Source organism: Nicotiana tomentosiformis, chromosome 3 (assembly GCF_000390325.3).
Source record: "Nicotiana tomentosiformis chromosome 3, ASM39032v3, whole genome shotgun sequence".
Lineage (NCBI taxonomy): Eukaryota > Viridiplantae > Streptophyta > Magnoliopsida > Solanales > Solanaceae > Nicotiana > Nicotiana tomentosiformis.
In genome coordinates, this window is record NC_090814.1 from 58,984,383 (window position 1) to 59,128,561 (window position 144,179).

Here is a 144,179-nt window from a genome sequence, read left to right on the forward strand (position 1 = left end):
CTATCAACCATGTGAGTACCGCAATACTAATTAAACATCCATAAGTCAAAATACAATGAGCCTTCTGAAATACGCACTCTTATCATACACCAAGTAGAAAATATCCGGTTCAAACTATGGAAGAAACCATCAAGAACACTTTAAAATCCATATGCACAACCAAGCCATCAGGACCGAATCTCTCCAACACAACCAAGCTACGCAGGTCACCAAACCCAAGAATATTGCCACCAAAACATCTGTAAAGTCTTACCACGTCATAATTACCCAAAGGACCGATCCTACCATTACCATACTGGTCCATTCTACTACCAGTTGTCCTATTTCTCCGAGTCCCTTCCGAATTTGCCTCCAAATTGATAATCCTCCTTGCTAAAACACCACGATCTTTAACCACAACTCACCCCACAACCTAACATAGAACCATAACGCCCTACGGCCCATAAGCAATTGTACTCTTCTTAAACACCTTCAAAACTACTACAACTGTAACCCTTACTCTGAGAATACCTTATGTGAATTTGAAATTGCTCTTCTTACCTTCCTTATATAAAAGTGTAGAATCTATGGTCATATAGAATTCCCGCAAGTCCAGGCACTATCAAATGAAAATCTCAGATTTTAACCATACGCAAGTCCGGAAACTTTCTCAATTGCTATATATAATTCTCATACCCACTAGAATTTTCTCGGGATTCACCCACTTTGCTCAAATTTAATTGCACCGCCCAAATGGGCCAAATGACACGTGCCCCATTAGCATAACAACATTCAAAGAAGTAACTCTACTTTAACACCACCTATCAAATTCATACTCCGTGCGCACTACATCATTCACCCATAAAAACTCATGCATTCCACGATTTTCATATACTCATAAGTACAATATAACCCGTATCTAGGAATTTTCTTATTCGAGTCATTATCGATCTCAACTTCTGCAAGTCATAACTGACCCACCAATATGCCTCAGCCTAAATCTAAACCTTTACATATAATCATGAAATTGAATTATCAATAGCAGGCTCCCCCACTTGGCTCAAAGCCATAGATTAAAACATTCCATAACTCACAATACCAATACTCTATTACTGTCATAATTCCACAGTCAGTTCAACGAAACTTCTTCTCAAACTCATGCAACGCCAACCATAAAAATACCCCAAATCATCCGCTAAGCTCGCAATCATTCTCTTGACACTCAAGTCAACTTTCTTAGCCAGATTCAAATTCAAATCACCATACATATGCCCCACTAGTAGAAAAGAAACTCTCCATTCACATCATAAGGAATTCACCTACGTAGATTACTCCGCATGGAATAACCCACCTGCTTAACCTCAAATTAGTATCTTGATATACCCTTTCGTAGTCACAATTACTATGCAATCACTTAGTCTATCTGAGTCCTAACTCACTAACCAGACATGAGAATTTAATTTTTCCCAAAATTTAACAATCGTGAAAGATCCTTCAAAACATTCACACTCGAGATTGTACATCACATCAAAACAAAAATCAAGCACCCAATGGCCTTCCTTTACATTTCAAGGAAACACTTCTCGTCACATTCAAATCGTCTTAACACATCCCGCAGTTACATCATACTCATCACAAAGCCATTCCACCACTCATCGAGCCACAAATTCCACTGTAGGGTCATTACTGGACATATGAGTCCAATTGTACAGGTTACAACTGAAGCTACCGAGCTCAAGCTACGGTCTAACCATGGCCTCAAGTACTCCAGACTGGCCCATCACCAAAACATAGAATACTCACCTCAAACCTTGTTTATAGAATCACAAGACGGCGAAGCACATCTGATACTGAGCGCTCATGTGCGCATATGAATATGTGGAAGGAATTCAAAGAGTTATGTCCCAAGCTGAATTAATCCTGCACGATAAGGAAAGAAAGATGAGAAGTATATATCTTAAATTCCCTGTAGCCTCTCGAAGATAAGTATGGACGCCATCATACCGATCCGCAAGACTCTACTAGACACTTGCTCATGACTTGTAGAACCTATGAACCTAGAGTTCTGATACCACCTTGTCACGACCCAAAGTTTAACTAGTCATGATGGCACCTAACCCAACCCGCTAGGTAAGCCAACTTTAAATTATCAAATTCCAATAATAATTATTAAAGCAATTTAAGTGAATAAAGATCTTAATCTTATACATCCCCCAAGAACTGGTAGTACAAATCATGAGCTTCTAAGAATAGAGTATACAAAGCGAAAATGAAATAATTACATAGTCTGTTTGAATAATACATAAACAGAGCTTTTATAAATCTAAGGCTACCATGAACAAGAGGCAACTACAACAGGAATGCCGGTACATCTTCAAATCCCGCAACCATCGAGCACATCAACAACAATAACCAACATCTGCACGTAATGTGCAGAAGTGTAGTATCAGTACAACCGACCCCATGTACTGAGTAAGTAACAAACCTAGCCTTAGGTTGAAAGTAGTGACGAGCTTCTACCAAGGTCGGGGTCCAAAACCACTAGTCCACAACGGTCCATAACAACATAAAGCAAATAATACCAGAAGTAACTCAGAGATAAAATTCTCAACCAAATCATGATTTCAAAAATAATAGTTTTTCCTTTCAAATACATTAGTGAAAAACCCAAATCGTTTACCGAAATTTTCAAAAATATGAATAAGTTTGAAAGCAATAATTTTTCCAAAATCCTTTCAATAATAAATGATATGTTTCATTTTCTTTCCAGATAACTCGTGTAAAACAAATACATCATTATTGCCCATCTGTCAACATATGTGAGAAATCATGAATAATGTGATACCGTCCAGCATGAGGAAAACACATCTCTATGCATATATGTCGTGTGTTCATGTCAATGCAATGTATCTCAGATATTGTACTCATGTACTCACATTCTCAGAGTACTCAATCCCATTGTCTCGCATTCTCTCTCATTATGCTCAGCACATTCAATCACTGAGCTCTATATAATACCTGCTGCGGCATGCAGCCCGATCCCTGTTTATAGTCGACTGCGCTCATTGGGGTGTACAGACTCATGAGGGGCTCCTACAGCCCAAGCGTTATAAGCACGGATAACTCACGTGCTGCATGGACAATTCACGTGCTATAATATCATATCTGGATCCGCACGGACAACTTACGTATTGCACGGATAACTCACGTGCTATAATAATATCTGAATCCGCACGGCCAACTCACGTGCTATAATAATATCTGGATCCGCACGGCCAACTCACGTGCAATAGTATAATATATAGATCCGCACGGCCAACTCATGTGCAATAGTATAATATATATATATATATATAAAGCCAACATGGCCTGCTGCGGCGTGCAGCCTGATCCCAAAATATTCTCACAATCAGGCCCTCGGCCTCCCTCAGTCATCAATCTCTTCAGTCTCTCTTTCATGGCCTCACAATGTCATGAGAATAGCCCAAAATGATTATATGATGTATCAATAAATAACAACAGAGACTGAGATATGATATGCAATGAAATGAATATGAATGAATATGAATTTTCAATTTAAAATAAATATTTCACAATAATATGATCTCTGTGGGTCCCAATAATACTGGCACGTAGCCTCAACATGATTTTTAATATGTTTTTCAGCTCAATTTCTTTAACTCATAAAATCGCATGAAAAATGCCAAGATCATTTAACTACGAAATTTCACAGAAACAATTATGTCACAATTTCTATAGTGCACGCCCACACGCCCGTCACCTAGCATGTGCGTCACCTCCCAACAATTTATGAAATACATATATTCAGGGTTCATACCCTCAACTCCAAGATTAAAAGAGTTACTTACCTCAAACAAGCCAAATCCAATATCGAGCAAGCTAAGCAATGCTCCATAAATTCCATTCTGCGCGTATCAACTTCCCAACGGCTCGAATCTAGTCACAATTAATTTGATTCAGCTCACAAAAAATTATAGGAATTAATTCCATATCAAAATATTAATATTTTTCAAAATTCAAAATTATGCCCTAAAAATCACCCGTGGAGCCTACGTCTCGGAATCCGATAAAACTTACAAAATTCGAACCCACATTCTACCACGAGTCCAACCATACCAAAATTACTCAAATCTGACTACAACTCGGCCTTGAAATTCTCAATTAATGTCTATGAATTTTTCTACTATTTTCAACCCCAAACACTAACTTGTTGATAAAAACAATAATAGATTCGTGTAATTTAACCAAAACCGAGTTAGAATCACTTACCCCAATCCATATGGTGAAAATCGCCTCAAAAATCGCTTCAATCCGAGCTCTATAGCTCCAAATGTGTTAAAATGGCCGAAACCTCAAAATATATCTTCTGTCCAGACATTTACTCTTCGCGATCGCGAAGCACAAAAATTTTCAGCCCCAAAATTGCTCTTCGCGATCGCGAAGAACAAACTCCCCAACCTTTCCAAACAGCCTCTAGTATAATAGTCATAACGTTTTGTACAAAGTTCCAAATTGCAAATGGTTTAACTTTCTGAAAACTAAACACCAAGGGCTATAACTTTTATTTGTTTCTCATCTCCCAATTCCTTATATATTGTTAGATATAAACTTCTAAAGTTAGCCCTATGCAACAGAGATTTCCAAATTCTTCCTAGACAATCTATAGTATATCCATCATAACTTTTTTTACACAACTCCAAATGAAAAATGGTTTACATTTATGAAAACTAGACATCAAGAGATACAAATTTCATTTTTGGATTATCTCTAAATTTCTTATAGATTGCGAGATATAAGCTTCCAAAGTCGGGTCAGTGCAGTAGAGATTTTGTTCTACGCGATCGCGATTCACAAGGTTCCAAACTACTGTTTGCTCTACGCGAACGCGACCCAATGTTCGCGATCGCGATGCACACCTCTGTAGGTAGAAACCAACAACTAAAAATAGCCTAGAAATGGTCCGAAACCACCCCGAAACTCACCCGAGTCCCCTCGGGATCTCAACCAATTATACGAACAAGTCCTAAAACATCATACGAACTTAGTCGAAGCCTCGAATCACATCAAACAACGCTAAAACTACGAATCACATCTCAATTCAAGCCTAATGAACTTTGAACTTTCAAATTCTATATCTTGTGCCGAAATACATCAAATCAATCCGGAATGACTTCAAATTTTGCACACACATCATAAATGACATAACGAAACTGTTTCAATTTTCAGAATCAGATTCCGACCTCGATATCAAAAAGTCAACCCCCCGGTCAAACTTTTCAAAAATTTAACTTTCGACATTTCAAGCCTAATTCCACTACAGACCTCCAAATAATTTTTCGGACACGCTCCTAAGTCCAAAATCACCATACGGAGCTATTGAAATTATCAGAATTAAATTCCGAGGTCGTTTACACATAAGTCGACATCCGATCACTATTTTAACTTAAGATTTAAACCTTGGAACTAAGTGTTCCAATTCATTCCAAAACCTCACCGGACCCGAACCAATTGCCCTGGCAAGTCATACAACAACTGTAAAGCCCAATTTGAGCAGTAAATGGGGAAACGGATTTGTAATACTCAAAATGACCGGTCGGGTCGTTACATTCTCCCCCACTTAAATATACGTTCGTCCTCGAACGTACCAAGAGTTGTTTCCAATCCATCAAATCATTATTCCATCTTACCACACATGTACTCGGGGTGATCTCATGTCACCCTATTCTATATAGGCCTGACCACACAATATAACTGAAAATCGTTAATTTAACCTTAGCCCAAAACCCATGGAGCAAAATTTCTAACATCCAAAATTCTTTTCAAGACCTGAATCACACATCTACACATTTTATAAGTCCGAAAAGCTGCATCGAGCTATAACTATAACCACAGATATAATCACCCAGCATATTACATAACTCGCATGCTCGTAGCACCATTCGTGATCGCAGTAACTACTCTAAAACCAACCATGTACAAGTATTAAACCCCATATCGAACCAAACTTCATCCCAAAAGCTTCGTACACTGTTGATAATAAAAGAAACCCGCAGAAATCTCATGACCACTTACTAAATCAACAAGTCACGGAGCCCTCTCGCCCCAACCAGAACCATAATCCCTTTTTGAGCCGACTTTCAATATTATACTACCGAATATACCGAAATCAAACCTGATAGTACCCATTCTAGGTCTAATGACCTTATATTACTAAACACAACTGTTCCATAGACATGCCTCACCAATATAACTCAGAGCCACAACTCGTGTCATCCGTGCACTAATACGCAACAATTCAAATGTACCCAGTCATGGAAAATGACTCAAATGAGAGAACTGACCCGCCAGATTAACAAGTACCGCCACAACGAAATGCTGAAAATTCATCATACACTGTAGAACCATCACCCGATTCTAACACAAGGTTCATACCTTAACATAACTCCGCTGCAATGCGTGACCCCATCCAAACATTGGTCCATAATATGTACCTCGAGCCACCCCGCTCAAAATCAATAACCACAGAGAGGCAAATGACAAAAAAAATTGCCACACAAAACCTGAAAGAACATAACCATTACGCTATCGATCATGCAATAACCAAATACTCATCACACTCAAATTCTGCTATAAAGCTCAAATAGAACCGCACCATCTGTGCACATAACCAATGAATCACAGCTCCTCGTAGCATAAAGGAGTAACTCACAGATCATTTGAGAACACGAATAAGTTCAACATCAACCGAATGACACATTCCTCAATAATAGCAGTATGGAGCCAACCATTCCGGCTCGGTGTAGAATACACATCTTAATTGGGCCTACCTATGGACCCCCAGATCAACTCGGGTTACCTACAAATAGATAAAAATCCCTCCGAAAATCCATAATGAGTGAATCATAACACATTTCATCATCTAGCTAGCTCCGGCCACAACCTCACAATCCACAACCATGAAATAATCTGCTCCTGGGAACTCCTAATCTCCAGATCCATTGAACATGCGAATCACCATATTTGATTCCATCTCCACCACCCGAATTCATAACACCTCTCTCATACACGATCATCCCATGAGAAATACTTTGAAAGTCTTTCCGTACCACTTGACAAAATTTGAATATCAGCAGTCTATCAACCATGTGAGTACCGCAATACTAATTAAACATCCATAAGTCAAAATACAATGCGCCTTCTGAAATACGCACCCTTATCATACACCAAGTAGAAAATATCCGGTTCAAACCATGGAAGAAACCAGCAAGAACACTTTAAAATCCATATGCACAACCAAGCCATCAGGACCGAATCTCTCCAACTCAACCAAGCTACGCAGGTCACCAAACCCAAGAATATTGCCACCAAAACATCTGTAAAGTCTTACCACGTCGTAATTACCCAAAGGACCGATCCTACCATTACCATACTAGTCCATTCTACTACCAGTTGTCCTATTTCTCCGAGTCCCTTCCGAATTTGCCTCCAAATTGATACTCCTCCTTGCTAAAACACCACGATCTTTAACCACAACTCACCCCACAACCTAACATAGAACCACAACGCCCTACGGCCCATAAGCAATTGTACTCTTCTTAAGCACCTTCAAAACTACTACAACTGTAACCCTTACTCTGAGAATACCTTATGTGAATTTGAAATTGTTCTTCTTACCTTCCTTATATAAAAGTGTAGAATCCATGGTCATACAGAATTCCCGCAAGTCCAGGAACCATCAAATGAAAATCTCAGATTTTAACCATACGCAAGTCCGAAAACTTTCTCAATTGCTATATATAATTCTCATACCCACTAGAATTTTCTCGGGATTCACCCACTTTGCTCAAATTTAATTGCACCACCCAAATGGGCCAAATGACACGTGCCCCATTAGCATAACAACACTCAAAGAATTAACTCTACTTTAACACCACCTATCAAATTCATACTCTGTGCGCACTACATCATTCACCCATAACAACTCATGCATTCCACGATTTTCATATACTCATAAGTGCAATATAACCCGTATCTAGGAATTTCCTTATTCGAGTCATTATCGATCTCAACTTCTGCAAGTCATAACTGACCCACCAGTATGCCTCAGCCCAAAACTAAACCTTTACATATAATCATGAAATTGAATTATCAATAGCAGGCTCCCCCACTTGGCTCAAAGCCATAGATTAAAACATTCCATAACTCACAATACCAATACTCTATTACTGTCATAATTCCACAGTCAGTTCAACGAAACTTCTTCTCAAACTCAAGCAATGCCAACCATAAAAATATCCCAAATCATCCGCTAAGCTCGCAATCATTCTCTTGACACTCAAGTCAACTTTCTTAGCCAGATTCAAATTCAAATCTCCATACATATGCCCCACTAGTAGAAAAGAAACTCTCCACTCACATCATAAGGAATTCACCTACGTAGATTACTCCGCATGGAATAACCCACCTACTTAACCTCAAATTGGTATCTTGATATACCCTTTCGCAGTCACAATTACTATGCAATCACTTAGTCTATCTGAGTCCTAAATCACTAACCAGACATGAAAATTTAATTTTTCCCAAAATTTAACAATTGTGAAAGATCCTTCAAAACATTCACACTCGAGATTGTACATCACATCAAAACGAAAATCAAGCACCCAATGGCCTTTCTTTATATTTCAAGGAAACACTTCTCGTCACATTCAAATCGTCCTAACACATCCCGCAGTTACATCATACTCATCACAAAGCCACTCCACCGCTCATCGAGCCACAAATTCCACTGTAGGGTCATTACCGGACATATGAGTCCAATTGTACAGGTTACAAGTGAAGCTACCGAGCTCAAGCTACGGTCTAACCATGGCCTCAAGTCCTCCAGACTGGCCCATCACCAAAACACAGAATACTCATCTCAAACCTCATTTATAGAATCACAAGACGGCGAAGCACATCTGATACCGAGCGCTCATGTGCGCATACAAATATGTGGAAGGAATTCAAAGAGTTATGTCCCAAGCTGAATTAATCCCGCACGATAAGGAAAGAAAGATGAGAAGTATATATCCTAAATTCCCTATAGCCTCTCGAAGATAAGTATGGACGTCATCATACCGATTCACAAGACTCTACTAGACACTTGCTCATGACTTGTAGAACCTATGAACCTAGAGTTCTGATACCACCTTGTCACGACCCAAAGTTCAACTAGTCATGATGGCACCTAACCCAACCCGCTAGGTAAGCCAACTTTCAATTATCAAATTCCAATAATAATTATTAAAGCAATTTAAGTGAATAAAGATCTTAATCTTATACATCCCCCAAGAATTGGTAGTACAAATCATGAGCTTCTAAGAATAGGGTATACAAAGCGGAAATGAAATAATTACATAGTCTGTTTGAATAATACATAAACAGAGCTTTTATAAATCTAAGCCTACCATGAACAAGAGGCAGCTACAACAGGAACGCTGGTACATCTTCAAATCTCGCAACCATCGTGCACATCAACAACAATAACCAACATCTGCACGCAATGTGCAGAAGCGTAGTATCAGAACAACCGACTCCATGTACTGAGTAAGTAACAAACCTAGCCTTAGGTTAAAAGTAGTGACGAGCTTCTACCAAGGTCGGGGTCCAAAACCACTAGTCCACAATGGTCCATAACAACATAAAGCAAATAATACCATAAGTAACTCAGAGATAAAATTCTCAGCCAAATCATGATTTCAAAAATAATAGTTTTTCCTTTCAAGTACATAGTGGAAAACCCAAATCGTTTACCGAAATTTTCAAAAATATTAATAAGTTTGAAAGCAATAATTTTCCCATAATCCTTTCAATAATAAATGACATATTTTTTTTTTCCAGATAACCCGTGTAAAACAAATGTATCATTATTGCCCATCTGTCAACATGTGTGAGAAATCATGAATAATGTGATATCGTACAGCATGAGAAAAACACATCTTTATATATATATGTCATGTATGCATGTCAATGCAATGTATCTTAGAGATTGTACTTATATACTCACAGTCTCAGAGTACTCAATCTCACTGTCTCACATTCTCTCTCATTATGCTCAGCACACTCAATCACTGAGCGCTATGCAATACCTGCTGCGGCGTGCAGCCCGATCCCTGTTTATAGTCGACTGCTCTCACTGGGGTGTACAGACTCATGAAGGGCTCCTACAGCCCAAGCGCTATAAGCACGGACAACTCACATGTTGCACGGATAACTCACGTGCTATAATATCATATCTGGATCCGCACGGACAACTCACGTGTTGCACGGACAATTCACGTGCTATTATAATATCTAAATCCGCACGGCCAACTCACGTGCTATAATAATATCTGGATCAGCACGGCCAACTCACGTGCTATAATAATATCTGAATCCGCACGGCCAACTCACGTGATGCACGGCTAACTCACGTGCAATAGTATAATATATAGATCCGCATGGCCAACTCACGTGCAATAGTATAATATATATATAAAGTCAAGATGGCCAGCTGCGGCGTGCAGCCCGATCCCAAAATATCCTCACAATTAGGCCCTCGGCCTCCCTCATTCATCAATCTCTCCAGTCTCTCTTTCATGGGCTCACAATGTCATGAGAATAGCCCAAAATAATTATATGATGTATCAATAAATAACAACAGAGACTGAGATATGATATGCAATGAAATGAATATGACTGAGTATGAATTTTTAATTTAAAATAAATATTTCACAATAATATGACCTTTGTGGGTCCCAATAATACTGGCACATAGCCTCAACATTAATTTAATATGCTTTTCAGCTCAATTTCTTTAACTCATAAAATCGCATGGAAAATGTCAAGATCATTTAACTATAAAATTCCACAGAAACAATTATGTCACAATTTCTGTAGTGCACACCCACACGCTAGTCACTTAGCATGTGCGTCACCTCCCAACAATTTACGAAATACATATATTCAAAGTTCATACCCTCAACTTCAAGATTAGAAGAGTTACTTACCTCGAACAAGCCAAATCCAATATCGAGCAAGCTAAGCAATGCTCCAGAAATTCCATTCTGCGCGTATCAACTTCCAAACGGCTCGAATCTAGTCACAATTAATTTAATTCAGCTCACAAAAAATTATAGGAATTAATTCCATATCAAAATATTAATATTTTCCAAAAATTCAAAATTATGCCCCAAAATTCACCCGTGGGGCTCACATCTCGGAATTCGATAAAACTCACAAAATTCGAACTCCCATTCAACCACGAGTCCAACCATACCAAAATTACTCAAATCCGACCATAACTCAGCCTTGAAATCCTCAATTAAAGTCTATGAAGTTTTCTACTATTTTCAACCCAAAACACTAATTTGTTGATAAAAACAATAATAGATTCGTGTAATTTAACCAAAACTGAGTTAGAATCACTTACCCTAATCCATATGGTGAAAATCGCCTAACAAATCGCTTCAATCGCCTAATCCCAAGCTTGGAATGTTCAAAAATGAAGAAAATCCCAAAACACTCATTTTTAATACACTACCCAGCCTTTTCGCTTTTGCGAGCCACTTAACCGCGCATGCGGTTTCGCTTTTGCGGAAAATCCTCCGCTTCTGCGGACATGCCCCAAGGCTCTCTTCTCTTCTACGGTCCTGCCTCCGGATCTGCGCAATCGCAGGTGCGAAATTTCCATCGTACCTGCGCAACCTCCCTCGTTGGCCAATTCCGCTTATGCGCTCATGATGCCGCATATGCGACCACGTAGGTGCGGAAAAAATTGCCTCGCACCTGCGACCACTGCACACCTCCATCCTAGGTCGCTTTTGAGCTTCCCAGTCCGCACCTGCGACCAAAGTTCTGCAGGTGCGATTACACCAGAAAGCTTCAGCTACAACACCTCTATTAACTCCAAATTTGAGTCGAAAATCACCCGAACTCCACCCGAGGCCCCCGGGACCTCAACCAAATATACTAAAAAGTCCTAAAATACTGTACGAACTTAGTCGAGCCTTCAAATCACATCAAACAATGCTAAAACCATGAATTGCACCCAAGTTCAAGCCTATTAAAACTAAGGAATCTCAACTTCTACAAACGATGTCGAAACCTATCAAATCATGTCCGATTGACCTCAAATTTTGCACACAAGTCACAAATGACACTACATACCTACTCCAACTTCCGAAACCCCAATCCGAGCTCGTTAACCATAAGGTCCACTCTCGGTCAAACTTCCAAATTTCCAACTTTCGCCATTTCAAGCTTAATTCAACTACGGACCTCCAAATCACAATCCAGACACACTTCTAAGTCCAAAATTACCTAACGGGGCTAACAAAACCATAAAAACTCTATTTTAGAGTCGTTTACACACAAGCCAATATCCGTTCAACCATTTTAACTTAAGCATTCAACCTTGAGACTAAATATCTCAATTCATTCGGAAACCTCTCCGGACCCGAACCAACTACCCCGGAAATTCACATAGCAACTATAAAGTATAAAATGAGATGGGGGAACAGAGCTACAATTCTCAAAATGGCCAGCCGGATCGTTACATCAAAATAATCGAAAAAGGCTCAACAATGCCCTTAACCTCTCAGAAATGGCTCAAAATTACCCCTCATTCACTTTTTGGTCTAAAAATGCCACTAATGTTTCTTTAGTATCAAAATTGCTCCTTAAACTAACGTTTGACTTATTGGATGTGTGGGGCTTTTTTAAAATTCACGTGGAACTATCCAATTAGTTAACATTGAGGAATAAAATTAATTAGACCCAACCCACAAATCCGACCCACATATCCTGATACCCATAAACCCAATATCCTTTCTTCATCTTCATCTTCCTTTCTTCTCCACCAGAAAGACATTACTATGGCTGATATGAATTAAACCCAAATTAGCAAGAATCATATCCACGCGAACCTTATATGATAATGAAAAAAGTTTTAAGTGATCTTCCTTAAAAAGCAAAAAAAATAGACCGGCCTCGTTAATTATCATCTCTTACAAAAGAAAGTCTATTATCCATAATAGAATTGAAAGCATAAGCTCTGTAAAACAAGTGTAGTATGTTTCTTCTTTTTCTATGCTTCTTTAATTAATTAGCTAGTATGATAATCTGAGATGCTTTACTTGTGCATTCAATGTCAGCGAAGTAGAAGGCGTTGCTTTATCTATACAAGAAATTGAGCTGCTCCAACACCAAAGATGGGATGATCCATAAGGTATCTCATCTGAATTTAGAATGGCCATCAGAAATCAAATATCTTTTAACTTTAAGTTGTTGTCCCTCGCTTCTACCCATGGAATTTTAAGTTAATTGCCTAATAACAGTTGTTACTGATTTTCATAGGAACTCTTACTGGCACTTTTCAAGAACCATCAGGAGGAAAATGTGGGTCAGGTTTATGTGTTGGGTCTATTAATTTTATTCCTCAATGTTAGCCAATTGGACAGTGCCACATGAATTTTAAAAAAACACCCACATAAATGATAAGTCAAACGTTAGTGCAAGGAGCAATTTTGATACTAAAGAAAATGTTAGTAGCATTTGTGAGCCAAAAGGTAGATGAGGGGCGTTTTTGAGCTATTTCTGATAGGTTAAGGGTATTTCTGAGCCTTTTCCGTAAAATAATTTATATCTAATCATAATATTTATTAGAATGTGTATTTAAATTTTAGTACATAAAATTTATAGATTTGATTAAAAGGCAATATACATACTATTATGTAACCTAAGGATCAATATACTTTTCCATAAAAAGTCTTTCTTTATTTTCTCTTTTCTTTTTCCTAATATAATTAAATTTTATAAAATTAATTGGTTTTAATTCTATTACCGGTTATAAATTTTTAATTAAGAAAGAGCACAGGAGAAGTACGACTTTCATTATAGTTTTCTACTTAGTTTTTCTTTATAAATACTTTTTACTAATATTATTAAATTATATAGAATTAAGATATTAGCCTATTCAATATTTAAAAATTAATTTTCATGTCCTAATATTAATGGAAATTATCATATATTTAATATGTGTTTCTTATAATTGTTTAGATATTCACCACTAATAAATTTATTCTAATCTAATTTAGTCTGAGATAATTAATTAAAACTAATGGGAAAAAAAAGAAATAGAAAAAACCTAGCGTGTGTTTGGAGAAAACGTGTATATATATATATATATACAGTTAAAACCGGGCCCGCCCAATTTTACTATTTGACCGAGACCGGAAGATTACACCGAAGTACGACCTCGTAACGGAACAGACTAAAACACGAGGACTAGGTACCTAGTTCAGAATCGAGGTACCTATCGAGATCGAGGCTAGTAGCAATCGAAGCCAAACGAGACAGATATCGAGCAAGATCGAAGATAGTACAATAACAGAAAGGCGAGATATTCGTGATTGGTCGAGGATCACGACGTAAACCTCGGTGACTGGTCGAGGATCATGGCGTAAATCTCGGAACGGGTCAAATCAGAAATGGTTAATTATTTAATCATGGGATTTCCTTCTGTAATTAGAATTATACTATAAGTAGAACTCCTCTACTATATAAAGGGGAGTATTAACCATTTGTAAGACACATTGTTCTCACATAAAAAAGTCAATATAACTCTCTCTCTCTCTCTCTCTTTAGCTTATACTCTCTTGTCCATCAGCTTGTTTTATTCTTAACTGTTTTGGTATCAATCAATTCGAGGGCCTCCTAGCTCGAGGGTCGAATTCCGTTTCAACACTGATTCGCTTTACTTTATAGTTCATTTCTGTCATTAATCTTCATATTTTATCTATTGGTATTAAGTGAAATCACATATCCTTAGAACCTTATTATAAGTTTAATTGTTATCCAATTTTAAGGGTAAACAGTTTGGCGCCCACCGTGGGGCCTAGGATAATAGTGATTGCTTAATACTATTCTGATAACACACATTACTTTACACTTATTATCGTAAGAAACTTTATTTTCGGGATAAACATGTCAAACTCACAAGCAGCGCCTACACATGGTGACAACAGCCTCAGATTTTACGGGGGAAAATGACAACATAGCCGCCCAGGAATCGAGGTGCCTCAGGCCGACCTCGAGGGAGCACCAATTGCAAATCCCGTCGATGTCAGTTCACATGTCGCCCTAAATGCAAATTAGGGCATTGAGCCCGAAGGTAGTATACACAGAAAAGTTTGATCAGGTGGTCGAGGTACGTAGGGCGGAGAAGATGGTGGAGTTAACCTCCAATTGATATTCGAAAAGTTACATGCTCAACAGGCCGCTATAGCACAACTACAAAATCAACACTGAACACCAAGTAGGATCGAACCAGAAGTCATTCAAAGGACCGAGCATGTGCCGGAAAGGTCGAATGCCAATGAATCGGGCACTGACCCCGGCATTATGAAAATGATCGAGGAGCTCACTAAACGGATTAAATCGGGAGAAAAGAAAATTGAGGCAAATGATAAGAAAGTAGAGACATATAACTCCCGGGTTGACCATATACCGGGGGCACCGCCGATCCTAAAGGGTATGTATTCAAAGAAATTTGTACATAAGCCTTTCCCTCCAAGTGCGACACCGAAACCCATTCCGAAAAAGTTCCGAATGCCAGAAATTCCTAAGTACAATGGGACCACCGACCCTAATGAGCATGTCACTTTTTATACATATGCAATAAAAAGTAATGACTTAGAAGACGATGAGATTGAATCTGTTTTACTGAAGAAATGTGGAGAAACCTTATCGAAAGGAGCAATGATATGGTACTACAATTTGCCGCCTAATTCCATTGATTCATTCGCCATGCTTAAAGACTCCTTCATAAAGGCACATGCCAGAGCGATAAAGGTTGCAACTAGGAAGTTGAACCTCTTCAAGGTGAAACAAAAAGACAACGAAATATTGAGGGAATTCGTATCTCGGTTCCAGATGGAACGCATGAAACTACCACCGATCACAGATGATTGGGTTGTTCAAGCCTTTACTCAGGGTTTGAATGAACGCAGTTCGATGGCATCACAACAACTAAAATAGAATTTAATTGAATATCTTATGGTAACATGGGCCGATATACATAATCGATACCAGTCAAAGATCAGGGCTGAGGATGATCAATTAGGGACCCCTTCTGGTTTTGTTTATCCAAACAGGCCCATCGGCAGAACTCAAAGGGATATCGATAGAGAACCCCGGTCGAACAGAGATCGGTATCAACCATACAATGAATATTTTAGAAACAGCGGCCCAGGATGCAATCCCATCCTAAATGATCGAAGGAATGATCGAGGATAGAGCTCTCGAGGGCTCATGAGCAAAAGTGGCTTCGATAAACATGTTGATCCCACAGAAGCACCACGATTATCAGAATACAACTTCTGCATCAACGCATCAGGTATTGTGTCAGCCATTGGGAGAATCAAAGATACTAGATGGCCCAGACCCCTACAAACCGATCCATCACAAAGAAACCCCAATCAAATATGCAAATACCATGGTACACATGGTCATAGAACCGAAGACTGCAGACAACTAAGGGAGGAGGTGGCCTGTTTATTCAACGAGGGTCACCTTCGAGAATTCTTGAGCGATCGAGCTAAGAACCATTTCAGAGACAAGGATGCAAAAAGGAAAAACGAGCAGGAAGAACCACAACACATGATTCATATGATCGTTGGCGGGGTCGATATTCCACAAGGGCCTATGTTCAAACGCACTAAAGTATCAATCACCAGGGAAAAACGAACTCGAGACTATGTGCCAGAAGGCACTTTATCATTCAATGATGAGAAAGAAGAAGGGATCTCACAACCCCACAATGATGCTTTGGTAATCTATATTCTTATGAATAAAATTCAGGTTAAACGTGTTTTAATTGATCTAGGAAGCTCGACTAATATTGTCTGATCGAGGGTCGTGGAGCAGCTCGGCCTACAAGATCAAATCATACCCGCAACTCGGATGCTCAATGGCTTCAACATGGCGAGTAAAACAACTAAAGGTGAAATCACCCTACCAGTAAATGTAGCCGGAACTATTCAAGAAATAAAGTCCCATATGATCGAGGGCGATATGAGATACAACGCACTACTCGAAGACCCTGGATTCATAACATGAGGGCGGTCCCCTCAACCCTTCACCAAATGTTGAAGTTCCCAACACCGGATGAAGTAAAAATGGTGTATGGGGAAAAACATGCTGCAAAAGAGATGTTCGTTATCGACGAAGTAATACCCGTATCGGTGTTTTCGTCAAGAAAGGGATAGGAGTCCAAAGGAAAACAGGAAGCTAAATAGCAACCACAACCACCAGCCTCGACTCACTCGGAGAAGTAGGGAACAGACGAGGACGATGACTACTGGATCCCTCGATCCTTCATCCCCGAGGATTCCGACGCCACCAAATTGATTGTCGGGGAACTGGATCAAGTCATACTGATCGAGCATCTACCCGATCGAAAGGTATACCTAAGTACGGGGTTAACCCCCCAACCTTAGGGAAAAACTCATTAGTTTTCTTATCAATAATATGGATTGTTTTTCTTGGTCCCACCTATATATGACAGGGATCCAGTCGGAGATCACTATACATCAACTGAGCTTGGACTCTGAGTTATGCCCGGTAAAACAAAAGAGAAGGCCTCATGTCCGAGGTAAAACATACATTCATCAAGGACGAGGTAACCAAATTTCTCAAAATAGGATCCATTCGAGAGGTAAAATATCCTGAATGGTTAGCAAACGTAGTCGTAGTCGTAATCCCTAAAAAGGGAAATAAACTTAGAATGTGCGTAGACTATAAAGATTTAAACAACGCATGTACTAAGGACTTTTTTCCTCTGCCCAATATCGATCGCATGATCGATGCCACGGCCGGCCACGAGATCCTTAGTTTTCTCGATGCCTACTCCGGGTACAATCAAATATAAATGAACCCGGAGGATTAGGAAAAGACTCCGTTCATCACTAAGTATGGTACCTATTGTTATAATGTAATGCCGTTTAGACTAAACAACGCTGGTGCCACTTATCAACGCTTAGTAAATTGAATGTTCGAAGAACAAATAGGTAAATCAATGGAGGTTTATATTGACTATATGCTAGTTAAGTCCCTGCGAGTAGAGGACCATTTGACACATTTATAGGGGACCTTCAATATACTAAGGAAATACAACATAAAGCTCAACCCGGAGAAATGTGCATTCGGGGGGATGTTCGGGCAAGTTCCTCTGCTTTATGGTATCAAATCGGGGAATCGAAATCAACCCCGATAAGATCAAGGCAATCGAAGACATCATGGCCGTGGACAATGTTAAGTCCGTACAAAGATTAACAGGGCGCATAGCCATCCTAGGCCGATTCATCTCGAGGTCTTCATAGAGAAGTCACAGGTTCTTCTCACTGCTCAAAAAGAACAGCTTTGCATAGACCCCGGAATGCCAACAAGCATTGGAAGAATTAAAGCGGTACCTCTCGAACCCGCCACTACTTCATACCCCGAAAGCGGACGAGCGACTCTACTTGTACTTAGCAGTCTCGGAAATCGCGGTAAGTAGGGTCCTAGTTCGAGGAGAGAAAGGTACACAATTTCTTGTTTACTATGTTAGTCAAACTTTAGGTGAGGTCGAGACTCTGTACCCACACTTAGAAAAATTAGTGCTTGCCCTAATAAGCGCCTCTAGGAAATTATAATCATATTTTCGGTGTCACCCGATCTGCGTGGTGACTACTTATCCTCTTTGCAATATTTTGCATAAGCCCGAACTTTCGGGCCGATTGGCCAAATGGGTCGTCGAGATCAGTGGGTACGATATTGAGTATCGACCCCGAATGACCATCAAGTCTCAAATCTTGGCAGAATTCGTGGCCGACTTTACGCCAGCCCTCGTACCCGTGGTCGAAAAGGAACTATTAATAAAGTCGGGTACATCATCGGGGGTGTGGACCCTCTTCACAGATGGTGCTTCGAACGTGAAGGGGTCCAGGTAGGCATTGTTTTGAAGCCACCCACGGGTAATACAATGAGACAAGCTATCAAAACTGCCAAGTTAACTAACAATGAGGCCGAGTATGACGCCATAATTGCAGGTCTCGAGCTAGCCAAAGGTTTGGGAGCAGAAGTCATTGAGGCCAAATATGACTCCTTGCTTGTAGTAAACCAAGTCAACAGAACCTTTGAAGTTCGAGAAGATCGAATGCAAAGATACTTGGATAAACTACATGTGACTCTACATCGGTTTAAAGAATGGACCCTACAGCATGTGCCTCGAGAACAAAACAGCGAGGCTGATGCCCTCGCAAATTTGGGGTCATCAATCGAAGACAACGAGATTAGCTTGGGGACTGTCGTACAACTTTCAAGATTAGTAATCGAAGAAGGCCATGCCGAAATCAACTCCACAAGTCTGACCTGGGATTGGAGGAACAAATATATTGAATACCTAAAGAACGGGAAGCTTCCATCGGATCCTAAGGAATCGAGGACTCTACGTACGAAGGCCGTACGATTAACATTGGCCGAAGACGTAACACTGTATAGAAGGATATTCAATGGACCATTGGCAATATGTTTGGGACTAGGAGATACCGACGACTTCCTACGAAAAATCCATGAGGGCACATATGGAAATCATTCCGGTGCTGAATCATTGGTTCACAAAGTCATCAGAGCAGGATACTATTGAGCCGATATGGAAAGGGATACAAAAGAGTTTGTTTGAAAGTGCGAAAAATGTTAAAGGTATGCGCCGATGATTCACAAACCCGGAGAGCAACTCCACTCAGTCTTATCCCCATGGCCATTCATGAAATGGGGAATGGATATCGTCGACCCTCTACCATCAGCCCCAGGTAAAGCTAAATTTATTTTGTTTATGACAGACTATTTCTCTAAGTGGGTTGAAGCACAAGCTCTCGAGAAAATTAGAGAGAAAGAAGTCATAGATTTTATCAGGGACCACATTATATGCCGATTCGGGATGCCTGCCGAGATCGTATGTGACAATGGAAAGTAATTCGCCGATAGCAAAGTGACAAAGTTTCTCGAAGATCACAAAATAAAAATTATCTTGTCGATGCCATATCATCAAGTGGGAACGGACAGGCCGAATCGACAAACAAGACCATCATTCAAAATCTAAAGAAAAGATTTAACGGCGCTAAGGGAAAATGGAGAGAAATATTGCCCGAAGTCCTTTGGGCATATCGAACAACGTCAAAATCCAGTATGGGGGCAACACCGTTCTCTTTAGTATATGGCTTCGAAGCTCTGATCCCGATTGAAGTCGGGGAATCTAGCGTCAGGTTTCGATATGCAATAGAAGAGTCAAATAATGAGGCTATGAATACAAGCCTCAAATTGCTAGATGAAAAACGGGAAGCCGCCTTCGTTCGGATAGCCGCACAGAAACAACAGATCGAAAGGTACTACAATCGAAGAGCCAATCTTCGACACTTTAAAATCATGGACTTGGTTCTGAGGATTGTCACTCTCAATACTCGAGACCCAGACGAAGGAAAACTTGGCCCGAACTGGGAGGGACTGTATCAGGTCCTCGATATCATCGGAAAGGGATCCTACAAACTTGGCACGATGAATGGCGAACAATTACCAAACAATTGGAATATATCACTCCTTAAACAATATTACTGGTAAGGTACGACCTTCTCCATTTTCATTTATATTTCATACTAACCATTTGCAAGTGTTTAATCAAATACATCGAAGGATTCTTCAAACACAAAGTCCTTAGGTCTGAAAGCACGCGTTGCACTCTTTTTCCCTTAGATCGATTTTTGTCCCAAATGGGTTTTTTCGGAGAGGTTTTTAACGAGGCAACCATTGTTCGTGCTAACTTAGAGCAATTCAACAGTATCCGAGGCTTTTTTACAAGCAACCTCGAATACTGGGGGTAATCACCCTCGGATAGGAAAATATTTCGTGCCGACAGGGTCTCGATAGGCAAATTTTGTAAGGGTCAAATGGTTGAACGAACCATGCCCATGTAGATTACTCGAGCCCTAATGGCAAACATGTATGCATATTGATCTATTAAAAAAAGTATTTTTCCTTGCCAGATATTTCATGCCTTAGAGAAATTTTTACTTTACAATGTCGTGCTTGTGATCTATTGCGAAAACTGGCGTAAGGGCCGGTCACAACTAAAGTTCAAAAATTGACCCCGCACTCGGGGACCACCATCAAAAAAATTGACATGATTGAATTACTAAAACCTCGAGATCGTAAGACCTTAAAAAGGTAACCCTCAATTTTATAGGCCACGGCCACCCCCACTCGGGGACTGATACTTCGAACAAGTTCGAATTATAACAGGGGAACAAGCCCAAAAGATGAATCCCAAGCTAAATTCTACGACCAAATTAACACGGTTTGGAGACCTCCGATTTTCGTTATAAAATAGGCCTTCGAATATTTTCATAAACAACGTTAAAAAGGCTACCCTCGGCTGAATTACTAAGGGTCTCGATAATATCGACCCTCGAAAACATTAATGGATACAAAGTTGTTCAAACTCTCGAACAAATTCTTTATTTCATGCTAAGGCACAACATATTTTATATGATTAAACAATAAACAATTCAAGCCGAAAAGGGGGAAAAGCCATTCTTTTTACTATGGTCGTATCGACCTAATTTAAGAGCCTAAGGGCCATTTTATTTTTGAGTTCAAGAAATTATCCTCACTCAATTAAAACCTAAGGGTCACCCTACTCCGAGTTCGAGCAAGTACTCACTCGATTATAAAAACTACAGTAGTCTGGCTTCGATCAAATTGCCTAAGCCTCGAACTTATGAACAAAATTTTCATAAGGCATGAATATATTTGAGTATTGAAAATCATCCTCACTCAATTAAAACCTAAGGGTCATGCTACTCCGAGTTCGAGCAAGTACTCACTCTATTATAAAACTACATTAGTCCAGCTTCGATCAAATTGCCTAAGCCTCGAACTTATGAACAAAATTTTCATAAGGCATGAATGAAACAAAATTTTCACAAGGAAGAAAATGAAATAAAGACAAGTCGGAAAGAGATATTTATATATATGAGAATATTTACAAGGTACGATCAGGATCCTACATAAAAAATCAAAAGTAAATCCTAAGATTCCTAATTTTCTCTGGGGGCAGCTTCTTAGCCCCCCCCCCCCCGGACCCGCTCTTGCTCTCGGCGTCATAATCATCATCATCGGAGGTCAGCGCTCCATCATCGGCTTCATGCTCTCTAGCTTTTATTATCTCATCGGTAAGATCGAAACCTCAGGCGTGGATCTTCTCGAGGGTTTCCCTCCGAGATTGGCATTTGGCGAGTTCAGCAATCCAATATGCTTGAGTTTGAGCTGTCTCGGTTGCCTCTCTCGCTTGGACTTGAGCAGCTTCAGCATCAGCCTGGTAGACAGCCACGATCACATCTGCCTCGGCTTTAGCCTTTTCGGCTTCAGATTGGGCCTTTGCAAGTTCGGAAGCCAACCGAGCTTCGAGCCCCCCTATTTTATTTTCCTGAGCCGAGCTCTTCTCCTTCATGCCTTGAAGCTAACTTTTGGCCGATGACAATTGGGATAAAGCAGTCTCTTTTTTTGTAGCAAAGCAGTCCATACCTTCTTTCTACCCTAAGGTCTTCGCCTTCATCATATTGACCTCCTCGTGGAGCTGCTCGATCCTCTCGACCTTCTGTTGCAGCTGTGAGATTGAAATATTAGCCACTGTTCCCGAATCGAGCCCATGAGCTTTTAAGATTTTCATTACCTGCTCGATCAAGTCGGTCTGATCTTGGTGAGCCTTGGCAAACTTGGCTCGGAGGTCCTTGGTCTCCTCTTATTTTTGCCCACAAAGAAGTCTAATGGCATTTCTCTCCTTTGTGAGCCCTCGGAGGTCGGCCTCATACCGACTCAGCTCAGCTCGAGACTGAGAAAATACTTCCCGATGAAGCGCTGAGGCCTACGCAAAAAGAAAAATAGAATTTAGACAGGAAGAGAAAAATGAACACAAGGGTAATACCAACAAGGGGAGTTAAGGCTTACCCGATTCAGAGCTTGCTGCACTTTGTTGAAAAGGCTCGATGCCTCGCCCGAGTCCTTCATCGAGACCTCCAAGTCGCTCAGGTCGGTAGCATCTTTGACCCCCAGTAAAGTAATCACGGAAGGGATCTTTCCTTCTGTGGGCTACTTCGATGGAGAGGGTCTTCAAGGCCCGAGCCTCTTGAATCATCTCCTCGAAAAACGAGGGGAGCAGCGGGGAGCCTCCAATTTCTATTGCCCCAAGTGGATCACTTGGGGCGTTCTCTCCATATCGAAGGGACTCGAGACCAGCCCCTACAGTCGTACCCACCGTTGGCTCATTATGGTAGGAGGCATCTTCAATCATCGATGACTCGGGGACTTCGCCCAAGTCTCTTCCCGAGGCCCCCTCATCTCGAGACAGAGTCTCTGCAGTCTTCATTGATTCAGTGGCTTTTGGGGCCTCAGTGCTCATTCCCACTCGGGCCACCAGCTCGAAGTCGTCTTTTTCCTCTTCTTCATATTCATCCCTTGGACGCCGGTCAGGAGGATGATGTTATTCCTCGGCTTACGAGCCTTCTTCTTCTTAGGTTCTGGATCCTCAGAGGTTGAGATCTTTTTCCTCTTTTTGTCCTTCGCCAGTTTCGGTGCCGGGATCGAAGTCTCCTCCTCACCAGATAAGGGCCTCATGATATCATCTTTGACAAGGCCTGTATAAAAAGAAATTAAGAGACGCTTTAAAAAAATCATCAAAGACGTGGAAAAGGGGCTTAGAGTTTTGGCCTCCCATCGGCCCTTTGATAAATCGCGCCATGAGCGCTCGGCATACGTAGAGGTCGAGGCAAGGTCTCGAACCCAACTCTTGAGGTTAGGAATTGTACCGGGCATCCAAGCAACAGCTACATCACGGAAAAGGATATTAATGAGAAGAAGCAAAGAAGCAAAACAATAAATAGGAGCTAACAGTGGGATTGTACTTACGCTTCATATTCTATTTCTCAGAAAATGGCATCTTCTCGACTAGGATTAGGTCGGAAGTCCTCACTCAAATGAACCGACCCAACCAGCCTCGGTCCTTGTCCTCGTCTATGCTCAAGAATAGCACTTTGGTAGCCCCGCGTTAGAATTTTATTAACCCACCTCGATAGAGGCAGGGGGCTGTATAACCTGATGAGGTGGTCGAGGGTGAAAGGTATCCACTCGACTTTGCTCACAAAGAATCGGAGCAGAATAATAATTCGCCAAAAGGAAGGATGGATTTGGCCTAGGGTTATTTGGTATTGATGATAAAAATCAACGACGACGGGGTCGAGGGGGCCCAGCATGAAAGGGTAAGTGTAAACACTTAGAAACCCTTCCACATGGGTGGTGATGTCCTCTTCGGAGGTCGGGATCACCACCTCTTTGCCCTCCCAGTTACAGTCTTTCTTTACCTGCTTAAGGCATCCTTCGGTTATCGAGCATATATACCTCGACAATGGCTCACATCAATCGGGAATCGACGAGGCTTTATCAGTTTTAAAGTCGGAAGTGAGAACTCGCCCCCCGAGAACACACTCCTCAGGGCGCGGCTCCACCGGTGTTTTGTCATCGGCCGGCCGCGATGAAGAAGCGTTTTCCTTTTGAGGAACAGTTTTTGACGTTTTCGCCATTTGGATTTGAAGTTAAAAATAGATGGAGATGATAAGACTTGGTGTTCTAAGAAGAGGTTAGCAGTAAAAATCGTAGATTTATAGATGGAGAACTTAGAAGATGTAAAAAGCTTTGGAGATTGAAAATTTAGAAGTCAAAGTTTGAAATGGTGAAGAGAGGAGCTATTTATAGATTTCACAATGACGGTTCAAAATTGGTGGTAGCCGACCATCAACTGACGCGCATTTAATGCCTTGGTAACTGTACATACGGGACGTTTTAGTCACTTTCGTCGCTTACGTCACGAGGATGACGTCATGGCAGGTCGAGGTAGAAAAATCGAAGGCTCAATTCGTTTTTTGTAATTACACTCCCAAAAAAATGAGAGAACTATCTGTATATGATTAAAATCGGGCCCACCTAATTTTACTATTTGTCCGAGACCGGGAGATTGCATCGAAGGACAGCCTCGTAACGGAACATACTAAATCACGAGGACTAGGTACCAAGTTCAGAATCGAGGTACCTATCGAGATCGAGGCTAGTAGAAACGAAGCCAAACGAGATAGACATCGAGCAAGATCGAAGATAGCACAATAACAGAAAGGCGAGATATCCGTGACTGGTCGAGGATCACGGCGTAAACTTCGGTGACTGATCGAGGATCATGGCGTAAATCTCGAAACATATCAAATCAGAAATGATTAATTAGCTCATCATGGGATTTTCTTCTGTAATTAGAATTATACCATAAGTAGAACTCATCTACTATGTAAAGGGGAATATTAACCATTTGTAAGACACATTGTTCTCGCATAAAAAAGCCAATATAACTCTCTCTCTTTAGCTTATACTCTCTTGCCCATCAGCTTGCTTTATTCTTAACTGTTTTGGTATCAATCAATTCGAGGGCCTCCTAGCTCGAAGGTCGAATTCCGTTTCAACATTGGTTCGCTTTACTTTATAATTCATTTCTGTCATTAATCTTCATATTTTATCTATTGTTATTAAGTGAAATCACATATCCTTAGAACCTCATTATAAGTTTAATTGTTATCCAATTTTAAGGGTAAATATATATATATATATATATATATATATATATATATATATATATATATATATATATATATATATATATTTAAACATTGTTAAATTAATATAGTAACATTCTATTATTAATTGAAAAGGTTATGTTTAGGACTTCTTACTTAGTTCAAATAAGGAATAATTTAATAAGTAAATCGTAGTTGATTTTAAAGTACTAAATATTAAAAAAGTTAACTTAGATTATAATTTAATCCAATATAAAATTTTATTCAAGAAATCCCAATAAACATCTAGAAGCACGATACTTAACAGGCGAAGGAATTTATACATATACATAGGTTGAAAATAAACAGAGTTTAACAATATATTATGATAGATGACAAAAATAGATTCATGTAAACAAATATTTGTTATGAGAAAGCAAAAGGCAACAGCTGAAGGTAAACTTCTATTAGCAATTATTGAAAAGTTAGAACTCATACTCCTTAAAAAAGTTTATATATATATATATAAAGAAACTCTACTTAATGACTTCGATAATTTTGGTCGAGTTGATAGAATTTTGCATTATAACTGTTTATAAAAACTTAATTATTAATTTCAATAAGGACAAATAAGAAAGTGGTTCAAATCACTTTTAATACCTTAGTATCCAAACGAATCAACAAGTATTTTGTTGGGCGTTGTGATCTCAAATAAGGAAGCAATTATTAAGTAAAATTTAGTTGATTTCAAGGTGTTAAATAGCAGCACTAGTCATCACACCTTCTATATCATCTACCAAGTATATACCATCCTCGTGACAGTTGTGCGAACCTCCTCAAGCGATCGATCTCTAATCGTAGCATATACATCCCACTGGATAGGAGGAAAACTTTTTATAGAAACCTTATAAGAATCACAAAACCTCGTATCTTTTTGAATGAGATAACCCACCTGCTTAGACTCAAACCGACATCTCTCTATGACCTTATCATAATCACAACCATTATATAATCAGTTAATCTGTCGACTCTACACTCGTCAACAAGATATAAGAGTACACTTCATCCCACAAATGAACAACTAAATGACCCACAACACATCCATATCTAAGACTATACAAAACATCAAGACTATAATTAAGCATCTAAAGCCTTTACAGCCAAGAGAATCCTTCTCATCACATCCACACTATTTAAGCGTAGTGCTCAGTCATATAATAGTCATCATATAGTTATCTAGCCATTTACTGAGCTATTATCCCACCACTATGGACACTACCATACATAAGAGTCCAAAACACATACTTATACAACTGAATCTGCTGAGCTCATGCTGCGGTTTAAACATGGCCTCAAGTCCTCCAGACTAGCCTATTTTCACAATACAGAATTACATCTCTTACCTTATCCATGACATCACAAGTTATTGGTACACAGCTGATACCGAGTGTTGAATATCGCATATGAGTGAATGGAAAAAAAACGAAGATACATGATTCAAGATGAAACAAGGTTGTATGACAAAGAAAGTAAAGAAGGTGAAGTTCCTTAGCTGCCTTGTAGCCTCTCGAATATAAGTATGGACGTCATCAAACCGATCCGCAAGACTCTACTGGACACTTGCTCATGCTTCGTAAAACCTATCACCCTAAAGCTCTAATACCAACTTGTCACTATATAAAATCACCTAGTCATAATGGCACATAACCCCAACATATTAGTAAGCCCAACAATGAATAGTACAACTCAAAAGAAAGATCATCAATAGCAATAAATAAGAATGTGAATATTCATACAAATAACCCAAAGATTTGGTAGTACAAGTCATAAGCCACTAAGATTTAGATTTACAAGACTAGTATGAAGAATAAATACAATATTTATTTGAATATACATAAACAGAAGTACAAATCCTAAACTACCAAGAACAAGTGGTAGCTTATATTTGGAGCGCATGTATATCTTCAATGCTAGCCTTCGTCATCCATAACAACTCAGCTCCAAGATTTGCATGCAATATGCAGAAGTGTAGTATGAGTACAACCGACCCCATGTACTCATTAAGTATCATGACTAACCTCGGTGAAGTAGTCATAAAGTTTCAGGTCAAGGATACTCACTTACATAACCTGTACAGCTCAATAATATATACATATGCCCAGGAACAATATCGAAATCTAAGCCTGAAGTTCAGATAAGGCCATCCGTGCACATAGAGAAGATATGCACAAGCATTTCAACCCACTTACATTTCCGTATATAGAAAAGATACGCATGCGATATCAAATAACTTGTCAATAATTTCATATAGAGAATATATGAATGAAATACCAAATACGGTCAATAATTGGATATAGAGAAGATATGCTTGAATAAGCAAGCCAGGTTGCACAAGATATGTACTTTGAATCTAATTCTTAAATCATGTGGCATATAGATAAGATGTGCATATAAGGTATGTATACATTCTGGAACTAGCATATAAAGAAGATACACAGTAAATATTATGTATACATCCAAGGAGTTTGCATATAGAGAAAATATACAAAATCCAACCACTGCTCAGTTTTCCACAATTCGCATACACGTCATCAAGGAGAAACATGAGAGGACTACTTTAGGGGGATGAATCCTTATCTATACCCCACACGAACAACTCACGTGCCATAATCATAACTACCATACAGACAACTCACTTGCCATAACGACACAAACTGCATGGACCACTCCCGTGTTGCCAATCCAATCCATCAACGAATATCGAATCACGTACTCATGCACTGATAAATAACATGCTAAGGTGTATGCATATGTGAAGTGTAAAATTACATCTCAGGTTAGGTGGGTACGCCATACAACAATGAATATCATGTTCAAACAAGGAATCAACACCTACACATAATTTTTAGCATGCTTCGAGAAGTTCACACAATCATACAAACACAATAAGCATGATAACATGAAGCACAATATCCAAAACAAAGCATGGTATAGTCTAAAGACTACTCCGGTCATAAATTATACATAACACCTGCATATACACTCGTCACCTCGCATATACATTGCTTCTCACACATTCCAATTAGAAAAATAAGGTCATGAATTCAGAGCTACATATACATCTGAGGAAAAACAAATATTTAAGAATTGTGACAAAAAAAAAATAATGGCAAACTGTGAGACTTCAAGCCATATGCGACATAGTTGTTTTGTTATACACTTATAGATCATATCGTGTTGTCATGATTTCAAAGCTACAAGCATTAAAGAGGAAAAATATATATTTCAGAAATGTGGCAGGTATATCATGGCAGACTCGTATGGCTACAATCTATATTCAACCTAACTATCATGTTGAATTACTCATAAATCATGTCAGATCGTCGTAATTTCAGAAGTACAAACACATAACAGGAAAAAAACGCATTTTAAAACTATGGCATGCATCTCAAAATACACAGATATGACTTCGTGTTATGTAAAAGCTAACTGTTCTAGATTACACATAAATCATGCCGGATAGCCGCTACAAATAAAAAAGATGAAAAAACTATATTTAATAAATACGGCAGGCAAGTAATGACCTACTAGTATGATTTCATACTATATTAAATTTAGTTGCCCTTTTGGATTACTCACAAATTATGCAAGATTGGTATGATTTGTCTGTGTTATTCAACGAGGTGTTCTTTGAATTTGCAATTTTAGTTTTGATTAATGTAACGACCTGACCGATCATTTTTAGCTCTAGCGTATCGTTCGACAGTTTGAGGCCTTAAGTAGCTTCATTTCATGATATATGACTTGTACGCGTAGTCGGAATTGAATTTCGGGAACTTCAGAGTTGATTCAGATGAAAAATTTTTAATTCGAAAGCTTTAAGTTGGAAGAGATAACCAAGGTTTGAATTTTGAGTAAATGACCTCGGAATTGAGATTCGAGGATTCCAATAGGTTCATATGATGATTTTGGACTTGGTCATATATTCGGGTTGAGTATCGGGTGGTCCAGAAGCATTTCGTCGCTTATTGTGGAAAGTTGGCATTTAAAGGTTTGGAATTTTCTTAAATTTGACCATGGTTTGACTTTAAGGCTATTAGGTTCGAATTTTGGGTACGAGACTCGGAATAGTTCTGCTTTTTTCATTAGAACTTGCATGCAAAATTTGGTGTCATTTAGAGTTGATTTGATGTGGTTCGGACACTTGGTTGCAATTCTAATAGTTTTAGAACTTCATTGCGATTTTCATGTTGGCGTCAGATTCGTGATTCTAGAGGTTATTTTGTTGTTTTGATCAAGCGAGCATCTTTGTGTTATGTTTTTAGACTGGTTTGTGTGATTGGACAAGACCTTGGGGGTCTCGGTTGTGTTTCGGATGTGTTTGGGTTGTGTCGCACTCTTATTTGATATTTCAGCATCATTTTCTTGGGTATAAAGGACACTATATTGAGCAAACGACCTTTGATTTGTAATTTGATTAACCATTAGATTCGTATCGTAATTACGGAGTCATAGCAATAAGAATCATCAAATTCTGATGTCGTATGAGAGAGTTGTGCTCATTTCCGTGTCGGGAAAGATTAATGGTGTTGCTAGTGCTCAAGTATCGCAATTGCAAAAAGATTATAGATTTTTGCCTTGGTTCGCAATTGCGAACATTTTTTTGCAATTGTGAAGCCTATATATTTTGCCTTGGTTCGCAATTGCGAAGGTTCGCACTGTGTCGTAAATGCAACATTTACACCTGGTAAAAGGGCTGGGAGACGGGATTTTGAAGACATTCTCTCATTTTTGGAACCCTAGGCTCGATAGGGGACGATTTTGAAGTGGGATTTTTATCTACAATCTTTGGGTAAGTGATTTTTTTACAATTTTCAACTATTTTAAATGATTATACATGGGATTTAACATCAAAATTAGGAGAATCAAAGTGAAATTTAAGAAACTTTAGCTATGTTTTGAGAAATGAGAATTTGAGTGTTGAGAGTCGATTTGAACTCGGACTTTTAAACAAAATGGATGTATGGACGCGTGAGGTTATGGGTAACATTTATTTACAAAAAAATTCAAAATCCGGGCAAGTGGTCCCGAGGTTTGACTTTGTTGACTTTCCGACCAGAGTTAGGAATTTCTTATAAATTGATCAATTATGAGTGTTGGATTATCTTTTAATTAGTTTTCACATTGTTTGACTAGTTTCGGGTCGATGGGCATCGGTTTGAGGTGTTAGAGAGGCGTTGGAGCCAATTATGGAACTTCAGAGCGAGGTAAGTCTCCTATCTAACCTTGTGAGGGAGAATTTACCCCATAGGTGTTATGCTTATCACATGCTACATGTTGTGGGAGATACGCACATATGAGGTGACGAGTGTTTGTGCGTACACTAGAGTTCCTAATTATGTCAGGGTAGACTTAGATTCACGCCATGCTTTAATTTACTAATTGAGTTATTTTTGCTTGTTTAATTACATTATTCCGCATTACGACCCGAGACTAGACTTGCGAAGAGTAATGGACTCACTTTAGAAATTTGATGAGCTACTTGATTAGCCGTGGAAATCGTGCTTCCCTTACAAATTTCTTCCGCATTGTGCGTATTCATCGAAAAGTTTCTTTAAATTTCATAACTCACATGTATATTTGTGAGTGGGGTCAAGGACCCATTAAAGCTTCTTATTCTAATGGGATCGGGTCGTTCGCCTCGGCAGGATTATTGTAACACACTCTTATGGGATCTGCCCATTCGCCTCGATAGGATTATGAATCACACTCTTATGGGATTAGGTTGTTCGCCTCGGCGAGATTATGAATTGCACTCTTATGGGATTGGGACGCTCGCCTAGGCAGAATCGTGTGAAATATTTAATAATGAGTCTGCGTACTCATGAGTTTCCTGACTTGAGATGTGACCGTTGATTTGGTATTGACCATTACGTATTCCATTTGAGGAGGAATCCGATAATTTAGGACTCTGTGTTCATTGTTCAGTTGTAGACCATATTATTTGCCTATATATGTACTCATTGTTCACTTACCCATGTTCCATACTTATCTACTTTATTATATTTGATTTACTGGAATACTAGTAAGTGTCAATGTCGACCCCTCGTCACTACCTCTCCGAGGTTAGGCTATATACTTACTAGGTACGCGTTGATCTACGTACTCATGCTGCACTTCTGCACTAAATTTGTAGGATCTAACAAGTTCATTTTCTGGTCAGTTGGGCGCGTAGGCACAGGCGCAACTGCCAAGGGGACTTTATGGTGAGATGCATTCCATGCTACGATTCACAACACACAGAGTCTCCATCATAATTATTTACTTTATCTTGTCTATCTTGCATTCCAGACAGATGTAGTATTGTTATTGTACTTTCTAGTAGATGCTTATGCACTTATGACACCGAGGTTTGGGGGTTCCTAGCGGATGTTCATTATTATAGCTCACGTTATTATTATAATTTCAACTTAGGATTTATTTATATTCGGATTTATGTAAAGAAAAGCACAGGTTTCTATGAGTGCCAAGTTTTATTCTATTTATTTAATGCAGTTCCTGATTTTAAAATTGATAGTTATTTAGATAATTCACCGTTGGGTTGCCTAACAGTGAAGTTGGGTGCCATCACGGCCTATAAAGAATTTTAGGTCGTGATAACTTGGTATCAAAGCACTAGGTTCACTTAGGTCTCATGAGTCATGATCGAGTCTAGTAGAGTCTTACGAATCGGTATGGAGACGTCTGTAGTTATCTTCGAGAGGCTACAATGCTGTTAGCAGAACTTCCCTTCTTGATTCCTCGTCGTACGATATAATCCCATTGAAGCTTATGCCATCATTTCCTTCCCACTCATTCTTATACGATGTTGAGCATTTGTTATCAATTAGGCATCAATGAGTTGTAATGGTACTGCAGATGTGGTGCAAGATGTTTCTCCCTGCATATTAGAGTAGGCTATTATCGTCGCCTTATGGAGGGGTATTCCATCATTTCACCCCAGTATTGGTGTTGCTTACGATCGAGATTTGATATATTTCAAATTTGGTGGAATTCTTGTTAATATTGTGGTGTCGCAGTCCTTGATTGAATGCATTGAGGCTCATCGGCATGTTGACCTTCACTGGTTTGCCTCTGGGCACAGTGTTGTCAGATGGAACCTACGAGGAAGTTATCAGAGATGGTTGTGTGTTGTGACTTCAAGATCGAATAGGCATTTCCAGTGCTGATAGTTCGAGGGAGGTGATCCTTGAGATGGTCTCTATGCTTGGGAATTTTGGAAGTGACAAGAAGGGTTTGATTGGAATATAGGAAAATATGAGTATTCAATTATTGTTTTTGAGGCAATACAGCTTCGAGTTTCAAATATATTATTGGACCTTTGGGTGATGTCAATAAATGAAAGAATTCTTACGGCTGGCAGATCAGTGTGGACCCAGGGAAATTAATGATCTCACGATGGACGTAACTATAAAAATGACATTGGAGGAGGTCGATATGAGGTTACACATGTGGGCTATCTCCTGTGAGCATGTTAGTAGTTACGTGATTTTGATGAAGTTCCTACAAAGAGTTCTACTTTCTACCCAGCAAGAGGCATATACTGCGATGTGAGCTTGGATCGCTTGAAGTAGATGGTAGTACTATCAGGAGGTTGAGTATGCGATGGTGGATGATAATTCGGGATGTGTTATGATTGGTGCAGCAAGTGCTTGCGAGAAGTTGGTCGAGTAACAGCGTGGGATCATGGTAACTGGGAAGAAAATGTCATTATGGGTTCTGGATTTCTATAATTATAGCTTAAATCTATGTGGGGGAGCCCACCATCAACGATTGGGTCACATGGTTGTGAATTTTTGATCGTCAGTACACTGAAGGATCAGTTGTGACCAAGAGAAGAAAAACATCAAGAGTATTTTGGGCAAGGAATTTGATGTATATGTGCTACATTTCACCTTATCGATTAATGTGCAGAGGTTGGGGATTACTCAGAATTTATGCTTTTGGTGGATATGATATGCAAGGAAAAGAATTCATCTGGTTGCTTATTTAGAAGTGTTCATGTGCTAGTAGAGCACTAGAGTTTGGTTATATATTCAGGACCAGGTTAGAGTGGGCGACTCTCAACAATAGTTCTAGTGGGTTCAAGAATTAAAGTATGGTGTTTAAGGATTTTGAGTTCGTTATATAGCTGAGGACTGGGTTTTGCAATAGAGTGTGAAGAATACTTGGTGAATTTCTATGTTATCATCGGGTCTACAGTGCAGTGTTAGAGAAATAGGAGAAACAACTTCAGATTCGTATGAGGTATTCCAGAATGGGTGTATCAACGGGAGATACTATTGAGTGCATGAGGATGGTATGAGATTGATGATGGGTATTCAGACGATGTGGTCTTGTGATTTGGGTCACTTGGGATGAGTATAGTTTAGGGCCCATTATGTGTTTGAATAGAACTAATATTTCGAAGGCAAGTCAAGAGTAAATTGGAAGGAGTTTAGCCAGTTAGTAGTGGTTTGAATCGACATGGTTGTGGAAACAATTGGTTCCCTCGGTATGGTAAGGCAACGCAGGTGTTTCGTGTCTGTACGTGTGGGCTTGACAGCCTCCGTAATTTGATTGATTTGGAGGTATTTGATTCTGATAGTTCAGATTATGTGTAAATGGGTCTCGGAAGAGTTAGGGCAGTTTAGAACCAACTTGAGTTCTATGTCTCTTGCGGCTATGGGAAGTTGGTTGTGTGTTGTGATTCTCCTTGTAAAATGAGTTAAGTAAAAGGTTGTAGCCGATGAAGTGTTTATTCTACTGGTGGTTCAGGAGTTATGACAAAATTTTTGTACTCTCGCATAGTAGCATGATAAGTGCAGTGAGCGGTATGGAATTGGAATTTGAGGATCAAGGTTGCAATCTAGTTTTGATAGGAATGTCACAAACTCGAAAGAGCTAGGGAGAGATTTCAGATGTTCAGAGTACGTTGGCGCTATTTTTGTGTCTCCTGGAATGGTGTTCTGTAGAAGAGGCATTGTGTATTTATTTATGGATTCTTGATTTGCATTACAGTAATAGTATGATTGGTAGCCATGGATGTGCAGATTTTGCTAATTGGTGTGGAAGGCCGTGGAAGTATCTCTCATAAGACGATTGTACAAGTGTGATGTGTCAGCCAATTATGTGGTAGAGATTGAAATCTGGTATAGAGATTCTAGTATTGTCATTGATGGGAGAGTTTATATCTGAGAGGCACTTTATTCCGTTGGATGCAGACTGTGGAAGTTTGTTCCTAATTTTACGGTTGATCGTAAGTGTCATGGATGGGGTCATTATGGATCTTTGGGAGGTTATAGACCTATTTAGGGATAACCAGAATCGGCTTAAGGTTCGTTGGTAGATCTAAGGTGAATGTATGTTCTACATCGTGTCAGATGTGTTCATTCAACATAGCATTACTTATGGAGGAGTCTTCGGGGGTTGGATGTTATTCTTGTCGTCAACTATTCATTATAATATTCTATTATGCCATGTGGGTATAAGACGACTTGATTATTTGCGCATGTGGTTGTAATCCCGTGTATCTTGTGGTGTTATATGAGCAAGATGGATCTCGAGATACGGATCGCTTATTGCACCTTAGTTGTGCTTAAGTTTTTGTAGCACATAGCGTTATCCGTCTCCACAAGGTTGTATTCATGCACTTGGCGTGCTTGTGGTCGATATTCGGGTATTTTGTGGGTACGAGCATTAGGTCTTGATGGGTATTTCCTTATTGATTGTTATGTGTGGACTGGGTTGCACGCCCCAACAATGAGATGTTGAGTACGGTTCCTTATACTCATTTTGTGTGTCGTGTTCCTCATCTCTGAGATAGGTTCATAGCATCTATTTGGCCGCTCAATTCGTTACGCGGGCTCGGTAGTTCTTGCCAGAGTTCGTTCTTCCTTATAATCCATATTCGTGTGTAGCTTATTGGCGCATTGATGTCTTCGTAGGAGATTTTATGTGGTTTTTGATGTGGCTTGTCGGTCGAGCAACTTGTACTGGGTGAGACGAGGTGGCTGGGCTTGGAGTTAGTGCAATTAGATTTAGATAAGGTATATTAGTGGGAAAATGCCACTATTTAGTTCAGAATGAGGCAAGGGCTCTCGTTGAACGGGGAAATTCCATGGATTATTTTATTTGGCGGGTGGTTATGAGATTCTACACGTCTCTTTCATCGTTGCAGTATTGCGAGGGTTGGAATCGGGCTTATATGTATTATGAGGTGTACTACGGGCATCATGTTAGTGGGTTTGTAGCTTCTACAGTTGGAGGATGTTATTATGGGCATACGAATTATGTGGTGTATTGCGTGGGTTCAACATTGGTGCATGATCATATTTGGTATAATGAGTTGAGACTGATACGGTGTTCGTATATTAGGATCAGGTCTCGTAGAGAATTCCGGATGTTGGAATTTGGTTCTAAGGCTTGTGGCTGAAGGAAAAAAGGAAGGATCTTCGGTCTGGCTCGAGCTAATGTGCTCACATCGGTTGTGGTGGCACAGGTAGGTGACCGAGGTGTTAAATAATGGTTTGGGACAATTCTGGAGTGGCTCTTGGCACGTTCGAGGACGAACGTATGTTTAAGTGGGGGAGAGTGTAACGACATGACCGGTCGTTTTGAGCTCTAGCATGTCGTTCGGCAGTTTAAGGCCTTAAGTAACTTCACTTCATGATATATGACTTGTACGCGTAGTCGGAATGGAATTTCGGGAAGTTCGAAGTTGATTCGGATTTAAAAATTTTCATTCGAAAGCTTTAAGTTGGAAGAGTTGACTAAGGTTTGACTTTTGAGTAAATGACCTCGGAATTGAGATTTGGATAAATGACCTCGGAATTGAGATTTGAGGGTTCTAATAGGTTCGTATGATGATTTAGGACTTGGACGTATGTTTGAGTTGAGTATCGGGTGGTCCGGGAGCATTTCAACGCTTATTGTGGAAATTTGGCATTTAAAGGTTTGGAATTTTTCTAAGTTTGACCGTGGTTTGACTTTAAGGCTATCAAGTTTGAATTCTGGGTTCGGGACTTGGAATAGGTTCGTTTCGTCATTTGAACTTGTCTAAAAAAAATTGGTGTCATTTGGAGTTGATTTGATGTGGTTCGAATGCTTGGTTGCAATTCTAGAAGTTCTTGAAGTTCGTTGCGATTTTCATGTGTTTTGGCATCTGATTCGTGATTCTAGAGGTTATTTTGGTGTTTTGATCGTGCAAGCGAGTTCGTGTTATGTTTTTAGACTGGTTTGTTTGATTGGACAGGGTCTCAGGGGCCTCAGGTGTGTTTCAGATGTGTTTGGATTGTATCGCACTCTTATTTGATGTTTCAACGTCGTTTTCTTGGGTATAAAGGATACTATACTGAGCAAACGACCTTTGATTTGAGATTTGATTGAACCATTACATCCATATCGCAATTAAAGAGTCATAGCAACAAGAATCATCGAATTCTGATGTCGTATGAGAGAGCTATTCACATTAACGTGTCGAGAAAGATTGCTGGTGTTGCTGGTGCTCAGGTATCGCAATTGCAAAATTCCTTTCGCAATTGCGAAGATTGTAGATTTTTGCCTTGGTTTTCAATTGTGAATATTTGTTCGCAATTGCAAACCTGTAGATTTTTGCCTTGGTTCGCAGTTGCGAAGCCTGTAGATTTTTGCCTTGGTTCGTAATTGCGAATATTTGTTCGTAGTTGCGAAGCCTGTAGATTTTGCCTTGGTTTGCAATTGTGGACACTTGTCTGCAATTGCGAGGGTTCGCACTGTGTCGCAAATGCGATGTGTGCACCTGCTAAAAGGGCTAAGAGATGGGATTTTGGAGACATTCTCTCATTTTTGGAACCCTATGCTCGGTAGGGGCAATTTTGAAGAGGAATTTTAATATACAATCCTTGGGTAAGTGATTTTGTTCAATTTTCAACTATATTACATGATTATACATGGGATTTAACATCAAAATTAGGAGAATCAAAGTGAAATTTTAAGAAACTTTAGCTATGTTTTGAGAAATGAGAAATTGTGTGTTGAGAGTCGATTTGAACTTGGACTTTTAAACAAAATACATGTATGTACGCATGAGGTTATGGGTAATATTTATTTACAATTTTTTTAAAATTCGGGCACATGGGCCCGAGGGTTGACTTTGTTGACTTTCCTATCGAAGTTAGAAATTTGTTATAAATTGATTAATTATGAGTGTTGGAGTATATTTGTATTAGTTTTCATGTTGTTTGACTAGTTTTGGGTCGATGGGCATCAGTTTGAGGTGTTAGAGAGGTGTTGAAGCCAGTTATGGAACTTCAGAGCGAGATAAGTCTCATGTCTAACCTTGCGAGGGGGAATTTACCTCGTCGATGTTATGCTTATTACATGCTACATGTTGTGGGAGCTATGGATGTATGAGGTGACGAGTGTCCGTGCGTACGTCATGCTTTAATTGTACTAAGTGAGTTATTCTTGCCTGTTTAATTACTTTATTTCACATTACGACCTGAGACTAGACTTGCGTAGAGTAATGAACTCGCTATTTTAGAAATTTGACGAGCTGTTTGATTTTTCGTGGAAATTATGCTTCCCTTACGAATTTCTTCCGCGTTGTGCGTATTCATCGAAAAGTTTCCTTAAATTTCATAACTCACACGTATATTCGTGAGTGGGGTTAAGGACCCGTTAAAGCTTATTATTCTAATGGGATCGGGATGTTCGCCTCTGCAGGATTATTGTAACACACTCTTATGGGATCAGGCCATTCGCCTCGGCCGGATTATTGTAACACACTCTTATGGGATCGGGTCGTTCGCCTTGGCAGGATTATGAATCACACTCTTATGGAATTTATGAATCATGCTCTTATGGGATCGAGTCGTTCGCCTCGACAGGATATTGTAACACACTCTTATGGGATCGGGTCGTTCGCCTTGGCAGGAAATTATAACACACTCTTATGAGATCGGGTCATTTGCCTCAACAGTATCATGTATCACATTCTTATGGTATCAAGCCTTTCGCCTCGGCATTTCCATGAAACACTCTTATGGGATCGGGTTGCTCGCCTTGGCAGAATCATGCGTAATACTTGATAAGGAGTCCGCGTACTCATGAGTTTCCTGAGTTGAGATGTGACCGTTAATTTGGTATTGACCATGTCACTACCCAAACCGATAGGCCGCGACGGTCACTCGGTACCTTACTCGACCAAGTACCAACATAATGTATCTTTCTTATTATATAATCATATACACGTGACATACGGGCCTAATAGGCCAACATCATCATTTATAAACTCAAAACATAGGCCGACAAGGCCGTACAATCTTTCACGTACAAGACATATGTCTACAAGCCTCTAAGAGTACATAAATGTCATAAAGGCTGGGACACGGCCCCGCCATACTAATCAGTACATGTCCTAATCATACTGACCACATAAGCAACTCCAGAACAAATGGAGTGCACCAACATCTTCCGCTGAGCTAATCTCCTACTTGGAGGACTCTCGATCTGTCTATCAAGACCTGCGGGCATGAAACGCAGCATCCCCAAGCAAAAGGGACGTCAGTACGAATAATGTACCGAGTATGTAAGGCACATAAATAAGTACATAACAGACATAGAAGAAATATAGAGTAAATGACTCAACCTGTAAGTCTAGATAACTCTGTAAATCATGAAATAATTATAGTGTCATGCATATGCGTATGAATATCATGTCGTGCATAGGTCCATGTTTCATAACATCATCAAGCCTCTAAGGGCATCCCATCATATCATCTCGGCCACTGTGGGCAAAAAACGTATACCAGCTGATCAGGTGGTGGTGCGTATATAACGCTGTAACCTTTTTCCATATCTCATATACATATATATACATATAAATACGCGTATATAACGATATCTAGTCATAGGTCAATATAAATGTATAAATGAATGAAATGCATATGAAATACGTTAATAAAATCTCTCGGTACGTCATAAGACCATTATGCCTTTAATTAATATCATGAAATAAACTTTACCAACTTACGTATTTTTGAGGCCCGTGAACAGATGATAAAATAATATGACACATGGGGAATCAAGAACATAGGCATTTCTAGTATTTTTATGAATAGAGTCATTTATGAAAGTTGTGCATTTGCTTGTTTCGTTCGTGTCGTATAGATCATGCCAAAAATAATAAGGGATAACCATAACATACCTGAGCCGATTCTCTTAGAATTTGCAATTCACGCTTTACAAAATCAATCAACCAACGTTATCAATTTTTGGTATACGGATTTGTTTTGCTCTATAAAGAGCTCATGATTAGCCACAGATTTGGTACGCTATCAATTGTTTTGCAATTCACGTATTTGGTTTGTAAGACATATGAACTTACATTGCCAAAAATATGAAGTAACGTGATAGTCTTACTAATTATAGAAAGCTTTTGGTTGCAAGAATAATATTGCTAACATTCTCACTCTGATTGTAATGTCTTGGCATTGGAAATATTAGGAATGGATTAGAATCTGGTTGTAGTATTTTGTAAAGAATTGTAGGAATCTAATTTGTAGTGTTTTTGACTGAAGTGTCGTTTGTAATCCAAATCCTAGAAATGAAGTATCTTGTGATTAATATACTAGGTTGCCACCTAATCAAACTTGGTCAAGATTTATTTGGTTGTTTAATGTCTTGCTGCCACGTGGGGGTGGGAAGGTTTTTTTTTATTTTATCCAATAATTAATTAACTAATTAGATAATATCCTGCTACCCGGTAATTAACTAATTACCCGTATAATTAAGAATTGTCTCAAATTACTTAAAATTGTACTTATTTTTAATACACTTTATACATCCTACTATCATGGTCATATGGTACCTTGTATGGTACTAGTCCATAAATATCGGATATTATTGCTCGGCCCGCATTTTACCCCAATATGCCAAGCTTGAATGGAAATTTATTTTCTTTGACTTGTTTCCCCACTTTCCTTCACGAATTTACTCATCACTTGTTTGAAATAGCATGATGCTTATAATCTCGAAATAATCTCATTCCCGAACTTACGTCGATTAACTGAAGACGAAACTTTAACATATGAAAATGTGGGATGTAACATCATTCCCCCCTTTGGAACATTCGTCCTTGAATGTTGACTGGTGTCTTATCATTTTCATAACCTATGGCTCTTGCGAATACTTTAGAACTCTCCTTGTCATCTAGGCAACTGTCCTGTTAATAAATCCAAAGGCCAAGGAATTCCCCCCTTTAGGCCTCTTTCCGACTCCATGACTTGTGGTCGGAATCCTTCCAATCTTGTAACTGTTTCTACCTTCTATCATGCAGCATGTATGACTTTGACCTTGTAAGTGTGCCTATGCGACTCTTCTCTCCTTCTTCTTCCAGCTTTTAGCCAATCTCTAGGCCTCACTTTGTAAACATATACAGAGCTTGATAAAATGTCTCCCTGGGCATCTATAGGTATACTGAAGTTATTTTCTCGGTACTTTGTCGAACTTATGAATATTGTTATATCTTATTTCATAGATCCGCTTATCCATTCGTATGACTTTACTGCATCTAGGTAGGTCATACTATACCATAACTCTTACTTCGATTTATCGTTACTGAGGTCTGCTACCGAACTCCAGGTTACTTTCGTTACTTATCCCATATGTATAAATCTAAGTCCTTTAATACTTCCTCATTACTTGTTCATCTTAAGAACGACGGCCTAATCTCACCTCATACTTTGTGACTTGTGTCCATCCACTGTTGATTCACCTTAATGTTGATCTATCATTTACCACTGATAACTTGATCTCTTATGTAACACTACCGCTAAGGCTCGCATCTCATCGGGGGCATCTGGAGTAATTAGACTGATCCACATAGGGGTGATACCATGCTTCCATAACCGTAGTTCATAGCATCCCAATGTGATACACCTTACGTGGGTATTTTAATCCTGTACAATTCATGAACCCCTTAATTTGTTTCTTCAAATCATTACTCAATCATAGGCTCAACGACATCCTTTATCTATCACAATTATACTCTTATTCTACTAACAAGGCAACATTCTATCTCTTTCAAATGCTATTAGTCTTAGACTCCTTTGAGTTTATTCAGGCTATACTGAACTTGCTATAGCTTAGAGAAACCATCACCTCTCTTGTTTCCATGGGCTTAATTCCGAGTACTTATCTATTTTCGTCACCTTCTCACCTACCCTTTCTTATCCTTAAACCTTGTCATTCTATTATACTTTAGCTTGTGGCCGATTTCCTTATGCTTTTCTGGAACATCAAGCAAGACATCACATCATCCCTAACTCTTCTTTATTCTCTTGACTAGGCCTCTCGATACCTAAAAACCATAGGTTGGAAGGTATATCATCATTCTTGCATAATGAATCCTCACGCTTCTAGCATTCTATCCGAAGGATGGACTATTCACAACCTTCTATATTTAAGTATCTCGTACGTTGTTCACTTTTACCTTCCTTACCTTAAAGTCTCGCATCACATCTTCTATCTCGTTCATGACCTCCCTTCCATATAGGCATAATTCGCATCCATGACTTGAAGCTCTATTACAATACTTGCACCTCTGGCATACACAATCCGGTGGGGGCTTCTCACTAACTTCTTATGAGGCTCGTACTTTTCTAACTGGATTTATCGTAGAGCCGTTACATAATATAGTTGTTGTGCTATCTCTTTTGTATCTCTGATATTAAGAGTGATTTTGCCATGTTCTCAATCATGATGTCTATAATTTCTGGGTCCAATAATCGGACTCCTGATTTACTTCGTTGATGTAACTCTTTAGTTTTCTCCTTCTTTTGATCTGCCTTTATGTAGGCTTACATTTTCTCCCGATCTGCGGTTCATGGTTTTAGTTATTCTGTTTAGCCTTTCATGGGCGTTGAGGAATATTCATGATATAATCCTTTAACAATTCAATCCTTCGTCTATGACCTGGGCTCAATTCTTTCTTTTAACGTATACCAGAATCTTCTATGGTTGTATATGCTGCATGTATAAAGCTCCAAACTCTTAAGTGCATTCATAACATAACTAACTCTGGATCATTGATCGAACAATTCTTTTCGTTCCTTCTCAGCTTTCTTTAAATGTAAGCAGTTACTTTCCCTGGTCTTTCTGCCCCCTTGTTGCGTGCATACTTAGCTTATCTTAGTTCCCACACATGTCGGGATTTCTGTGCAACTCATATGGTCTTGAATATCACTTTTGATTTTACTCCCCGTTCATTAGTCACAATAGATGTCACTTTCTTATGAAGTGCGTACAATGTTGTTATGAGATTGTTTTTACATGACCATTCCTCCTTTAAGTTGCCATGTTTAGGTTGAAGCCTTCTTCCTTATTTCCTCAGCTAGTCTTTCCTTGTAGTACTTAGGAAGGATCCTCTGAGTCTTGTAAAGCTGCAAGCTTATTACATCGTATTTCCGATAGATTGTTTTTTTTTTTATGTTCGTACGGTTGCTTCTGAACTGAAGTTTTGACTATTTTCCCAGTGGCACTCTCTTTTGTTTCCGTAACACCCCTATGGTACCTTTTTAACTTCCCCATATGAATGTACCTCAAGTATTATAATGTCATAACTGAGAGGCTGAATTTCCCCTGTTGGGGTTCACTCTGTTTATCTTGCACAATCTATCGATTTGTCTGTATCCTCTTGTCTAGCCATAACTAGGATTTTCCTTAATCAACTATTGACTATTCGTTGGCCCATTCTCATATTAGTATTCCGCGTAATCATTCTTGGGTTATTTCTTTTGTCTTAACTTACCTCTCGCACGGGCTCCTTATTTATCAAAAACATCCCGAGCCGGAACCCTTACTTTCTTTCCTTGATGTCGTGTATGCATAATATTCTAGAATCATAGCATATATGTAGGCTTTGGATAAGTGCAATCTCATCCTTTTTTTCATTTTTATATCGCATTCTTCCTTTACCATTCCATGATTGCTAGAACCACTAAATTCTGACTTCACACCACATCACTCCATATTCCCCCCTTTTGGGGAGTGCTAAGAGTTAGAGCTACGACGATCTACCTATATATATTTTACCTCTTCATCTTTGGCGTCTTTTCACATCAAAGATGATCCTTACTCGCCTTGTGGTAATCCTTTTGTACCAAGGATAACAAAATTCCTTACTCGCGAGGATAACACTTAGTATAACTGGAACATACAGTCTTTTGAGCTTAACTTTTATCACATTGCTTGCTTTAGAGAAGCGTCTCCCTGAATGACCATCCTCTGAATTTCTCATGAATCTTCTTCTATTGTCCATTATATTATCGCCGAAATGAAATTCTCATGATACCGACTATTATCAAATCACTCAGTCCCTAATTCATGTTTAGTTTATCCTGTTCACCAGTCCATACTGATTTCTATTATTTTGGGGTCTAACTTTTCCTCTTAGTAATCACATTAGAGTTACGAACTTATTTTTCGAAATGAGGATGTGACTTTATGGCCTATACTCTTTTGTTGCCTCAAGGCCTGTCACCTCTCCTATTTTCCTTCACTTGACTATAGACTTTGTAATACTGTCATCTTTTTTTTTTTTTGATCTACCGTTTTCATCCATATATCACATCTTACTCTAATGCTTCATTAACTATCTTCTCTTTTCCCTCTAACATCTATGTGCATCACTTTATTCTGAATATTCCAACAAGACATTCTTTTGTTTTTAGCTCCCCTTGATCCATCCATTGGCTCTTCGAATTTCCTAACATTCTTTCTCTACTGGGGGTGGGAGTCATACTAAGGTAATATTTATCCCTTCAAGGCTTCCAGTTCCTATCTTTGTAGTACTCATATCTAGTGGTACTATTCGAGAGTGCACCATCCAGGTGTCTCGAAAGGAGACCTACTAGCACATTGCAATATCCTTTGGAAATGTCAACTGACACAAGCAATCCATTTACCATTTTGGGTTACTCTGACCCCAGCCGGATCCTGATATTCCGTCCTTCTCTTATACTACTTATGTTTGCCCCCATAGGGCATAAGTGAGATGGGTGTGGCCAATTGCACATACCTCTGACTCAACTCTTCCACAGCTATATCTCTTGCCAACCGTCTTTTTGGATGTAGGCATCGTTGTATTACGAGTAAGTTAGAGTTTAGGAAATTGAGTTCTTATAACTGAGCTCTACCACACGATCTAGAGTAAGAAGAAAGAGTGACAGTCCTAAATGCCCTGTAGCCTCCTACTTATAAGTGTGGTGCATGACACACCCATAAACAAGACTCTACTAGACACGGCTTGTAGACTCCCTAGGACAGAACTGCTCTGATACCACTTTTGTCACGACCCAAACCGATGGGCCACGGGCACCCGGTACCTTACTCGACCGAGTACCAATATAATGTATCTTTCTTATTAAATCATCATATACACGTGACATACGGGCCTAATATGCCAACATCATCATTTATAAACTCAAAACATAGGCCGACAAGGCCATACAATCTTTCACATACACGACATATATCTACAAGCCTCTAAGAGTATATAAATGTCATAAAGGTCGGGACAGGGCCCCGCCATACTAATCAGTACATGTCCTAATCATACTGACCACATAAGCAACTCCAGAACAAATGGAGTGCACCAACATCTTCCGCTGAGCTAATCTCCTACTTGGAGGACTCTCGATCTGTCTATCAAGACCTGCGGGCATGAAACGCAGCATCCCCAAGCAAAAGGGACGTCAGTACGAATAATGTACCGAGTATGTAAGGCACATAAATAAGTACATAACAGACATAGAAGAAATATAGAGTAAATGACTCAACCTGTAAGTCTAGATAACTCTGTAAATCATGAAATAATTATAGTGTCATGCATATGCGTATGAATATCATGTCGTGCATAGGTCCATGTTTCATAACATCATCAGGCCTCTAAGGGCATCCCATCATATCATCTCGGCCACTGTGGGCAAAAAACGTATACCAACTGATCAGGTGGTGGTGTGTATATAACGCCGTAGCCTTTTTCTATATCTCATATACATATATATATACATATAAATACGCGTATATAACGTCATCTGGTCATGGGTCAATGTACATGTATAAATGAATGAAATGCATATGAGATACGTTAATAAAATCTCTCGGTACGTCATAAGACCATTATGCCTCTGATTAATATCATGAAATAAACTTTACCAACTTACGTATTTTTGAGGCCCATGAACAGATGATAAAATAATATGACACATGGGGAATCAAGAACATAAGCATTTATAGTATTTTTATGAGTAGAGTCATTTATGGAAGTTGTGCATTTACTTGTTTCGTTCGTGTCGTATAGATCATGCCAAAAAGAAAGAAGGGATAACCTTAACATACCTGAGCTGATTCTTTTAGAATTTGCAATTCACGCTTTACAAAATCAATTAGCCAACGTTATCAATTTTTGGTATACAGATTTGTTTTGCTCTATAAAGAGCTCAAGATCAGTCACGGATTTGGTACGCTATCAATTGTTTTGCAATTCACGTATTTGGTTTGTAATACATATGAACTTACATTGCCAAAAATGTGAAGTAACGTGATAGTCTTACTAGTTATAGAAAGCTTTTGGTTGCAAGAATAATATTGCTAACGTTCTCACTCTGATTGTAACGGCTTGGCATTGAAAATATTAGGAATGGATTAGAATCTGGTTGTAGTATTTTGTAAAGAATTGTAGGAATCTAACTTGTAGTGTTTTTGATTGAAGTGTTGTTTGTAATCCAAATCCTAGAAATGAAGTGTCTTGTGATTAATATACTAGGTTGCCACCTAATCAAACTTGGTCAAGAGTCATTTGGTTGTTTAATGTCTTGCTGCCACGTGGGGGTGGGGAGTTTTTTTTTTAATCCAATAATTAATTAACTAATTAGATAATATCCCGTTACTCGGTAATTAACCAATTACCCGTATAATTAAGAATTGTCTCAAATTACTTAAAATTATACTTATTTTTAATACACTTTATACATCCTACTATCATAGTCATATGGTACCTTTTATGGTACTAGTCCATAAATATCAGATATTATCGCTCGGCCCGCATTTTACCCCAATATGCCAAACTTGGATGAAAATTTATTTTCTTTGACTTGTTTCCCCTCTCACCTTCACGAATTTACTCATCACTTGTTTGAAATAGCACGATGCTTATAATCTCGAAATAATCTCATTCCCGAACTTACGTCGATTAATTGAAGACGAAACTTTAACATATGAAAATGCGGGATGTAACAAACCATTACGTATTCCATTTGAGGAGTTATCCGATAATTTTGGACTTTGTGTTCATTATTCAGTTGTAGACCATATTATTTGCCTATATTTGTACTCATTATTTACTTACCATGTTCCATATTTGTATACTTTATTATATTTGATTTAGTGGACCACTAGTAAGTGTCAATCAGTATTTTAAAAGGCGTGGGCGTAAGGCAAGTCGTTTTACATATGCCTCAGCGAGGCGTAAGCCCCATAGGTATTTAATTTTGAATATTTTATAAAATAATATAATGATAGTAAATATTTATAAACAGGTAAAATTAAAGAAAACTATAAATAGATGAAATATAAATATATATATATATATATATATATATATATATATATATATATATATGTGTGTGTGTGTGTGTGTGTGTGTGCGCGCGCGCGCGCGCGCGCGCCCGCTCCATCCCCACAAAAACTAGTCAAACAATCTATTATACGCTACTTACAAGCAATGTTTTAAAAGGCGGGGGGGTGAGGCGGGGCGTTTTATTTGATATGGGGCGAGGCGTAAGCCTGGAGGCGCGGGGGGAGGGGGGGAAGCCCCATGGATCTTTAAAAAATTTAATTTATAAATTAATAAAATAACATAAATAACACAAAAAAATATAAAATATAAATTAAAAGTTAAAAATTAAAAAAAAAATTAAAGGAACTCATAGAAAAAATTCTAGCATAATTCTTAAGTATAACTAATGCATACAAATTGCGTATAATGTCTTTAGCTTTCAAATAATTAAAAACTTATAATTTTTTTAAAAACATTATCAAACTCCACATTTTACCTTCCTAAAAGTAAATAATTAATAAAATTTTATTAGTACGATAATTAAAATATTACTCCTTCATGAATAAATACAAATTAGTTTAAGATATCAAATTAATAAAAGTGTATAACAAGGAGGGACAAATGAACAAAGATACGACCAATAACAAGCGAAGATATAAATTCACAATACTATGTCTCATTATTAGAGTTATGCTCAATCTTCATATTTCTATCGATGAATAGAACTTTTATCATTAATTTGTTAAAGAATTTTGAAGGCCAACGATATTAATTAGGAAATTCGACGCGTGATTTGCGTTAGAACTGTTAGGCGAGCCCCGAGCTTTGAGCGTTAGGCGTGTTTAGGGCTCACGCTCCGGTGCTTGGGGCGTAAGCCTCACAGAACTAATCCCCATACATGAGCACCATGACGTTTTGCAAGTGCCCCGCCCAAAGGCGAGCCCCGGGCGAATCCTAGAAATACTTTTTAAAACACTGATGTCAATGTCAACCTTCGTCACTACCTCTTTGGGGTTAGGCTAGATTCTTACTGGGTACGCGCTGATTTATGTACTCATGTTGCACTTATGCACTAAATGTGCAGGATCTGACATGTTCATTTGGTGGTCACTTGGGCGCGTAGGCGCAGTTGCCAAGGGGACTTTATGGTGAGCTGCATTCCATGCTACGATTCACAGCACACAGAGTCTCCATCATAATTATTTACTTTATCGTGTCTATCTTGTATTCCATACAGATGTTGTACTGTTATTGTACTTTCTAGTAGATGCCTATGCATTTGTGACACCGAATTTTGGGAGTTCCTGACAGATGTTCATTATTGTAGGTAGCGTTATTATTATCATTTCACCTTATGGTTTATTTATATTCGTATTTTGGTAAAGAAAAGCACAGGTTTCTATGAGTGCCAGGTTTAATTCTATTTATTTAATAAAATTCTGTATTTTAAAATTTAAAATGGATAATTATTTAGATGGTTCACCATTGGTTTGCCTAACGGCGACGTTGGGCGCCATCACGGCCTATAAAGAATTTTGGGTCGTGACAATTAAACCACCAAGAATCTATTTCAAATAATCTCAAATTTGAAATTACGCCTCCGAATGCCAAAACAAACAATCCTCAATCACCAATTTAGTCAAACAATATCAAATCAAGAAGATACACCTTGTCTTCTTTAACACTTTCTAAGAACCAATAATGAATTTTTAAGTTCTTCAAACAAATTATTAAATCAGTATTTACGCCAAAATTTAGGCATAAATAATCAACACCTAGATGAATTTTTATAACAATCAAAACTTCGGATTTACATTCCTAAACAAGAACTTAAAGCTTCAAATATCAAAGAACTATGGCGTTCTTAGTGGCATTCACTTATTGAGGAATCCGTTTGATACTCTTGGATCCTTTTTCAATCATGAATCTTGCACAATTGCGAGATCGATATAATGATTAGATATGTAGTATCAAAATTGATAAGAAGTTGTATCCGAAGAAAAGTCGGGGAAGAAATAAGAGAATGGATGGGTAAAAATATTAATTGCGGTATATATAAAACCCAAAAAGTCTTTATTTAGAGCATATGCAAAATGAAAACAAAAATGAATACTAATCCCATAAGGGACACCCTGAGCCATTTCTTGACTCTTGCTAATCTTTCTAGCAATAGCTGTGGTAGTTGACAAGAAATTTTTAAATTTTTTAGAAGAGAATAAAGAAAGGAGTTTTAATTAAGGTATTTTTTCGTTCCTATACAATATTGAAAATTTATTTACTAAAACTGTTCTAATTCTGTATATTACCCGCTTTAAATAAGGATTACTTACAAATTATATACATTCCACCTTATGTCACGCCCTGACCTCGGGGAGCGCAACCGGCGCTCAACCGAGATACCCCGGCTAAGCAAGCTTATTAGATGCGTTCTACCCAACCTTGCCCATTAACAATATAAGAACCAGTACAGGTGATAGACATGAGAAAAGTCAAGTATTCCACAATATTTTCCATTACTAAATGATATTCATTTATGATTTCCAAAATATAACAAGTTTACTGATATGATGAAAACATGTTCGCCCAAATACCAACACTTACTAGTTTAATTTCCAATATCATATACCACTCACAACCTGTCTACGGAGTCTCTAAGTACAACAGAAGAGTAGTATGGATGTGTCGGCGATAAGTCCCCGGCTATACCTCAAAATATAACGTACAACGTGAAATGACATGAAGCCCGAAAGAGAGTAGGGCTCACCAAAATCTGCTGAATAGAGAGTAACTGCTAACGAGGGTCAAAACCACCTGCTGACGAACCACCTGCATCCATTGAAGATGCAGCGCCCCCGGCAAAAAAGGACGTTAGTACATATGAAATAGTACTAGTATGTAAAGCTAAATGTCCACTTTCAAAATAGAATGCCAATATAAGAAAGGAAAAATCATAGAAACATCAGGTCATAATCAACAATATCCAAATTCACAGTTAAAACATACCAATTTTCAAAATACGAGAATAATATATTTTTTTGGTTGGGAGATCATTAGCACCTATATACCACAGTATTTTTAAGCACGGAGTCCGATCATACCCGATCAGCTAGGCCATCTCCCCACGAACAATGTGGTTTGACATTTGATGCGAAAAAAAATATGTTACCAAGAGTAGTACCACCATGTGTCCAACATGGCGTTCGATCTTCACCCGATCAGCTAGGCCGACTTCCCACATATATCGTGTGGGTTAATTTTTCCAATTCACAACTATTACCAGTTTCATCCCAATTAAGGGGAATAATATCAACCCATCAATCACATCCCAAATAAGGGGAATAATCACAATTCACTCCTGCACAGGCACATGTAGTTTTAGGTGTGGGTTGTTACAACCCACCCTTCCTCGGTTTGCTAATGATACTCCTAAAAATATTATTTTTATTTTTGCACACAAAAGTAACATAGATACAAATTTATTTACCTCATCATTTTTCACATTGTATAAATCTTCACTAGTATTTTCGACCAATCATAACAACAATATTTCCTTGGCTCTTTTGGCCATTCACAAGATTCTTTATTCATGACACAGTGACCGTATTTCATATTTCACACTTTCATACCTTTCCTTCCTTGGATCATCATCATAAATATCAACATATATAATATTCCGGAAATCACAACTTTAAGTTCGTTATAAATGAAGGCTTTAAACACAATAAATTTATTTCCAAGAAATGGAGTAAAATGATTGGCAATCGAAGTGCAAGTTAAAATCATAAACAAGTAGTACACTCATTTATTCTTGAAATACTTTTCCCCAAAAAAGGCAATACACAATTTCCACTCACGAATATGTAAGAATGCCAAACACATTGAAAACACTTACAAAGCATATCATTAGTTAAAACAGCCACATATAGGCACGACTTGAGTACATAAGCTTTTAAGCAATTCTATTTTTGAAGTCATTTTTAAAATAGTTGAATCAAGGCTTATTTCTTAACCTCTCTCACATCATCTAATTTTATTGGCATCACTAGCCACAAGTATAACTTTTATTCTTGGCACGTTGGCCACACTCTATATCCCCAATTCACTTATTTCATTTTCAAGCATCTTTATAGATTATCAACAACAAGACATTTTCAATCAAGACCTTAGGTACATATATGAGCAATTAAGAGTCTTAAGCATATTGTGTTTTTCACACACAATTTGGTATACTAGCTTTCATTTGAAACACGACTCAAAGCCATAATATTTTAATACGCAACCCATACTTTGAACATATATCTTTTGACATAAGGCTCATTTGGAATAGTCAAGTTTATAAGGAATAACCCGGAACATAGGAATTAAGAACTTGAGCCAACCATACTTGAAACTTACGGGAATATTATGAAATTCGATTCAAAGAGAGAAATTTTAGCCAACATACTTCGCTTTGAGCTTTCCTTAAATTACTACAATATTCCGGAAATCCTAGGAACCTCAATCTATTTTGAGACATAACAAAAATGAACACAAATTAGGAAGATATTCATGGTTTCAGCTCATTTGAGCATTTTATCAAACACTAGATGTGCAATTTGATTACAAAATTCTTCCACAAGATTTCATTCACTCCACAACCCAATCTTTACCCATTTTAGCTCAACAATCTTCCCACAAACCTTATTGGTACATGCATGTATACATAATACTCTCACACCCAAGAATCATACTCCCAATCACCCATCTTTTACCCCAAACTCGAAATTGAAGACTAGGGTTAGAACCTTACATCTTGAGTGAAGATCTTGTGAGATTTCCTTGTTGGATTTTAAAGCTTAGACAAGATCTTGATGAACAAAGCACTTAAACTTCTTCCTCTCTCTAGAACACTCTCACTTCTCTCTAAAAATATCAGATTTTTGCCTTCAAAACGAGTCTCAAAGGCTATTTATCAAAAAGGGGTAGGGTTATAAAAATAGAAAAATGGACCCTCCAAACTGAGGTCAATGGTCGAAGAATTGACCGCATAACAGGTATGTTGTCCGCAAAATGGACCGCGAAAATGGTGCCAAGAACTGGGCTGCTCTGGACTGGTCTGCGACATGTCTGCGGTCCGCAAACCACTTATGCGGCCGCAAAATGGGCCGCAAAATCGCCTAATAAAATTTTCTTATGCTAACTCTGCGACAGAAGTGCGGACCGTGAAACATGTATGCGGTCGCATAATGGACCGTGAAACAACCTTCAAAATTCAACAACTCCCTGCTCAACTTTGCGACGCTTATGCGGCCCGCATAATGGATCTGCGGTCGCGAATCTAACCGCATAATTGGCCCTTCAGAAAAAAAAAATACTACCAACACCTCGATGCATTCTTTAACCCAAAAAGTGTGTACCGAAGAATTTCTACAGTCCTCAAACACAGAAGTCTACCTCGGCACCACAAAACCTCAAATTTCTTGGCGAAATTTTACGGGGCCATATACCTTAAAAGGCTCCCAATCTATTATTAGTGCCTTAAATTAGGGATTTAGTTACATCATTTTCCTTTTTTTTCCTCCTCCCCTCAATTTTCCTATTCTTTACTGCCTCTCTCCACCAAAAATTCCCATAATTGAGAGCCAAAATTCGTGGACAGTGAAGCCACGCTTCATATGAAGATAATTCAGAACTTTAAATGCAATATCCTTTCTTGCCAAGTACGCATTTGAATGTTGTGTTGTTTCCATAGTTGGCATATCAACTATTCCTTTTAATTGCATAATTATTTTGCATTCTTTAGTTGTGAGCATGATTTTCATTAAGGAATATAAATTGTCTCTTTCATTGCAGAATCCTTGTTTTTCTTAACTGACTTATCTTTTTCCTTTTCACCTAGTTCATCCCAGAAATTCGGAACAGATTTGTGCTATCCTCCATATTTTTTTTCAAAACTTCTGTAACAGTGGTGAATATCGCAAACATGACATATATATATCAATGATCTCGAGATTAGTTGGAGTTGAAGCGTAAGTAGAACAGAGAGATGATAAATTTGTATGGTACAACAACATACAAATTTAAAAATAAATTTTGTAAAAATTCAATACAAATTTGATACATCTACAACTTCATATAAACTAAAAATAAATTATAAAACTAATTATACAATATACAACTTATTTATAACTTATCTACAACTTTCATACATACTAAAAAAAAAATCATACAACTAACTATACAATATACACTTGTTTACAACTAATCTACAACTTTCATACATTATTTCTACCCAGTTAAATACAACTACAATATCATACAACTTAAATACAATTTTAAAACAAATTTTATACAGTATATCTTTTATATATTTTGTATCTGATTTGTATATATTTTGTATGTGGTGTGTGTTTCTTCATCTCTAAAATTCCAATCAAAACTTTATATCTTGATACAATTTTGATACATATCAATAATTTTATATAAAAATATAGTATTGATAACTTAAATATAAATTTTATACAACGATTCATACATTATACAACTATTTTTCAACTTACATACAATATTCAAATAAGAAAAAATATATAGCTACAACAGAATACATTTTTCATACAATTATACTATAACTTTACTACAATTTTGTAAGTATTCTTCTTCTTCTTCTTCTTCTTCTTCTTCTTCTTCTTCCTTCTTCTTCTTCTTCTTCTTCTTCTTCTTCTTCTTCTTCTTCTTCTTCTTCTTCGAGTTTCAATCTGAAATTCAGCCAAAATCAAGTCTAATCTTCATCAAACACCCTCAAAATTGAGATATAAACTCCTAACAATATTTCCAATTGTTTGCAACAGCACCCAATCCAAATAAATAATAATTTTTGAAAACCCAAATTCGATTTCAAAGCTTCAATTTTTTTTAATAGTTGTCAATGGTGGAGAGTCAAACGCCTTCAAAATTTATTGATTGACAATTTTAATTTGAACACCAATTGTGCAACATGAAAGAAAATTGCTAAGTTAAAACGATTGAAATCCATTGATGAATTTCATTAAAATTATATACAACAAAAAAGCATAAAAAAAACAGAAAACACCAAATGAAGAAGGAGAGTAGAGAGATGAAGAATATATATATATATATATATATATATATATATATATATATATATATATATATATAGAGAGAGAGAGAGAGAGAGAGAGAGAGAGAGAGAGAGAGAGAGAGCAAGTATAAAGGGATAAGGAAATAACTGATATTCCTTATTCAATTCCTAATACAAAGGGATACTCATTTAAAACTTATTTGTATATAATTGGTAAATTGTATATGAGCATGTAATTAAATTAATACTTGATTAGGGAGGGTAATAAGGTTTCAAATAGTATATAAGAAGGTAAAAAATTCTTAATTAAAGAACAAATAAATAAGCAAGACTATAAAACAACTTGGTAAATTAGAAAGACAAATTACGCTCTTTGTTTGTTGGGCCAACAACCCAATCGAACTTGGCCCATATTTTTGCTGCTAACCTGGATTGGCCCATGTTGTACATAATTTAAAAAATCTTTTTATCATTACTATTCCCACTTCTTTAAATCCGGGAATTTGATTAGTGATTGATGAAAACTGCAGTAACAAAGGCAAAAGCATTCTAATCAGTGATTAATGAGACATCAGTAATCAAATAAGTTTAGTTATCTTCTTTTGGCGATGTACGGCAATGTTTTATTGCTTTTAGGCGCACAAACTCATAAGAAGAGATAGCTTATCAACTGTTTTATTCACGATCCACTCTAAAGTGATTTGGAATAGATTTGAGTTAGATTTCAGAAGATGCTCAGGATAAAGACGAAATCAGTTTTTGTATAATATTGTATAATGGTATATATAGGTGTATAAACACCGCTTATACACTTTTATACATTTTAGACACTTATATACATAATATTGTACATGTCTTGTATAAAAGTGTATAACATTATATAAAAGTGTATACGCGTCTATAGACGAACTTTTTCTATGATTTTCATTGTAATTCTTTTTTTAAAAACGGTCTAAATCTCCATTTAATGACTTCAAATTTTATAAACACTCTCCTTAGATAATTTCTAACAAGTCTAAACAACATCGACTCACTACTAGAAATTCGGCAAAAACCGACCAACTTTGGTCGGTCAAAAAATCGGCTAAAAAACCGACCAAAGTTGCTCGATTTTTCAAAATATTTTTTTAAATTTTTTTTTTTTTACGAAACCGACCAACTTTGGTCGGTTTTCTTTAGCGCAAAAATGCGGGAAACTATTTTTGAGTCCCGCAGAATTTATTTTTCAAGAAACCGACTAACTTTGGTCGGTTTTTCAATTAAAATAAATAAAAATTAATATTAAAAAACCGATCAAAATTGGTCGGTTAATTCAGCCGGTCATTTTAAAAACCGACTAACTTTGATCGGTAATTTTGTTTTTTAATAAAACCGACCAACTTTGGTTGGTTATTTTCGTGCGAAAATATAATTAAATAGTATAAATCAAATAAAAGACAGTCTTAAAACAAATGCACCAATGGTCTAGTAGTAGAATAGTATCCTGCCATAGTACAGACCCCGGTTCGATTCCCAGATGGTGAATCTTTTGATTACATAATTAAAAAACAGATCAACTTTGGTCGTTTTTTTTTTACATTCTTTTTTTTTAAATTTAATTGACCGACCAAAGTTGGTCGGTAATTTCCGACCAACTTTGGTCGGTATGCCTTTCCGACCGCTAAAATATCGTCCACGCGTAAATAATCGCATTTTGGACGGTTATTGGCCATTATCGATCAAAGTTGGTCGATTTTTTTGATCGGTTTTTACCGAATTTCTAGTAGTGACTCCAAATTTCTCACAAATCATATTCAAAATTTAGACCCACTTGTTTAAGCTTATCCAACAATGATGGATTACCTTAAAAATCTAATTTTTACCACACAAATAAATTTGGTTTGTTGAAATAATATTTGAGTCATAATTATTGATTCCGAAATTGGGTTAGAAGCTTGAGATTTCTTTAAGAAAAACTAATTGGGGACTTCGAAAACCTATTTGGAGTTGGATGTTGAATCTTAGCCTATTGTTTTGGGGCTACAGTTTTGTAAAGTCTTATGTAGGCTACATGGTTGTAATGTATGTGTAAGAATTGTACTTATTGGTTTGGTTTGGTTTTAACTCAAAAAAAGTTAAAGCGAAACCAAACTAACCCGACATTACATATATAAATTTTTTAGATATATTTAATACATAAATATACTTATTGTGATGTAATTTATAAATATTTCTTAAACTTTTTCATAATTTTATCTTTTAAGGTATTATTTCAAGGTTGGACTTAGAACTTTTGAATGTTTCAATAAGTTTTATAGCCATTATATTAGCAACTCAAATAATGCTAACAAAAGCCCAAACCAAAATCAAATCAATAATAATACTAACAAAAGACATTCAATTCAATACTAGGAATGACAATGTATTGAATATCTATTTTTTGTTTTGCAATGACTTAGATAAAAATGCATAACCTATTTTTATTTTTTCTTTAGCGTTTAGTCATGTAATTAATACTCCCTTATTAGTCTACTTATTTTAGCATGACTTAATACTTTTCGATTATGTTTATTTTTATTATAACTTTTTAATTAGCAATATTTATATTACGTGATTTTATTGTCTTTATTATTGAATATTTTAGGATATGCCATGACACATCTTATATTTTGTACATTATTTTCTTAAAAAATACCTTATATAGTTGTATCTTATTAGTATTAAAGAAATATTTGAAGTACAAGTTATATATTTTGTGCTACAAAGATTTTTCGGAAAAAACCAGAATAAATCAAAAAATCAAAATTGAAAAACTCGATTATTGGTTTGGTTTGGTATTTAGATTTAATAACCAGACGCAATTGATTTGATTTGATAATTACAAATTCGAACCAACACTTATGTACATCCTTACTTTTAAGGGAGAATGTATATAATTTGTGAAGAAAACTATAATTTGTGAAGAAAACTTTTAAGGGAGCATGGGTATGTGAGTCTTTTAAAGAAGAATATATATAATCAGTTAGCAAACTATTGTTAAAATAAATAAATAAATTTGAATTATAGTCCCTTTTCTTTTTTTCCTTTTTTCTGGAGCCTAGAGAGGTCTTAATCTTAAAAAATCTAAGCTATAACTTGTACCACGTGTCTTCTTTCCATTAGCTAATGGAGTGAGCGTTTCGATGAGAAGCAACGCATTTTGGATTTTAGGCGGGCAATTAGCACTTAACAGAAAGGAAACGAGAACCGAAATAGAAACAGATATTTCCCATTATGAACCCCCTAATCCCTGCCAATTGCTATAACCCGGAAAGGATAACACAAGATATATTTATTTCTATAAATAAAAACTCTCTGAGCTTCTCTTCTCCAAAACCTTAAATTTTCTAAATTGAAGTTGATAATTCACCTTCTCTTCTCAAAAACATTAGGTTGGCTGATTCAATGTCGATTGGGTTTAGATAAAGCACCCCTTTTTCTCCATTCTAGGAAAGGAAAAGAGAAAATGAACATGCCGGCGGTTTGTCGTGTTAGTATTGTTCCCGTGTCACCACAGTGTAGTTCGTGCTGTTACAATCGGCTCCAGCCTTTGCTTTCTTCTCCCTCAACTGGTCCTCAGAAACATAGTAGTAGTATTAACTTTCCTGCCAGACACTTCTTAAGGTAAACATGATGTATGTTGGTACAATCAAATGTTTGAAATAGTCTTTGTCTCTGCCTGCTCTACTATCATGTTTAATTACTTGGTTGATACTATGCTGAATAATGTGAATTACTTGCTTTTGAAAGTGCAAGAGGGGTGAATTGTGATTTTTCTTTTCTTTTTCTCAGTATTCGACTAATTTGAGTTCTAGTCGACTGGGCTTTTCAAGAATCGAATGAAAAAGATAATTTGCAGAAAGTAAATGACACAATATGTTTTTATACCGGTTCGGATTCAGAGTGAATCCTACGTCAAGTCCCCTTGGGTTGCAAGGGTGATCTCTTTCAAGTATGAAATGGCTTAGTACAGATGAGTTAATATTGTTATACACCAACATCTTTTGTCACTCGTTCTTCTCTCTATAATTGATACAATGCCTCACCAGTATTCTTTCTCTCTCTCTTCTCTTCTTTGTTACACAAGAAATCTAGAGCAGACTACTGTGTTTTGTTTGAAGTAAAACAAAGAGATTGAAGTTGGTTTGATCAAAGTATGTCCTCTTCAAGTCTGGAATATATATATACTTCGTGAGGCCTTATTGACTCTTGAATGACGTGAATCTTGAGAGATTGCAAACCCAAGGGAGTTATCCTTGAAAAGAATCATAGATTGATTCTTTCCAAGAATAAAGTCAAGTTTTCGTTGATCTTCCTTGATTTGTGGTCTTGACAAGCTTTTCATCCGCTACGCATATCTTTTCGTTGCTTGAGTGATTTGCGATAAATCCCTTGATTTCTGGCTTCAACGATCTCCAATGCAACCCTTTGAGATCTCGCTTCTTTTTGATTTGGGACCTTCCTGTAATAGCTTCCGTCAATCATTTATCGAATCATTGATTGATTCTTCTTCTGTATCTCCGCAGCTTCTTCCTTTTTCATCTCTAATCATTGATTCTTTCCCTTGCATTGCTCCCATTAATAGATTGTTTCCTTAATCTATTCTTGAATGGTATTGCTTCTTGATTCCTTTGTTTTATTCCTTGTGATTCTGCACCATATGTGATGTATTATTTTTCATCATTGAAACTCATAATTAACAATCTCCCCCTTTTTGATGATGACAAAAATAATATATATATATATAAACACAAGAGTGGGTTGCTCTAGTGGTGAGCACCCTCCACTTCCAACCAAGAGGTTGTGAGTTTGAGTCACCCCAATAGCAAGATGGGAGTTCTTGGAGGGAGGAAGCCGATGGTCTATCGGAAATAGCCTCTCTACCCCAAGGTAGGGGTAAGGTCTGCGTACACACTACCCTCCCCAGACCCCAGTAGTGGGATTATACTGGGTTGTTGTTGTTGTTGTATATAAACAACAGTTTACTTCCCTGTAGTTGATTCCCCCTCAACAGTTGCTGCATATACTTCAGTCGACTCCTCCTCAACAGGAGTTGCTATCTGTCCTGCAAAGTACAACTTCTTTCTCCCCCTTTTTGACATCAGCAAAGAGGGGATATGCATATATACAGTTGAAATTAAGTAGAAACAGACACATCATAGGCAAATATTTGCAAATTATAGGCATGCGTGGTTTAGCAAAAATAAAGAGAAATATCCAGCGATTGGTTATCCAGTCCAAAACAGCAAAATAGCAAAAAGAGATGGTTTGAAACTTCCACAACTAACGACGCAAGAAATGAGTAAGAGTGTTGCAAATCGCCTCCTTCAAACATTCAAAGCGAGCATTGGCTGAAACTGTCACCCCATCAATCCTGTCATGTACTTCCTTGAAGGCTTTGACTGCATTTTCTCCAAGTTTGAGAATTTTGACCCTTATCTTTGAAACATCTGACCCAGTCTCTTTGGAGATTGCATGGATGTTCCCAACAATGGATTGAGTTGCGGCAAGAAGGTCCTTGATGATGGTCAACTTGTTGTCAATAGCAGTCAGTTTCTCCATAAGATCAGGATCACCTACACTATGATGGGAAACAGAGGCTTTGGTCTTGGGATTAGGCTGAACGTTCTTGACTTCACCTTCCTGTTTTTTCACCCAGGAACCCATAGCACACACATACCCCATACTGGCGAAGGCTCTAGAGTTGTAGGACTTTGAAATAGAGACAAAGGGGTATTCTGAGATAGAGATGTTATGGGCTTCCAAAATGTGGGTGATAGCCATACCATAGGGTAAACTGGTGGAATCATCAGCACTCTCAATCATGAAGTTTATGACCCATGAGGATAGTTTAACCTTAAGTTTGGTCACAAGACAGTAGACAAGAAAGGTATCTCTTTGAGAGAATGTGGAGAATGATCTAGTACGAGGAAGAAGAGTAGTTGCAACAATGTGGGCCAGAACTCGGGTTTCAAAACTAACATCACTGGGACCTAACTAGTTAGGAAGGAAATCAGATGGACACTCAGCAATACAACGTTTTGCTTGATCAAAAGAAATTTCAAAATCATCAGGCCAAGTATTTTTGGAAAGCATAGGAAAACCGGAGCACTTGCACTGAAAAATGGAGTCAAACAAGGCACAATCAAGGACAATGTATTTTCCTAGAACTAGAGATTCTAATTTATCAGGCTTGCTAGAGCGAAGATTTGCATAAAACATTCTCACTAAAGGTTCATAGACTTTGGGAGGGGGTACAGAGAGGAATTTAGACCATCCTTGAAAAACAAACAAATCTTTTACCTTACAATTGAGGGCCTCCATATCATCAAGGTTGATTACTCTGCCGTGAGCAATGGGCTTGTTTTCATAGCAACAAAGAAATCCCTATTTGGGGTATCCCAGAAATTGAGGTCGGACTATAAAGAACTCGAGAGGTCTACTTTGGATTTCTTGGGTGTAAAAGATTCATGGGGGTCTTCCATAGGTCTTTTTCCAAGAGCTTTTTCTCATATTGGGCGAAAGTGATCTGATAGTTTGCCTGAGAAGAGGCAAACCCTTATGAATGGTCAGACCCTACGTCTACTTGTTCCGGAGGCTGAGAAGAGGGTTTTCCCTTGGAATGAGTACTTTTTCTAGTGGAGGCAGACAAATTCTTGGAGTGTTTCCTTCTGAGTGGTCAGACCCTACGTCTACTTGTTCCGGAGGCTAAGAAGAGGGTTTTCCCTTGGAACGAGTACTTTTTCTAGTGGAGGCAGACGGATTCTTGGAGTGTTTAGCCATTGAGAGATTTTAAGGAAGGGTTTCTGAGTGATAGGAGTAATGAAGACAGAGAAGAATGGTACATGGGGTTAAAAAGAAGGGATTTTGACGGTTGAGTGCAGGAAAGGAATGGGTATCAGGAAGGGTCATGATGATTGATTTTCATTTCTGGAAAGCTGCGACTGATGGGAAAAGAGAGGAAAATGTGAGGCGCTAAATTAATGCATATTTACAGATAATATAAAATTAAAAACATTAGACACACAAGAATTAAAAACTAACACATAGGCCCTAATTTTTATGATCAAGCGAAATAATACCAAGTAGTTCTCTTAGAGAGCAAAATCTATCTTCAAGTAAAGGCTTAGTAAAAATATCAGCTAATTGATCAGTGGTGCCAACAAATGATAATTTTATATTTTCCTTGAGCACATGATCTCTAATGAAATGATGTTTGATGTATATGTGCTTAGCCCTAGAATAATACACAGGATATTTTGAGACATATAGCATTAGAGTTACCACAAAATATTTGAATAGGTTTAAAAACTAGTTCATAGTCACCCAGTTGATTAGACATCCATAATAACTGTGCACAGCATTGCCCAATGGCAATATATTCTGCCTCTGTTGTGGATAATACAATTGAGCCTTGTTTCTTACTGTTCCATGAAATTTATGCCTTTCCCAGTAATTGACATGTTCTGCTAGTGCTTTTTCTGTCTTCCTTATCACTTGTAAGATCAACATCTGAAAAACCTTCCAGCTTAAAATTGTTAGAATGTGGATACCATAATCCATAAGAAATAGTTCCTATGAGGTAACAAATTATTCTCTTTACTGCAGTCAGATACGATTCCTTAGGAGCTGACTAAAACCTGGCACATTTACACACACTAAACATAATATCTAGTCGACTGACAGTCAAGTAAAGCAAAGAACTGATCATTTCGCGATATTTAGTTTCATCAACTGGATTTCCTTTTTCGTCCTTGTCGAGACTTGTTGACGGGCTCATTAGTGTACCAATTGCTTTAGCACTGATCATGCCAAACTTCTGAATTAATTCCTTTATATATTTTGTCTGGCACACGAATGTTCCTTCTTCAGATTGTTGAATTTGTAGTCCAAGGAAAAACGTAAGCTCTCCCATCATACTCATTTCAAACTCACTTTGCATAAGACTAGCGAATTCCTTGCACAAAAGAGGGGTTAGCACTTCTAAAGATAATATCATCAACATAAACTTGAATAATAAGATTACCTCCTGATGATCTTTTGATAAATAATGTAGTATCTACTTTACCTCTTGTAAAGCCATGATCAAGTAGAAATGAACTAAGCCTTTCGTACCAGGCTCGTGGAGCTTGTTTGAGTCCATACAGAGCTTTAGTTAACTTATACACATGGTAAGGGAATTTTGAGTCTTCAAAACCAGGAGGTTGTTTTACATATACCTCCTCATCAATAAAGCCATTTCAAAAGGCACTTTTGACATCCATCTGAAAAAGTCTAAATCGTTTGAAGGATGCATATGCAAGAAGAATCCGTATGGCCTCTAGTCGAGCTACTGGTGCAAAGGCTTCATTGTAGTCGACTCCTTCCTGCTGTGAGTAGCCTTAGGCTACTAATCTAGCTTTGTTTCTCACAACCTTTCCATCTTCATTAAGCTTATTTCTGAAAATCCATTTTGTTCCAACTACAGTAGCATTTGCAGGCTTAGGTAGCAGTTTCCAGACTTGATTTTTATCAAATTGATCGAGTTCTTCCTGCATTGCTTGTACCCAGCTGGAGTCTTTTAAGGCTTCCTCAACCTTCTTTGGTTCAATATGAGAGATAAGTGCTACATTTGTCGCCTTTTTCTTGAGAGTTCCCCTGATTTTCATTCCTTCACTTGGATCTCCTATGATAAACTTTTGAGGATATTCCGGTTCACTTCTCTACTCATTTGGACGTGTTGCAATCGTGTGAGTAGTTGACTCCTTCTGTGATTCTGGTTGACTGTTGACAGGCTCACTCGTTGATTCTGTGACACCGTCTATCGTATCAGTCGACTTTTGAGATTTGCTTGACCGTGGTGTTTCTTGACTGATATTTTCATCATCTGCAATAATTCCTATCTCGGCCGTAGTGTTATTTTCATCAAACATGACATGTACTGATTCTTCTACAGATAAAGTGCGTTTATTATAAAATCTAAAAGATCTACTGTTTATGGAATAACCACGAAAAATACCTTTATCACTTCTTGGATCAAATTTTCCAAGATTGTCCTTACCATTGTTGTGGATAAAACACTTGCTACCAAAAGGATGAAAATAACATATGTTAGGCCGTTTACCTTTCCATAATTCATATGGAGTTTTCTTCAAGATAGGTTTTATAAGACATCTGTTGAGAATGTGGCAGGCTGTGCTTACTGCTTCTGCCTAAAAATGGTTTGGCAGGGAATATTCCAATATCATTGTTCTGGCCATACCTTCTAAAGTTCTATTTTTCCGCTCAACTACTCAATTCTGTTAAGGTGATCTTGGAGCTGAGAAGTTGAGAGTATATCCTTGATCATTGCAGAAATCTTCAAATGCTCTGCTTTCGAATTCTCCTCCATGATCACTTTGAATGGTTGTAATAAGGTACCACTTTTCTCTTTCAACTTTCTTACAGAAAATCTCAAAGTATTTCAAAGTTTCATCTTTGTGAGATAAAAAAATCACCTGTGTAAAATGTGAGTAGTCATCAACAATAACAAAAGCATATCGTTTTACTCTTATGCTAGCAGTTCTGGTAGGTCCAAACAAATCCATGTGGAGCAGTTGTAAAGGCTTGGTGGTAGATACAATGTCTTTGCTTTTGAAGGAATTTCTTGTTTGTTTACCAATTTGACATGCATCACATACATGATTTCTAGAAAAATTGAGTTTAGGGAGACCAATAACTAAATCATGCTTGGAGAGTTTCTCAATAAGATGCATGCTTGCATGACCAAGTTTCTTATGCCACAACCATGGATCATCAGATATAGATGCTAACCAGATGTGACTATCTAGATTTTCAATGCCATCAAGAATGTAAACATTTCCATACCCTTTTCGTGGGAGTATTATTTTACCCGTCTCATTTTCAATAGCGCAACCTGTTTTCTTGAATTTAACTTCGTACCCTGAATCACATAGCTGACTTATACTCAGGAGATTGTAGTTGAGTCATTCTACAAGATACACTTCAGTAATATCACAATTGTTATTGAATGGAACTGTGCCAGTACTAACTATCTTTCCTTTTGAATCATCACCAAATTTGACACTTCCTCCATTTATCTTTGTAACTTCTTTGAACAGGTTTTTGTCACCTGTCATGTGACTGGAACACGCACTGTCTAAGTACCATTTTCCTTTGCGGCTCTTTCTGTGGTGTTCCTGCAAAAAAGAATTATCACTTTCTTTTAGGTACCCAAGTTTGCTTGGGTCCTTGTTGGTTAGTTCTACTAAGATCAGGAATGTTTTTGGGTTTCCAAATCCATCCTGAAACGTTAGATTTGCGAAATCGACAGAAAGAATATTTATGTCCACTTTGTTACAGTAGTGATACATAGGGACTGATCCAGTTTTTGATCTACCACTTGTGTTAGTACTTGTGGACTCAGTTCTAACCGGTCTTTTTCCAGTTGACTTGTAAGTCGCCTGGTTAGACTTGACAAAACTGTGACTGGTGGACTTGCGCATGCCATTAAGTTGCATTAGCAATTCTGAACTTCATCTTGAAGTACATCTATTTCAATTTCACATACTTCAAGCTTGAGTTCCCAGTCTTTCTTTTCCCTATTTAGTCTCCTTAGTTCATTCCTCATTTTTTGACTCTTTTAGAGTAAGGTCAAGAATATCCTGCAATTCATTAGATCTGTCACAGTTATAAGATCTTACCTCGCTTGTTTCACCTCGTACCATGAAACAATTTTCATTATGTTCTTTGCATTCATCCTCTGATGCATCTTCATCAGTCCAGCAGCCCGAATATTTGTTCATGTTGTTTTCCAGAATGGATGAAGCATATATTTGCTATTTCCTCGTGTTTCGAACTGTCTTCATCACTCCAGCTTCCGAAAGATTTGTTTTTATTGAATCCTCTGGAAACCTTTCTTTTAAGATCTGGGCATTCAGCTTGAACATGCCTATATCTTCCACACTCATAACATTTTCCATCATTCTTGTCTTGTTCATTGTATTGCATGGTTCGCCTAGGGGGCATCCTACCTCTTCTTGTGTTTCTGTATCTTCTCATTAAACCATCCATGTTTCTTGATACCATGGAAATCTCTTCTTCAAGAGCTTCTGGGTCGTCATCAATATCATTTTCTGGTCTTTCAGTTGTAGCTTTGAAGGCAATTGTTTTCTTCTTTTCTTCCTGGTTTGTTTTCTTGAGGTGAGTTTTCTCGAATGCTATAAGATCTCCTCGAAGCTCATCATATGAAAGTTTGTTTAAATCTTGTGATTCGAGTGCAACTACTTTTGTCTACCAAGTGGTAGGTACACTCCTTAGAATTTTCCGAAACTTGATTACCACTTGAGTATGGTTTACCAAAAACTTTTAGACCGCTAATGATTTTGTTGAACCTTGCAAACATTTCCTCAATGGATTCTCCTTCTTTCATCTGGAAGAGTTCATAGTCATGAACCAACATGTTAATGTGAGTTTCTTTCACTTTGCTGGTTCCTTCATACGTAATTTCCAGTTTATCCCACATTTCTTTAGCTGTATGCTTGTATCGCAACTTGAGATTTTATCATATTCCTCTCCACTTATAACATTATAGAGTAAATTTCGTGCCTTAGCATTAACCTGAACAAATGCCATTTGCTCGTCTGTGTACTCATCTATATCTTCTGGATCAACAGGTGGTTGAGCTGATGCTGGTAGTGGATAGTTCCCCTTATTGATAACGCGCCATACTTTGACATCATAGGATTTTGTATATGTTTCCATACGCACTTTCCAGTGAGAAAAGTGTTGTCCATTGAAATATAATGGCCTAACTTGCGATGTTCCTTCTTGAAAGAGTGCTCCAACAATTACTTGATTTGCCATGATCTTTTCTCACAAGCTGTTAAGCAAAAAGTGTGAGACTAGCTTTGATACCAATTGAAAGTGCAGGGGGGGGGTGAATTGTGAATTTTCTTTTCTTTTTCGCAGTAGTCGACTAATTTGAGTTGTAGTCGACTGGGCTTTTCAGGAATCGAATCAAAAAGATAAATTACTAAAAGTAAATGACACGGTATATTTTTATATCGGATTCAGAGTGAATCCTACGTCCAGTTGTAAGGGTGATCTCTTTCAAGTATGAAGTGGCTTAGTACAGATGAGTTGATGTTGTTATACACCAACAACTTTTGTCACTCGTTCTCTATAATTGATACAATGCCTCACCAGTGTTCTTTTCTCTCTCTCTTCTCTTCTTTGTTACACAAGAAATCTAGAGCAGACTACAGTGTTTTGTTTGAAGTAGAACAAAGAGATTGAAGTTGGTTTGATCAAAGTATGTCCTCTTCAAGTCTGGAACATATGTATATATATATACACTTCGTGAGGCCTTCTTGACTCTTGAATGACGTGAATCTTGAGAGTTTGCAAACCCAAAGGAGTTGATCCTTGAAAGGAATCATAGATTGATTCTTTCCGAGAATAAAGTCAAGTTTTCGTTGATCTTCCTTGATTTGTGGTCTTGACAAGCTTTTCATCCGCTAGGCATATCTTTTCGTTACTTGAGTGATTTGCGATAGATCCCTTGATTTCTGGCTTCAACGATCTCCAGTGCAACCCTTTGCGATCTCGTTTCCCTTTGATTTGGGACCTTCCTGTAATAGCTTCCGTCAATCATTTATCGAATCATTGATTGATTCTTCTTCCGTATCTCCGTTGTTTCTTCCTTTTTCATCTCTAATCATTGATTCTTTCCCTTGCATTGCTCCCATTAATAGATTGTTTCCTTAATCTATTCTTGAATGGTAGTGCTTCTTGATTCCTTTGTTTTATTCCTTGTGATCCTGCACCGCATGTGATATTTATTTTTCATCATTGAAACTCATAATTAATAGCTTTAACTTATGTTAAGTCTGCAACATATTTGACGTTTTCTTTTCTTTTCTGCTAACATTAGATTTGTCGCTCGCAATAAAGGAAGCGTTATTTGCAGATCAAGTGAGACAGAAACTGAGCCTGATAAAAATGATGACAAGGTTTCTATTCCTTCTTTTAATTAATTCTTTCAATTTGAAATTTAAAGCTTATAATTTTGCGTTTGCTGCGAATTATATGATAACTTGGTCCCTAGTTCTTGGCTTACTGTTATTTATTTTGTATTTATATTTAAAGGATGAAAAGCTGGCCGAGGAAGCGGATGGGGCAAATCTGAATGAAGATAAGAGTCTTGAGCTGAACTCTCGGCCTGATCAGGTTTGATTCAATTCTCAATTATTTCATGCCATTTACTTAAAGACAATGTGCAAGAAAAATAATGGAAAACTATTAGTGAATGGAAAATAATTTGTAGTTTTTGGGTATGGAATCCTTGGGATCAGGATAAGGACCAACCATTGGGGATGTTGGAGAATACAAGTCTAGAAAATAATAACGGAGCTCAAGTGAATGAGCAGCCTGGAATTGAGGTATGCTATGCTATTTTAATCTGGAGGTTAGGTTCTTCATTCTTTTTATGTTCCAATGTTTTGGCAGTGAGAGGCTTGAAGTGTAATGAAATCACATTCTTGGAGCTATTGAGAATTTTCTCTGTCACTGGGTATGAGCATTTGAATTTCAATTTATTTGCCTTACATTTTAGACCTTGTGTTGAAGCAGGATGGCACTGAGGTTAAAGTTTCAAGTGGATCACCTCTTCCAGGTGTGAAGGTGGTAAATTTTGGAACATTAGGTTGAATATTTTTTGGATTAATTGTTTACAGTTTGCTCCTCTATCATTTTTCTCATGTTGCCTTCGGCTGTAAAGTTAATCTTTTTCTTACTGTTGATACTATTCCATGAGCAGCCTCTGCAACTCGATGAATCAATCAGGATTCCCAAGGAAACAATTGAGATTCTTAGAAATCAAGTATTTGGTTTTGACACCTTTTTTGTTACAAGCCAGGAGCCATATGAGGTGAGCAATTTGCTGGTAATCTTGTTTCTTGCTCATACAAGAAAATCCAAGTCAAACATGAGCCAATAATTTAAACATTTAATTGTACCATAAAAATAAAAAGATTAAACTAGTACAGGTACCCTCTAAAGCGAGTGATCATGGGCTTGTGTTTCTGTTCTTGCCTTCTTGGTGCAAATGAATCTTGATGCGCTACCCTTTGTGGTTCTAGTATTTTGAAGCTTTTCTAACATGCTTGTATAGGGTGGAGTATTATTTAAAGGGAATTTACGTGGACAGGCTGCTACAGCTTATGAAAAAGTATCAAAGAGAATGCAGGTTGCTCAAGTTTCCTCGTTTTTCTCCAATTTAATTTGGATATTGCTGTGGGGTTCTTACTATTTCAAAATGGCACTTCATTAACAGGACAGACTTGGAGATGCATATAAACTTTTTCTTTTAAACAATCCGGAGGATGATAAGCCTGTGGCAGTTGTGGTCCCGAGAATGACCCTGCAACCTGAAACTATAGGTAGTTTATTCAGCATTCTTCATAGGTTTCAATTACTGGTGATAATAACAAGGGGAATACCTGTGTCAAACATATAGATTTGGAGCTTTTCATTGTTGAATAGTAACCCAGCTTGTTTGAAAACTGCAGCTGTTCCAGAATGGTTTGCAGCGGGGGCCTTTGGACTTGTTACAATATTCACTTTACTTCTTCGCAATGTGCCGGCATTACAATCGAACTTGTTGTACGTAGCATATTAACTCCATAACTCTACTTTTACCTCTCTTTTTTTAATGTGTACCTGTTCATCACTGGCTTTGCATTTGCTTCGAGCTCAACTGTAGCTTGGTATTTAATGTCCAATTTAATTTTGTCATTTTCCAAGATTAATATAGCTTAATTATGGAATACTGTTGTGATGTTTCATATTAATCTGCTAGTATGTACAAGATTAATGCTTTTGTATAAGGAGTTTGAAAATACAAAATTATTATATAAATCGTGGCTGTCTTCTTTTGTTCTCTCTTTTCTTTCTAGTTAGAAGTGCTCATCCATTAATTACAGATTAACAACTTCGATTTGAATTTGCTCAAATTGCAGCAAGTGTTTGGAGTTCGAAAATACAAAATTATTATATAAATCGTGGCTGTCTTCTTTTGTTCTCTCTTTTCTTTTTAGTTAGAAGTGCTCATCCATTATTTGCAGTATTCTTAACAACTTTTATTTGAATTTGCTCAAATTGCAGTAAGTGAAAACAGAAGATATCTCAGTTATAACAAACTATCAGGAAATTTGTTTATGTGAGATAATTTCATGCTGTCTGATTGCATGTATTCTTTTTAACTTGTTTCACCTATATGCTTAAGCGCTAAGATAGAATTTTATCTTCCCAGATCAGTTGTCGACAATCTTGACTTGTTGAAGGATGGACTACCTGGAGCTCTCATAACTGCCTTTGTTCTGGGGGTTCATGAAGTTAGCCATCTTTTAGTTGCCAAAGAGGTTGGCGTTAAGCTCGGGGTTCCATATTTTGTTCCTAGCTGGCAGGTAAGGTGCATAGGTTTCATGCAGTCTATGGATTAAACAACCTTTAGCGATGTCGACTTGGTTATAATGAGACCTCATATTGACAATATCTTTTGGGGGTTGCGAAATCCTTTCATAGCTGCCAGATTATGAGACATATAGTTGCAGCTTTTCTCAGATCAGCTGATAAGATATCCTTGGTGGGTCAGGAATGCATCTATTTTTCTAGTGCACCTTATCTTTTGGGAAGATTTGGTGTTGTATCGTAGAGTTTGCTGTTTCCTTGTAAAATCGAGTCAAACTGATGATGTTGATGGTCTTTTTAACGCACCAAACTTTTCAATGTCATAAAGTTACTTTTGATGATTATTCGTATCATTTAGTCTTTTCGTCACCAGTTGCAACTATTAGTAAGGTCCTGTCCTGTCTTGGAGTGGAGTTGGTATTATTAATCTGACTTCATTTGATATCTCTCTTTATGTTACTTGAGAATGCTCAGTGTCACCCAGAGACAGAGCTCTCTTTCTTTTCTAATACGATGGTATTAAATTACTGATGTCTTGCAGCACCTGTAAGCCATTATTAACTTTTTTTGATGGTTATCCAAGTCGTTAGTCTTAGCATCACTAGACCACAACCTTCAGCAAGGTTGACACTGTTTACTTGAGTAATTTCTACTCGGTAGTCTTGTAAATTACAATCGTTTTCATATGTTAGATTTATTTGTCAGAGATGAGAATGCACAGTCGCATCAAGGGATTACTTCAATGAAGATTCTATAATTCTTCAAGAATCTTTTAAAAATGAATCAAGATCTTCTACAAGACTACAACCCTTAATAAGAGAAGGTTTAACTTCATCATCTTTATTGGAAAAGTTCGACACTGTTATCAGTTTTCTATATTCTCTTCTATCTTCTACTGCTTCAGGAAGAGAATGCATAAGTTCACCAACTCTCTTGAAAAAGTGAAGACATATTTGTCAAGTTCTCACTATCTTGTTGATTTTAATTAGACTCTTACTGATCTGTGGTAATTCTTAATGATTGTGGAAAAACGACACCAGTTTAGTAGCAATTTTCTAAATATAATATGAACTAAGTGTCATAGCCTATGCATCTACCACATTTCAGTCGCCCGCTATACATTCTTTTTTAGAATTAGTTCATACTGTAATTGACTCTTGTACTACAGAAGTTAAAAAGCTTTTGGATAGACTTCCCTATGAAAGAAGGTTACGTGCAATGTTTATTTGGTTATAGTATGATGTGTAATAGTGCTCCAGGGGCTGCTTTCATCATTTTTCATCTTATCTCGTTGCAAGAAAACTTTCAGCTGCTGTCCTTCCTAAATCCGTCCTTAATTAGCTCCTCAATCTTCCTTCTTCGAGACATGTTCGATGCTGAAATATGATTGGCAGTCATGTGACTCATATCTAATGAGCTGTTTTGGTGGCAGATAGGCTCCTTTGGTGCTATAACAAGGATTGTAAATATTGTACCAAAGCGTGAAGATCTCTTGAAAGTTGCAGCAGCTGGACCAATAGCTGGGTTCTCGGTGGGCCTTATTCTTTTGCTTTCAGGATTCATCTTACCACCTACTGATGGCATTGGCATCATCGTCGATCCCTCTGTGTTCCACGAATCATTTCTAGCTGGCGGTATAGGTAAGTACTTAGCTTATATAGTTTATTATGATGTGTGCTTTTTCTCCTGCTCGTTCAACAGACTATTCCTCTATTCCTCATAAGCAGTTCCTGTTATCTTTCCTTTATTTGTGTATTCTGCAAAGACTAAGCCACTTTGGTTCTTCACTTGTAGCCAAGCTTCTTCTAGGAGATGCTCTTAAGGAAGGAACTCCTATATCAGTAAATCCGCTTGTCATATGGGCCTGGGCTGGACTTCTCATTAATGCTATCAATAGTATTCCTGCAGGAGAGCTTGATGGTGGCCGGATAGCTTTTGCCACGTGGGGCAGAAAGGTAATGCTAGCATCATCTGGTTTGTCTAACAAGTGGTAAAGAAAAACTAAATAATGAATGTCTAAGAAATAATACATAAATATGTCTTTTGTAATTGAGTGTTAATTTTCATGTGGCCAGGCTTCAGCGCGCCTAAGTTCTTTATCTATTGGGCTACTAGGAATATCTGCATTGTTTAGCGATGTAGCATTCTATTGGGTAGTGCTAATATTCTTCCTCCAAAGAGGGCCTATCGCTCCACTATCAGAAGAAATCACTGATCCTGACAATAAATATATAGCTCTTGGAGTTGTGGTTCTGCTCTTGGGCCTGTTGGTTTGCCTGCCATATCCCTTTCCCTTCTCTAGTGAAGCTGCCACTGGTTTCTAGACCAAAAGTAGATTCAACATGTTTTTGGCTCTTGGTTTTCATTAATTACTTGATTAAATAAATTATGCACGAAAGATGTTACTCTCTTTTAGTTGCCTCAGCAGTTAAGATGGTAGAATTCCGTTGATGCAAAATGATAACCAAGACTAGTTTTGCCTCCAAAATCTGGGTAAGCTGTATAATCTGGAGATGTAGGATTTCGCAAGTAGCCAATGATCTTGTGTTATGACTTCAGAGGAAAAGAACTGATACATTTGTGTAAATTTATGCACTGTAAAAAGATATGAGAGGTTTCCTTTTTCCAAAACCAATGCTGGTATGTTACATCTATTCCATCTTATTAGTTTTCCTCTTTACATTATGTGCTATATATGACAAGAGTGGGTTGCTCTAGTGGTAAGTACCCTCCACTTCCAACCAAGAGGTTATGAGTTCGAGTCACCCCAAGAGCAAGATGGGGAGTTCTTGGAGGGATGGAGCTTGAGGGTCTATCGGAAACAACCTCTCTACCCCAGGGTAGGGGTAAAATCTGCGTACACACTACCCTCCCCAGACCCCACTAGTGAGATTATACTGAGTTATTGTTGTTGTGATTATGTGCTATATATGTTGGTTGATTTCGGATTTCCCCAATGCTATAACTGTTGGTATGGAAAGCTTTAACTAAGCCTTGGCAATAGTTAAAGTATAGGAGTATGATTGAAGCAAAGGTAGGCTGACAGTTGAGCGCAGTTAATGGTAGAGATTTGGTCTATTTTTGAAATGGAGAAGACATGGACCATTCTATTGAAGTAAATGCCTCATATAACTTGTGCCCCTTTGATTGAAACAAGAGACTGCTGTCCTACAGCAAAACACATGGATATATTGTCAAGGGATTTATGTGATGTTACTAATTAATATCTTCATCCATATTAACCTATAATTACTTGATCTATTTGCACTACTTAATAATTTCTACATACTTAGTACATAAAACTTAAAATAGTTTACCCAATTATTCTATCTTTTTTGGACAAGAGTGGGTTGCTCTAGTGGTGAGCACCCTCCACTTCCAATCAAGAGGTTGTGAGTTCGAGTCACCCCAAGAGCAAAGTGGGGAGTTCTTGGAGGGAGGGAGGCGAGGGTCGAGGGTCTATCGGAAACAACCTCTCTACCCCAGGGTAGGGGTAAGGTCTGCGTACACACTACCCTCCCCAGACCCCACCAGTGGGATTATACTGAGTTGTTGTTTCCTTTTTAGTCCGTTGTAAAAGAATGACACATTTTTTATATTTAAAAATAATTTAATTTTAAACTCTTTTTAACCTTAATGACAGAAATTTATGGCTACACAACTATCTTGACATGCTCAAGACCACAAGTATTAAAATTCTTTCCATTAAATTTCATGCTTAAATCAATAAATTCACGGAAGAGTATTTATAATCGCACTAGTATACTCATGATCTTTCTGTGAAAGCTACTATCTCGAGATACTTGTCAGTTACGTTTGATTCAAATTGTGATGTGTATTTGACTTGCATTTTGCTTCACACCAAATATTCTAGTTAATCTTTCCCTCATTTAATCAGCCTCACACTTCAATATTTGGTTATCATCGTTCATGTTAAATTTCCAAGATAATGGTAATATTGTCCAATTCTTAATTATGTTACGAAAAATACTTTCTGTGTCACATATTATGTGTCGTGTTTCTCTTTTGCACGCCCTTAAAAAGCATCGATGATGAAAGGGACTATATTATTCTACCCTTATTTATGTCTTAAGATATAATCTCTCTTCATTGAATATTTATTCTACTTATGTGTTATCTCCATCTTCAAGAACAATTATTACTAAGGGTAAAAAAGAAAAAAAAAATAATCAATTTTGTCTTGAACTTCTAAAATGATAAATAATTTGAGACAACTATTTTTAATAACCACGACTGTTAATATGAGAAGTTGAAGGTCGCCAAAATAGAGATGCATGTACCGTTCTGTCATTTGTTAAATAAGGAGTACTACCTTCTGCAGCAGTCTGTATAATTTAATTATTGCTTGCAAGGCAATGCAACGGGTAATAAAGCTGAAATAAGCTAATAAGTTGGTCACTTCAATTAATAAGCATTTTTTTTAGTTTATTTACACGTTTGATATTCACTTAAAGTGCTCATAAATCAAAATCAGTCAAATTCTTACTTTTGATTTTATCAAACATTTTACTATTTTATTCATAATTTTTTAATCCTCGAAGTGCTGTTCCAAAATCAGAACTCCTAAATCCCTCTCCACTGCATTACAATAATTCGCACTTTTCCATGTATATACGCTTCTAAATTTCTATTTTTATATATAATAAAAAAAGGATATTTGATCGGTCAGAGTAAGTATTTATCATCACTTTTTATCAAATACATTAATAATTTATTATAAATTTTTAACATTTTCTATCTAAACACAACTACTTATTTATAGAATCAATTTCTAACGCTTAGGTGCCTTCATTATAGATTATAGATAGAAGGAAGCAAAAGTTGGTACACAATAAATATTTTGTTTTCTTGTGTTCTCTGGACTACAACTATTATTATAATTTGTCTATTTAAAAAGTAAAGATGATAGGATCCTAGATGCGGTGTTAAATGCCAGTACCAATGTTTTTACTTAAATACCGTTTCAGAATTCATTTGTTTTTTCTTTTTTAGTTTCAAGTTTCAGAATTCTTTCTTTAACAAAGGGATACAGTTCATATATAATTATAATTATGTATTCTGCACGGAAACCAAAAACAGGCAATACAATTAATATCGAGCCATTAAACTTGAAAGAATCCACTCCACTTGATCTTTATTATAATTATAATTATGCCAACAATATATCATATGTTTCATAAAGAATAAATTTAGAATATGCTTGCTCCAGCTAATTATTCTAATTGAAGCATGAGACTGGTGGAAAATAATTAAAAATTTAGAACTAGAGAACGACAGGGTGAGTAATCTGGTAAACTAAAAATACTGTAATTTTCTTTTACCCTTAGTTGATTGTTGATTACCTTAGTTGATCGTTAAAAAAAACACTGTAAAAATGTGGCTTTGAACGGTCTTTCTTGTTTCCTTATATTTTCGTGAAATTTTCCTCAGTTGTTTCCTTTTTGCCTGACTTCTTAAAATAGGGGCAAAATCTAAACATTAGCCTAAAAAAACATTTGCATAAATCAGTCACTTGGTTTAACGGCTGATCGTGGAACTTATTAAAAGGACTTCTTTTAGAGTATAGAGTGTTCAACCAAATATATAATAGAAATATTTAAAAATTATCATTTACACATTGACAATGACGTATATTTTACATTATTAATGAAGTTTAATTACCAAAAAAATGAAGTTTAATCGATTGTAACACATTACATATTGATAATGACATATATTTTATATTATTAATGAAGTTTAATTACCAAAAAATGAAGTTTAATCGATTGTAACACATTACATATTGACAATGACGTATATTTTGTATTATTAATGAAGTTTAATTACCAAAAAAATTGAAGTTTTATCGATTGTAACACATTATTCACAATATTTTTTGAAGTTTACCAATTTTGTTGCAGTTACTTTTTCAATAACCTGAATTCTGCACAGTATCGAGGCACGTTGAACTTTGAACTTTTCATATGGCAATGAAAACTGTAATATGGTCATTAATTTGGCTTCTTTTTGAGTGGGGGTCAAATTTTCATGACATTTGCCATGATATAATATCCATTATAACAAAATTTATGGATCATGACATTTGCCATGAAATAATATCTACTATTAGGCCAAGGATTTCTTGCTATAAATAGAGGAACTCCTCATTTGTAAACACACCAATTCAAGAGCTTTTCACTCTTGTCTTTCTTTCTCCTCATTTATTTCATTATAGATTATTTTATAAGAGAGTGGGTATTGGAAAACACTTGTGTGAACCCTTTCTTTGGAGTAATCTTGTGAGGTTATTCTCTTGGGGTATTTGGGACTAATTAGAGTATTTACTCTAATTTTGTACTCTCTTTTGTACTCTTGATTGACATAGTAAAATTGCTCCTCTCCGCTTGTGGACGTAGGTCACCTTGACCGAACCACGCTAAATTTATGTCTTCTTTATCTTCTATAATTGTCGTTATTATCAACTTGCATTGTATTTATTATTATCATTATAACATTGTTTGGCTAAATTTCGCACTACCAGATTTACCAATCCTAACAAATTGGTATCAGAGCCAGATCTAACCGGGTTAATTTAAATAGCCAAAATGACTCTAACAAAGTCTTATGTTGAGAAATTTGACCGAAGTGCAAACTTCGGAATGTGGCAATTAAAGATGGAAGCTATCCTAATTCAGGATGGCTTAGATTTGGCACTGCAAGGAAAGGAGAAAATGCCGGATAAAATGGCGAACGAGGAGTTTACCGTCATAGACAAAAAGGCAAAAGTATGTATTAATTTAAATATTTCAAATGAGGTTTTGCGTGAAGTTGCAGCAGAAAGCTCAGCCAAAGGCATATGAAAAAAGCTTAAAACCCTATATATGAAAAGAACAATAGAAAATAGGCTTTACCTAAAGCAAAAACTCTACATTTTTCGTATGGCTGAAGGTACCTCTATACTTACACATCTTGATACTTTTGATTTTCTTCTTATGGATTTAAGTAACATAGATGCTGAAATCAAAGATGAGGATCAAGATGTGTTATTGCTTGTTTCCTTACCCTGGTCGTTTAAAAATATAAGAGATACTATGCTTTATGGAAAGAATAATATCTCTTATAAAGATATCAAATCTATTTTGAAATCAAAAGAATAAATAGATAGAGATATTACTGGGGAAACTAACTAGTGGGAACCAAGGGGAATGCTTATTCATAAGAGGTAGATCCAATAAGAAAGATTCAAGTAGTGAGAAACCTAAATCAAGGTCAAAATCCAGATACATAAATGTCATATGCAAATATTGTCATAAGAAAGGTCACATTATTTCTGAATGTTTTAAATTAAAAAATAAAGAAAAGCATACAGAAAAGAAAAATGAGCACAAAAATACTGACATTGCCGAAACAAGTGTAGCTGCTGATGAGACTAAGGGAACTATTTTTTAGTAACTAATAATAGTTTCAAATGTAACAATGAGTAAATTTTAGATTCGGATTGTTCTTATCATATATGTCCCAATCGGAATTTATTTACCACATATGAATCTATTGAAGGTGGAGTTGTCTTGATGGGCAACAATGCTGCCTGCAAAGTTATTAAAAAAGGTACAGTCCGAATCAAAATGCACGATGGTATGGCGAAAACTCTCACCGATGTTAGACATATTCCTGACTTGAAGATAAATCTCATCTCTTTGGGCACTCTAGAATCTCTTGGGTGCAAGTACACAAGTGAAAGTGGAATTCTGAAAATTCTCATGGTGCTCTTGTGATCATGAAAGCACGCAGATCTGGTACGTTGTATACTCTTTTGGGATCTACTGTTACATGTGTTGCTGCAGTTTCAATATCAGATAAATTAGATTCTAACATCACCAAATTGTGGCATATGTCTTACCATCCTCAGCAAAAGAGGTCTATTATGTGGCCAAAGTACTGGTAATATAGAGTTCTGTGAACATTGTGTGTTCGGGAAGCAGAAAAGAGTCAGCTTTAAATCTCCAGCGATTCATAGAATAAAAGCTACTTTGGATTACATTCATTCAGATCTTTGGGGTCCTTCACGTACCTCATCAAAAGGTGGTGTCAGGTATATGTTAACTTTCGTTGATGATTATTCAAGAAAAGTTTGGGTTTATTTCTTGAAAAATAAAAGTGATATTTTCTTAAATTTCAAACAATGGAAAGTTTTGATTGAGAAGCAAATAGGAAAACAGGTTAAGCGGCTTAGAACAGATAATGGCTTAGAATTTTGTAATGATAAATTCAACGAATTTTGCAAGAATGAAGGTGTGGCAGAAAGGATTAATAGAACTCTTTTGGAAAGGGCTCGTTGCATGATTTCAAATGCTGGGTTGACAAACGCCTTTTGGGTAGAAGCTATCTCTACATCTTGTTATATTATCAACCGAGCTCCTTCCGCACCTTTGAATTTTAAGACTCCAGAGGAAATGTGGTCAGGTACTCCTTCTAATTATTCAGATTTAAAGATATTTGGTTGCCCTGCATACATGCATATAAATAATGAAAAATTAGAGCCAAGGGCTAAAAAAATACATTTTCCTTGGGTATGCATCTGGGTGAAAGGATATCGACTATGGTATCATGATCCCACGGCACCAAAATTTATAATTAGCAGAGATGTAACCTTTGATAAATCCTCTATGTTACATTCTAGAAAAGAGTCTTCTAGTTCTTGTAATACAGATAAAGGGAAGAGTACACAGAACCAGGTGGAGTTTGAGATTGGCATTCCTTCTAAGCCAAGCTCATCAACTTTGGAGCAAAATACAGTTGAAACTCCTGAAGTTGAGCCAGAAGCTAAAATTCCTGAAGTTGAGACTCCTAAAGTTGATGACATGCTCATTGCTGCTAAGGATTTAACAGAAATTCACAATTTGAAAGGTCAGATGAAAAGTGAATTTGAGATGAAAGATTTGGGAGCATCTAAGAAAATCCTTGGCATAGAGATCAAAAGAGATCGAAAAGCCAACATGCTATTTCTGATCCAGAAGAAGTACTTGAAGAAAGTCTTGGAGAGGTTTGGCATGAAAGATGCTAAACCAGTTAGTACCCCTCTTGCTGCTCATTTTAAGTTATCAGTTGCTCAATCCCCGTAGTCAGAGAAAGAAGAGAGATACATGGCACAAGTTCCTTATTCCAGTGCAGTCGGCAATATTATGTATGCAATGATTTGTATACGTCTAGAAATTTCACAAGCAGTGAGCGTGGTAAGCAGGTATATGGCTTGCCCTGGTAAAGCACATTGGCAGGTTGTGAAATGGATTCTCAGATACTTGCGAGGTACTTCAAACACACGTTTGGAGTTTGGGAGAAATACTAACACTTTGGTTGATTTTGTAGACTCAGATTATGCAGGTGATCTTGACAAAAGAAGATCACTGATATGCTATGTATTTTGCATTGGTGGTTGCGCTATTAGTTGGAAAGCTATATTACAACATATAGTAGCTTTATCTAATATCGAAGCAGAATATATGGCAGTGACCGGGGCAATCAAAGAAGCCTTATGGTTGAAGGGTCTATTTGCGGAACTCAGTTCACACCAAAGTGGTCTTACCATTTTCTGTGATAGTCAAAGTGCCATTCGCTTGACTAAAGATCAGATGTATCATGAAAGGACGAAGCACATTGATATAAAGTATCATTTCATCCGAGAAACCATTGCTGAAGGAAAAGTCTCTGTTAAAAAGATCAACACTAGAGACAATCCTGCTGACATGTTCACAAAATCTCTTCCATGTCCAAGTTCAAGCTTTGCCTGAACTTGATTGGCATTTATGAAGAATGATTTTGTCCATTGGGTTTTTTGCGGAGAAGGTGGAGCAAATTTACTATATATAAGCTGAAATTAGGCCAATGTGGAGATTTGTAATATGACCATTAATTTGGCTTCTTCTCAAGTTGGGATGACATTTGTCATGACATAATATCCACTATAACAAAATTTGTGGATCATGATATTTGCCATGACATAATATCCACTATTAGGCCAAGGATTTCTTGTTATAAATAGAGGAACTTCTTCTCATTTGTAAACACACCAATTCAAGAGCTTTTCACTCTTGTCTTTCTTTCTCCTCCTTTATTTCATTATAGAGTATTTTGTAAGAGAGTGAGTGTTGGGAAATACCTGTGTGAACCCTTTCTTTGGAGTGATCTTGTGAGGTTATTCTCTTGGGGTATTTGGGACTAATTAGAGTATTTACTCTAATTTTGTACTCTCTTTTGTATTCTTGATTGACATAGTGAAATTGCTCCTCTCCGCTTGTGGACGTAAGTCACCTTGACCGAACCACGTTAAATTTGTGTATTCTTTATCTTCTTTAATTGCCGTTATTATCAACTTGCATTGTATTTGTTATTGTCATTATAACATTGTTTGGCTAAATTCCGCACTACCCGGTTTATCGATCTTAACAAAAAACTGCTTTTTCTTTGTCGTTTTTAAAAAAATTATAAAGTAGCTATCTTCTACGTACCTTTCAGCTAACTGAAAGAGGAAAGGGGGAAAACAAGAATGCGAAATAATTCGACTATTTAATCAATATGTCAACTTTGTTAGAAGGGTTCAAGAATCTCATAATTTAATATAATCACCAATTGAATAAAAGTCGTCGGATGATTATAATAAATGTTGACTTGAATAATAAATAGATAAACAAAAACAAACAACACAAATACACAATATGCAAACGGAAAGTTTGTCGATAAATGAATTAACAGTAAGTAGTTCAAGAAATCGTAAATATTGTTATAGCATAATAACTGACAACTATCCTTTCTGTAAGTCGTAATAATTATTTGGGAGTAGGTTGCAGTTAAGTTTTTCATTGGAAACATTTATTAGATACAACACAAAGTAAAGTACACGGTTTGAAGTTTCGTCATGTTCGTTGTTTTCTCTTCACTTATTTTGCATACTTTCTTCAAGTTGTTTAAATTAATTAGAAGCACTGATTTTTTTTCCTATTGTTTTGGGCGGATACTTAATAATATAAACTCGATCTTGGCTTAATCGGGTTGCGTACTAATTCATATAGAGATCATATTGACGGGATTATAATACATAAATTGGTAATTATTTAATACATAAGCTTCTTTTAGCAGATATTTGGCTTATTGCACCAAAATAAAGATATACAATTTTATTATAAACAAATGAACTAAGAATGTGTTCGATTTTAAACTGGATAGTATTTTATTTACAATTATACTTAATAATATTATACGACGACAAAGGAATTATGTTATAAGATGCGATCAATTTTATTTTTTAAATTATAAAATTTTATTTCTCAGAATAAAAAATAGAAAACGGATAGAGATAACCTTTTGGAAAAGAATGAGCAACAAATTAAAGCTTGCATCTTTTCTTTTCCTTTTAAATATTTGATGCAAGACAATTTAGGAAAAACAATGATATATCAGTGTAATAAGTCGAAATTCCTTTGTGAAGAATTAACAGTAGAACCACTGTAAAAGCAACACCGGTTTAAGTTCAGCTACGTATTCCTGCTTTTGTTTTTTGGAAAAGAGGGGGAAAATCAATGAATTACATTGAACAAGGTTCAAGACCATTTCACGGATGGATACTCAAATTTTACGCTTTCTGCTATACTTGGATAAAGTTGAGGGACTTGTTTGTTATAAAAAATATTTAATAATTTTTATAATACTTAAGTAAAATTAAGTGATATTTTTATTAATAAATATATTTTAGTAATTTTTGTGCAATAATATGAAAGTTAAATGGTCATCTATGAATTACTACATACTTACGAATATCTGTGCAGTGTAATCGGCCATAGCACCAAGGTAATAGAGCATTGAATTTACCGTGAATTCAGATCAAGGTCATGGAAGAATAAATTGAAGAAAAAGTTGTGACACAACTTATTTTTCTTTTGCCACTAAACACTATTCAAAACAATTAAAAAGAGGGACTTATTCATATATATAATACAAACTTATTTACCCTTTTTATCTAAGTTTGCTATTTACCAAAACTAAATAGGTTTTCTTTACAAATCGTATACATTCTTTCTTAAAAATGCTCCCAACTCATTATTAGTATCTTAAATTAAGGGGCATTTTCATACCCATATTGCATAATAGTTTGAAAGGTGTACCCGTTCGGATCTGAAGTAGTTCAATCTCTTCAATGCAATTTCATAAATCAAATCTGAAGTTTTTCGATATTTCAAATGTTCAATCTTTTTATGCAATTTCAGAAATCAAATATGAAGTTGTTCAATCTTTCAAATGCAATTTCAGAAATTCGAATCATAAGTAGTTCAATTTATTAAATGAAACTTCATATTTCGAATCCTTAATTCTAAAACATAAACTTGTTCAACAATCCAATACATGATTCGATGCCCAAATCTACTCCAAATAAGCTCAAATTTGAAACATAACTTTTAAATATCATAAAGAACAAATCTCAATCATTAAATTGTCAAAACAACAACAAATTTAATAAACTCTAAGCAGAAGGAAGAAAAAAACAACAATAAAGATGAAGAGAAAAGTGTATATGTCTGAAGTTATCCAAAAATTAAGTATCAGTTAAACTTTTTTTTTAAAAGTTAATAAAATTCAACGGGTACGCAAAACTGGGCGCCACATGAAAATTACACCATTTTCTTTTTTCTCTCCTCTTCTCTCTCCCTCTTCTTCTAGAGAAATAGCTTAGTTTTCTCCATATCCATGGCAGCAATGGTGAGATAGAGGTAATTAAGGGTGTTGAAAATGGCAATGATCTTCGTAAATAGCAAATTTGATAACAATTTACTAATTTCAGTATAAATTTGGTACAGTTGGTTTTTGGTTATCAAGCTGTCAAATTGTACCAAATTTACATGAATTTCAACAGCTGACAAAAAGTCCAGTAATATAAAATGTCGTATGATCTTTGCATTCTAATCACCAAGCAATTTGTATCAAATTTATACGAATTTTATAAACCTTAATTTGCATTCCAATCACCAAGCTTTCAAATTCGTTAATCTGGTTAACAAATTGATTTCTTTTGATGTCCCAGCAATTTGTTCACATATAGTATAACTTTTTGTAATACCAGCCGTTTGTCCATCGTATAGTATAACTTTCAAACAAATTTGATACAAATTTAATACATCTATAACAACATAAGTACAACTTAAAATAAATTTTATATAATTAATTATACAATATAAAATATATTTACAACTTATTTATAACTTTCACATAAATATTCATACAATTTTAATATAATATTTTCGTATAACTATAATATAACTTTAATACAAATTTAATATATATATACATACAATTTTTTGTAAATTTGAGTATTTATAACTTCAACACAAATATCATGTAATTGTTGATATAGTATATAACTTATTTAGAAATTTCAATGCAACTTTCTTATTGAAAAATACAACTGCAACATATGTTTCTATTTTCCCAAGGTCAGGCATTGGGACAATGGCAATACACAACTAACATTGTCAAATCACTGAAACACTAGATTGGCGCTTTGGAGCAAAAGAAAATATCAGCCCCTTCGCGAGTACGATATGATCAAATAGAGGGTTGAGAAATCGAAGAACCCGATTGACGAACCTCAAAACAAATTTCATACAACTATAGTATAACTTTAATACATATTCTTCATCTTCGATATTCAATATGAAAATTCATCGATAATCAATTTTAATAACACCCCTAAAAATTGAGATATAAATTTCAGAGAATATTTTTGATTATTTGTAATTACACCCAATCAAATAAATAATATTTTTTTTAAAATAAATTCAAAATTAAAGCTTCAAAGTTTTTTGATGACTTTCAATGACTGGCGGGACATCGGATCACGACTGATTTGATGGTGATAAGCCACGACATCAAATCTTGAAGAAGAAAAGAAAAAGGAGATGAAAAAAAAGGAAAACAAGCATAGAGATCCAAAGAAAAAAAAAATAGGAGAGAAAAAAAGAAAATAGAGAGAGACTGAAGAGTTAGATCCGTAGAATTTGATTTCCACAATTAAAAACTAGTTTTAAAGTATTATAGATATGTGAAAACTTAAAAAAAAAAAAACGTAACAGAAAGATCCCCACATTAAGAAACCACACAAAGAGGCTATTAAATATATTTTCTGCGAATCTTGAATATATTTTATTTGTCGTAGATAATCCAATTAGGTAATTTTGACGAACCATACCACATAGCACAGATATTGTGGCTAACGAACGTTGCACACATGAAATAGGCTCGCTAATATGTCCAATGTTTATGCTGCAAATATGATGAAGGCTATTCTTTTCGAAAATCGAAACAAAGGTATCAAAATTCAAAACCTTTCGTTTCCCACCCTTCCATAAATATTACAGATATACTTATTAAATATGCCAAAATTGAAAATGATAACCAAGCACCGGACAAATTGTCACGACCTGAAATTTTCACCTTCGAAACCATGATGATGCCTAATATTTCACTTGCTAGACAAGCCAACGTTAGAATAATATTATCCATTTTAAAATAATTTTTAAATTTATTAATAGCAAAGGAACAAATGCGGAAGTAAGATCTGAAATATAGTGAATAATCCATAAAAACAACGGTGTCTAAATACCATTCCAGAATTGGTGTCACACGTGCACGAGCTTCTAGAATAATACAAATAAAGGTCTGAATAAAATAAAGCTGTATGGAAACAAACACACAGCTAAAGTAAAGTAAACGGGGACTTCAGAACTTCGAACGCCATCCAGTTATACCTCAAGTCTCCTCTGAGTAGCTGAAATCCGAGCAAGTCTATGGTACGTTGTTGGGACCAACTCCGAAATCTGCACAAGAATTGCAGAGTGTAGTATCAGTACAAACCGACCCCATGTACTGGTAAGTGCTGAGCCTAACCTCGACGAAGTAGTGACGAGGCTAAGACAGTTCACTTACATTAACCTGTACGCAATATTAGTAACAACAACAAATAATAAAAATAAATCAGGTAACTCATTTATAATAATTTAAACCAACTCAGCAGTCATAATCCATTATTATTTCAACCAATTTCCGTTATAACGTACAAATCGCTTCCACAATATATTCATTTTCAATCCTCTCATGTAATTATTTTTAATCAAGTATATATTGACTTTTAAATAAGTCTATTGCGGCATGCAATCCGATCCCCCAATATAAACTTTTAACAAGTCTGTTGTGGCGTGCAACCTGATCCTCCAATATGGACTTTTTATAAGTCTGTTCCGGCGTACAACCCGATCCTCCAATATAGACTTTTAATAAGTCTGTTGCGGCATGCAACCCGATCCTCCAATATAGACTTTTAACAAGTCTGTTGCGGCGTGCAACCCGATCCTCCAATATATTCATTTACCAATCCTTATAGAAGAAATTACCCCAATAAATGCAATAATTAATATAAAATTTTAAGACAACAAGCATAGAATTATTATTATTTAATTATAAAACAAACAATGACAAATAACAATTTATTATGAAAATCAAGGAGAAAATAAGCAGTTTAATATTTAATATGCTAAATGTCAAGTAGTAATTAATACACATAATTCAAATAAGATGTAACAATTATTACAGGAATTCAATAATTAATATTTGATAAAGCATATGAGAGAAATAATTATTATAATAATTAATTCGTGATTTAAAACAATTTATGATTTTTCAAGTAAGTATGCAAATAATTAATTTGATGACGTATAGACACTCGTCACCTCGCCTATACGTCGTTCACATGCATTTCACATAACAAATAGTTTAAGGGTTCTATTCCCTCAAGTCAAGGTTAACCACGACACTTACCTCGCTTTAAAATTCCAAACAATTACTCGACCAAAGCTTTTCCTTTTAAATTTGTCTTCAAAAGCTTCAAATCTATTCGATAGTGGGACCTACGTCTCAAATCCCGGAAAAACTCGCGAAATCCGAATACCCGTTCCGCTACGAGTTCAACCATACAAAAATTATCCAATTCTGATGTCAACTCGACCCTCAAATCTTCAATTAAAGTCTTTGAAGATTTCTATCATTTTCAACTCAATCTTTATCCCATTTGAACTAAACACTATTTCCATAAAACCTTATTGATACGTATAAATAATACTCTTACACCCAAGAATTATACTCTTAATCACCCATCATTACCCAAACTCGGAATTGAAGATTAGAGGTTAGAACCTTACCTCTTTGATGAAGAACTTGAGGGATTTTTTTGTTGGATTTCAAGGCTTGGACAAGAATTTGATGAGCAAGACACTTTATCTACTTCCTCTCTCTAGAACACTCTCACTTCTCTCTAAAATCATCAGATAGTTGCCCCAAAACCTATTCATCAAAATAGAGTCGGGTAATGAAAATAGGTAAATGGACCCTCCAAACTCAGGTATGCGATTGCACAATGGATATGCGGGTCGCACAATGGACCACCAAATCGATGCCGAAAACTGGGTTGCGCTGGACAGGTCTGCGACCCATTTTACGGTCGCACAATGTGCTACGAAGAGGAATTCACATAGATTTAGGAAGGGCCTGTTGTATTTGTGTACAAGCTAAAGTTTTTTGAAAAACAAATACCTTTGGTCACTTTCATTGTCAAATAGGTTTTTCCTTCGTATACCTTACTTACATCGCATAGTGATTATGCGATCGCACAATTTACCGCATAATCGTATTTTTCCAGCTTTTGGTAATTTAATCATAACTTTTTTTATGAATATCCAAATGACGAACTGTTTGAAGCGTTAGAAACTAGACTCAAAGATCTTTCATTTGATAGGCAATACAGCATATAATATTTTGTATCATGAGAGTTATTCTCATTTGAAGTTAGGTCTTGTGCGAACTCACTTGAAACTTTAGTCTTATGAAATTTCCAACTTCTACATCCGATTCCGAAACCTATCGAATCAAGTCCGATTGACATCAAATTTTGCATACAAGCCATAAATGACATAACAGAGCTATAAAATTTTTCGAAACGGGATTCCGGCTCCGATATCAAAAAGTCAACCCTGTGGTCAAACTTGGAAATCTTTAGCCTTTAAATTACTAGTTTTCGTTAAATGGTCATAACTTGAGTTATGGACCTCCAAATTAAATTTCGGGCATACGCCCAAGTCCCAAATTACGATACGAACCTATAGGAACTTTCAAAATATTGATCCGGATCCGTTTGCTCAAAATGTTGATCAAAGTCAACTCAATTGAGTTTTAAGGCTCTAGTTCACATTTTAATCCATTTTCACCTAAAAACTTTCCGGAAAATTTTACGGACTTCGCACGCAAGTCGATGAATGACTTTTCGAGGTCTTAGAACACGTAATTAATTATTAGATTTAAAGATGACATTTTGGATAATCACCCAAGTAGTACAAATTTTTTATACGGTGATTATATTTGCCAATCCATCAAACCAAACATGTCGTAATTAGTCATAAATTAAGTTATACAGGAAGAATAATACGAGAAATATAATACCTAAATTAATAAATACTACTATAAAATTATAATATTGATATTGTGGTTGTATTGCCCATTTCATTAGAAAGGATATATGATGTATAATATAAAATTTTACAATGTTATTCTTGTTTTTAAAGTTAATAAAAATTTAAAAGATGAATTTAAGGTTATTCTTGTTTATATATTCTTTATATCATAAAGCTAATCCTCGTATAAATTATTTCATATTCGACTCATATAAACTAATACTGAAATTACTATATAAGATTATATACCGGTATATATTGGAAACGAGACATCAGCCAAATGTGTCCAAAAATAATAAATATCAAATTTTATATCAGGATTATTTTTTTGATTATGTTAACAAAGTTAAAAGTATCAGACTATAAATACTGTAGATAAGATCAGCCATTATTAGAGATAATACTCTCACTACCTATATTGAAAGTGAAGTAGACATTTTCTGAGGTGGAATATTTAAAACGTTTTCAGACATTTAAAACCTGGAATGCGGAGGCAAAGTAGTGTAGTACTTACTAGTAGTATAAATAAGTGATCCCATTTTCAAAGTCACCGTCAAAAATCCCCATTTCACCGTTTCCTCGTTTCTCCTCCTCACTAATTTTGTCTCTTTCTCTTGGTTTGCTATTGTGCTCTTGTAGGAATGCAGTCGTTACCTATCTCACACCGGTTGTTTCCGGCCACCCACCGGAAAGTTCTGCCATTCGCCGTCATTTCTAGCCGGAGCTCAACTTCTGCACTTGCGCTTCGTGTCTGTACACTACAATGCCGCTGCCTTCACTCTTCATCTCTAGGTACCCCCCCCTCTCTCTCTCTCAAGTAAAAATGTCTCAATTTTTTTTTTTTTGAAAAAAAAGAAGTAAAAATGTCCGTACTGATGCCGTTTTTAAATTCAAAATAATCTTATTTCAAGTTGAGTTTCACGAATGTTTTGTTCTTTTTTTTTTTTTTTTTTTGAATCTAGAAGAGCATTTCTTATACTATTGCTGCTTGGGTGCTCCGCTGCTTTGATACGTACGATATGTTTATGTGTATGAGATTTTTTTTGTTTGTTTCAGTTATGGATGAGGACAGGTTCATTGAAGCTTCTAAAAGCGGGAACTTGATTCCGCTGCACAAAACCATTTTTTCTGATCATCTGACTCCGGTGCTGGCTTACCGGTGTTTGGTGAAAGAGGACGACCGTGAAGCTCCAAGCTTTCTCTTTGAATCCGTTGAACCTGGTTTTCGAGGTTCTAGTGTTGTAAGAGGATTTCAAAATTTGACTTTAATTTTACGCTTCTTAATTACTTACCTTTTGGTTATTGATTCGATAATTATCATGATGCTAAATGCCATAGCTGGTTTTAATTTCTTAGGGTCGCTACAGCGTGGTGGGGGCTCAACCATCTATGGAAATTGTGGCTAAGGAACACAATGTGACTATATTGGACCACCACACTGGAAAATTGACCCAGAAGACTGTCCAAGATCCCATGACGATTCCGAGGAGTATTTCTGAGGGATGGAAGCCCAGACTCATTGATGAACTTCCTGATACCTTTTGTGGTGAGGATTTTGTTTTTACTAAATTGTGGTATAAGTTGTTGGATGTGAGGAACTGTTTTTGTTTCCCACTTTCCAGAAGGAATAATAACTGTAGGGCTCTTAATTAACAGCTAGATTTCACTGGATACACAAATGTGCTTATTATAGTGGTTTGTGTTTAAAATTAGTTTTGGGTTTTAGTCAACTGGTGAACTTTCTGACTATGAGGTGCGCTAAAACATTAAAAGCTGCAATTCCTGCTGGTTTCCTGTAGAACTATAATTTATGACAACAATGCGTAAGTAGCTCACTGTTTATGCAATAAATAGCAATAAACTTTTATGTTGGCTGTATGTTGAAGGGAAAATTAGGTTGTAATGATGAAAGTATTTGAGGCATGGATTCAAGGGCAACTACCGCTAGCTCCCCATTTATTTAGAAACAAAGGCTAAGGTGTTAGAAGGGGAGCCTTGGCGTAACTGGTAAAGTTGCTGCCATGTGACCAGGAGTTTACGGGTTTGAATCGTGAAAACTGACTCTTGCAGAAATGCAGGGTAAGACTGCGTACAATAGACCTTTGTGGTCCGTTCTTTTCCCGGATCCCACGCATAGCAGGAGTTTAGTGCACCAGGCTGCCCTTCAGTGGCTAAGGTATTAAGTTTATGGGCTTTTCTTGTCTGGAAGCGGTTCATGATGCTAGATTCCATTTTTCTCCAAATCAGGAAGTTTGGCTAAGGTGTTAGAAGGGGAGCCTTGGCGTAACTGGTAAAGTTGCTGCCATGTGACCAGGAGTTTACGGGTTTGAGTCGTGAAAACTGACTCTTGCAGTATGTGATGGTTAAATACAAATCTTGTACCATTCCATACACAAACTTAAGTGACAAGAGCTCTATGTCACCTGTAATATGGTGGTATAACTATCTGAGTTTTTTGGATGTTTAATGTCACTGATTACATTATTTTTATGTGCATGCTCAAGAAGATCCGAAGAGCGTTCCTTAATTTAGAAATATGCCTTTCGTGCTTGCTTTTGTCTTTATACCAGATCACAAGCTTGTCATGTTCTAAAAATCTCAAGCATAATTAATGCGGTCGTGATAGTCATAAATATTTCCAGATGGCTTGCAATGTGTGGGACTTGGGGATCTAAAATTTGTTGTAGTAGTTAAATAGTAAAGTTAGATATGTATGACATCTATGCGGAAAAAATGTTGCACTTCTGGATATGTTCTCTAACAGTATCCATAAATCAACTCCCCATTTCTCAACCAACTCCAATAATTTTAAATGAACTGTTTCTGTTTGGAGCTTCCATATTATTATTGGTCACTCCGTTCTGTTCCATCTCATTACGGTTTCATTGATGTCATTTTGCATCAGTGTTCAGTTGTCCTTGATAATTTATGAAATATTTGAGAAGGCTACTACACCTTGAGCTCCATGCACATCTGCTGGCATGATAAATCGGTAATCACAAGGAGGATTATTTCTAATGAACACATGGCTTAAGTTGGTATTAAACATGAGAGAGGAAATATACTTTCTTGATATGGAGAGATGATATTTATTCCTGTTTCTAGGATTTATTTATTGCAACAGTGGTTGTCTGCAAGGAGGGAATATTGGTATAGTGCTTAATTTGCACGAGTTGCGTATTCTTTTTCAGGATTTGCATATTATTCCTAATTACTAAATTAGGAGAAGAATAATTATGATGGATAAATGACATATACATTTTCCAATCTCCACCTGTAGTCTATTGATGCTATTATATACAATTCCTCAGAATCATATTCTTCTCAGGAGATTACATGTGGTGCTGTCAGGTGACCGGCATCATTATAAGTACACATATTATACCGCCATTTATTGTACTGTACTGCATTTTTAATAATGTCTCTGACAAAAAATATTAATTCAATGTTCCTGTTATCATTGCTAACAGGTGGATGGGTTGGTTATTTCTCATATGACACAGTTCGGTATGTAGAGAACAGGAAGTTGCCATTCCTAAGGGCTCCAGAGGATGACCGGAACCTTGCAGATATTCAATTAGGACTATACGAAGATGTCATTGTGTTTGATCATGTTGAGAAGGTAGTTTCGTCCAAATAAAGGTTGGAAGAGCTCTTGAGCGGCACTTATGAATAGTCTCTTACTCTTTTACCCAATTTAGTTCTTATCCAGCCTTTTCAAAGTCAAGCTAACATCCGAGTTCTTGATTTACTTGGTGCATATAAGAATCAACTTTTACAGGATGAATGCTTGTGTTAAAGTTGAACCACATGTATGATTAACAAATTTTCCACCTAGGACATAATACAAACACAAGCAATTTAAGTATTATGAATGAATACATACTTCTGTTTTTCCTTTATTATGCACATGTAGAATATTTTCAGCAATTAATGGCATTTTATAGTTTTTCATATTCTAGAATCACCAATTTGCAGTAGATTTCTTTTCTTCCTCTCCCTCTTTGTTACTGTTTCCATGACGCTTAGGAATTAATACTGTAAACTTTTCGTTCCTGCAGAAAGCACATGTGGTTCACTGGGTGCGGTTGGATCAGTATTCATCTCTTCCTGAGGCATATCTTGATGGGAAGAAACGCTTGGAAATATTAGTGTCTAGAGTACAAGGAATTGAGTCGTAAGTCCTTTTTTGTTTTCCTTTTTGCATCAAAACTAGCAATTCAGTAATATTATTTACATATCCACATCTAAGCTTATTTTTATTCTTTAGTCCAAGGTTATCTCCCGGTTCTGTGGATTTCTGTACTCATGCTTTTGGACCTTCATTAACCAAGGGAAACATGACAAGTGAGGAGTACAAGAATGCTGTCTTACAAGCAAAGGAGCACATTGCTGCAGGAGACATATTTCAAATCGTTTTAAGTCAACGCTTTGAGAGAAGAACATTTGCTGACCCATTTGAAGTGTACAGAGCATTAAGAATTGTGAATCCAAGCCCATATATGACTTACATACAAGTCAGTTCTTCTCTTTCACTCTGAGAAGAATATCTGATCCCGGTTGCCTGCTGCAGTTGACTTACTATGTTATCTTTTCTATATCAGGCCAGAGGCTGTATTTTAGTTGCATCGAGCCCAGAAATTTTGACACGTGTGAAGAAGGTAAGAGTGATGATCTTGTTCTTCTCAAACATTTAACCTTAGGTTTAGTTTGGACATTGCTGATTTTCTTACGGAATATTGGAACCAGGGTCCATAGTGTCTCCCTTGTTTTCTGTTCACACATTTTGATTCCTTCATAGTTTTTGAGAGTTTGTAATGTTTATATACGTCATTTGTTCTAATGACAGAGAAGAATTGTTAATCGACCACTGGCTGGGACAAGCAGAAGAGGGAAGACACCTGATGAGGATGTGATGTTGGAAATGCAGATGTTAAAAGATGAGAAACAACGCGCAGAGCACATCATGCTGGTTGATTTAGGACGAAATGATGTAGGAAAGGTTTATTACTGACCATTTCAGCATTTTTGCATCACCAAGAGCTTTGAAATATATCTGGTTCAATGAGTGGGAGAGAACCTTGTTTGGTAGAAAATTAGAAATGGAAATACTAAAAATATTAACTGCTTCCTTTTTCCGCCCATCTTTTTCATGAAATGCTAATATAGAGGGTGTCATGCAGCATGCATTATCTACTTCTACTACCCTCTTTTACATTCTAGCCATATAAAATGCAATGGTCACCCCCCTAACCTTTCCTGTTAGTTGTTACCTCTCTGCTATCACAGTGTTAGTATCTTCTGTTCCACGATATACTTCAGGTAGAGCCTTTTCCAACAGTGATAGAACCCCTAGACGTTGGTTGTTTTATGTAAATACAGCAACTAAACTTATTGGTGCCTCTTTTCTTGTTTCCTGAATATGTTTCGACTTGCACTTGAAAAATATATTGGGTTACCCAACTATTTCCTTTTCTTGCTATAGGTGTCAAAACCTGGTTCTGTGAATGTCGAAAAGCTCATGAGCGTTGAGCGGTATTCCCATGTGATGCACATAAGCTCCACGGTGAGTCCATATTTGATTTCATCCGAGGTTGTACTGGAATCTAAATTGCCTTTGATATTCTTGTTGGGCTCTAGTTTTCCTTTACATTCTGCTCATTCCTGAAAATGCAAATAACATGGACAAAAGAGGCCCAAAAAGAAAAGAAAAGAAATTCCGAATTGATGATATTTTGATGGTTCATATGTGACTATCTCTTATGTTTCAGCTACTGCATGTGTGTCAAATACATTTGCTTGTGCGTTGGTGCTTGTCTGCATGCATCTCATATTTTTTATGACAGTGATGTCTGAGCCAACTTGTGCGAACCTCAGCTATTCCACCGAGTACCTGCTACTTCGTATCAGTATAGGTACCAGGTAACTCTGTCCCCCAAGGCTTAGGCAGGTAGGAAGAAAGCACCTAGTGTTTTTTGCTTCCACTGGGATTTGAACCTGAGACCTCATGGGTTCTCCTACCACTTAATTAACTACTAGGTCATACCTCTGGGTGCCATGCATCTCATATATACTGTTGAAACAAAGAAAACAAGTCAAACGCAACAAAAGATAAGTAGAAGTGGACTCTAAATTCACACATAGCTTCAGACCCTTTGCATTTATATAAGATCAACTAGAGGGAACAGTGGACAGATATTCCATGTCAACAAGGTAAAAGTTGTGTTGAATATTCTTTTTTCAATCAAGAAAATATACAGTGGATTACATCTCCCAAAAAATGATCTTTGGTTGTTCCATGTGAGGCAACATCTGACTTCCTACTACTGGGAGTAGCTAGATGACATTTAAGAGCATGATTACTTCTTACAGGAATCACATTATGACATATTTTCTTCACCACAGGTCTCTGGAGAGTTGCTTGATCATTTAACCTGTTGGGATGCACTACGTGCTGCATTGCCTGTTGGGACCGTCAGTGGAGCACCAAAGGTTAAACTCTTGACTTTAAATTAGCTGGTCTTTCATTGTTGATGGAATTTTAATTTCAAGTTATTACCTTCTCTTAACAAACATGGGCCCCCCCAGGGCCTAGCTCAAGTGGCAAAGGGTGGTGGATTTGTGTCTTAGGTCACAGGTTCAAGCCCCCACACCATGCAAAGCGAAGCCTGGTATTTAAAGGGAGGGCCCATTATCCACCGAGTTTCGAAGGCTGCGGTTGGTCCAAAGGATCAGCCCTAGACGGATTTCTCGGTCATAAAAAAAAAACAAAAAACAAACAAACATGGGAATGTAGAGGCGATGTTGCATTCTGCACTGATACTTGCTTAAAGTGTCACTGATCTGTATCTGTTTGTCCTACTATGAGGACCAGAGGAAGAGTTCCACTGATTTCCAATCTACCAGCAAATCAACATCATTTTAAAGGACAAAAGAAAATTCCAACTTCATTTATTAGATTTAACTATCAAAAGTTGTACACGGGGGAAAGATTTCAAGTCCTGCTCTCTGTTCATGTATCATGCTATGATCCAGGTAAAGGCCATGGAGTTGATTGATCAGCTAGAAGTAGCTCGGAGAGGGCCTTACAGTGGTGGGTTTGGAGGCATTTCCTTTTCAGGTGACATGGACATCGCACTAGCTCTAAGGACGATGGTATTCCTCAATGGAGCTCGTTATGACACAATGTATTCATATACAGGTGCCAGCAAGCGTCAGGAATGGGTTGCTCATCTCCAATCCGGGGCTGGAATTGTGGCTGATAGTAATCCTGATGAGGAACAGATAGAATGCGAGAATAAAGTAGCCGGTCTGTGCCGAGCCATTGACTTGGCCGAGTCAGCTTTTGTAAAGGGAAGACACAAACCGTCAGTCAAGATAAATGGTTCTGTGCCAAATCTATTTTCAAGGGTACAACGTCAAACATCTGTTATGTCGAAGGACAGAGTACATGAGAAAAGAAACTAGCGAATATGAAGATGTACATAAATTCTAAAGTGGTTTTCTTGTTCAGTTTAATCTTTTACTGGATTGAGACTGTAGTTGCTGAAGATAGTTGTTTAGAATGACCTTCATTTTGGTGTTCCTGAAAGGACAGTGCACATATATAGCAAATTGATCAAATGTTCAATCCTTGTATGCGGGTGAGAATCAATGCCATCAGCAATTTGGAAAAGCTCCTTGCGACGCTGTGAACAATTAGCACTTCGTTGTCTTTGGCTTAATAGGAAGTTTTCAAACTGAAACATCTTTCCAACTTTTAAGGAACGTACATTCAGCTGACTTCCTTTATAAATTAAAACTGTAATTTAGTTTTGTGTGCATATGTGAGTGAAGGAACCGGAATCAGACTACCTGAGAGAAATTATCAACCTGGTGGTATACAACAACAACAAACCACTAAAATCCCACAGGTGAGGTATGAGTAGGGTAGGATGTACATACCTTACCCCTACCTCGGAGGGATAGAAATGCTGTTTCCGAGAGACCCTCAACTCAAGAATACGAAAATAGACAGTAGAATCCGTGACAACAATAAAAATCAGAAAAATAATATAAGCGTAGTAGGAAATAGAAAATAGATGAAAAGCAATAACAACAATCAGTAATAATGCAACAGTACTATAAAAAAATGAAAAAATAGTATGGACACAACATACACCACTACCAGTCCAAGAAATACCCTAACATACTAGCCCCACCCCCGGTACGAAGGAGAAAAACGCTCGACTCCCTCCTTACCTTGATCGACCTCCACAACTTCCTATCAAGAGCTATGTCCTCAGAAATCTGAAGTCGCGCCATGTCCTGCCTGATCACCTCACCTCAATACTTCTTAGGCCGCCCTCTACCTCTTCTCATACCCACCAAAGCCAACCGCCCACACCTCATAACCGGGGCATCTTGACTTCTCCTCCCCACATGCCCGAACCATCTAAGTCTCGCTTCCCGCATCTTGTCGTCTGTGGGAGCCACACCCACTTTCTCCCGAATATCTACATTCTTAATCTTATCCAATCTAGTGTGCCCACACATCCATCTCAACTTCCTCATCTCTGCTACTTTCATCTTCTGGATATGAGAATAATTCTTGACTGGCCAACACTCAGCTCCATATAACGTGGTCGGTCTAACTACCTCTATATAGAACTTGCCCTTAAGTTTCGGTGGCACATTCTTGTCACATAGGACTCCAGACGCTAACCTCCATTTCATCCACCCCACCCTTATACGATGCGTGACATCCTCGTCTATCTCCCCACCCCCCTAGATAATTGACCCAAGGCACTTGAAATTTCCTCTTGGGGATGACTTGTGAGTCAAGCCTCACGTTCAAGTCTGCTTCCCCCGTCACGTCGCTGAACTTGCACTCCATATATTATGTCTTAGTCCTACTCAATTTGAAACCTTTAGACTCAAGGACCTGTCTCCAAACCTCCATCCCCTCGTTAATGCTGCATCACATTTTATCAATCAGAACTATATCATCAGCGAACAGCATACATCATGGCACCCCCCTTAAATATGGTGTGTGAGTGCATCCATCGACAAGACAAATAAGAACGAGTTGAGCGCAGATACTTGGTGCAACCCCATAACAACCAAAAAATGCTCCAAGTCACCATCCACAGTCCTAACTTGAGTCTTAGCTCCATCATACATGTCCTTTATCACCCTAATGTAAGCTACCAGCACACCTTTCACCTTCAGAAATCTCCAAAGAACCTCCCTAGGAACATTGTCATACGCTTTCTCAAGGTCAATAAATACTATGTGCAAATCCTTCTTCCTATCCCCATGTACTGTTCCACCAACCTCCTGATAAGGTGGATAGCTTCCGTAGTCGAACGACCTGGCATGAACTCGAATTGGTTGCCTGATATAGATACCGCCCTCCTCACCCCTCCTTCCACCACACTCTCTCAAACTTTCATGGTATGACTTAGTAACTTGATACCCCTATAATTGTTACAATTATGAATATCACCTTTGTTCTTATACATCGGTATCATCGTGCTCCACCTTCATTAATCTGGCATCCTCTTCGTTCTGAAAATAATATTAAACAGCGCAGTCAACCATTTTAAACCTCCTCCACATACACACCTCCATAGTTCTACCGGATCTCGTATGGCCCGATAGCTCTGCCCCTACTCATCTTGCGCATAGCACCCACGATCTCCTCAATATTAATACGCCTACGGTACCTAAAGTCTTGGTGACTCTCGGAGTGGCCCAATTTCCCTAGCACAATATCTTTGACTCCCTCTTTATTCAGAAGTTTATGAAAGTAAGCCTGCCATCTCCACTTAATCTGGGCATCTTTCGTAAGTACTCCACCTTCCTCATCTTTCATGTACCTTACTTGGTCCAGGTCACGAGCCTTCCCCTCTCTCGCCTTGGCCAGCCAAAATAACTTTTTGTCCCCTCCTCTGTCCCCCAGATCCTCGTACAGACGACCAAACACAGCATTCTTAGCCTCAGTGATCGCTAACTTTGCCTCCTTCCTAGCTTCTTTATATCTTCCTTTGTTCGCTCTCCTCTCATCCTCGTTTGTGCTTGATCGAGTCCAAGCCTATACTACTATTGAGTAGCGAGGGTGGTCGATGCAGTTTTAACCCAACTAGGTCGGGATCGAATCCACATGGAGTTAATGTTTGGAATCAGGTTCATATCTAAGCTCGATGCGGGTTTTGAATCTAATTACACTTCCACAAGTTTGGGTTTGATTTCTACTTCTAACTTTACTCTAAAGATTGCAATAATTGAAACTAAGGACAATATTTTTATTGTTGATTTTCAAATGTTTAAAGAGGCTAGGGTAGTGACTTCTACCTAGGTGGATATCTAACGGGTAGCAAAATCTAGGGCAAGCTTGATTAGTTGAGATTTTAATATATCTATCATACCCGGGTACTCACTCTATACCTCTTGGTAGTTTGAGTGATTTTGCCCAGTTTGGCTTTCTCAAGTCCAAATGGGTATTCATGCAAATCAAGTGACATTAACTCAAGTTGGGTATTACTATCTCTAGGTTTAACTCTTTAATTGGGGATATCAATTTCTTGAGTTCACCCTAATTCCTTGTTAGCCTAGTTTTCCTAGACTTAGTCCTTCTTTCTCAAGTAGAGACTAAGTCATAAAGGCATGAATCAATGTTTGCAACTATTAATTCTTGAGTTCTAGCAAGAACTAGGCTAAATATCACTAACTCATTCACATTCAAGCCCTAAAATCAAATACCCATTAAATACCCATACTAGGGTTGAGTCACAACCCTAGCTATGAGTTTAGCTACTCATGGAAATAACAGAAGTTAAAGATAAAATGAAGATAAAATTCATAATATTAATTTATGGAATGAAAATCTAATGTTAAGAAGTGAATCTAGTACAAAATTTCCGAAAACAGAAAAGTCAGTCATCTCAGGTGCTCATACAAAACATAACATCACCTAAAAATGACAAAAAGTTCTATTTATACTAAGTTGAAAATATCTAACAAAAATGCCCCTACGGAGGTTGTGCGGCCGCATAATTCTGAGTGCGGCCGCACTCTTACTTTTGCGGCCGCATAATTTTGATGCGGTACGCGTTCTTCTCTTTTGGATCTGGGTTGAGGTGAACTTTCGCGGACCGTATAATTCTAAGTGCGGCCGCGCTCCAGATTATGTGGCCGCATAAAAGTGATGCGGTCCGCACTTGATTGAGTTTGGCTTGAAATCAACTCTCTGATTCTTCATCTTGCGGACCGCATAATTTTGATCGCGGCCGCACAAGGGACTTCCGCGGCCCCCCAAGTTGTCAGCTCTCTGAATCTCAGTCATCGCGGTCCGCGTAATTTCAATTGCGGCCGCACAGGGACTTTCGCGGCCGCACATTTCTGGTGCGGTCCGCGCTCATCATTTAGCCCAAAATCACACTCTCTGAATCTCCCTCTCGCGGACCGCATAATTATGATTGCGGCTGCATCATGGCTTTCGCGGTCGCACAATATTTGTGCGGTCCGCACTTCAGACCTCTTTGCCCAGCCTTGATTTTTGTTCAACTTTTGACTCCTTTGTGAGTTGATTTTGACTCCTTTTGACTGTTCTTCTTCTTCTTCTTCTTAAAATGGTAACCTTCAGTAGCACCCTAGTAGCGACACTTCGACATCTGCTCCTTTGCCGTCGCCGTCGCAGGTGCTGTTACAGGTAAGTCCACTTCTCTTTTTCCAGCCTCTCTCTCTCTCTCCCTCTCCCACTCTCTTTCTCTCTCCTTTTTCTTCTTTTCTCCTTTTCTCTTTCTCTCTCTCTTCTTTCTCTTCTTTTCCGTTCTTGCCGCCGGAGTCGGGACGTGCATGTTCCAGGCGAGTTGGTGCAACTCCGCTGACCCTTGATTTCCAGCGACCCTTCTGGTTTTGCTTTTTTCGGCGACCCCTGCTCCATCTTCTTCTTCCCTTCTCTCTCTTTCCCTTTCTCTCTCCCCCTCCCTTGTATGTGTGTGGGTGCGTCTGTTTCTTTGGACAGGTGCAGCTTCTTCCCGGCGAGGACGGACTATTTCCCGATGTGTTAAGATTACCGGCAAGTTTCGTAAATTCCGGTGACTTTCGAACAGCTTTCCGACTGGACACAGCAGGACTTGCCAGTGCTCTTGAGCAGATCTGACATACTTCAGGAAATCTTGCTCCAGGTTCTTTCGTTCTATATCTGGTACTCGTGGTATCGATATTTTTATTGTATTTTTTCTGCTTGCGGGAGTTGGTACCTCCCGTTTTCCAGTTTTCCTTTGTTGTGTGAGTTAAATTGCTGACATCTTACCTCGTACTAGTTTATTTACCATATTAGTATGCCTGTTGTTGCAACTTGTATTCTTCTAGTTTGGTATGTTGCCTTATGTGATAGTGATTCCCCTTACTCTGCCGTAGGTAGAGTGGCTGTGGTCTGGGATGGTTGAGTGAGGTCATGTCCTCGGGGGGAACGGGGGGTGGGGCGGGAGGTAGGGCAGGGTTTAGGGGGTGGGTGGGGCGGGAGGCAAGGGAGGTAAAGGGAACAAGGGTGTCTGTAGGTTGAGAATTGGGTCATGGAACGTAGGTACATTTGACGGATAAATCTATAGAGTTGGTGAAGATCCTCTAGAAGAGGAGGGTCAATATAGCGTGTGTCCAGGAGACAAGGTGGGTAGGGTCGAGGGCGAGGGACGTGGACGGGTATAAACTTTGGTACTCAGGAGTCCAGAAAGGTAAGAATGGAGTGGGCATCTTGGTGAATAGGGAACTTAGAGAGTCTGTGGTTGATGATTTGCGAACTCTAGCTTTCGGAAGAGGGAGTGGCATTTGGTTACTTTTCAAAATACGGTGGCGAAGACCCAGATTGACTATCTCCTCCTTAGGAGGTGTGACAGAGGGTTGTTCAAGGATTGCAAGGTGATTCCGGGTGAGATACTCGCGACGCAGCATAGGCTCTTGGTGATGGACGTTGGTATTATGTTAAAGAGGAGGAAAAGGTCTACTCGAGGAAGACCGAGAATCAGGTGGGGAACCTTAACTAAAGAAAAAACCCCAAGCATTGGAGGGGCGGTTGTCGGTTATGGGAGCTTGGAGGAGCAGTAGTGACACGAGCACTATGTGGTCAGTGACAGCAGACTGTATTAGGGAGGCTGCGAGAGAGGTGTTAGGGGTCTCGACGGGTGTCTCTGGTGGGCACAAAGGAGACTGGTGGTGGAATGAAGTGGTCCAAGGGAAAGTGGAAGCAAAGAAGGCGGCGTACCTGAAGTTAGTGGGGAGCATAGGTGAGGAGGAGAGGCGAGTGTGCATGGAGAGGTATAAGGCAGCTAGGAAGGAGGCTAAGCTGGCGGTCACAGAGGCTAAAACTGCGGCTTATGGTCGTATGTACGAGGAATTAGGGGAAAAAGGTGGGGAGAAGAAGTTATTCCGGCTAGCCAAGTTGAGAGAGAGGAAGGCTCAGGATTTGGACCAAGTGAGATGCATCAAAGACGAAGATGGTAGAGTATTGATGGAAGATGCCCAAATTAAGAGGAGATGGCAGACTTACTTTCATAAACTTCTGAATGAAGAAGGGGATCGGGATATTGTGCTAGGCGAATTGGAACATTCCGAGAGCCACCGTGACTTTGGGTACTGCAGGGGTATCGAGGTTGAGGAGGTCGTGGGAGCTATGCGTAAGATTAGTAGGGGCAGAGCGACCGGGCCAGATGAGATTCCGGTGGAATTTTGGAAGTGTGTGGGGAGAGCATGTTTGGAGTGGTTGACTAGGTTGTTTAATATTATTTTTAAAGGGAAAATGATGCCGGATGAGTGGAGGTGGAGTACGGTGGTTCCATTGTATAAGAACAAAGGTGATATCCAGAGTTATAACAATTATAGGGGTATCAAATTACTGAGTCATACCATGAAAGTGTGGGAGAGGGTGGTTGAAGCGAGGGTGAGGATGACAGTGTCTGTATCCGACAACCAGTTCGGGTTCATGCCGGGTCGTTCGACTACAGAAGCTATACACCTTGTTAGAAGGTTGGTGGAACTATACAGAGAGAGGAAGAAGGATCTGCACATGGTGTTTATTGACCTAGAGAAAGCGTATGGCAAGGTTCCTAGAGAAATTCTATGGAGATGCCTGGAGACAAAAGGTGTGTCGGTTCCCTGCATTTTGGCGATTAAGGACATGTATGATGGGCTAAGACTCGGGTTAGGATAGTAGGAGGCGACTCTGAGCATTTGCCGGTTGTAATGGGGTTACACCAAGGTTCTGCGTTCAGTCCGTTCTTATTCACCCTGGTGATGGACGCGTTAACATACCATATTCAAGGGGATGTGCCATGGTTCATGCTATTCGCCGATGACATAGTTCTGATTGATGAGTCGCGAGCCGGTGTTAATGAGAGTCTGGAGGTTTGGAGACATGCTCTTGAGTCTAAGGGTTTCAAGCTGAGCAGGACGAAGACGGAATACCTGGAGTGTAAGTTCAGCGCTGAGCCATGGGAAGTGGGCGTGGATGTGAGGTTTGATTCGCAGATCATCCCAAGTAGAGGCAGCTTCAAGTACCTTGGTTCGGTAATCCAGGGGGAGGGGAGATCGACGAGGATGTCACACACCGTATTGGGGTAGGATGGATGAAGTGAAGGTTAGCATCTGGAGTCCTGTGTGACAAGAGAGTGCCACCGATACTCAAAGGTAAGTTTTATAAAGCGGTGGTTAGGCCGGCCATGATGTATGAGGCTGAGTGTTGGCCCGTTAAGAACTCACATATCCATAAGATGAAAGTAGCAAAAATGAGGATGTTGCGGTGGATGTGCGGGCACACTAGGATAGATAAGATTAGGAATGATGATATTTGGGAGAAGATGTATGTGGCTCCTATTGATGACAAGATGTGGGAAGCGAGGCTTAGATGGTTCAGACATGTTCAGAGGAGAAGCCCAGATGCTCCGGTATGGAGGTGTGAGCAGCTGGTTGCGGAGGGCACGGGAAGAGGTAGAGGGCGGCCTAAGAAGTATTGGGGAGAGGTGATCAGGCAGGATATGGCGAGGCTCCAGATTTCTGAGGACATGACACTTGGTAGGAAGATGTGGAGGTCGAGTATTAGGATTGTAGGTTAGGAGGTAGTTGAGTCGTGCCTTACTTCGTACCATGGTGGGACTATCCATGTAGGGTTTTTGTATAAGATAGCTAGCGGGAATGTTGTGGCTTACTATTTCTCTTTTCAGTGCGTGTCCTATTTACTAGCTATCGCTTTTTCTTTGCATCTTTCTTCTAGATTTCATGGTGTTCCTATTTTTCTTATGACTGTTGTGGTGATACTAATATTTACTAATATTGTCTCCCTTTGCTTTGCATCTTTCTTATGGATTTTATGGTGTTCCTATTTATCCTATGATTGTTGTTGTGATACTAATATTGTCTCCCTTTTTGTCCTTTTGTCTTTTTGTTTTTTGAGCCGATGGTCTTTCGAAAACAGCCTCTCTACTCCTTCGGGGTAGGGGTAAGGTCTGCGTACACACTACCCTCCCCAAACTCCATTAGTGGGATTTTACTGGGTTGTTGTTGTTGGCTCATTTTTAACAATTCCTGCAAGCAAGCATATTTCATTAGTTTCCGGGAATACCTTCAAGCATTTTTGGCCTAAAACACAAGTAAAAGAGAGCAAATAATAGGTTAAAATCCCCACTTATCAACACCCCCAAACTTAAGCTTTTGCTTGTCCTCAAGCAAATAAGGTAATTCCCACCTCCACTAGAAAAAAAGATATTTCAGTTGGCCTAAGGTGAATCAATCATGCATCAATTGGGACTAACAATTACCCTCAACACAAATGAATTATCAACAACACCATATTTTAACCTTTTGAGTACCATAGTTTTAATGTGACTCTAGAGCATCAAGAGTTGACTTAATTCACCAAGGAAGCTCGCTTTATCACGTAGGTTATTGTGGAACCCAAACTCCTCCCCCTCTACTCTTCATGAGCAAATCTCACTTTAGAATGTAACACTCAAAACAAGGATTGTGAAGAATTCACTTATCTCTCTCAAAAGAATGTCACAAGTCCAGCTCTAAGTACCATAAGCTTGCCCCTATGTAAATCACCACTAATGTATGCTCACTCAACTTGAAATCATATAGGGCTTTTGCAGGAATGTAATGAAGGCGTTTGGATCAAGGTAGGACTTATCAGCATATGATGGTTTCATCTTTCCTTAAGCACTCTATTTCCTCTTTTTGGCTCATACTTTCTTGACTCTTTGAGTCATTTTCTTTTTCCTTAGGGGAACTAGAGAGACGTAATGTCACTCGTTCTTACTCAGGACAGTCATTTTTCTCCTTTTTTAATCACTCCATGCCTTTCATCATTGCTTTCTTTGAATCCCTTCAACTTTCTACTTTATTCACTTTCTTTTTGACATATTTCTTTTTGGCCTTTCTTCCTTTTCTTTGACTTCCCTTTTCTTAATTTCTTTTTTTTGTTCTTTGTATCTTTTATCACTTTCACATTTCTCGTCTCTTCCCCAAACTTATGCTTTTGCCAATTGTATCAAGAATGCTAAGGAAAGATCGGGTGCCAAGAGAGGGTCATTATAAAACGGATAAAGGCTTGTAACATGGCTATTGAATGAAAAAGGGCTTCGGCTCAAAGGGGTTGACTAGGGATATCACATTGGTAGGCTACGGAAGCTTTCAAGTTTCAAATTGGATCAAGGAGAGCCTACAATCATTTCTCAAGTCGAGCTACACTTAGAATTTTGCCTAGACAAACATTCAGGGCAAGTTCTAGACTTATTGGTACAAAACTTGGACTTTCAATTAAATACCTCACCTCTCAAGCTGCTGGATTGTTAAAGAGAACAGAATCGAGGACCCACAACAACCCTAGCTAAGATTGAAAATCACAAATGGCTCAAAAAAACCACTCGATGATTGTTTTAGTCAACACAAGAGTCTAAAGGACATGACTAGAGCTATTCTTTGCCAATTAACTTGTTTCTAACCATAAGGTCGAAGGTAAATGTGTTAGTACCAAGTGAAGCCTGCTTGAGATACTTTTATTCATTACTACTATATATTCAAAAACATAAAGAAAATGGACTCAATCCCTTAAGAAGGTTGTCACGCCATCCATTGTTGGGAAGAGTCACCAGTTCACACAATATCCACCTTTGGAAAGAACCGCGGCATTAAGAAAACTAAAGGCTTATTGTTCACACAAAACGTAAAAAGAAGCTAACAACTTAAAAAGAAGCTAGTAAAATAAATAAGAAGCTATGCTACTAAGGAAAAACAACGAAAGAAGTTATGAAGTAAACTACAGAAAGTAGACTGAATATGTACAAAATGAAGTAAAGCGAATATATACATAATGGAAATGAAAATATACATCGAATGGTAAGAATATATACATACAAAAAGTGAAAATAAAGATAAATAAATATAAAGAAAAATAGTATAATGGTTATTACATACCAAATGTCACCCCCCAAATGAAAAATAACATTGTCCTCAATGCTCATAACAAATAAGAACATGTAAAAGGGGTAGGGAGTATAGAAAACTCCCTATGTGGTCTCTGTCTGCATCGGGTCCTCAACATGGATGGGCTCATCAGCACCCTCCGTATCCTCTAACTGGATCTCCACATCCTCTGACTGGGGGACTACGGGGTTGCCGAGCATCTGAATCAACTTCTCAGCAGTGTGTAAAGTGGCAGCCCGCTCCTCAGACTGGCTGGCTGCTGCCTCGTGTGCTGCTGGGACTGTCTCCTCCATGAGCAGGTCTAGTGGAATACCACCAGCAAAAGAAATCTTATCAACCTCTTTGCTCAACTTCTCCATTGACTCCTTAGATGCCTGAGTTTTACGCATCTTCTTCACCTGCTTCCCCAAATCCTTGATAATCCTCCCATGTGTATCAAAAGTTTCCCAGATCTTCTTCTGGTCGTCCAAAATCTTCTTCTGGTTGTCTAGAATCTTATTCAAAGAGTCCTCCACTGATGGAGGTATCTGAAGCTCTGATGGGGATGAAGACTGTGCTGCCACTGCACTAGATATGGCAGTCATCTTTGTGGTAGCTGCCTGCATCCAGTTGTTGAGACTAAATAGTGTCTGAGAAACCCGCAGTGCAGTCTGAGGGTAGGTAGAAGATGTGGGCACTGACAGTGGCACTGGGAGGGATGGTCCGGAGGAAGGAAGAGGCATGGTAGCTGCTCCGACAGAAGTACCAGCTGCTGTGGAGGGCTCGACAACTGACCCGGTGGCCACTACTCCTGGCTCTTCAGACTGGCCAGTGGAGGTAGTGTCTTACTCTTGAATTTAGGGTTGTCCGCTCCCTGGAGGTGGTACCATGAGAAAGGCTTTTTAGCCTTCACCTCTACATCAAAATGTCTCGGCTCTACCTCTTGGTCTTGGAAATACTCTATGAGGAAGTTGGGGTAGGGATACGATCTTTCTGCTTTCTGGACTGCATTGAAGATGTTGTAGGATATCAAGTTTACTACATTAATAGGATAGCCTGCCATGATGGAAGCTACCAATACTGCACGGGGGAGTGGAAGGACATTCTCATGCTGGCACGGGTCAATACGGTTGCACACGAATGTTTGCCACCCTTTTGCTTCAAAGTTAAGGGTGGATCTGACAATTTGAACTCCTGCTGTGAGCCATGCAGGTGTTGTCCCCGGAATAGCAAGTAAATCAACTAGCCATGGTCGAACTGCATCACCTAAGGCTAGCTTCTCCAGGTATTGCACTGCCTCGACCTCCTCAAACCCTACATATCTGTTCAGTGCGTGGCCATCAAACCGGATTTTCAAGTTCAGGACCTTCGTCACCTTTGTACCTTTTTTGATGTGGGCAACATTGGCATAAAATTCCTTGACGAGGTATTCATTGGCATCTTGCATCCGGCAGGTGAACCATTTCCATCCCCTTCTCTCCGTAAATTGCTTTAGGACATTCGGATTGTGCTCGCTTAGGTCTTTGGTTATGAATTATCGCTCAAGAGTGAGCGACCTTTGGGGCCACCATTCCCAAAATCTTGCATACGCCTTCTCACTTACGAATCTATCAGCCCACACCTCCGGCTTCCTTGATCTAGCCAGGCCTCCCACAATTGTGTCACCTCCTCTCCCGTCATCCGGGACCTCATCATCATCATCATCTAAATTGATTGGGGTAGCTGTTATGGCAGGTGTTGTAGCAGGCGGGGACGATGGTTCAGATGCCTAACTACCTCTCTCTGAGCCATCATAAGAACTAGAAGAGGAGGTAGGTTCATTGACTAAAGGGAGTCTATCGGGGAATTGTTGTGATTGTGCCCCCGATTGTGGTTGTATAGAATCCCCCTTAGAAGTTTCCCGGGATGGGAGGTATTCACTGGTGCCTGAGGACTCTGGAGGTGGTCTACTGAGAGTAGTCTTTTTGCCCAAAACATTCTGGACTGCTATTGGCATGTTAGGTTTTCCTCTATCCCGGCCTCGGGAGGATTCTGCCCCCCCTTGGAAGTATCACCTCGACCACGAGAACACACCATTGTCTGCAACACACAAGTAGTGAAAGTCAGTTAGAATTGGGGTTCAACATGTGTTATTTAATTACAGTTGAAAAGAAAGACACTGCTTCTCAGAACAGGGCAACGCGGACCACACAAAAGTGAGTGCGGCTGCAGACTTTCCATCGCGGACCGCACAAAAATGAGTGTGGCCGCATAATACCCATCGCGGACCGCACAAAATTGAGTGCGGTCGTGGAGATCCCAGGTTCAGACTACTGGTTCTCTGAAGTTACCTCAGCGCGGACCACATACTTTTGAGTGTGACCGCGAAAACCCATCGCAGACCGCACCAAATTGAGTGCGGCCGCATAATCTATTTGTTGGGTCTCTAAAGTTTAATTGTGCGGACCGCACAAAATTGAGTGCGGTCGCAAAAACCAACCGCGGACCGCACAAAATTGAGTGCGGTCGCAAAAACTTAGAAATGTCAAGTGCCTTCAACCTAGGGTATCGCGGACCGCACATTTTTGTATGCGGCCGCATACCCTAGCGCGGACCGCACAAAAATGTGTGTGGCCGCGAAATTCAAATCAGAGCGGCACTGAAGTACAATTAATACTAGGGTTTTCACTAATTAGGCATGATTTGTGACAATTAAATAATAAAAGCTACTAACCCCAACTCCCATTATGCATTCAAACACTATCCACATGCTTCTAAGCAAGAATCAAGCATCAATTTGACATTTTTGGCATGAATCTAACCCTAGATAAAAAGAAAACTAAAACAAAGAGAAAAGAAAAGAAAAAGATAAAATTAATTCATTGAAATCAACATACCAGTATTGAATTGTAGTAGGAAATCAACACTTGATGAATATGGGATGAGATTGAAAACAAGAAAGAGTGCATTGTGCTTTAGTCTAGCTTAAGAGGTCAGAGTGTGTAAAGTGTGAATAGTCTCAAAAAGTCCTATTTATACTCTGATCATGTTGGCCCACCGACTAACCTGAGTGCGGCCGCACAATTTTGGTGTGGTCCGCACTCTTTACCTTTTCTAACTCAACAACTGATTCATTGACGCGTTCCGCATAAAAATGGTTGCGGCCGCACAAGGTTCAGGCCAAACTTCAGAGAGTTGGCATTTTCCATCTTTTAGCTGTGCGACCGCACACGAAATTGTGCGGCCGCGAAGGGCTTGTGCGGTCCGCACAATTTTACAACTTGGCCAATTTTTGTCTTATCAATTTTCAGCACTGCACACCCAATTCCTGCATACACTTTACAACCAGTTAGTCCAAAACAATGCCTAATCTAACAAGAAAATCAAAAGAAAGAAAAACTCATGGGTTGCCTCCCAAGAAGCGCCTGATTTAACGTCGTGACATGATGCATGTTACCATCATTCATTTGAAATGGAGTAATGATACAACGTGGACATCATCAACCTTACCAAAGTAGTGCTTCACCCGGTGCCCATTGACTCTAAAGATCTCACCATTCTTATTTTTCAAATCAAGAGCACCAAAAAGAGTCACATGTACCACTTCAAAAGGATCACTTTACTTTGATTTAAGCTTTCCCGGAAACATCCGTAACCGAGAGTTGAATAAAAGAACAAGGTCAGATTTATTGAATTCTTTGTTCCGGATATACTTATCATGTAGGTACTTCATCTTGTCCTTACACAAGGACGAACTGGAGTAAGCATGGAACCGGAACTCATCAAGTTCATTTAATTGCTCCACCCGAAGATTGGCAGCTACATCCCACTCAAGGTTCAATTTCTTCAATGCCCACATGGCCTTATGCTCTAATTCCATCGGAAGGTGACATGCTTTCCCAAACACCAACCGATACAGATACATACCAATTGGAGTTTTGTAAGTTGTTTTATAGGCCCAAAGAGCATCGTCAAGTTTCCTTGACCAATCAGTCCGATTTGCATTGACAGTCTTGGATAGAATACGCTTGATCTCCCGGTTGGAGACTTCAACCTGTCCACTTGCCTGTGGGTGATAGGGGGTTGATACCTTGTGAGTGACACCATACTTAGAGAGTAAAGTGTCAAAGGCTTTGTTGCAAAAATGTGAACCCCCATCACTAATGATAGCCCTTGGGGTGCCAAACCTTGTGAATATATTTTTCTTCAAGAAAGCCACCACACTTCGTGCTTCATTGTTGGGCAAAGCCACAGCTTCAACCTATTTGGAAATGTAATCCACAGCAACAAGAATATAGGTGTTCCCACACGATCTCACAAATGGACCCATAAAGTCGATGCCCCACACATAAAAAATATCAATCTCGAGGATGGTGGTGAGAGGCATCTCATTTTTCTTGGAGATCCCACACTTTGGCAATCATCACAATGCTTAACGAGCTCGCTAGCGTCTTTGTACAAGGTAGGCCAATAGAATTCACATCTTAGGACCTTTGTAGTAGTTCTCGTCCCACCATGGTGACCACCATAGGGAAAAGAATGGCAAGCTTCAAGAATACCCAATTGCTTTTTTTCTGGAACACGTTGCCGGATAACACCATCAGTGTAAATTTTGAAGAGATATAGCTCATCCCAATAGTAGTCCAGGCAGTCCTGTTTGAGCTTCTTCCTTTGGTTTGAGGAGAGCTCATTCGGAACAATGCCACTCACAAGATAGTTGGCCACATCTACAAACCATGGCATCCCGGTCATAGAAATGGAAAAGAGTTGTTCGTCAGGAAATGAATCATTGATCTCAAGGCCATCATGTGGCCTCCCATCCTCCTCCAATCGTGAAAAGTGGTCCGCCACTTGATTCTCACTACACTGTCGGTCTTGAATATCTAGATCAAACTCTTGCAATAGAAGCACCCACCGCATCAACCTTGTCTTAGAGTATTTCTTGCTCATCAAATAACGAAGTGTCACATGGTCGGTGTGAACAATCTCCTTTGTACCTATTAGGTACGGGCGAAACTTCTCCATAGCAAAGAAAATGGCTAGGAGTTCTTTCTCGGTCACCGTATAGTTGACTTGGGCCTCGTTCATAGTCTTGCTAGCATAGTAGACCTAATGAAAGATCTTATTAATTCGTTGCCCCAATACCGCACCAGTCGCCATATCGCTTGCATCACACATGAGCTCAAATGGTAAGCTCCAATTTGGCGCGGTGATAATAAGAGTGGTAGTCAACTTATACATGAGTAGTTCAAATGGCTTCATACAATCTTCATTGAAAAGGAACTTGGCATCTTTTTCCAAGATTTTGCACAAGGGGTTTACCACCTTAGAAACGTCCTTGATGAATCGGCGGTAAAACCCCGCATGACCTAGAAAACTTCTCACTCCCTTTACGGAAGTAGGGGAGGGAGTTTGGATATCACTTCAATTTTTGATTTATCAACCTCAATACCATTCTTGGAAATCATGTGACCGAGGACAATGCCCTCATTGACTATAAAGTGACACTTCTCCCAATTCAACACCAAGTTAGTTTCTTCACAACGTGCTAATACCTCATCCAGGTTATCCAAGCACTCTTTAAAAGAATCCCCTACGACAAAAAAATCATCCATGAAAACCTCGAGAAAGTCCTCCACCATATCGGTGAAGATGGACATCATACACCGCTGAAAAGTTGCCGGTGCATTGCATAACCCGAATGGCATCCGCGAGAATGAGAAAGTGCCATATGGACAAGTGAAGGTGGTATTCTCTTGGTCTTTAGGTGCAATACGAATCTGGTTATATCCAGAATATCCATCCAAGAAGCAATAATAAGAACGTCCGGCTAACCTTTCCAACATTTGATCAAGAAATGGAAGCGAAAAATGGTCTTTCCGCGTAACTTTGTTGAGCTTTCTATAATCCATGCACACTCTCCACTCGGTGATAGTTCTTGTGGGGATCAATTCATTTTTGTCATTTGTTATCACAGTCATGCCCCCTTTCTTTGGGACATATTGCACCGGCGAGGTCCACGAACTATCAAAAATGAGGTAAACCACCCCGGCATCCAACCACTTGATGATCTCTATCCTTACTACCTCTTGCATGGCCTCATTCAGTTGTCTTTGATGTTCCACGGAGGGTTTGGCATCCTCCTCCAAAATAATTTTGTGCATGCAAAAGGCGGGGCTTATACCCCGAATATCCGCCAATGTCCAACCTATTGCTTTCTTCTTCCTTTGAAGCACCGCAAGGGTGGCATCTACCTGCACGTTAGTTAAGCACAAGGAAAGAATAACAAGTAAAGTGGAACAATGGCCTAGAAACTCATACCTGAGGTGTGAAGGCAAAGGCTTTAACTCCAAGGTGGGAGGCTCCTCGATTGAGGGCTTTGTTGGTGGAGTCTTCCGATTTTTGAGATCCAAGGAAAGTTTTCGGGTCTTATAAGTATATGATCCCATTCCTTGCAAAGCATTGACACATTCTACAAAGCTTTCCTTCTCATCCACATCATGATTCAACAACACAATTTCCAAGGTATCTTCCACATTTATCACAACATTTGTGTCATCAACAATTACTTTGGTCACAAGATCCACGAACGAACACACTTCGTTGCTATTTGGCTGCCTCATTGATTTACAAACATGGAACACAACTTTTTCACCGCCCACCCGGAAGGTGAGCTCTCTAGCTTCCACATCAACTAAAGCCTTCCCTGTAGCAAGGAAAGGTCTGCCCATAATGATTGGCACCTCGTAGTCAACCTCACAGTCAAGTATCACAAAATATGCGGTAAGGATGAACTTGTCAACCCTAACTAACACATCATCAATTATCCCCAATGGCCTTTTCATTGTCCGATCCGCCATTTTCAACCTCATGGATGTGGGTCTTGGTTGCCCAATCCCCAACATTTTGAATACAGAATAGGGCATCAAGTTAATGCTTGCCCCTAAATCACATAAAGCTTTGGCGAAATTGGCACTCCCAATAGTGCACGGGATTGTGAAAGCACCGGGGTCTTCCAACTTTGGAGCCATGGAGTGCATCATTTCACTCACTTGATGTGTCATTTTGATTGTTTCACAGTTCATTGATCTCTTCTTTGTTACCAAATCCTTCATGAACTTGGCATATCCCGGCATTTGTTCTAAAGCTTCAACGAATGACACATTTATGGACAAACTTTTCATCATATCAATGAATTTCTTGAATTGATTCTCATTGTTTTGCTTTGAAAGTTTTTGAGGGTATGGATGGGGAGGCCTTGGCATTGGTACCTTAGCCTTTGGCACTACCGGTTCCGGCATGTCAGTCACGTGCTCCCTAGACGGGTTCACTTCTTCTTGCGTCTCCTCCACATTTTCATCAATATCAATCTTCGCTTTTTCATTAGCTCGAACATAATTGCTTGGCTCATCATCATCTTGCACCAACACATCATCACCCACACGTCTTCTTTAGTTTGAGGTACTAGCAACTCTACCTCTCCCACTTCTTGTTGTCACGGCCATTGCATGCCCCGTATTCCCACCTTTCGGGTTCACCACCATATCACTAGGTAGTGCCCCCTTTGGGTGAGTATTTAAAGCTTGAGAAATTTGGCCAAGTTGAACCTCCAAGTTGCGGATAGAAGTGTTGTGGGAGGCTAATTGGGCATCGGAGTCGGCGGTTTTCTTCATCATTTGCTTAAACATGTTTTCAATCTGTCCAAATTCACTATTGGAAGTATTAGGACCTTGTGACAGATATGGAGGCGGGTTGTTTGGTTGTTGATACATCGGGGGCCTCTGAAAGCCCGACCCCCAATTTTCTTGATTGCTATTGTTCCAACCCCCTTGATTATTGTTGTTCCCCTAATTGCTTTGATTGTTGCCACCCCAATTACCTTGATTATTTCCTTGATTACCCCAATTGCTTTGATTATTGTTGTTGCCACCACTCCAATTTCCTTGGTGGCCTTGGTTGTTCCAGTTTCCTTGGTTTCCTTGTGATCTCCATTGTTGTTGATTTGGAGCATTGCTTCTTTGACCTTGATAATTGTTGACATATTGAACCTCTTCATCTTGATCATCATATGAATCATCTTGATTATACCCACTATTACTTTGCTCAAATTGTTCCGGATGGTTTTGTACTTGTTAACCTTGTTGCCGTCTCTTGTTTACCATCATGTTCACCTCTTCCATAGCATTCACCTGCTTCGACCCTTGAACCTGTTGAAGCTGAGCCTTGGCCAATTGGTTCATGGTGGTTGTCAACTCCGCAATAGCTTGCCTATGATCATGTTGATCCTTGTGTAGGTGAATAACATTTGGGTCACCCTGAGGAACATTGGCTCTACTTTGCCACGCTGAAGATGTGTCCGCTATCTCATCCAAGATTTCACAAGCTTTAGAATAAGGCGTGTTCATGAAGTTACCCCCAGCGAGTTGATTTACCACACACTAATTTGTTGTGTTGATCTGTCACGACCCCAAATTCCCTCCGTAGGATGTCGTGATGGCACCTAGTCTAGGTAAGCCTATAAATGCGGAATAATAATAAATATCTGAAATAAATAAACTACAATTCAAACAATTTCAAATCTCAAAACCTCGTAGAAATAAGTCACAAGCTTCTAAGAATTTATCCTTGATATCTCTATATAACAAAGTCTAAAGAAAATAAGGAAGCAACATAACAAGAATAGAAGGGGACTCCGGAGTCTGCGGGCGTTGGCAGATATTCCTCGAAGTCTCCTCGTACAGCTAATTTCCTGATGCGTGGTCTGATAAGATGTACCTAGATCTGCACAAAAAGATGTGCAGAAGCGTAGTATGAGTACACCACATCGATACCTAGTAAATGCCAAGCCTAACCTCGGTAGAGTAGTGACGAGGTCAGGTCAGGCCCTACTGGAGAATAAATAATGGCATGGTAAACTGTTTAAACAATATTATAAGATAAAATAACAATGGAAATGAATCAAGTAGTATGTCACATTTAATTACATCAAATAATGGCAAATAAATACCTCGTGGAAACAAAACAGAATTCTTTTCAACTTTAAGAAAATCACACAATAATCAAAGGCAATTGGGCCATAAATCAATATCAACAAGGGCACTCCCGAGGTATCGTCTCGTAGTCCAAAATCATAAAAAAAATTCACAATATCTCATTTTCTTATCTCACCGCGGGAGCCTTCACAATTTATTTGAAAGAAAATATTTTTCCCGAAATAGCATCCCGCGCTTTAGCCATCCTTATCACACCGCATGACTTCTAGTAGTTCCCCCTACAAGCCACGCGTATCAAGCCACCCTTATCTCACCGCATGCGTTTCAATACCTAGACCTTATAGCACCGCATGCGTATCAATATCACAATATATCACAATTTGCACCTCAGGTGCTCAAATAATTTAACTTGCCAAAATAATTCATCAACAATATTGTTCCACAATAAAGAGCTCACGACTCATATCAAAATAACTTAACAATAATATTTTTTCACAATAAAGAGCTCACGGCTCATGTCAAAATAATTCAACTATAATATTTTTCCACAATAAAGAGCTCACTGCTCCATCACAATGAGTACGAAAATCTTACAAAAATATTCAGGAGTAAATAATTCAGGAAAATAATATTTCAAAATCTTTAATACGTTGCTTCAATATCAACTTTAAAAATGTCAAATACTTCATATTAATAATATTTAATTTAAAGAAAATCAACCTTCAAATAATGCACAGAATAAAAGAAACCAAGTTCCAACTAAACAGATAAAACAATTAGCAGGAAAAAGGTCAAGCAAATTTAAAAATATAAACATTAAATCAATAAGGAAGAATATAACAAAATAAAATAATTTCATTAATTCGCAACAGTGATCTACACAATTTAAAATATAATCTTTCACATTTAGCCCGTGTACACACTCGTCACCTCGTGTACACGACTTTTCACACATTACAATTATCAATCCTAGGGGAATTTTCCCCACACAAGGTTAGACAAATCACTTACCTCGACTTGCTCCAATTTAATCAAGTATTATGCCTTTTTCTCGATTTTTTTGACTCCGATCAACTCGTATCTAGTCATAATTAATTCGATACAGTCAACAAAAATTATAGTAATCAATTTCATAAGAAAATATTATATTTTTCAAAAAAATCCGAAATTAGCTCAAAATTTACCCGTGGGGCCCACATCTCGGAATCCGGCAAAACTTACAAAATCCGATAACCCATTCAATTACGAGTCCACCCATACCAATTTTTATCAAATTCCGATAACAACTCGACCTCCAAATCTTAAATTTTTGTTTTTGGAAGATTTTGCCAAAATCTTGATTTTTCTTCCATAAATTCACGGATTCATGATGTAAATGAGTATGGAATCATGAAGTATAATCAATATAGGATAATGAATACTTACCCCAATGTTTTCCCGTGAAAATCGCCCAAGAACCATGCTCCAAAAATTCAAAACGAAATGAATGAAATGACCATTTTTGGTCCTTAAGTTTCTGCCAATCCGTCACTAAATGTCCATTTTCCGTCACTAAAAGTCCATTTTTCGTCACTAAAAGTCTACCAGAAATTACTCTACCAGCCTTCCTTCAACCGATCATAACTTTATGTACTAATATCCAAATGATGAATGGTTTAACTTTCTGGAAACTAGAATCAAACGACTACAACTTTTATATTTTGAAACTTTTCCGATTCCTTATGAATTGCGAGATATAAGCTTCCAAAGTTGGCTCCACGCACCAAAAACAACTGCCGAAATTTCTGCAAATTTCCAGCAACCCTCTCTGTCCGAAATCCATTCCGTTTACCTTCCGAAATCGACCCGAGACCCTCGGGACCTTAACCAATTATTCCAACATGTCCCAAAATACAATACAAACTTTGTCGAGGCTTCAAACCACATCAGACAACATAAAAACGACGAATCACACCTCAAATAAAAATCTATAAACTTTGAACTTTCAAATTCTATGTCTTATGCCGAAATACATCAAATCAATTCGGAATGACTTCAAATTTTGCACACAAGTCATAAATGATATAACAGACCTATTCAAATTTCCAGAATCGGATTCCGACCTCGATATCAAAAAGTCAACTCCCCGGTCAAACTTTCTAAAATTTTAACTTTTGGCATTTCAAGCCTAATTCCACTACGGACTTCCAAATAAATTTCTGATCATGCTCCTAAGTCCAAAATCACCATACGAAGCTATTGGAATCATCAAAAATCTATTCCGGGGGTCGTTTGCACATAATTTGACATCCGGTCACTATTTGAACTTAAACTTTTAATTTTTCATCAAAATTCCATATCTCGGGCTAGGAACTTCGGAATTTGATTCCGGGCATACGCCTAAGTCCCAAATCACGATATGGACCTACCGGAACTGTCAAAACACTTATCCGAGTCCGTTTTCTCAAAATGTTGACCAAAGTCTACTCAGTAGAGTTTTAAAGCTCTAATTCACATTTTAATTCATTTTTCACCTGAAAAATTTCCGAAAAATTTTACGGACTGCACACGCAAGTCGAGGAATAATAAATAGTGCTTTTCGAGGTCTTAGAATACAAAATTAATTATTAAATTTAAAGATGACATTTTGGGTCATCACATTCTCCACCTCTAAAACAAACGTTCGTCCTCGAACGGAGTTAGAAAAAGTACCTAAGCTAGTGAATAAGTGTGGATAACAGCTGCGCATATCATGCTCGGTCTCCCAAGTCGCCTCCTCGACCGGATGACCCCTCCACTGAACCTTCACGGAAGCAATGTTCTTTGACCTCAGCTTTCGAACATGCCTATCCAAAATAGCCATTGGTTCCTCAACATAAGATAGATCCTTGTCCAACTGAACCGAACTGAAGTCTAACACATGAGATGGATCGCCGTGATATTTCCGAAGCATGGAAACATGGAATACCGGATGAACTGCAGAGAGACTAGGTGGTAGTGCAAGTTTGTAAGCCACCTCTCCAACTCTCTCAAGAATCTCAAAAGACCCAATATACCTAGGGCTCAAATTGCCCTTCTTCCCGAATCTCATCACACCCTTCATAGGTGAAATCCGGAGCAATACCCGCTCACCAACCATGAATGCAACATCACGAACCTTCCGATTCGCATAACTCTCCTGTCTAGATTGGGCTGTACGAAGTTAATCCTGAATCAACTTAACCTTTTCCAAGGCATCCTGAACCAAGTATGTAACCAATAGCCTAGCCTTGCCCGGTTCGAACCAACCCACTGGGGACCGGCACCGCCTACCATACAAGGCCTCATACGGAGCCATCTGAATGCTTGACTGGAAACTGTTGTTGTAAGCAAACTACGCAAGTGGTAAGAACTGATCCCAAGCACCCCCAAAATCTATCACACACGCATGAAGCATATCCTCCAGTATCTGAATAGTGCGTTCGACTGCCCGTCCGTCTGAGGGTGAAATATTGTACTCAACTCTACCCGAGTACCCAACTCACGTTGTACTGCCCTCCAGAACAGTGATTTAAACTGCGTACCCCGGTCAGAGATGATAGATACCGGTACGCCGTGAAATCTGACAATCTCACGAATATAGATTCGAGCCAACTGCTCGGAAGAGTAGGTAGTCATCATAGGATTGCAATAAGCTGACTTGGTCAATCTATCCATAATCACCCAAGCTGCATTGAACATCCTATGAGTCCGTGGGATCCCAACAACGAAATCCATAGTGATCCTCTCCCATTTCCATTCTGGAATCTCTAACTTCTGAAGCAATCCACTCGGTCGTTGATGCTTATATTTCACTTGTTGACAATTTAGACACCGAGCTACATACTCCACTATGTCTTTCTTCATCTTCCTCCACCAATAATGTTGCCTCAAGTCTTGCTACATCTTCGCAGCACCCGAATGTATGAAGTACCGCGAACTGTGAGCCTCCTGAAGAATCAATTCACGAAAACCATCTACATTAGGCATACATAGCCTGCCCTGCATCCATAATACACCGTCATCTACAATTGAGACTTCTTTGGCATCACCGTGCTGAACTGTATACTTAAGGACAAGCAAATGGGGGTCATCATACTGACGCTCCCTGATACGATCATAGAGAGAAGACTGAGAAACCACACAAGCCAAAACTCGACTCAGCTCGGAAACATCCAATCTGACAAACTGGATGGCCAAGGCCTGAATATCCAAGGCCAGAGGCCTCTCTGCTACCGGTAAATATGGTAAGCTGCCCAAACTCTCCGCCTTACGACTCAAGGCATCGGCCACTATATTGGCCTTCTCAGGATGATAGAGAATGGTGGTATCATAATCCTTAAGCAACTCCAACTATCTCCGCTGCCGCAAAATTAAGATCCTTCTGTTTAAACAGATGTTGTAGACATCGGTGATCGGTGTAGACCTCACAATGGACACCGAACAAATAATGTCGCCAAATTCTTCAAGGCACGAACAATAACTGCTAACTCAAGGCCGTGGACCGAAATTGTTTTTCTCATGTACCTTTAACTGTCTGGACGCGTAGGCAATCACCCTACCGTCTTGTATCAACATCGCGACGAGACCAATATGTGACGCATCACAATACACAGTATAAGACCTTGAACATGTAAGTAATACCAATGTTTGTGTGGGAGTCAAAGTGATCTTGAGCTTCTGAAAGCTCAACTCATACTCGGCTGACCCTGTAAATGGGGCACCCTCTTGGATCAATTTGGTCTTAATAGTTGTTCATAATCAATTACAGAATCGTCATTTAACCTCATGTTAACAAAAATCTCATTGCAAACCTTCACAATACTGATAACTGGATGCGAGGCATGAAGACCTCATAATTATTTACCCGAATTAACGAGTCACATTTAACGCCACCTAGGCGGGCACCTACCTCGTAGGTTAAAAATTAATAATTACAACACGAATTTGACAACTATGCACAGAAAATTTCATATAAGAATTTTCAAATAAGCCTAACAGGCATGACTCCCTATTAGTATTATAGTACAAATTTAATTTCACAAGGGATAACTTAAACACAAAAATTTTCCTCACAAGGATCTCGTCCTTATATAACTTCCACCGAAGCTCGTAGCACGATTTAAACATATCAATTTATATAAAAATATGAGGATCTCATCCTCAGTTCTGAATCACAAGTAATATGCACATCGTGCCAATTGAAAATTTCCATTTTTTCCTTTTAAATAATTTCGGTTACACCAAATCACAACACATAATGAACCCTACACCGGTAGGGCATATAATTCGCAATTTGCAATTATTTATTCGGAATTTACATCAAAATTTACCGAAATGAGTAACAGAAAGCCACATTTAGCCTCGCAGCTCTTATTAGTGACCAACACGAAATGATAGGCGTAGTTATCTCCATAAAATATCCCAACAGGGGTAAACACATAAGTAGATTATAGAATTATGAAGCTCACTCATAAGTGGAGCACAATAGGAGGACTCGTTTCGATACTGAGAACCGAATCAAGTTAAGAAAATTATTCATTTATATTAAATCGAGGTCGTACCTGTAACGACACCATCTTATGTAGCGACCTCCGCCATACCGTAAAACAAATATATCAACGGCTGGGTCTCCACCTCTAGGACGCCTTCTACCCGTCTATCCTCCACTCCTAACTGGTCGTGTGGGTGGTGTAGTAACTGCAATGAGGCACGTAGCTTGAGTGCTTTGATGAAATAAGTCTCTCCCAAGTTTGGGACAATTTTCTCATGATGTGCCTAGTATCACCGGATTCATAACAACCCCTTTGCGGGTTAGGCTGCTCATACTGGAGCACCCCGAATAATCCGATGTGCGAACTGGGCTGTCCGACTGCCCGAGCCCTCTCCATAATGATTTATACTTGCATAGTAGAATCCACTGAATCCCCCAGAACCTCGAGATGTCTTGGTCTCCTTAGTTTCCTTTTTTCCTCACCCCGAACACATTCTAATATCTTGGCAATTTGTAAAACTAGCAGAAATGAACTATCAGCTTGCAGCTCCCGAGTTGTACAAAAGTTTACGATCATAATTGAGTCCTTTAATGAGTCTGTGAACTCGCCCTCTAGCTGTAGGAATCAAAGTAGGAGTATGACGGGCTAACTTATTGAACTTGATGGCATATTCTGACACCGTCAATGGTGACCTGATGCAACCGTTCAAACCCTATGCGCCACGCATTACGGAGAGTCCGGGAAACAAACTCTTTCAAAAGCGTTTCTAGGAACTGAGCCAAGTGGGCGGTGTTGCATTGGCTGGTCTGCCCTCTTCATAGGCTTGCCACGAACACCGGTGGAGAATTATCTCTCCCAAGGCAAATTTCTTCTTTTGTTATGCTGACTCAACACTGTTGAGTTGACCCATTTCTTAACATACTCTTCGATTCTTCCTTGGGGTAACCCTTACCCTATTTATACAAAACGATCACAAAAGTAGAGCTCCATATAGACAAATCTTGGCACGAACCACATAGTCCAGAATCTCATCAACAACTGCACTTTCTCCAAAGCACCCCAAAATCCGCAACCGTGACGTCCACGCTGAGTAGACCTTCTGTAAATTTAGAGTTGTTTCTATAACTCCTTTGGTACTGAAGTATAGGATTATTAAGGAGGCGGACATACCGCAAGTCCCAACCTTATCTTCTATAAAATCTCAGGCCGTAAATATGTGTAAAGTTTAGGGAACCTTTCAGTACCACATATATACATTTCAGGCCAAAACTGATATAATACATGACCCCGCAATCCACCCATTGATAGTGGACGGCGTGAAGTCATAGGTCACAACGTCCGATGATCCAGAATAATAACCTTCACAGCTCGTATAAATCAACTAGACGCCAATATCCGTTGCACCCCGCACATGATTCACTAGGTGATCTCTCAATATGCCCGCATCTTCAGTCGGAAACACACGTTAAGGCAATGTTTGAGCATCTCTAGCTCCCTCGTAGTCCATCTACGGCATCACGAACCATCGACGTACAACTGATACCGAGTGCGCAATGTCATACACGAGTGGATACAAAGGAATATGGGATATATGTTTTAAGCTAAATCAATGCCGCACGATAAGGAATCAAAGAAGTGAATATTTTCCTAACAGTTCCATAGCCTACCGAAGATAAGTACAGACGTCTCCGTACCGATCCACAAAACTCTACTAAACCTGCTTGTGACTCATAACACCTATGAGCCTAGAGCTCAGATACCAACTTGTCACGACCCCAAATTCCCTCCGTAGGATGTCGTGATGGCACCTAGTCTCTAAGACTAGGTAAGCCTATCAATGCGGAATAATAATAAATATCTGAAATAAATAAACTATAATTCAAACAATTTCAACTCCCAAAACTCGGTAGAAATAAGTCACAAGCTTCTAAGAATTTATCCTCGTTGTCTCTATATAACAGAGTCTAAAGAAAATAAGGAAGCAACATAACAAGAATAGAAGGGGACTCCGGAGTCTGCGGGCGTTGACAGATATACCTCGAAGTCTCCTCGTACAGCTAGTTTCCTGATGCGTGGTCTGATAAGATGTACCTGGATCTTCACAAAAAGATGTGCAGAAGCGTATTATGAGTACACCACAGCGATACCCAGTAAGTGCCAAGCCTAACCTCGGTAGAGTAGTGACGAGGCCAGGTCAGGCCCTACTAGAGAATAAATAATGGCATGGTAAAATGTTTAAACAATATTATAAGATAAAATGACAATGGAAATGAATCAAGTAGTATGTCACATTTAATTACATCAAATAATGGCAAATAAATACCTCGTGGAAACAAAACAGAATTCTTTTTAACTTTACGAAAATCACACAATAATCAAAGGCAACTGCGGTCATAAATCAATATCAACAAGGGCACTCCCGAGGTACCGCCTCATAGTCCCAAATCATAAAAAAATTCACAATATCTCATTTCCTTATCTCACCGCGGGAGCCTTCACAATTTATTTGAAAGAAAATATTTTTCCCGAAATAGCATCCCGCGCTTTAGCCATCCTTATCACACCGCATGACTTCTAGTAGTTCCCCCTACAAGCCACGCGTATCAAGCCACCCTTATCTCACTGCATGCGTTTCAATACCCAGACCTTATAGCACCGCATGCGTATCAATATCACAATATATCACAATTTGCACCTCAGGTGCTCAAATAATTTAACTTGCCAAAATAATTCATCAACAATATTGTTCCACAATAAAGAGCTCACGACTCATATCAAAATAACTTAACAATAATATTTTTCCACAATAAAGAGCTCACGGCTCATGTCAAAATAATTCAACTATAATATTTTTCCACAATAAAGAGCTCACTGCTCCATCACAATGAGTACGAAAATCTTACAAAAATATTCAGGAGTAAATAATTCAGGAAAATAATATTTCAAAATCTTTAATACGTTGCTTCAATATCAACTTTAAAAATGTCAAATACTTCATATTAATAATATTTAATTTAAAGAAAATCAACCTTCAAATAATGCACAAAATAAAAGAAACCAAGTTTCATATCTAGTCATAATTAATTTGATACAGTCAACAAAAATTATAGTAATCAATTACATAAGAAAATATTATATTTTTCAATAAAATCCGAAATTAGCTCAAAATTTGCCCGTGGGGCCCACATCTCGGAATCCGGCGAAACTTACAAAATCTGACAACCCATTCAATTACGAGTCCACCCATACCTATTTTTATAAAATTCCGATAACAACTCGACCTCCAAATCTTAAATTTTCGTTTTTGGAAGATTTTGCAAAAATCTTGATTTTTCTTCCATAAATTCACGGATTCATGATTTAAATGAGTATGGAATCATGAAATATAATCAATATAGGATAAGGAATACTTACCCCAATGTTTTTCCGTGAAAATCGCCCAAAAATCGCTCAAGAACCGTGCTCCAAAAATCCAAAACGAAATGAATGAAATGACCATTTTTGGTCCTTAGGTTTCTGCCAATCCGTCACTAAAAGTTCATTTTTCGTCACTAAAAGTCTACTAAAAACTACTCTACCAGCCTTCCTTCAACCGATCATAACTTTATGTACAAATGTCCAAATGATGAATGGTTTAACTTTCTGGAAACTAGAATCAAATGACTACAACTTTCATATTTTGAAACTTTTCCGATTCCTTATGAATTGCGAGATATAAGCTTCCAAAATTGGCTCCACGCACCAAAACGTTCTGCCGAATTTTCTGCAAATTTCCAGCAACCCTCTTTGTCCGAAATCCATTCCGTTTACCTTCCGAAATCCACCCGAGACCCTCGGGACCTTAATCAATTATTCCAACATATCTCAAAATACAATAGGAACTTAGTCGAGGCTTCAAACCACACCAAACAATATCAAAACGATGAATCGCACTTCAAATTAAAATCTATGAACTTTGAACTTTCAAATTCTATGTCTTGTGCCGAAACACATCAAATCAATTCGGAATGACTTCAAATTTTTCACACAAGTCATAAATGAAATAACAGACCTATTTAAATTTCCAGAATCGGATTTCGACCTCGATATCAAAAAGTCAACCCCCCGGTCAAACTTCCCAAAATTTTAACTTTTGGCATTTCAAACCTAATTCCACTACGGACTTCCAAATAAAATTCTGATCATGCTCCTAAGTCCAAAATCACCATACGAAGCTGTTGGAATCATCAAAAATCTATTCCGGGGTCGTTTGAACATAATTTGACTCCGGTCACTCTTTGAACTTAAACTTTTAATTTTTTTATCAAAATTCCATATCTCGGGCTAGGGACCTCGGAATTTGATTTCGGGCATACGCCTAAGTCCCAAATCATGATACGGACCTATCGGAACTGTCAAAACACTTATCCGAGTCCGTTTTATCAAAATGTTGACCAAAATCTACTCAGTAGAGTTTTAAAGCTCTAATTCACATTTTAATTCATTGTTCACCTGAAAACTTTCCGAAAAATTTTACGGACTGTGTACGCAAGTCGAGGAATGATAAATAGTACTTTTCGAGGTCTTAGAATACAAAATTAATTATTAAATTTAAAGATGACATTTTGGGTCATCACATGATCCCCCTATAGAAGGTCCGTTGAATCAAGGCCTCGGCCATATCATTGTTCGGGCATTCTTTGACCATGGTGCGATATCTTTCCCAAATCTCGTGCAATGGATCATTGGGCTCTTGCTTGAAAGCTAAAATTTCATCCCTTAGAGTAGCCATGTGCCCCGGAGAGAAGAATTTTGCAATGAACTTCTTGGCCAACTCATCCCAAGTGTGGATGGAATGATTGGGCAATCTCTCTAACCAGTCCAAAGCCTTTCCCCGTAGAGAAAAGGGAGACAGCCTTAACAGCAGTGCATCCTCGGTGACATTTGTTTTCTTGCTCCCCAACAAGTATCGACAAAACCCTTGAGATGCTTGTAGGAATTTTGGTGTGGAGCTCCGGTGAAGAAACCCCGCTGCTCAAGCAGTGTAAGAATCACGTTGGTAATTTGGAAGTTGTCCGCCCTAATCCGGGGCGGAACGATTGCACTTGCATAGCTCTCATTTGGAACACCCGGTGCGCTGCTCTTGGTGGAAGTGGGGGAGGGTTTGGGACATTATCTTGAGGCGGTCGGCCTCGCATGTTTACTTGAGGCTCAGGATGAACCTCGTCCACTTGATCATCATCTACCTCCTCCTCCAATGGTAAATTTCTGAGGGGCTCGTTGTTAAGGGCCATTTTGTACCTAAAAGCAATTCACAAACAAAATTAGTGACTCGGAAGGAAAGAAAGACAAAACACACAAATACCTAGATATATAGATAAATCCATTTAACTCCCCGGCAACGACGCCAAAAATTGATTGAGTCCAAGCCTACACTACTATTGAGTAGCGAGGGTGGTCGATGCAGTTTTAACCCAACTAGGTCGGGATCGAATCCACAAGGAGTTAATGTTTGGAATCAGGTTCATATCTAAGCTCGATGCGAGTTTTGAATCTAATTACACTTGCACAAGTTTGGATTTGATTTCTACTTCTAACTTTACTCTAAATATTGCGATAATTGAAACTAAGGACAATATTTTTGTTGTTGTTTTTCAAATGTTTAAAGAGACTAGGGTAGTGACTTCTACCTAGGTGGATATCTAACGGGTAGCAAAATCTAGGGCAAGCTTGATTAGTTGGAATTGTAATATAGCTATCACACCAGGGTACTCACTCTATACCTCTTGGTAGTTTGAGTGACTTTGACAAATTTGGCTTTCTCAAGTCCAAATAGGTATTCATGCAAATCAAGTGATATTAGTTCAAGTTGGGTATTACTATCTCTAGGTTTAACCCTTTAATTGGGGCTATCAATTTCTTGAGTTCACCCCAATTCCTTGTTAACCTAGTTTTCCTAGACTTAGTTCCTCTTTCTCAAGTAGAGACTAAGTCATAAAGGCATGAATCAATGTTTGCAACCATTAATTCTTGAGTTCTAGCAAGAACTAGGCTAAATATCACTAACCCATTCACATTCAAGCCCTAAAATCAAATACCTACTAAATACCCATACCAGGGTTGAGTCACAACCCTAGCTATGGGTTTAGCTACTCATGGAAATAACAGAAATTAAAGATGAAATGAAGATAAAATTCATAATATTAATTTATGGAATGAAAATCTAATGTTAAGAAGTGAATCTAGTACAAAATTTTCGAAAACAGAAAAGTCAGTCGTCTCAGGTGCTCATACAAAACATAACATCACTTAAAAATGACAAAAACTTCTATTTATACTAAGCTGAAAATATCTGACAAAAATACCCCTACGGAGGTTGTGCTACCGCGTAATTCTGAGTGCGGCCGCACTCTTGATTTCACGCTGCATAATTCTGATGCGGTGCGCGTTCTTCTCTTTTGGATCTGGGTTGAGCTAAACTTTTACGGACCGCATAATTCTAAGTGCGGCCGCGCTCCAGATTATGCGGCCGTATAAAAGTGATGCGGTCCGTACTTGATTGAGTTTGTCTTGAAATCAACTCTCTGATTCTTCATCTTGCGGACTGCATAATTTCGATCGCGGCCGCACAAGGAACTTCCGCGACCGCACAATTCTGGTGCGGTCCACACTTCTCTCTTTTGCTCAAGTTGTCAGCTCTCTGAATCTCAGTCATCGCGGTCCGCGTAATTTCAATTGCGGCCGCACATAGACTTTCGCGGCCGCACATTTTTGGTGCGGTCCACGCTCATCATTTAGCCCAAAATCACACTCTCTGAATCTCCTTCTTGCGAACCGCATAATTATGATTACGGTCGCATCATGGCTTTCGCGGCCGCACAATATTTGTGTGGTCCGCACTTCAGACCTCTTTGCCCAGCCTTGGTTTTTGTTCAACTTTCAACTCCTTTGTGAGTTGATTTTGATTCCTTTAGCTCATTTTTAACAATTCCTGCAAGCAAGCATATTTCATACGCAAGTAAAAGAGAGCAAATAATAGGTTAAAGAGAGCAAACGTTTGGCCTATCACGTCATTCCATCACCAGTTGCCTCGGTGCCTACCTGGGTAACCCTTCGAGACCCCTAACACCTCTCTCGCCGCCTTTCTTATACAATTTGCCGTCATTGTCCACATATCGCTAGCGTCTCCACTACTCCTTTAGGCTCCCAAAGCCTAACCTCCCCTCCAAATCCTGAGCTTTATCCTTCGTTAAGGCTCCCCACTTGATCTTCGGTTGACCATGTACAAACCTACTATTACTTTTTATCATGATACCGACGTTCATCACCAAGAGCCTATGTTGTGATGTTAGGGTCTCGCTCGGGATAACTTTGCAATCCTCGCACAACCCTCGATCGCTCCTCCTGAGGAGAAGTTAATCAATCTGGTTCTTATCCACCGTACTTCAGAAAGTAATCACATGCTCCTCCCTCTTTGGAAAACTAGAGTTCGCCATCACCAACTCAAAAGCTCTAGCGAAATCCAACAATGAAATACTTCCTTTGTTCCTATCCCCAAAACCGAAGCCGCCATGCACCTTGTCATACCCACCAGCAGACAACCAAATATGTCCATTTAAATCCCCTCATATAAATAACTTCTCTGTAGGCAGAATATACCACGCACCACCGCATCCAACCCCTCCCAGAAGCGCCTCTTAACCTCCTCATCCAAGTCTACTTGGTCGCGTAAGCGCTAATGATATTTAGGGTGATCCCTCAGACTACTAGCTTAATAATCATTAATCTATTATTCACCCGCCTAACCTCTATCACTGATAAGTGGAGATTTTGACTATTTATTAGTGCCTTTTAGCTTTCGTTTTAATCCAAAAGCGTTTAATTGTGTTTCCGAAAACTAATGAAATGTGCTTAATTGCAGGAATATTGGAAGATGAACTCCCGAGATGAAATCCAACTCAAAAAGGAGTAATCTGAACTTAAAGATATAAAAGGCACAGAAACTCAGAAGTGCGGACCGCAGAATTTCATCTGCGACCGCAGATTATAAAGGAAATTTCATCAGAGATTGGTGCAAAGTGCGGTCCGCACATGAATTGTGCGGTCGCAAAAGCTGAGCCAGAAGCAAAGTTCAAAGAAGATGCATTCCAAGTCTCCCAGAAGTGCGGACCGCACAATAATTGTGCGGCCGCAGAAGAAGAGATATGCGGCCGCAGATACAATTATGCGGACCGTAGAAGAGCAAGGTGCGGCCGCAGTCACAATTCTGCGAACCGTAGAAGGACTGCATTACGACCGCGTTTCAGAATTATGCGGCCGCAGTTTTTCAATCCTGTCAAGCTGAAGAAAAGTGCGGACCGCACATGGAATTGTGCGGCCGCAGAATATCCGAAAGGGCATTTTTATCTGAAATTTCCAGCCCTGTATAAATAGACAAGTTTCACATTTTTAGGTTAACTTTTGACATCAGCTGCTACAGTAGCCGTTTCCTTTTACTCTTTTTAGTAGTTTTTCATATTTTGAGCTATTTGAACATAGATTTTATCATTTTAATTAGCAATATGAGTTTAATTATCATTTCTTCTTCTTTTTCTTCCATTTCAAGCATGAGTAGTTAGATTTTCACTAGGGTTGTAATCCAACCCTAGTGTGTAAATTTAATGGGTGTTTAATTTAATACTTGTTTATGGTTGGGTGTTTATTATTTAGCCTTGTTCTCATTTTTATTTGTGGAATTAATGGTTGCAAATATTAGTTCATGCCTATTTGACTTGGTCTATACTTGAGAAAGAGAGACTTAGTCTAGGAAAACTTGGCTAACAAGAAATTGAGTCAATTGAGAGATTGACAATCCCAATTAAAGGGTTGAACCTAGAGATAGTAACAACCCGACTTGAACTTTTTATCAACCGTTTTGTTCAATACCCATTTGGACTTGAGAAAGCCAAATTGGGCAAAATCACTCTCTGACCGAGAGGTATTGAGTGAGTAATTGAGTGTTGATAGCTATAATACACCCTGACCAATAAAACAAGTTTTAAAATTTATATCCCATTAGGCAAACACCTAGGTGAAGGTCATAGCCCTAGGTCTTTTTATAATATTTGAAAAACAACAAAAATAATTTCCTAGTTTTATTTCGTAAATTGCAATCATAGTTTAATTTAAACTTTAAAACAACCCAATTTTGTGGAAGTGCAAATTTAGATATACAAACTCACGCGCTACAATATATACTACTAACTCCCATACATATAGCTCTCTGTGGAATTCGACCCCGACTCTTGTTGGGTATTATTATTGCATCGACCATTTTCATAACCTCGAATTGAGGTGTGAACTTGGACGAGATCAACCACTGACTCTCGGAGTTCCCTATCTACCAAAATACCCAATCCCTTCTTACCCTTCCTGTCTCCCGAGTAAATTTTTGTTTTTTGAAAAAGTGAAAAGATAAATTTTTATTTTTTTGAAAATCGTGGTCGGGACACTTACTACCGCTCAATAGGTAAAACGTGAAGAGATAAATGTGATAAAAATTGTTGATCTAGAGAAGTAAAGATACGATTAAAAAAAATGTAGAGAAAGAGCGTACAACTAGAATATTCGTTATTTTATATAAAATCGATCTATAGCCATTTCAGATCATTATAATATAATTTGGATATAACAGAGAAAACGAAAAAAAATAGAAGGAAAAAGATGAACAAAAAGAAAAAGAGTTGCCACGTCTTCTGCTTTTATAAATTACACATTCTCTTCCATTTGCTCAAAGTGCCATTATAGGTGACAAATAAGTATTAATAATAGTTAACAGGATAGATTTTTGTAAGATACTTCCAAAATTTGGCACCCAAACCTCATCTCCTTTAAATTCTGGATATGCGTCTTAATTCAAAGTTTCAGTCATTTTTCTTTTTCAGTTTTGTTAAGAAGTAATGACTTGTAATTTGGGGAATCCCATTTATAATTACTGGATAAAGCAATATTTGGATGTGATCATGTGAATTATTATAGTGACTGTCGATAACCATAACCATTACCTCGTTAAAATGTTTCGTTGGCAGGACATCCCCGTAGCTTATCCATATTATATTATCTGAATAGAGAACTAGAAGAGGGTACAGTCTCTTTTAACTTTGTATTTGGATATAAAAAATCTAGGGAAATGGATCAAATGTGCTTGTACTATTCAGAATTGAGTAATTTTGTCCTCTTTTAATTTACGGCAAATGACCAAATATATTTCTATACTTTCGAAAATGGTCTAAGAATACTCCTCGTTATACTGTTGGGTTATTTATACCCCTACAGTTATACTTTGGGTTCAAATATACCCCTCATTTAAACGGAGAGACACGTATCATCGTCTTGTTGGTCTATTCTAAATATCTCCTAATTAATTAAAAAGACCCATTACCCATACCCGAAAAATAATATTTTTTTTGTAAAAACTGAAAAAAACTGAAATTATTTTTACTAAAAACTGAAAAAAACGAAAATATTTTTTTTTCAGTTTTTACAAAAAAACTGCTTTAGAAATAACTGAAAAATATTTTCTAAAACAATATTTTTGTAAAAATTAGAAAAAAAAAGCTGAAAATCAATTTTCTAAAGCAATTATAAACTGGAAAAACTGAAATATTTTTAACTAAAAAAATAAAAAAAAAAAGAAAATATTTGTTTTTTCAGTTTTTACAAAAATATTGCTTTATAATATTGCTTTTTAGTTTTCTTTTTTCAGTTTTTATAAAAATATTGTTTTAGAAAATATTTTCAGCTTTTTTTAAAGCAGTTTTTTTGTAAAAACTGAAAAAAAAAATATTTTCGTTTTTTTTCAGTTTTTAGTAAAAAATATTTCAGTTATTTCCAGTTTTTACAAAAAAAATTGCTTTAGAAAATTAATTTTCAGCTTTTTTTTTTCCAGTTTTTACAAAAATATTGTTTTAGAAAATATTTTTCAGTTATTTCTAAAGCAGTTTCTTTGTAAAAACTGGAAAAAAATATTTTCGTTTTTTTTCAGTTTTTAGTAAAAATAATTTCAGTTTTTTTCAGTTTTTACAAAAAAAATATATTATTTTTCGGGTATAGGTAATAGGTCTTTTTAATTAATTAGAAGATATTTAGAATTGACCAACATGATAATGACACGTGTCCCTCCGTTTAAATGAGGGGCATATTTGAACCTAAAGTATGATTGCAGGGGTATAGATAACCCAATAGTATAACGAGGGATATTCTTAGACCATTTTCGAAAGTAAAGGGGTATATTTGGACTTTGCCGTTTAATTTATTGGTTTAATAATTATAATAATAATTTAGGAGACAAACTCGTTTTTGCTCTTAATCTCTAATAGAACTCCAACGTGCGGCTAATTTTAAATCATAGTCAGGAGATGATGGGTAAATTTGTACATTTTTCCTTGAAGAATTTGGACAGATAAAGTCCATCCATTTCATGCTGAAGCTTAGTTAATGTCAAATACAAAATGATTTGTTAACAAGGAGGGCGTGAATTGACAGAAAATATAACAGAAGCAATTTCAAATGATACAGAGGCAAATTTAATCCTTTTTCGAACAATCTAAGATGAAAGTAATAGGTGCCAAATTTCGTGGGAGACGAGATTTTCCTAACCAAGTTGGAGAGTACTTACTGAAAGTCTATTCCTTTCAATATGGTTAGGATGCTTGTTATTAAATTAATAAATCTCGAGTGTCGCTTCAACAAAATTGACACTTGGGGAAATGAAAAGAATGTTTTATAAAGAGGATCCAAAATTTGTTTGTGTGTTAACAATATTAGGGTGAAAAGTTAGTCAAATAATTCGTTGTGGCTGATTTAAATCAACTTATTTCTTAGTAGTTTGTCCAAGTTTAATCGGGTTGAGCTATGATCCTTCTGTTGATTTGACCCAACAAGTTGGATTTGAGATGACCCATCAAACTCTCACTTTGCATAGTATTCACGTGGTAACACTTAAAAAACAAAAAAATATATTCTTGATCCGACCTAACACCCCATGTCTTTCGTGGGCGTTTGGACATAAAGAATTGTAAAATTAAAAAAAAAAAAAAAGTGAAAAAATTTTCAAGTGAAAATGATATTTGAAAATTAGAGTTGTGTTTGGATATAAATATTATTTTGAGTTGTTTTTGGAATTTTGTGAGTGATTTGAGTGAATTTTGAAAAGGTTTTTCAAATTTTTGAAAAATTCCAAAATTCATCTTCAACTTAAATTTGAAAATTTCATGGACAAACACTAATTTCGAAAAAAAAGTAAAAAAATTCGAAAAAAGTAAAAAAATTTTATGTCCAAACGGGCAAGAACATATTAGTTGATGATTTGGGGTTCCGATGGAAGATACTGCTGAGGTTATACACCAGGTAGTGCGTCAGAAAATAATATTTTTATTTTTTAAGTGATGCAATATGGATAATATGTACGGTGAATTGATGAAATAGCAACCTACTTAGTATTTTTGGAACCAAATTTAACATTTTTCTACATACTAAATTTTTGTGATATATAAACAGAAAAATTAATTTATGACCTTGATACAATAAGCTCAAATTAGGTAACCAGTATATGAAATTAACCCAAACAAAGTAATTCTTTTTAAATATCTTTGGGCGATAGAAAAAAAAAGGTCAATCACACTAATCCAAGTCAAGATATTGTTTTTGTAATCTGCTTCATGGTTACCATGCAAAATGATACGAAGAACAATAACTAACACAGGACTAATAAATCATCTCTAGTCAAATTCGTATTTGTTGTCACAAAATAAGGATATACACGGCGAATTATTTAAACTGTTTCATGGAAAGATTTTGCATTAGTTGTATCTAGTTTTTTTTCTTTCTATTAAAGGTTTTTTTTTTTCTGTATATAACGAGCCAATACAGCACTCATAACAAGTCTTTTATGCAATCAGTCGTTAAAACTTGTAAACTTCTATGCAAGAATAGTATGTTCCTTTCTTTAACATTCATATATTCTTTTTTCGGGTAGACGACAAACCTGACCTATTAAGAAATCATACGTGTGTTTTTCACGATATTTAAATCCCCTCTATTGCAAACATCAACCTATTGAAGATACTGACCTCAAAAAGCTCTTACAATCACAAAAGTAATCTAATGGGAACCAAGCAGACTCCCAACTCTACTTTAATTTCTGAGTTTCAATACTTAATTTATGCTCTTTCTTTCTTGTTTTTTCTTTAACCAGACTTAATTTATATTCTTCTTAATAAGTCAGAAAACTAACCAAGAAAACCTGTAGGCATAGCAACATGGATAGTTGAAATCTTTAGCTTGATTATAATACAAAAATGAAAAGATAAATATGTAAAATCCTACTACCTAGACTATGACTTATATATGCTTCATAGATAGTGAACATATGTCCAGATAATCAAAATTGTCTGGATAAGTTTGATGTCAAAGATGTTTCGATCTAAATAAGTATGGAGCAGAGGTTCAAATCAGTATGGATCAGAGCATAAAGAATCACATTCCACTGATGTTTACTTGAAAATGTCCATTTAACACTTACAGAACATTGTGTTTACTTGAAAATGTCCTTAACACGACTATATATTTAAAGTTGGTTACTATATTTCAGTAAAATTTCGGTTGCCAAATTCTAATTAGCGAAAGTAATTCATTCGCTAATCTGGTAATTTGAACAACTAAATAGCAATTTCTAAATTCTTAGGTAAGACTTTATTATCTAACACTAACAATCTCTGACATCTAAGATTTTCTGTTTACACATAACCAAAAATGAGATGAAAAAATGTCCCTGCAGTTCCCTCCGCTGATCATGCATCTATCCTAGAGCCTGGAGGTCCACTAATTAATGAGTTAATGAAAAGTTTGTAAAACGAAGTCAACTAATGAAATGATAATCACTATTATAGTCAAGGAAATCATGTCTGAGGATTACAATTTGAACTAATTTGCATTTTCACTATGCTCTAGAAGCAATCACAGAAAAACGCCTGCTACCTCAAATAGAAAAAAAGATCGAAGGCTTAAAGTTGGTCAATAAAATTACAAACCCGAACATACATAAACCGGTTACCCACACAGATAAAAACCTATAAAACCAAAAACCAAGTATCAAATTAGTCCCAATGTTTACTTCTAATATTTTTATTAAAGAGTCAGCGACTGTGATTGAACAACAGAAAAGTTTATACCGTTCATTTCACCAATAAAAGTCAGTCAATTTACAAATTTTACTATTACTACGACATCAAAATATAATCACGACCAAAGAATTAAAAACCAAGATACAGAAACCATATAGAAGGGAAAAAAAGGCAATAAGAAGACCAAAACGAAGAACAGAAAAATAAATCACTGTGGCAGAGAAACCATTTAAAAAACAGAGATAATTTAGATCTCCTAAATTAGCAAAAGCTTAAGCATACGACTTCAATAACATCAATAGCTAAGGGTAGCATCATATGTTAACCGAGTCGAGCAACAACACATAAACGAAAGATACCAACTGAAAGAGACCCGTCCGCTCTAACAGTTCTGGATTCAAAGCCCAAGAACATTAGCATAGCCCTATGGGCATGCAATATTTCTGTAAATTGAAATGCATAAATCAGCAAACCAGAACAGAGGAAGATGAAATACTATGGAAGACGGAAAAAGACGACGAACAAACAGCAAGAAAATGGCCAATACGTGTCTACTCAGTTGCAGGGTTAAAGCCACTTTGCATTAAGGATAGTGAAAAGTCTGAAATATCCTCAGATAAACTTTTAAAGAAAGCGAAATTGTACCTCTCAGTAACCAAGAAAGACTGCTCCGGAAGGACTGGTCAACAGAAAAAGAGAGCACCAACTGAAACAGACAAAAAAAAGATATCAAACAATATACTATTTTCCGTGAAACTATTTCCTTTTTAGTTAGTATAAAAAAAAAAGATCTCTTTCCCTATTTGGATATAATTTATCTTTATACAATGATTTATAACCACATAAAATATATGTGCCTCATTTTACATCACAAGTTTAAAAGTCTTCTCTCTTTTCTTAAACTCCGTGCTCAGTCAAATGAGTTCACATAAATTGAAACGGATGGAGTATTAAAAGAACCATATCTAAACAGTAAAACTAATTTTATTAAATAACAGCACTAAGTAGGTGTTGTGATATTACAAACAAAAGTAACCACATTCTTTTCTAATTTTGAAGCTTGCTAATAAAATCTAGCATATTAATAGAATCCTTAGTATAATCGTTCTTGCACCAGAAAGACAACAATGCTATACACTTGTATATAATCATACTGACTAACTCTACTTTGTTTTTACAACGCCTAACATTTTTCTCTCCAGTTTCCCTTGTATGGTCCACCAAATTCAAGCCGGGATCGTTGTCCATACCTCCTTTTGTTGTTTGCTCAGATCAGGTTAATACCATCTTTCTATGAACTCTTTCTTGATTTTGGCATTGACTATTCACACTAAATATTTCAGGAATATGTTCCATAATTCTGCAGCCACTTCACATTGAAGGAATATGTTGTTATTTTCTTCACTTCCCTTTTCACTAAGTAACACCTCTTACACATATTGTATATTTTCCTTTGCAAATGACAAACCTCCTAGGATGCAAACTTTAGAAAATGTTAGACCTTGTAGGGATTACTTGTTTTTAAAATCTTTTTCTATGGCCACTTCCTCAGTTGTGTATTTCTTAGCGTCAGGGCCTTGTAACAGGATTTAACAGTGAAGTTTTCTTCACCATGATGTTTTAAGAATAAATTATCCTGCCTCTTCTCCCACATGATATCTCCATAACCACTTCATGAGTAAACTCTTTCTAAACCTCCCATCTTCTTGTCCAATATGACATTGTCTCACTTTATTAGATGTATTACCTCTTCTCTTTGTTTCTTTGCCATAAAAAATCGCTTCTCATTTCGTCCAACTTATTTGCAACCTTTATAGGCATTGGGAAGAGTGACATCACATAAGTAGGCATTGCATCCAAAATACCATGTATTAATCAACACCACTCTGCCCCTCAAAGATAAATACTATTTTTCACATCTATCAATCACCCTTTGCCATATTTCACTAGCCTTGTGTCTTGCTCCTAAAGAGAAGACCAAATAAATGGTTGGAAGACTACATATTTCACAATAAAATTCCTACAAGTTCTGTATATTGTCTATTTCATTCACAGGGAATACGAATCTCGTTGTCCAGTCTCAACTCAGATACTACTTCAAACTTGACCAGTATCATCCTTAGGTATCTCAACCGACTAACACTTGCATCACATATTACTAATGTGTCATTAGTGACATGGTATGTGCGAAATGCTTAATAAGTTCCGACTCCTAGTTCCCACATTGTCAGTATGCTTCTACCGGTTTGTTCCATGTTACCTTTAAGAAAAAAAAGAACTCTAAAGAATGAAAGAAGGATCAAAGAATCCAAAATGCGCTTTGTCGAACAGATATATTGATTTTGTAATAAAATGTATTAACTGTACAGAAGAAACTTATACAGAAGATAAACAAAAAAGATAGTAACAAATGCTCCGAAAATTACAGATTCATGAGAAGCAATGGATAAGAATGTTACCTATCTTGATACTTCAGGCAACCGAAGCACATTAGAGGTGTTACCTATCATCCAATAACTGAAAGAATAAAAATATGCATTAGATAGACATGCAATGTTCAAGAAAGAGGATCTGTTTCTTTGATGAAGACGGTCTAAATTCCAGTGCTATATCTTATATAATTTGAGTCATCGACGTGAACTATTGGGAAAGAAAGAAGGCCAAGATATATTGGTATGGCACTTAAAGGCTAGCAAAACAGAAATACAAAGAAAACATGTTCAACTCTGTAAGGTTCCTCCATAATCTCATTCATTTTTAAGAAGGTTCCTTTTGCTCTTTTCAATGATAACAAATTGTGGAATAGAGTTCGAAAGTCAACCTTAGCAAAAAAATGAGTGAGGAACCGAAATTGAGTAAATAGTGACGCAAAGTGTCTGTACTTCTGCATATAACTCCATTTCAGGCATTTGAACAAATAATAACATGTATGCGAAGAGCCCACAAAGACAACATGAAGAAAGACCAAAAAGAACAGATTTGGATTCAACAATTATCAAAAAAAATATTACATATTAAATTGAAAGGACCCAAAAATGTACAAACGCACAACGAATCAAAATATTGGAATTGCATGCCGCTATCAATGTTACTTTATGGCACGGTACTGAGGTGCTTGGCTTCTTGAATACATAAATTTAAAGAAAAATTGAATGCCGGTAACGTAGAAGAAACAGAAGACCAAACACAGAACAAACAAAGGATAAAACAAGCAGAAAAATCCAGATCAACAAACAATGGAAACCAAGAACAAGTAAAAGCAAATAGCAGAGAAATAACACTAACTGAAAACCGCGAGACCCAGCGGAGAAGATAATTGAACAGAGAAAGCTAGAGGGGAGGACAAAGCTGAAAGGAAATTTTGGGCGACGATGAGAAGATCAAATATGTAATGCAGTCGGTGGCTATTATTATTCTGTGAAAGACACGTAAGTTTTTATAGATAAGAGGACATTGTATGTTAACAACAAAAGTAGCTTCACCCGCATCCAGAATAATAGTAAAGGTGTCTGTAATAAAATCCAAGAAGAAGCAGCAAAAGTGGCTTCAACTGCATCCAGTAACAGCATAAAAAGTAGCTCCAAAGCATCCCAAAACAGTAGCAAATTAAAACACCTTTCACTGGTAATTAAACCAAAAAATAATAGTCAGTCGAACCTTTTAGATTGTTTCACTAGTATTGCAAACTTGCTCTTTGATTATCCAAAAGTCGAAGACTGACCTTGTTTGTTGTAAAATCTTTTCGGATATATTACATATAAGCATTTGATATTTGTACACCTAAGAGTAGTTATTTTGCTCTAAGTTCTGCTTAGTACTTTTAATTTGCACACAAAGAAAAACAAATGTTGAAAGTAGTCATCACGGAAGCACGTTGATAATCATACTTTATACGATGTAAAAGATAGCATATAAAGCAATTATACCCGATTTATACCTCCCATTTATGATTACTCATAAATCTGCTTTGTGGATTTCATGCACTACAGTCCAATTGGAACAAAATTATATTCATTGTATTATACTAAATTGGTAATTTATTAAAAATTAATATGTCAATTTAATAGTATTAAATAATGGATAATACAATTAGATAAGCAAGGAACAATATATATTTTATATTTTCCAACAAATATATATATATATATATATATATATATATATATATATATTTGTTGGAAAATATAAAATATAAGACTTATAATTATAATTATGATGAGAAAAGTCGTACATATGCACATAACTAAAATAATAATAAACAAATAGTCATAAAGGAAAAATACTAAAAAACAAAAATTTCAAGCGATAGCGTAACAATATATATATATATATATATATATATATATATATATATATATATATATATATATATATATATATATATATATATATATAAATTAATATTTCTCATGTAGGAAATTTTAGTTAATAAATTGAACTCATAATTTCACAGTGACAAATACAAAAATATAAAGATACTATTAGGATATTATACATAAGATAAGTATACTATATATATAACACAAATTAAGAATTATTAAAAATATTGGTAAATTTTTCACAGTAAAAAAAATATATATCTATATTATATTAAAAGAAAAGTAGTATCAATTAAGTCAATTGACAAGTTAATAAAAAGTTATATTAGTAAATGTACATATAGTACTAAGTACTTGCTAATTTAATAGTAATAAAGAATAAATAAGGAACATACAATTTATTTGATGACTAGATGACTATATAATGTGTATCTTTTGATTTTGTATAAATTTTGTTATATTTATGTACACTATATTAAATAATAAAATAACAAATAATATTTATTAAAATAATATTTTATTATTATATCATAATTTTATAAGATTAATATTCTGTTATATTATTAGCGCACCGCGGGTTCTAACATTAGTGAAAGGGAAAGACGATAGGGGGAAAGGTCCAATCGATGCTCCTATTATTCAGACACAGATGATCAAAATTAGTAGTGGTTTACCAGTTTCTGAAGAAAGAGTAGAAGAAATTGAAGAACGACCAAAGAATCAAAAATACAAAGAGAAACAGAAACGTGGTCTACTACGTGGCTGTTCCAACTGTACAATAAAAGACACGTAAAAGTAGATACTTGGAAAGTCTAATATAGCCTCAATCTGAAATCTATTGATGTGAAGCAGACATGTCGAAAAACTTGCACTTCTGTATAATAGAAAAGAAATATAGTTAATGTAATGTATACACTATAATAAAAATACGAAAATGTAACATAAAATATTAATATATTTTAATGTTCATAAGTGTATTTTATGTTGAAAAAAATGATACGTAATTAATTTTTTGAAAAACTTTGTTATTTCCGGTATATATCTATACTATATTAAAAACACGAAGGTCCATAACGAAATGTCGTTTGCCTTTTTTATCCTTTAAAAATAGATTTTATATTGAATAAAATTATCATTTTACTTATCCTCCTAATATTTAGGACTTTTACACCAACTAAAATTCTATTTATTATTTTGGATAAAAATGTAATTATAAACTCTAATAAATTTTCCTATGGAATAAAACTAAAAATTGCGGTTTATTTCCGTTTTTGTTGCATACGGCTTTTTATCTATTTAGGTTTAGGTTTCACTTTTAGTTTAGAATTCTTTTACCAATAAATATTTACTTAGTTATGTCTTTTTTTCGTTTAGGTTTAGTATTCACTTTGCATTTAGGATTCTTTGTCAAAATTTTCTTATGCTACAGATCTTTGATAACAACTTGATTTTTGTTTTAATTATTGTATGTAGCTTTATTTCGTTAACAACTTTTATTTTAATTTTAATTATTGTAGGTATCCTACAATTGATCATTGGAAGAAGTTCTTAAAATTTCGTGGATTTGGATACGATATTAACAACGGCTCTAGAGGCAAAAATTGTTTGTACTTGAGGTAAACTTTTAATCTTTAGTTTGATTTGGAAGTTAAGTACTAATAATTATGGTTCATGTATTCTTGACAGACAATACAAGTTGAAAAGTTGTTAGTTTTGTATTTTTTGTTTACAATTTTTCATATATAATTATCAGTTTAATGACTTATTTATAGATTTTATACAAGTTGTTTAGACTTTAGATCATTGCATTCCGTAACCAAAAAGAATGGTTAGAGATTCTAACTCATGATATCAATTCAAGATCTTATTTATTCAAGATTATTTTGCCTTATGTTTTATAATTAAAACTGCTAATTATTGTACCAGCTCAAGTTGCTCATATTTTTCAAGAATTTGTTTTATTACCTATTTTGATCGATTTTATTATAGATATTATATGATCTAAAAATTGTGTTACTTATAAAGAATAAACATTAACAAGTGGCGTCCCAAAATTTTAACGATTTCGTCAGTTCAATTAAACAATTCTCCTTATCTCATAAAATAGTCATTATAGAACACTATGGTACTGTTTTAGATTTTTCATCATAAAATTATAAGGTGTGGTGTACAAATTTATTACGTTTTAAAAGTTATATGTCTTTGTTAAAGTTCAGCTACGAGTTTCTTTTCCAATCTTTGACCTTTAGAGATTGAAATTTTCTGAAATAGCAACTTACTTCAATTTACTTTAGGATAATTTAATTGTTTTACCTTTCTTTAATATTTATACTATTCGTGTAATGTTATTAATTGTTTGAAATTCCCATGATGAAGAGCTCATCAAGAATATAACGTCATAGTCGTCACTTTTGTTGTATAACCTTAAAGGCATAAAACTTGTGGTTACTGAAAAAGTTGACAAAGTTAAATCATTTGATAATAAACCTTTGTTTTGTACTATTAAGAAAAGTTGAAAATAAATTATACGGAGATAATGGACATACTTGCAGTATGATAGGGGGTTGTTTAACCCATCTAAACTACGTATTATATATTGTAGTGCCAATGCATTAGGAGATAAATTTACCTACTCTGTTCAATTTTTATTACGCATTCAAGTATTTTTATTGAATTTTCTTTTGAATAGAATTTTAAATATTTTGATTGACTTTTACGATCGTACTGCCTTGTTGGTACTAAAATACTTGTGTACAGTTGATTTCAGGACTACTCGCAATAACAACTGAAATAGAATTGACAATCGAACGTGTGCCAAGTAACGATTTAAGAAAATCTGATTTTCAAATAAGAGTCTTATTTAAAATAGATTAATCAAAGTAGTACATTGATAAATGTTCGAAAATCATGTTGTATCAATGTACTAATCGTATGAAAGCGCAAGACAAAAAAAATGACACTAATTGTATCCGAGGTTCTTTTTTCGGATATTCTTTTAAATATTCAATAATTTTAGATTCTATTGCGCTAAAATATAATTAAACTTATTTTTCATTTAAATACATATTGCATTTATTTGGACGTTTTTCTATTATACATAATTTATATTTATTGTATACAATTCTTTTATTAAGTGACGCAATTTCCATCTTAAAACTAGTAAATATAATAACCTGAAGAGGAACTTTCAGTGGAAACGACGGCGTATAAGAAGACATTATCTGGAAACACACAGCTGCTAAACCGGCCACAAGCTCATTCCTATCTCCTACCATTGCTGCTATGGCGTCGTTGTTAATTGGCTCGTTCCCTATGGCCTCTAAATCCATGGTTCCCATCTCTCCTAATTTATCCTTTTCCCGCTCTCACTCCATCGCCGGAACTGTCTCAGTTGCCGCAACGCCTTCATCTTTTTCTGCCAATTCCTCCAACCTCCCACTGAGTATGACCAATTATCTAAACAATCTTATTTAAAGCTAACAATTGCACAACTCTACTTAACATCCAGTGTTATTTTATTTTTTTTTAAATTTCTTTCTCATACTTTTGATTGTAGTTTACTGCGGGAGAGGGGACAAAAAGACTGCCAAAGGCAAGCGCTTCAATCACTCCTTTGGGAATGTAAGTTCTTCTTACTATGATTTTTAATCTAGACTAACCTCTCACTTCACAAGGTAGATGCGTACACTCTACCCGGCGGATCCCGGATTTAAATAGTATTAAACTCATTATATTTGTAAAGCTATGAGTTCATATCTACTATTTTTGCAAGTTTAAAAAAATTTTCCTTGTCAAAAGTTATGAGTTCAATTGAACCCGTCGGTAATACGCTAGGTTCGCCCCTGTCTATCTCAGACCCCACTATCTGGGATTACACTGGATTTGTTAGTGTTATTGTTGTACTAAGCCTCTCACTTCTTAATTTTAATTTATATTTGACACACTTTCCTTATTAGTACGTTCAAAAAAAGAACGACACATTTTTATGATTGAAAATAATTCAACTTTAAACTCTTTATTTTAGCCTTAATGAGAAACTTTTATAATGCAAATGTCATGTGGCTCCACAAAACTTTTATCCCTTAACCTTGTAAGAACACAAATTTCAAAAGTGTTTTTTTTTTCTTAAATTTCGTGCCGAGTCTAAGTTGAGAGTACTAGATTTTTTTTATGTGTGTGCCTAATGCTTATGAAATGGTGTAGGCAAGGCCAAGGAACAAGAAGAAGGGAAGAGGACCACCAAGGGTTGTGGCGCCTCCAGCAGCTCCAAAGAGAGATCCATTTGATGATGGCCAGGTCATTAAAATTGAGATTAATGAATGATCTGAGTCCTTGTTTTCTGGTTTGAGCATGTTGCTGTGCAATTAAATTTTTCAGTTCTATGTAGCTTTGTGATATACTACATTTTGTTTATTTATGTCAGTTCGAAAATTATAAATTGAGGTTCCTAGTTTATTCTAAGTTTATGTCGCCATTTCTCTAGGCTGCTTGCATGCCTTTATCTTCTGTTAAAATATGTATGATGGAGAAACAACACAGAAGTATTAAGACGAAAAGATTATAGGCAAGTAACCATCTCAAAATTTTGAAATATGAAGGGGGTAAACCGGTAAAGTAAATAATCAACTGGATGAATTGAGGTTGAACCATTGACAGTTTGATGGCAAACAATGGCTAAAGATGAAGATGAGTAGAACCATTCAGGCAAGATGTTCTTTGTTGGCCATTGGGGATTTCAGAAAAAGGATAAAGGTGTGTGTTGCATTAGGATTTTAAGTGAGATATGGCTGCTTTGTATTAGTGCAGCTGCTATTCATCTTGAAGTTTATTTAGTTCCCGTCAGATTATCACTTAGGTTTGCATATCACCAATAAATTGATAAGGGGGTAGGTATAGCATATCTTTCTTTGTTTTGGATCCATTGACGCAATAGTAAGGTGGCAATTTTCTAAACAGAATCCTCTAGTGTATCTTACTGATATTACAATGGCAACTTATGTAATGGTCGAGCTTTCTATCAGACTGCCTTACTTGGTCGCAGAGCCATTCTTGACTAGTAACGATGCATGAAGACATTGTTTCTCCATTATATAGTGCCTGCTGTTTTTTTTAATCAGGTATTGTCAGTCATGAAACATGGAGGTATAAGGTAAGGCCTACACTAGAGGGAGGAGGTAGAAGAAATTGAAGTTCACTTGTAGAAGCTAACAATTACCCCTCTTCAACATTAGTTTTCAACTGCAACTGCTCAACATTTTCATAGCTCTTTTCGGTCCCTTGAGTACTGTTAAGTATTTTATTGTAATTTGTCGAGCATTTGTAGGCTTGATAGGGAGTCAATAGAGCGTAACATCCCAGTACTTGCACAAAAAGGATGAGCATAAAAATGTAAGAATCGCTTGTAAGACGCTAAGACTGAGAATTCATTTTTCACCGCAGAATTAGGCCAATGTTTTGGTTGGAGAAAATGTAGGTTTTCATATCAAATTTAAGCTAGGGAAGACATATGATAAACCATCTTTAGAAGTCAGACCTGTAGAGATAACCGATTGATGGAAATACTCAAAGTTGCAGCAGAATGTCAACAGGACACTTCGGGTAATTCTAGTGAGCAATGAGCATAAACATTGGGCGACAACCAACAGTGTTGCCACTGCAGGGGGGGAAAAATAAATAGAAAATACTAGATTTAAATGAGCGAAAATGATAAACATTAAGCCGCACAATCCCTTCAACAATCTCAGTCAAATTAGTTTCATCCAACTAGAAATCAGTTAAGCATCCACAGCATGCAGCTTTCTGGTCCTGTTTCACACATTATTTTCTTTTCTGGAAACCATGATCTGCTAATTACATTACTTGGTTGGACTAGCTCCTGATTTCCTTCGTTGGTTTCAGTTTAACCAAAGTCTACACTAAAGTATACTGCGTAGCTTGGTACGTACTTAGCTGCCTCTGACCCCCGCCATCTAATCTAGCCAACGACCTAGATGGCTAGATCTCTATTTATTCAAAAAGCTTCTATCCACCCTATAGAATAGTTCATCCAAAGAAGTACTACTTACAATTCCATTAAACGAGTCAAACATATGGCCATGTCTAGCAACAATCTGAAGGATCATAACCACTGTAGTCAATTATATGTTCAACATTTTGTTTTCTTTTATAAGGAAGTAAGTTTTTGGTATTGACTAGAGATGGAGCTAGATAAAAGATCTTCCAGGAAAAGAAAATTGCTCAGGTGACGATGAGGATGAAACAAGAAGAGAGTAACACACACCTTCATCGAACAGCATATGGATCCCAAGTTCACTTGAACAATGCAATACAGCGCTAATTCTATGATGATTTCAGACATTCATATGATAATTCCAACAAGCGTAGTCA

The 144,179-nt window shown here is 37.5% G+C and overlaps 6 protein-coding genes and 1 long non-coding RNA gene across 15 annotated transcripts in view; 3 read left to right on the forward strand and 4 right to left on the reverse strand.

The window, feature by feature from the left end:
* Nucleotides 1-57,660: 57,660 nt before the first annotated feature.
* LOC104106029 (probable zinc metalloprotease EGY2, chloroplastic) lies at nt 57,661-72,550 on the forward strand. Of its 4 annotated transcripts, none has more exons than XM_009614486.4 (13): nt 57,661-58,060; nt 67,350-67,428; nt 67,565-67,645; nt 67,771-67,857; nt 68,045-68,101; nt 68,235-68,345; nt 68,589-68,663; nt 68,751-68,856; nt 68,986-69,079; nt 69,729-69,882; nt 71,319-71,526; nt 71,681-71,841; nt 71,962-72,550. In XM_009614486.4, the coding sequence occupies exons 1-13, from the start codon at nt 57,903-57,905 to the stop codon at nt 72,208-72,210; spliced, it is 1,620 nt and encodes a 539-aa protein (XP_009612781.1). In that variant the 5' UTR covers nt 57,661-57,902; the 3' UTR covers nt 72,211-72,550. The 4 variants fall into 4 exon arrangements, with proteins under 4 accessions (XP_009612781.1, XP_009612782.1, XP_009612783.1 ...); XM_009614487.4 differs by having other exon boundaries at nt 57,662-58,060; nt 68,045-68,098; XM_009614488.4 differs by having other exon boundaries at nt 57,662-58,060; nt 68,048-68,101.
* Nucleotides 72,551-87,943: 15,393 nt separating this feature from the next.
* On the forward strand, nt 87,944-95,104 carry LOC104106028 (anthranilate synthase alpha subunit 1, chloroplastic-like). 2 transcript variants are annotated; one of them, XM_009614485.4, is made up of 12 exons: nt 87,944-88,221; nt 88,486-88,670; nt 88,786-88,975; nt 90,900-91,051; nt 91,491-91,606; nt 91,700-91,946; nt 92,034-92,090; nt 92,279-92,431; nt 92,915-92,995; nt 93,835-93,921; nt 94,465-94,549; nt 94,631-95,104. In XM_009614485.4, the coding sequence occupies exons 1-12, from the start codon at nt 88,071-88,073 to the stop codon at nt 94,894-94,896; spliced, it is 1,770 nt and encodes a 589-aa protein (XP_009612780.1). In that variant the 5' UTR covers nt 87,944-88,070; the 3' UTR covers nt 94,897-95,104. The 2 variants fall into 2 exon arrangements, with proteins under 2 accessions (XP_009612780.1, XP_009612779.1); XM_009614484.4 differs by having other exon boundaries at nt 87,945-88,221; nt 94,465-95,104.
* A 3,958-nt stretch (nt 95,105-99,062) lies between these two features.
* LOC138907868 (uncharacterized) lies at nt 99,063-99,749 on the reverse strand. Its single transcript, XM_070198488.1, has 2 exons — nt 99,728-99,749; nt 99,063-99,616 (listed from the first exon to the last, which is right to left on the reverse strand). Exons 1-2 carry the CDS (start codon nt 99,747-99,749, stop codon nt 99,063-99,065), a joined length of 576 nt encoding a protein of 191 aa, XP_070054589.1.
* An 8,717-nt stretch (nt 99,750-108,466) lies between these two features.
* LOC138907870 (uncharacterized) lies at nt 108,467-113,252 on the reverse strand. Its single transcript, XM_070198489.1, has 6 exons — nt 112,985-113,252; nt 111,926-112,264; nt 111,315-111,790; nt 110,403-110,627; nt 109,072-109,108; nt 108,467-108,978 (listed from the first exon to the last, which is right to left on the reverse strand). The coding sequence occupies exons 1-6, from the start codon at nt 113,250-113,252 to the stop codon at nt 108,467-108,469; spliced, it is 1,857 nt and encodes a 618-aa protein (XP_070054590.1).
* A 20,246-nt stretch (nt 113,253-133,498) lies between these two features.
* Nucleotides 133,499-137,477, reverse strand: LOC104098291 (uncharacterized). Of its 3 annotated transcripts, none has more exons than XR_686725.3 (4): nt 137,411-137,477; nt 135,933-135,990; nt 134,119-134,179; nt 133,499-133,916 (listed from the first exon to the last, which is right to left on the reverse strand). It is a non-coding gene; the product is annotated as an uncharacterized lncRNA (long non-coding RNA). The 3 variants fall into 3 exon arrangements; XR_001969617.3 differs by having other exon boundaries at nt 137,400-137,464; XR_011414733.1 differs by lacking the exon at nt 137,411-137,477 and adding an exon at nt 136,295-137,359.
* A 3,478-nt stretch (nt 137,478-140,955) lies between these two features.
* Nucleotides 140,956-142,253, forward strand: LOC104098300 (small ribosomal subunit protein bTHXc). The gene is made up of 3 exons (XM_009604999.4): nt 140,956-141,234; nt 141,349-141,413; nt 141,996-142,253. Exons 1-3 carry the CDS (start codon nt 141,075-141,077, stop codon nt 142,113-142,115), a joined length of 345 nt encoding a protein of 114 aa, XP_009603294.1. The 5' UTR covers nt 140,956-141,074; the 3' UTR covers nt 142,116-142,253.
* LOC104098306 (pleckstrin homology domain-containing protein 1) overlaps nt 142,157-144,179 on the reverse strand; it is a 2,698-nt gene continuing 675 nt past the window's right edge. Inside the window, exons 2-3 of one of the 3 annotated variants that reach the window (XR_011414734.1) lie at nt 143,008-143,152; nt 142,157-142,892 (exon numbers count right to left, since the gene is read on the reverse strand). The gene's annotated coding sequence lies outside the window, so the exon portion shown is untranslated. Of the gene's footprint in view, nt 142,893-143,007; nt 143,153-144,073 lie in introns of those variants that run through there. The other 2 variants (XM_033656727.2, XM_033656726.2) reach the window with 2 other exon arrangements.

Excerpts from the sequence above, each read along its gene's own strand:
- LOC104098300 (XM_009604999.4), top strand. The coding sequence starts at position 141,075 with ATGGCGTCGTTGTTAATTGGCTCGTTCCCTATGGCCTCTAAATCCATG. Across the intron at positions 141,235-141,348 it reads TTCCTCCAACCTCCCACTGA|TTTACTGCGGGAGAGGGGAC; the intron begins GTATGACCAATT and ends TTTTGATTGTAG. Across the intron at positions 141,414-141,995 it reads TCAATCACTCCTTTGGGAAT|GCAAGGCCAAGGAACAAGAA; the intron begins GTAAGTTCTTCT and ends GAAATGGTGTAG.
- LOC138907870 (XM_070198489.1), bottom strand. The coding sequence starts at position 113,252 with ATGAACACGCCTTATTCTAAAGCTTGTGAAATCTTGGATGAGATAGCG. Across the intron at positions 110,628-111,314 it reads AGGAAAGCTTTGTAGAATGT|ATTCGTATTGCACCTAAAGA; the intron begins GTCAATGCTTTG and ends GGATATAACCAG. Across the intron at positions 108,979-109,071 it reads GCCCAACAATGAAGCACGAA|CCTTTGACACTTTACTCTCT; the intron begins GTGTGGTGGCTT and ends TTTGCAACAAAG.
- LOC104106028 (XM_009614484.4), top strand. The coding sequence starts at position 88,071 with ATGCAGTCGTTACCTATCTCACACCGGTTGTTTCCGGCCACCCACCGG. Across the intron at positions 88,976-90,899 it reads ACTTCCTGATACCTTTTGTG|GTGGATGGGTTGGTTATTTC; the intron begins GTGAGGATTTTG and ends CATTGCTAACAG. Across the intron at positions 93,922-94,464 it reads CCGTCAGTGGAGCACCAAAG|GTAAAGGCCATGGAGTTGAT; the intron begins GTTAAACTCTTG and ends GCTATGATCCAG.
- LOC104106029 (XM_009614486.4), top strand. The coding sequence starts at position 57,903 with ATGAACATGCCGGCGGTTTGTCGTGTTAGTATTGTTCCCGTGTCACCA. Across the intron at positions 68,857-68,985 it reads CCTGCAACCTGAAACTATAG|CTGTTCCAGAATGGTTTGCA; the intron begins GTAGTTTATTCA and ends TGAAAACTGCAG. Across the intron at positions 71,842-71,961 it reads TTGCCACGTGGGGCAGAAAG|GCTTCAGCGCGCCTAAGTTC; the intron begins GTAATGCTAGCA and ends TCATGTGGCCAG.
- LOC138907868 (XM_070198488.1), bottom strand. The coding sequence starts at position 99,749 with ATGGTAAATAAACTAGTACGAG. Across the intron at positions 99,617-99,727 it reads GGTAAATAAACTAGTACGAG|ATATAGAACGAAAGAACCTG; the intron begins GTAAGATGTCAG and ends CACGAGTACCAG.